Source organism: Diplotaxodon limnothrissa, linkage group LG17 (genome assembly GCF_057381915.1).
Source record: "Diplotaxodon limnothrissa isolate DT_005_m linkage group LG17, D_limnothrissa_male_GT1.1, whole genome shotgun sequence".
NCBI lineage: Eukaryota > Metazoa > Chordata > Actinopteri > Cichliformes > Cichlidae > Diplotaxodon > Diplotaxodon limnothrissa.
In genome coordinates this window covers 13,741,475-13,884,046 of record NC_140612.1, presented here as the reverse complement: position 1 = coordinate 13,884,046, position 142,572 = coordinate 13,741,475, and the positions used below count along the sequence as shown (strand labels likewise).

The following is a 142,572-nucleotide window of genomic DNA, read 5'->3' as shown; positions in this document are numbered from 1 at the left end:
TTTTCATTTTCTGGTCAACCAGGCTGTTCCAATGATTAGTTACTAACCGATGAAAACTATGAAAATGGATGGATCAGTGGATGGGTGATGGATCTATGGCACTCATAGAAACGGCTACTAGGCTATATGTGTTTACTGCTGTAGCTTCAACATTGACACCAATAACACTAGGAGGAAAAAATAAAATTATTTCTAAACCAACTGGAGAAAAATTGTTGGGAGATATATTGCCTCCTACTAGGAGACCTGAGCAATCGCCTTGAGACTTAAAGTGGTCGCTCAGAAGCTAAGGTTGCTGTATGGCAGGCCATCTAATTGGTCACCAACAGTAAACACATTCAGTGCAATCACCCAGAAAACACATGTTCTTAGTTCAAAGAGGCTATTCTTATTCAAATGTGACTGAGGCTTTAGCAGCAACTAAATGCAGCATTCAGACTGGACATCATTCTGTTCTAAGCAGATCTTGTATTTTATTTTTGCCTTCTCAATAATCATGTAGCATCACACTGCAATCACATGAAATCAGCTGATCTTAGTTCCAGCCTATATCAGTTAATGATTCGGTTGATATTTGTCTGTGAATCCAATTGGCTTGCTAAAATAACGTGTACTGTTTAAAATGGTTGCTGCACCCTGCAGGCTGCTTTGCAACCCACTTCCCTCCCAGCTCCCCATTTTTTAATCCTGTTACTGACTTAATCACTGTCGTGCCTGTTGTCAATAATGTGCGCTCTTTGGGGTGCCGGGGTCTTACTGCTTCTCTCCCCACCTCTGGTTTTAAATAAATTTTCATGGGATGATGGCACCATCATCCCATGAAAATATAAAATCAGTACAGATGAGAATGATAGTTGTAGTTTCATATAAGTAGTTCTGATTAACTTACTCCAAACTTTTTGAAACCCTCCAATCACAAAATAACTATTCTTTAATAGTTTTGCATTGCAACTCTAGTATGCTTAAGATTAGGGAAAGAATATCTTCACTCCATCCATCCATCAGCCAGCTAGCCATATTCTGCAGGGCTAACATGAAGAGACAGGCAACATTCACATATGCAGTGAATTAGAATCACCGTTTAACCTAATCTACATCTCTGGACTGCAGGAGAAAGCTAGAGACACAACAAGAACATGCGAACTCCGCGCAGAAAGGTCCCAGCCTTTCTGGGGTGGATTGAACACTACATAAAACGAACACTACTTCATATACTGGCACTGAATGTTAGGGCTAGATATAATTTGTGGAGCGCATAATCATCTAATATGGTTGAAATTGAATTGGTAGCAATATAGGCTGTTAACTTTGGACACAGAGACAATCAGTCCTTACTCACACTTCAGCAAGAGCCACAGCAGTCAGGCTGTTGGCAGGTGTGCATCTAGATTCAAGAAGTGTTTATTGTCATGTGTCACAACAGAAAAGGCATTTCTTTGTGCAATGAAATTCTTTCTTTGCTGCCCACCCATCAGCATACATAAAGATGCTGAAATTTTTGATGATGAATTCAGTATTAATATCACTATTCATGCCCCTGTATTATGGTAGAAGCTCCATAAATGGTTGATATAATAGTTGTTTGTCACTGATAAATTTAGACTTGAGATGCTGCCATATGCTCAGAAATTTGTGCTTACCATAAAAAAAGTCACATTTTTTAAGAAACTGTATGTCTTCTATAGATCAAAAAATCAAAATATAGTGAAGACAAGGATAGAAATCATTTGAAAAATGTCAGTTTTTTGTCAAAGAGCAGGCCATTTGTGGATGGCCACACTCTTAGAAACCTTTGGCATTCTAGCTGTCATTTCACCCAATGCTTTCTGAAGTGCTTCCCAAATGTTGCATTGTTTTTAGTGGCATTTCCTTTGTATCCACAGACCATAGTGCCCATCCTGTTTAAAACAGAATACTGGATTTTTTTCTGGTGGGACAGCGAGGGACCATGTACGATCTCCTATACACCAACAAGAAATTCTGGTGAAACTCGAGAACTGGTTATTAAATTACTCAAAATTGTGAAATCTGGAGGAGACGCAATGAAGAAAAAGAAAAGAACCTCAAACTCACAAAGTAAAGTAACAGATAACACAAAGGAACAGAGCAGACCAATGCTAGAAGCTAACATGGCTAACATTGACAGGAGATGAAAACAGTCTTAAGATGGCCAAACCACCCAAATAAGCGACAGCCTGCCTGAACTGCCCTGACACGCACCAAGGAAAAAGAGTCATGGAGTTTTGAATTGCAAGAATTAATAAAGGATCAGGAATCAATACTGGACAAACTAGATGATTGGAGTTGAGATCTAGGCAGAGCAACCTACAGATTTACTGAATCCAAGAGGAAACAGAATCAAAGAGTGACTTGGTCACAGTGTTTGTGGATAAATGACTCAAAGAGGAAATTTCAATCGATTCAGATCTCCAGATTCAACGCGCACACCGGACATGTGGAACACAAGAAGCTTAAGAAATTTGGAGAAACACAAACACAAGAAACACTTTTAATAGCTCACATGAGGAGGAAATGAGGAGTGGCAATATTAATAGCCAGTGCAGAGAATTTTGAACTGTTAAAAGAAATCAAAGATAAAGAGGGTAGAACTGATGAAAATGTATTGAAACCATAGCAACAGTATATGAAGGAATATTATATGTGGAAGAGATTGTAATATAATAATAGACTACAATTTAGATACGACTAGTCATAAAAAGCATAAGAGATCTATGACTAAACTCTTCAAAAATACATGGAAGGAAATGGGGTTTTTTTTTTATGTGTGGAGTGATGTACACCCTCTGCAGAGAGACTACAGCCACTATTTGGTAACTCATTCAGTTTTCTCTCAAATTGACTTTTTTACCCAGAAGGAGAAAAGGGATAGAATAAAAGAATGCAATATAGGAGTTGCAGAGGTCTCAGACCAGTGCTGTACACCTTAAGATTAAACTGAACTCTGTAAGGAGGAATACAAAGGTGTTGGTTTAGCTCTCTGGGATGAGCAGGCAACCTGCAGCCCTTTGCTGCCTGTCTTCCCTGGTCTTGCCCCTTTCCTGTCCCTATCAAATAAAGCCAGAAAAAGGCCAAAAAATAGGAGGAATAAATTTTTTTAACATTTTAACAAACTTTATCAACATTTGGTTCTGACTTAGATGCCTCAGACTTCTTCGTCTGTTCTGTGTCTGTGCTCTTTTGTCCACAGACACTGATTGGTCTTTGCAAGTCTGCCTAGAACACCAACATTATGTAGTCACCTCTTAGTGTTGACATTGATACTGATGTTTAGGGCAGGACATGTCAAGATTGTAGTCAAACTCACAAAGGCTGACATTTTATCAATCAACTAGCCAAATACATCACTTTGTCAATGAGCAACAGTTTTAGCTGTGCTACCATAAATGGAATTTCTTTTTCCTCTACTGATCAATAAGCTTCTAGCTAAACGTGCTATTGGAATACTGGGCTGATAATGACTCAAAGTGGGGCTCTCTACACCTACACATTCATCATTTACAACTGTTAATCACTGATATACATTTCTGATATCTAATGGTATTGTAGGTAAAGTAAAAAATTAAAATAAAATTCATAGACACCCAGGGATTACAGTGGTATTGTCAATATTATAAATCATGTTTTTATCAAACATTTTAACAAATATCTATTTTTACAGATTTTCTAAGATAAGGATCTTATGGGGTTTTTTTTTTTACCTTCTATCCTATGTAATGGCTTTATTAAAGATTCTTCCTCCTTCTTGATGCATTCTCAATCATCCAGGGAAGTAAATCTCCAAAAAGTTGATTCTGTTCATCTGGATGTAGCATTTTGTGGGAAAAACGTTTCGTCACTCATCTAAGTGACTTCTTCAGTCTGAGCTGACTGCAGGTTTCCCAGTACATGTGGCTTTTAAACCCCAAAACACGTTGCGCCAAAAACTGGTCCACCCCAAGCATCGGGTCCCCGATACAAACAGAGTAACATAGTGTACGCTGTTAAGTGCCAGGAGGATTGCCAGGATTTATACATCGGGGAAACCAAACAACCTCTGGCGAAGCGGATGGCACAACACAGAAGAGCTACCTCGTCAGGCCAGAACTCTGCAGTCTATTTACACCTACAGGCCAGTGGACACTCTTTCAAGGATGAGGATTTACACATCCTGGACAGGGAGGATCGCTGGTTTGAGCGTGGAGTCAAGGAGGCCATTCATGCGAAAAGGGAAAGACCATCTCTGAATCGAGGAGGGGGCCTAAGGGTACATCTTTCGCCATCTTACAATGCTGAGATTGCAGCCATTCCCCAACTCTCTGTGAATGGTACTCATGGCCATTGATCAGTGGTCTTTGATCAGTGGGTTTTGGTCAGTGGTTGTTGATCAATGGTCATAAGAATTTGTATAATTAATGATGAAGCAACTGACCTCCCAGCCCGTTGTTCCTTCAGTGGGCTGGTTTCAGTCATTATGCAAATGTACTGTTTATAAGATTTGGGGAAACCTGCAGTCAGCTGAGACTGAAGAAGTCACTGGATGAGTGATGAAATGTTTCTCCCAAAAAACGCTACGTCCAGATGAACAGAATCAACTTTTTGGAGATTCTTCCTCCTTCTTGTTGTGTTCTTCCTTTTAGCTCCTGAGTGTGTGTTTGATAAATGTCCACACTAACATTACTGTTGTATTCAATGGGACTAGATGACATTTCTAGGCACTTGAGTGCTCATAAATATCACAAGTGTGAGTTTTGGAAGCATCCCAATTTTAAAAACTTCGATCGTGAAACTTAGAAGATAAAACACATTAAGTTTCTGTTGCTTTGCTGTGACAGTTATTTTTTATTAAATTATTTTTTTTACAAATGTGTCTATTTTAAGGCCTGCAACTTCATAGTAGTGCATAACTAGCCTTAACATCATACAGTAATGATCGTAGAGTATGTATTTATGTGTCTGTATGTACCCTATCTCCTCTTTAGCGGACAGGACAATCTCAAACAAACTTTACAGTGATCATTAACATCTGTATTTTTTCATATAGATTGTGGTCATTTCATCGTGTTACATTCTCAATTCGCATTCGCATTCAACATGTGTCACCCATACATAACCAAAAGTTGTATCTGCAGGAGAATTGTGTCCGAATCACCACTAAATACGGAATAAAGAATGTGAAAAAGCACCACAGGCCTGGTGATTAAAATAGGAAGTTATGTACAGGTTAAAGTGCTCCACAAGAGTGTTGTTCCACAGTAACTCGCCTTCATGTTGTTGTTTACAGTGGAAACGTTTCAGAAAAGAAGTCCCACATTTTGGTTTTTAATCTATGCACTTAATCATTCGTCTCCTGCCAACAAGTAGACCTTCAAAGTGGAACTGCTAAGCTAAGTTTAAGCTCCGTGTATTGTATGCTTGGACTCATATAGCAGTTTATCAATCTGGAGTTTGTTGTAGAGTGTATACATGACAGTAAAAAAGAAAATAAATACAAGCATAATAGAACCACTACTACAACATCTGCAAATGTGACAATAAATGGTTTGTAGAAATGACACACTCTGCCAAAAGCATGTCATTTATAAGGGAAACTAATGTTGCTGCTTAGACTACTGCATAGAGCAACACTTTTTATGTTTTTTATTTTCTTTTTGAGGGCACTATAAATGATAATATGACTCAATGCATAATGAGTAGTCCCACTGCTGATACATTATATCTGAATACATTAAATGTGCAAGTATAAACCAGTAATGTGAATCATACCTACAGTCTGAGCTCTGCCAGTGCACAGTGAACCCACCTCGCCTTCCAGCCATATTTAGTCTTAGCGTATGTGTAAGTTAGTTGGGGGCATAGATTTATTGATCGTCCTCACCCACCGCTGCTCTTATATCCCATCTCCTCCTCACTGGAGGAAGCAGCAGCACCCGAAGAGAGGTATTAAATCAGGCAAGTCATCAGAATAAGCTTGTGGAGACACCTGTGTGACACTTAAGGAGTCATGGTGGTCCTCACTTGTATCCCTGCTAAATTGAGCCTCATCCACTTCATCCGACCACTTCATTGCTCTAAGTCTTCTTAAAGGACATTTCTTTTATTTTACGCCCTTGTTTTTACTCTCAGCTAAGTGTGAGAGCTGTAGGTCTGATACTGAAGGAGGCGGGATCACTCCAGATGCAAGGCTTGTTCAATTAACAGTGCGCCTTTCATCTTGTAATACACAGCCTTGTACTTTGATTTTGAAATCCTCCATGACTCATCGTTTGCAGCAAGGAAAATGGAGCATATGCTTTGTTAATCTTAGTGTTACATAAATACGTAAGCATCCGCACACAATTCACACAATAAATAGCCTGAAATGATTGACTGTATAAATACAGGTCTAGTCAGTCAAACACAAACGCACATCCAAGGCCTACTAGTGTATTCCTGTGCATCACAGATGACTGTTGCAATATGAGGTTGATAGCAGATGATTAGACAGTGACTCCTCCTAACCAGCCAGCACCCTGCAGCTCAGTCTGTCACTGTTTCAGAAAGATGGATTAATGTATTTTACCTATTTGTTGTAAATGAGCGCCACCTGCTGGCAGAGAGTCGCAGCTACAGGCTGTGACCCTTGCTTGGCCTCCACAGAGAATATGCAAATTTCTCTCTTCATGCTTATTTTTAAAAGGCTTTCCAAATTTAACTTTTGTTTTCATCTTTTAAATCTTGGATCTGTTATGTGTGTCATTTTTTCTTGTTGTTTTTACTGATCAGCCACCCACCCACACACACACTCACACACAGCTATGCAGCTGTGAACCTCAAGAACATTTCAAGATTTCAATCTGCAACCTGGAAGAGTTAGTCGCTTCCAGTAAAACTGTGGATTTATTTTTGTTTCATACCACTTCAAATTCAGTGTTATTTACAAATTAACACTGACTAAAGGACCGTTATATTGTAAAGTAACAACCTTACAACATTAGAGAGGGAACCCCAATGATCAGACATGCAATAATCAGGTGATGGTGGGAATGGTAGAACTGGTATGTACCCTGCACTGGTATGGTGAAATGATCTATTGGGATAATATAGCACTATATTATATCTATATATTCGATTTTGAGGCTACAGTTTGCACTTGTTCACCAAAATTTGAATGTAGCAGGTTGGAAAAATGTTGCCTGGTCTGATGAGTTTTGATTTATGTTGCAATATTCAGACCTGAGTAACCATCTCCATCACTTTATGACCACAGCTCACTGATCTTCTAATGGCTCCTTCCAGCAGGATAACATGCCATGTGACAAAGCTCAGATCATTTGAAACTGGTTTAAATCAATAAAGATTGATTGATTGATTGATTGATTGATCTTAACATGACAAATAACAATAAGTTCACTGTACTCCAGTGGCCTCCACAGGCACTAGACGCTCAATCCAATATCTTTGGGAGGTGATGAAGCGCAAGGTGGCTTACATGCATAACAGCTGACAAATCTGCAGCAACTGTATGATGCTGTCATGTCAACATGAACAGAAATCTCAGATGAATGTTTCCAGCACTTTAGTCTTTGTCTTAGAGGCCGTTCTGAATGGAAAATGGCCTGCATTTGTATAGCGCTTTTCTAGTCCCTAAGGACCCCAAAGCGCTTCACACTACATTCAGTCATTCACCCATTCACACACAGGCGATGACCACAAGCTACATTGTAGCCACAGTTGCCCTGGGGCGCACTGACAGAGGCGAGGCTGCCGGACACTGGCGCCACCGGGCCCTCTGACCACCACCAGTAGGCAAACATGGGGTTAGTATCTTGCCCAAGGATATTTGGCATGCAGCCAGGAGGCAGCCTGGGATCGAACCACTGACCTTCTGATTAGTGGCTGACCTGCTCTGCCACCTGAGCTACAGCCACCCTACAGCCTGTAGCTGAAAAGGAGGCAAAGGTCCTGGCAAAGTGTGTCTAATAAAGTGGCCAGTAAGCGTATATTCAAACACATAAAAGGGACAGCTGTTCGTGTCACACTCAGGCAGACTACGTGGCTTTGCTTCTGAATGTAAAAAGTCATTCCCTTGGTTTTCCAGGTTTTCCTTCTTTGGTTTAAAATACTACATCGTTAATGTCCGTGCTTCAACCTCATTGGCTAAAGCGGCGACTCGAATGCGCGTCATTGATCCGCGTGCAGACTGTGATTGGCTGCGGAGATGGGGGCTGGAGCTAGTTAAAGCTAAGGCTGGAAAAATAGGTGGAACCCAGAAAGGAAGTGGACCTTCAAAATAAAATAATGAAAAACGAATGATATCCAGACTAACGATGCCTAGAGGATTATAGGCTTTCTTGTTAATAAAGCACATCTAAGCCTACATTGTGGGGGTTTTTTAAATGCAGAGTACCTTGTCATTTTTCCGCCACCAATCAGTTTTGTTTGAAATTCATTAGCTGCAACAAAAAAAGCAGCTTTAGATATATTTTGCATTAGGTTTCTCAGAATGTATTAAGTTATTTTTACCTGGATCTTTAATCCTATTTGCTAAAAGTCTGGCTTCTTTTATCAGTAGTAAACTAATACATATTACGCTATGTAAGCCAGCAATGGACATTTGCAAGCATGCTGTCAATGCTGTTTCTTTTTTTGTCCACACAAGCTAATCATGTGCTTTAACAATCATCTTGTATTTTGAATTTTCATATAATGGTTCATTGGTGGGTACAGTAAATGGAACACTGAGTATCAGTCAGTGGAGCCACAAACATTTCAACCTGTAGATATGCGTTTTTTCCTCTTCCAAATCTTCTACTCGTCCATTTGACAAATACCATATAGGGAGTGCTATTTAACCAGCTTTAACTTGCAAGCTCCGTTGCAGCTCACCTCCACCTCACCTTCTACTTAACACTCTTTTTTGTTTGTTTGTTTGTTTGTTTTTTTTAGTTAATAGGTAAAGGGGGCGATGTGGCTGATTATTTTTCTTGGTCTTTCTAGGTTGAAGTGGAGCAATATTTTTGTTGTCACCAAATACATATTCCACATAAAGATGACAACTTACAGTAACGCCTATTTGATGTCACTATTCAATTTTTCTGCAGAGACCATGAATTGCATTCAGTGATTTATTGCTTTTTGTAGTGTACGTGTTGTAAACAGGGATTTCTGTAATATTTTGCATGAAAGCTCCAGTTTGGTTAAGATTAGAGAGAGATTATCCTAGGAAGAGTAGGAAATGATACAGGTGGAGTGCATGGTCAGGGCATAATGGAGTTTTTTTTTCTCTGTTAGCCTGACAATAGACAAGACCCAAACTTGTGGCAAAAACAAGTACAACAACACAGAGAGCCTCATTCTGACACTGTTGTGTCTCCCTTCCCAATTTAATGGCAAATGCAAGAGGCGATTCAAAGGATAAAACATGGACTAATATAAGATTCCACAAGACCCAAACTTGTGGCAAAAACAAGTACAAGTTTAGATGCTACAGCTGTTTAAATAAAGTGTAAGAAGTGGCCTGGGCCGGATTATCCAGTAGGCATGTCCAGGGGCCCATGCGCAGTTGGTTCATCCAGGAGTCATTCATTTTTCCTGCCTCTTTCTCACACTGCTGAGGCTAGTGTGGGCTGAGTACTTCCAGTACTTTGCCAGAAAATTGGCATTTTTTTATTCAACAAATTTAGGATGAAAACACTGCAGTTAGTTTTTGAGACGTTCAGATGTTCAAGCTAAGTGGGAGGTAAAACATAGTAGCAGCAGCTCACTATCACAGTGGATTCATATCACAAGACTTTGAAGGTGCCAAAAGCTGCCCTCCCTAGAGGACGACCTGCTGCAGCTCCCAGCAGAAGAAGCGAGTGAAGGTGTGTTGTGAGGGTTACTTTTTTCAGTAGGATACAGTCAGTACTCTTCATCCTGTGTACACATTCCTTTATGTGTCTGATGAGAGAGGGGGGATCGTAGAAACTAGCTGGCTGGGGTTCACCGAAAGATTTGTGGCCGGGGACGCGTGTAACCTGGTGACATGGTTGTGAAGGTACCAGCTTGGTTGCAGATCTGAAAAAGAAGAGCACAGCTTGTGGGCTTTTATTTTGTAGGAACTGAGGGGAAACAGCGTCGTATGTTGGTTGACTTGCAGGGGGTGGACAGAGCAGCAAACCGTTTGAAATCCCCTCTAGCGGAGCAGAGGGCGAGAGGGTCTATTCCTGCAGTCCAGCTCAAACATGGCGGGCTGTGGAGGAGACGTGATGTGCTCGTGGTCCGGACCTAAGACCCACGGCACATCCTCAACCCCGGCGTCCGAAGAGGGGGAGCTGAGGAAGAGAAGGAGAGCTTTCTGCCTGACCAGGATGAAGTCCCGTAACAGCTCCGAGAAGCATCAGCTTCAGCATCATCATGAGCCCGCCGCGAACAACAACAACAACACGCCGTTCATGATCCACTGCAAGGAGATCAAACACATCTGCAGCAACTGCCGAGGAGCCGAGCCGCTGGACGGTGAGACGCTTCAGGTTGCTTTGAGAGCAGGAGGAGGAGTACTCCTGCTTTTTAAATGATTGTGCTCATCGCTCCCTGCCTGCTGGTGGGGGTCGGGGTCAGCGCTCAGATCAGATCCCTGTATTGAATCTGTTTTACTTTACAGTGAGGTTAACAATAGCTGATGCTGTTTGAAAGCCTCTGCTGAGTCTTCTTCGCTGTCACGGGGCTGTGGTGTGGCTGGAGCTTCACTGTAAGCGCATGATTTCAAGTCCAGTTTTTGTTTTGCTTCCCTGTTTGCATCGTGAAAGCAGAAGTTCAGGGCATTCCACGCACGGATCGCTATAGTTTCAGTTAATATAGAGAGCTGGGAAATTTTCTGGTTTTGTCTTACTGGATTCCACAAACCAAACATCATCGTATGGTTTAGTCTTTTCCCTTATTAACTGCTATAACTATCACTTCAAGTTCAGACTGTCGGTGGATTATTATCTGCACTGATGCTGATGAATTTTCTGTCAATACAGAAATCAATTTATGGAGCCATCACTGCAGCAGTTCATCTCAAACACACACAACGTCAATAGTTGCTCTGGCTTAAATAACAGAGATCAATAGCTAATCATAGAATCTGTTCATTTAATCAGCTTGTGGTTTTATTTGAAAACCTTAGCGTGTGGATCAGTGGAGGCTTTGTTCTTTAATAAAACTCAGCCACTTGATTTAAATTGCTTAATCAGCCACCGGGGATTTAGTGAGCAGCCCTTTCAAAACCTGGTTTTACTGGCACGATTTGTTTGAGAAGAGATAACCAGAACTCGTTTGGAGTTTTCTTGACAGAGGATCTTCAACAGATGATCAAAAACGTCATTTTTCAGTAAATTCAGTAATGAAGAAACTGGTTTGCAGTGACAGTAACATTTCCTCTTCATTTATTGTTTACTTGAAGATGTTTCAGACTGTTGGCGTTCTTGTTTTTCCTCCACAAATCAACACAAGTCAAGTCAATTGATGCAACAGCTGGTGCCAGCATAGACTGTATAAAAAGATGACAGTGGCTACTGCTGGTCAGTGAATTTCATGCCTTGTGATTAACAAGCCGTTAGTTTCAAAAACATTTGCTCATTGGCTAAGTTAGTGATGGTGAAAATGTTAATGCCATCCACTGTCAAGAAACCAGTGGATGGCATCACAACAGCTACTCACATCTTTTATATGGTCTGCGGGACTGACACTCTTTTGGAGACAGCCTCAAGTGGCCATCAGAGGAACTGCAGTTTGGGGGGGTGGCGAGTCTTATTTTGCTTGATGCCCAGTAGCAAGGCCATTTAAAAAAAAAAAGAGAGAGAGAGAAAAACTAAAACTATGAATCAGCTAAGAAATTCAGTCGTAACACAGGCCTTCCAGCATCGTTGTTTTGGCTGAACCAAGTTGTTTTCGAGCTTGTTGTTCAGTGAGTCAGTGTTTTGAGGCATCAGTGAGATAACAGACCCCAGGTCAGACTGAAAGAATGTCTCCCTGCAGTGTGAGTCTGAGCCCTCTGACTCACTGCTGCTCTCGCTCCACTGCTTGTGGCGAGGGGGGGTTGGACTACACCAGGAGGGAGAAGACACCTTTTGTGTAAGGAGACAAAAGATGAGACAAACACAGTATGTCATCACCTCAAAATCTGCATAGTTTTGGGGGTTTTTTGCAGTCGAATGATGTCACTGTTGTCCTGGAAACACTAATTTTACTGCTTTAGGTGCTGGAGACGCTTCATTGAGAGAGCCTTTGTGCAAGGGAGGTTTCCGTGAGCTCTGACGTTCACACAGGGATGCTACACAGACTCAGAGTGTCTACTGAGGGGTTAGGGAGGGGAGGATGAGGGGGGGCTGACTGGATGTTGTTGAAGGAACTCTCAATGGCAGGTACAGTGTTGGTGCAGATTTGAACTGACATCTCTCTTCCAACAAGGCCTCCCGAAGGATGTCATCGCCTCCCGTCTGCAGCTGCCTATCAGTTTACACATGGCTGGTTTGTCCATCAACTGCTGATAATGTTTCAAATAGAGGAGAAATCACTGGCAAAAACACAGCTTCAAAGATTTTGACTTAAAGGTAGACTGATGGTCAAGTCGTACTGTATTTTTGTAATAGAACTGAAGGCAGTGATAATATACAACAGTCTTTTATCCATCCATCATCCATTGTCTCCTGCTTATCGGGGTCCACATCACAGGGACAGCAATCTAAACACACATGTCCAAACATCTCTCTCCTTAGCCACCTCATTCTGGGGAGCAGTCAGGCTTTCCCAGGCCAGCTGACAGATGTAATCTCTCCTCAGTCTGCCTCCATTTGGCCATGCCTGAAACACCTCACCTAGGAGGCGTCCAGAACCTCCACATCTGTCTGCTTTTGATGTGGAAAACAAGCATCTTTGACTCTGAGCCGCACATGATTTTGCAAAACATTCCTATGTTTTACTGCCAGATTTTCCCTGTCATTCCTCAATTACTTGTACAACATTCCCAGTTGAATTAAGTTTACTTCACCCAAATTCGAAACATTCCATGTGTTTGGATTCATTTCCATCTTTCCATTCATCTGTCTGACAAGTATCTGTTTGCACTGCATGCTTCTGTCGTGTGTGTGCAGGTTTACATCCTCTGCTGCCTGCTGAAATGTTGCCTTCCTTCCCCCCCTTTATTGCTGCTGGCTCTGCCCTTGTTTTGTAGAGGATGTTGTGTGTGTGTGTGTGTGTGTGTGTGTGTGTGTGTGTGTGTGTGTGTGTGTGTGTGTGTGTGTGTGTGTGTGTAATGGGAAAGGTGTAATTTCAAATGGAAAATCGGAGCATGCTGTATAGAGTGGCCTCCAGCATGATTACTTTGAGGAAAGTCCCTGTGGGGTGGGGGGAATTGTAGCTCAGAGGAAGAGGGTTAATGGAAAACATGGGAAAGGGAAGGCTCACAGTTGAAGAGGTTATAATTCTATCAGATTCTCACCACTGAACCCCCCCCCCCCCCCCCCCTTTGGTCTGTGTTGTAGCTGGCTAACTCCTCTCTGTCCAAGTTTTTCTCTCCTCCTTCTTACATAAGGTTTCTGCTGCTGTGGCCACCTGACACATTAGCTGTGATTGAAAGCGATCCAAATAAGCTTTACCTGACTTGATTATGCAAAACCCCCCTGGCAGAAAATGTCCTCTGACATTTGAAGCAGAGAGCAGCGATCATCTGTTCTACTTAGCTGTGGGTTAAAAGGGTCCCATTATCAGTTAATAAGCTATAGAATAATAGCTCATTTACTTTGTGCCCACCTGGCTGAGGCTTTAATAAAATGGTCATTAATCAGATCATTATCCAGAATGATTTCTTGAAAAAACAATTTTTGGGTCATTACCCGAAGGTCTTCCTTTTATGGCGATGTTTATCTGAGAAAAGGCATCAGGTTTTCAAATTTGTGCTACACTCTTCCTAAAAAAGAACTCAGACAATATCAGTCACCCAGATGCCAACTGTCAGTCGTCATAACGCCAAATATCCGAACAAATACGTTGTTGTGCTAAGCGTTGGAATAAAAAGCGCAAAATTAAGTGAGTCAAAACCACAAAAACAATGTTTTTATGCATTTTGTTTATCTGCTTGTTAATGTTGTCTTTTCAGCTGAGGAAGTGGAGAGGTTGGCAGCGATGCGCTCTGATTCGCTGGTACCGGGTACGCACACGCCCCCCATCCGGCGGCGGAGCAAATTCGCCACCCTGGGTCGTCTGTTCAAACCCTGGAAGTGGAGGAAGAAGAAGAGTGAGAAGTTTAAGCAGACGTCTGCAGGTGAGAACCAAAACTCTGTAAACAGCACATCTGCAGGTCGGCAGCCAGCTCTGCGCCTTTCTGTCCTCTCTGCCTCACTCCCATCTCTGACACCTAGCAACAGCCTTGAGAGACGCTGTCCTTTAAAATGTCAGCATCAAAAGTCTACTGTGCATGGTTGTGTCTGGCTATGCACAGGGAGATTTCATGAGTCCAGTCATTATAGTCTGATACGTCATATAAGCAAAGAATGGCTGTATGTAGATATTAAGCAGGAACAAGTAATATCAACCTTCATTTGTCCACTGAATTCAATTTTGGAAGTATACATAATGCGAATGCAAAGGTTTGTAGCTGGATTGGAATCCTGGACATTTCCATTAGACCATGAATGCAGCATCTTTATTTAGCTCTAAAATCCAAGTGAAGAATAATTAATTTTCAAATTGATACCATAGGTGCATCCACTAAAACTCTGGAGTTTGAAGTTCAGTGACCTTGACCTCAAGTCAGAGGTCAAGTTTATTGAAAATCTTGTGAATGTGATAACTCACGAAGGAAGTCACCTAGGATGTTCAAACTTATAGCTTTGACCTGTGACGTGGATGGGCTGACCTGTGTGACAGCCCATCCATGTCAAGAAAAGTGCAAAACTCCATTTGCTGTTAGATCCTCATTAGTGGCATCGCTGTCAGTCATTAATGAGGCTGCTCTCTCACATGTGTATCCACTCAATAGAGGATCCTGCTGCTTTCTGATTCTGCAGGTATGTAATAAACTCAGAAGAAAGACTTCTGCTAACAGCTGGAAGCAAGAAGGTAAACGTCACCTCCCACTTGTTTAGTCAAATTCGTGAGCTGTTACAGGCTCCGTCTTCATCATAAAGACTTTTCTACAGATAAAGAATAGTCAGCACAGCGGAAACATAGTAACTGATTTGTATTCTTTCAGTTTTGGTGCCCTTGTATATTTGGGATCCAGCCTCATAAATCAGAATGACTGAATTTGTGCTTTTTCTCAGGTGGTGTGATGAAATGCATAAATGCAATAAACATTGGGATCAGCCAAACTGCTATTCCAGACATCAGTGTATTCGTGTTCTTACACAATGAACTTATACTTGACTTTTTTTAAATGCTGTTGCTGAAAGCTGTTAATTCCACTGCTGTTCAGAGATGCCAACACAGCAGCTGTGGAAGAATTGATCATTAATGTTGGCCGTAGCAACAAGTGAGCTTCAAATGGAGTTCGCCAGCCGACGTGTTGTCTCTTTAACAGTGAATTAACACTTCATTCAAAGCAGTGAGCAAATTTGAAAGTAGTTTCATATGTCTGGCTCGGGGCTACAATATTCAGCGAGTACTAAGCTGTGAAGCGAAGGAAAGTGTTGGATTTGGATGCCGAAATAGCCGCTGTTGTTGTTGTTTCTCAGCTGGCTGAATCATTTTACATCCTGCTCTCACTGAGCGACGCAAACACGCAGCAGAGGGGTGAAGAGAGGCTTCCTGCAGCCAAGCTGTTCCCCCAGCTGTCATAGCAGTTACACTTTTTTTTTTACCCTGCTGAAAACCTTCCTGCCTTCTCTGCACCCAGATAATGAACAGTATACGTTTTATAGCATGTGTACGTGCGCACAGGTGCTACACGTTGCGTGTACCGTGTGCTTTTGCTGCACCCTGCTGTCATGCAGTCAAGGTGCATTGGATTATCCAGATTTTCGTGCTTCAAGTAAAAATATAGCTGTGGGGTTGAATAGGGTTTACTGTAGGAAACACAGACAGTTATGACTACAATACATTGACACTGGGGCAACATATACGGAACCAGTTTTACATTGTATCCCTGGGCACTTTTTCTCCACTTTCTTTAGCTGAATCTATGAAACATATCAAAGATCACACAAAGTTTGACAGACATAAAATAGTATTATTGCATCAACAAGGTGATTCTCAAAGAAACATTGGAATGGAGAGCATTTGTTTTACAACAGCTTCATTTTCAGCATGACAGCGAACCCAAACACACTGCCAATCCAGTAAAAGCATATCTGTATGGAACTGTCAGTCATGGATTGGCCTCCCCACAGCCTGGACTCAAACAACGTGGGAACAGAAACGGAACAGAAGGGGGGGCAACATCCAAAGAAGAGCTTTGAATGTCCTTTAAAAAGCCTGAAGAACTATTTTTGAAGACTTCTCGAGGCTTTTTCCCATAAAGACAACATTAGACCAGCGCCTCTGTACCCTTAACAATGAGTGTTGACACCTCAGTGTATACATAAATAAAGATGTGGTTTGACGACCATTAGAATTGTTTTGGGGGGGTTTTCATGGTTAGCTGAATAGGCAGAGACCACGCTCGCTAACTTCTAATGAAAACCCAGTGATTTTGTGATATACAGCCTGAAATATGACAGAAACCACTCAGAAAAGAGCTTCAAGAGTTACTCCTAGAAGAGAAGTCACTAGAAAGCTGCCCTAAGAGAGTTCAGCTCTTGCTGAAGAATAAAGGTGGTTTTACCAAATACTGACATTCAAGGTCGTTACAATTTTACAAACTCAGTTTTTGCCTTAAATACTGTATTTTCATGTGTGTTTGTGCGCGTTTTAATAAATTGTTGCTTCTCTTTTCCACGGGGTAGTTCAAGACTTTTGCTCCATAAAGGCTATATAAGACAAAATGCATCAGTTAGACAATAATCCTGCATTACTATGTGTGTGGGTGATGTGTAGATATCAGTTTACCAAACTGAGCTGTTAGAAAGCAACACAGAAAAACGCATTACAAACGCCATTAAATGACTTCATTAGATATAGTGTATGTCAGGGTTTAAAAAAAAAAAAAAAGACTTGTAGTATTGTAATATTGCTTTTATTAACTCCCCCACCCTAACACTTTACTGATATTGTCTCAAACCCTACCAATCAAAATGGCATTGGAAAAGATACGTTTTCACAGCTCATGCTGGATATGCTAGAAAATGAAAAAGTGTTATTTACGGGAAATGTTTAGGAGTGAGGAGGCGAGTAGGCATCTCTGTCAGAGGATCAGTGAACTGGTAGTGTTATGTTTGTGCGCACAGCTGCAAAGCTCTCCAGCGAGTAGTGCGGTGCTCTGAACGGATAATTGGAGGTGAGCTTCCCTCCCTCCAAGACATCTACAGGAAGCGGTGCCTGAGGAAAGCGGGGAGGATCATCAAGGACTCCAGTCACCCCAGCCATAAACTGTTCAGACTGCTTCCATCAGGAAGGAGGTTCTGCAGCATCCGGTCCCGAACCAGCAGACTGAGAGACAGCTTCTTCCATCAGGCCATCAGACTGCTGAACACGTCATAGACACCTCACCTCCACTACTGGAACTTCAACATTATGCACTCCATACTGTATATAAATGCCACTTGTTTTGCACATATTCAACTCTGTATATTTTATATATTTTATTATTATTATTATTATTATTATTATTATTATTTTATTTTATTTTTTTACTATTTAATTTGTAAAAATGTGTATACACACACACACACACACGTAGGAAAATATTTAGTATACACATCCAGAAATGCATACACTATTGTATATTGTACATATATTTATTAGTTTCAGGTTGGCCATTCTTGTATTTTGCTCGTTTGTGTTGTTGTGTTTGCACATCTCTGTTGCTTGTGGGGCTCGCACACAAGAATTTCACTCGCATGTGCTGTGCCAGTGTGCCTGCACATGTGATGTGACAATAAAAAGTGATTTGATTTGATTTGATTTGATTTGACAGCTCAGAGGGTCAGTCACATGATATTTCCTTGGCACACAGCAGCAGTGCTGGAAGCAGCAGCAAGTCCAAAGAAACAGCTGCTGCAGCTGACTCGTTCCTCGATCCTGATAACTCTGTTAGCATCCAGCGCAGCAGCTTTCTTCCTGTTCTAGTCGTTTCTGACGTCTCCTCCTCTGTGCTCCCTCAGTGTTGGAAAGGAAGATGTCCACTCGCCAGAGCAGAGAGGAGCTCATCAAGAAGGGACTCCTAAAGGAGGTCTATGAGAAAGGTGAGGCTCCACACAGCGAAGGTGAGAAAGAAAGTGGCCAGTGTTGTAGTATTAGTTGTTCTCTTTGTTTGCGGCCTGATTTTGATTTTAGATTCAAATTCAAATGTAAAGTAAGATTTTTCCGGTTGCAGCTTCTCAGTTGTGATTCATGCCTTTTCTCTTGCACTTTGATTGGTTTGAGTCTCTCACATTGTTCTGTCATCAGTGGGGTGGTGCTGTTTAAGTGCTGCAGCGCACCAAAGACTCACGCAAGCTTGTGCACAGTTGTAACTCATTTTTTAAGTGTCAGTAAATCCAGTGACAAGTTTACTTACAGCACACCAGTCAGCTTTATCATGACAAGACTGAGCTTAGGAATATGTGTGCCTGTCTGATCCTTACCACCATTCCCTCACATCCAGCTGCTCTACCTGGGTGTTTCTCCCTATCTATCTTTGAAAACTACACTGTTACGTGATTCATATTTTCTCTAAGCAAAATTTGAAAAAAATGCTACATAAGGAGATCCTTTGCTCTGTTTTTTCATTTTTTACCTACTTTTGAACACCAATGTGCATCTTTCTGTGCAGATGGTGCATCTCTGACCATCCGGGAGGAGGTGAAGATAGAGAATGGTCGTTCCTCGGTGCTTGGCTCCAGCCTGTCGGAGTCTGAAGGTAGTGAGCTGATGGAGGGAGCAGCAGGAGCAGCTGTAGGTAGGCAGCACAGCCTCAGAACCACTGAAACCTCTTTAGGTATTTGATTCACAGTGGTCTCTGACTCCTTTGTTGTTTCCCCCAGGCTCCCTGGAGTTTCAAATGCCTAGTGATGCTCAACAGGACCACACCCAGAAATCCAGTCAGGCTCCGCCCACAAAGAAGTCTATCGTATATCAGGCTGATGGTGCTGAATCAACCCTCTGCAGACCTCCAACGCTACACAAACAACCTCCCGCTCTGCCACCCAAGCCTTTCAACAGGCTACCCAATCACATTACAGGTGAGTGTGTCTCCATGCGTGCTCACAACCGCATTAGTGCGCGTGTGCCTAATCCTCCCACGTCCACCTCCTCGTGCAGACGGCGCCCCCGTGAAGTTGCCATGCATGTCGGCTAAGTTGTCTCCTCCTCTACCTCCGAAGAAGCTCATGATCTCCGTACCTGCAGGGAGCATGGAGCCCTCTTCTATCGCCTTCCAGAAGTGCCCCGCCCCTCCCAGCCATGCTCCAATGGGTGCACACTCACTGCAGTACGGGACCCTGCCTGTTCCTCTCCACCCGCCCAGCCGAATCATAGAGGAGCTGAACAAAACCCTGGCCCTCACCATGCAGAGGTTTGAGAGGTGAGGATCACACCGCAGAGGCCAGAAAGTCAAGAAAATATCAGCGAAAAGTCAAAAGGCTCATTAAATTGATCGTTTAGAACGAGCCTGTAACATAAAGAAGCTGGGACAATCATATTTTGGACTAAACAAAAATTTACAAAAATGATTAAAAAAAATATTGTTTGATTATATAGTAGTTTTACAAAACTGAGAAAGACCAATTGATTAATCAACCAGTCCCCTCTGTACTAAATCCAGCCCTGGGCAACTTTGCTAAGCACCAACCCCCGTGCCACAAAAAGTAGGGAAGAGTGTCGGCCCCCTTATTCCCAAAGCAGATGGCTCTGTATGTTGACTTGGCACCAAGTTGAAAGCTCGGATGCTACTCTGTTCTGAACATGGACAGCTGTCATTCCTTATATACTTCTTTAAAGTCCGCTGCCCAGGCACACAGGTAGTGTGTTGTAATGTAAAAACAGACAGGCAAGCTGATGTCCACACGGACCCTCGCTCACTGTCTGATGAAGAAATTTACATCACAGGGATCCAAGCAGATCCAACTGACCCAGAAGCCAGATGACCTCCCATTTATCCAGGCTAGGTTGTGATACTCTGAGACGTGTAAGGTGAATGTTTTAAGAGCTCCTACAGTGACTATGATGATCTTTTGCTATAGAATCACGATCTGAGTTGGAATCCTTCACACCAACTCACAAAAGTCATCCACGGAAAGCACAACGCCATTTTAAGATTCACAAATGTGTAATTTATAGGGAAATATTCCTATTTTTTTGACAGTTGTCTAGGAAGAATATGGCTGCGCAGCACATACACAACCATAGGTGGTGTGTTTTTTGTTTTTTTTAGTAAGGCAGAGCTATCCGTTTTACAAAAACAAATTGAAACATCTGTTTGGCTTTCAAGGGTCTTTCTGGATTTGGATGGAGTGTCTGACTCCAGAATAGTGTGTATGATCTGCTCCCACCTGAATGGGCATTTTAAGGATTCACATTCAGAAAAGATTAGATTGAGTTCTGGTCTTTCCATAGTTGCCTGTAGTCCACAGTGAAAAATTGTTTTTCTTCAAAGTAGGTGTAGCTCTTTACATGACGGAGTTTCTACACAGCTGGGTCGGTGCTATGATTTTACTTTATTTAATTCATAAGGTTAGTTAGTAGAGTTTCCAACCGTCCTGTAAAAAACGGAATCGTCCCGTATTCAGAGAAAATATTACGCGTTTCGTATTGAGCTGAAAAGGAACACAGTTTGTCCCGTACTTCAGCTAGGATGAAAAAGACACAAAGCTGGAGTTATCCTGCGCCTTTACGCTATCAGCTGACTCTTCTTCTCTCATTCAATCCTGAAACTGATCAATGATCAGCTGACGCAAGTCCCGTCTCTCCTTTGTTTATCGCCCACTTTGCGCCAGAAAGAGGAAACCAGCGGATGTCGCGCTAAACAGCAGCGCGTTTAAGCTTGATCAGCTGTTGTTAGAATGTATTTAATATTAATTTCTAGTATCAGCTGATTTTTGCTGGAGCCACAGCTGTAAAGCTGCTGGTCATGATATGGTTTGGTTATGTGATGAGAGGGAAACCAGGAGATGTCCTTACTGAATCATCAGAGCTGAACAGGTGATGGAGAAACAGGTTTACCTTTTAGGTGACATGAATGAGTTGAAGGGAAGCTATGAACTGTTTCTGAGAGACAAATAACACCAGGATCCTTTTTCTACATAGCTGACAGCTGGTAACTGTGCAGGGGCGGGTCTAGCAAAGTTTTGCCAGGGGGGCCAGGTAGGACATTAACAGGGAGAGGGGGCACAAAGACATACTTTTCTTTCTTATTCTCATTTAAAATGTCTCGCTTTTAAAAAATAATTATCTGAATCTTACAACCAAAGTTTTTATCTGATGTACAACGTATAGAAATCATACACATACCAACAAGACAGTGAACATCACTGTCACAACAGCGTTTGTTTTCATTCAAAGGCTTTATGGCTTTTCTTATAATACCTGGTGGGCCGGTCTGTAGTCAAAATGCCCGGGCCGATTTTTTTGTCCCAGTCCAGCCCTGGGCACGACACGCAGTGAATTAATCTGAGAGGGTGCATTAAAAAATAAATGGCCGGGCCAGCGGTGCACATCGCAAATTAGCTCGCATAGACACATTAGTTGTACCACTTCTTAATGACGGCATCTTAGCTAACAACCCGACTACCAGATTCAACTTGTAATTGGCTAAAAATCACTTAGCCTACTGGTGAGAGGGACGTTGCTAGCTGTCAGTTTTTTCAAGCGATGTTGAAATTTGAGCTCTCCGCTCAGCACAGCAACTGTTAATATAGATCGTTATTCAATTTATTGCTAATGCAATTATATGGCACATTGACTTCTGAGGAAACTTTAGATGGCACTCGTCATCAAAAAGGTTGCCTACCCCTGGTCTAGAGGAATACATACAAAACAATAGAGAGGCACACATTGGAGAGCAAAGTGCTTGGAGGTAGTGCAAAGAAAAGACTTGTCTTTGCACTGTCTGTTTAAGTATCACTATTTAGTCTGTCTATTCACAGTCTGAATTAGAGTCGGTGTGTGAGTGGACTGAGTGATCAGGGTTACTCAGACCATGGCTCAGATCGGTGAGGTGGGTGGGCAGGGGTGGGGTGTCGGGGGAGAATGTTTTTTAACAGGTGCCTCAGGTCAATGAGGTGTGTGACCTGATTGACCTGAGGCACTGACCAGAGGGCAACTGGTCAAACAGGTGGTGAGCAGGGTCCACGGGGTCACCTGTGATCCCATCCCAAGAGACCATCACCCGATCTTCCAGGGGCAGGAGGGAAGGATCGGACGATGGGGGAGCGACAGGGCAGCCAATAATGTTTTTGGGCAGTGTTAATTAACCTCTGCGCAGCCTTTCTGTTCTCAGTAGTGGCTCCTGCGTTCCAAAAATCCAGAGCGCGCCCTCCACTCAGGAGTGGAGGAAGACCAGCATCAGCCTCAGGTTATTCTTTCTCAGATTCCACCCATTCTCCTTTTATAATAAGAGGGGAGTGGACCGGTCTGTGCTTCCTGAAGCCCATTAGGAGTTCTTTTGTTTTAAGGATGTTCAGCTTCAGGTTCTTTTCTGAGCACCAGTGGACAGGTTTTCTACCTCCACCCTGTACGCCGTCTCATCTATATCAGAGATGAGCCCAACCATCGTGCAGGTTCCAATAGGGGATCTGAAGGTGGTCCAGTTTGGGGATGAAGATGTCTGTCATTATGGTGTTGAATGCTGAGCTGTAGTGCATCTTTGCGTAGCTCTTCCTGTTCTCCAGATGGCTCAGCGCTCTGTGAAGGGTGATGGTGATGACATCCTATGTGGATTTGCTCTGTAAGCAAACTGGTGGGGGTCAAAGCAGGGGGTAGCAGTCTCTGATGTGCTGAGACACTATCTGCTCTAAGTACTTCAGGACTACAGAGGGCTACAGGTCTGTAGTCATTGAGGCTGTCTATGCCATAATGGTAGAGGCCTTCAGACATAACCATAACCCTCACTTCACACAGCAGTGAACGTGTATGTGTGAATATGTTTGTGTGACACGTTTACCATTTCATTCTGAAACTGCAGCTCCATGATGCACGCCGTTCCCACGGTGATGATCGAGTGCGACGATGACAAAGAGAACCTCCCTAACGAGGCAGACTACGAGGACCTGCCGGGCATGTACAAGGATGAGGAAGAGGAGGAAGAGGAAGACGAGGAGGAAGATGAGGAGGAGGAGGAAGACGAAGAAGAGGATGAGGATGATACACTGTTTACAAGTAAGCATCTTTTTGTCTTTATTAAAATTTGGCTTACACCCACCATGGTCTTCAAGGTTACATTGAAACCCTGAAAAACAATAAAGAGGACAGAGACGTGTACATTAATGAGAATTACAAAAATATTTACTGCAGAAGAAGATCTATACTGTGTGCCTCTTACTGGGAGGCTGCGACAGCCTCAATCTGCTTAACTTTGATACGATTTCCTCTGCCAATATGTTCAATAAAGGCACACTGGCCATGAAGGTCTTACGAAAAGACTCTCTGGCCATCAAGCTGAGCAACCGTCCATCCAAAAGAGAGCTGGAGGAGAAGAACATCCTGCCACTGCATTCGGACCAGGAGCGGCTCGAATCCCGGCAACAGACGGCCACCAAACTGACGAGGTGAGCTTCCGACTTAAGAGCACACATGCTGATGTGGCACCGAGCCACTCGGAGGAGCGGTACACACGCCCACATCGCTCATCACATGCACATCGAGTCACCTGCAAAGTGTTTCAACCCATGCGAGCTGTGATAGAGGCGACCTGGCTGCTGCAAGGAGCAGATGATAGAAGAAGGGATGACGCAAAGCAGAGATGGAAAGATTAAAGCAGGGGGTGTAAAACGAAATAAAACAGAAAAAAGAGAATAGTGTCGTGACTGTAAAGGTGAGTGCAGGCTACATTAGATGTGTACAGACACAAAATGTTGTCAAAATCATCACACAACATTTGAATCATTCTTACTGTACCAAGTGGCAACTTAAGCCAGTGCAGAAATGCTAAAGGCTACAGTTCCATGAATGGCCACTTGAGGTCACATCTAGTCCTATTTTAAAGTGCCAAACTTTTAATGAGGTTTCTAATAAAAATGCCCACTGCTCAAGAGTTGTCCATCATATCACATCACACGTGACACAACCACCGTTTTTTGGGAAATGCGAGTATTCCCTGAGTCGTTAGTAGTGCTTCCTGTTTCTTCCGGTTGCAAAAACCTGTGAGAAAACTGAGTGATTACTTTGGTAGCTAGGAAATATCCAGGGTTGCCTGTAGTTCTTGTTTTTTACCCTGTCCTGTACAACAGCTTTAGCTAGCAGAATCAGGTTGTGCCAAACACTTTGCTTTGCCAAGAGGAGCCCTGTAAATTTTTTAGAACGCTTTAGCTTGTCGCTGAAAACAATCCTATTTTACCAGTTTTCATTTCCAGTGTGTGTTTTCTCAGCTCCACTGTGGCTCAAAGAGCAGCTTGTCAGTCTTTATAGACAAGTCCGTCACTTCCATTCAAACTATGACTGCAGCAATATGCTGGTGACCAAAGTAATCATAAAGAGGCTTTTACCAGCCGGCTGGAGACTACACATTTTCCTCTAACGACAGGTGGTGGCCAGGAGCTCACTGATTGGTCTGTATGTCTGTGTTAGAAGTCATTTTCTCAGTGACTGACATCAACCTTCACCAACCAGTTGGGAACAAGCATTTTTCCTTCACGACCAGAGGTTGCCTCGCTAGCAAAACTAACCATGTTTACAGCCCGTGTAGCTAATTTCAGTCGCAAAAAATAGTTCATCTTGGTTATATTTCTATCGCAATCCATGCTGTTGCAAAATTCTACTCTAATATTGTTTGATATCATAGTGGCAAGTCCACATTTTATATACAGAAATGTATGAAATGTACTAAAATTTATCTAAAATCTAAAGCACACACACAGTACTTAGCTACATCATTACTGCAGTAAATATCCATCTTCTATAACCACTCGCTGTAATATATGGCCGGGGGCATTACCCTACATATTCATTGTGCTCTTTGGTCCCACTTAATAGGTTTTTATAATATTAGGACAACTTGTAGTGTGCAACTGCTTGTATTACTTAATGAACTCCACATCTTAACATTAGTTGGTATTGTTTTGTTAGCTGGCTCTGGAGGAATCATCTTTATCTTTATCTTCCTCTGGCTGATGTTTTGAGCCTCTGCACTGTCCACCTCTTTTTTTTTTTTTTTTTCTTTTTTTTTTTTGGAGGGTTTTTGGCAACTTTTCTGCTTCTTATCCTCCTGTTCTCAGTCACTATCTGTCATCCTGCTATTCCAGTGCCTCTGAGTCAGTACCTACTCAATAAATTCACAAAATACTGCTTCATAAGAAAAAAAAAAGACTTCCCGTGCACAGCCAGCTTTTCTGTCCACAAGAGTAAAATCTCTTTTTGCATATGTCGAGAGCAATAAGCATGATCTGAAAGCTTGCGCGAATAAACATTAAAATCATATAAAAATAGCTTTCCTAAAATAGATGCTTTCCTTCCCTTTATTCAGACGGTTGAGTCAAAGGCCGACAGCAGAGGAGCTAGAACAGAGGAACATTCTGAAACGTAAGTCACTTTGCATAACATGAAGGAAAAAGAGAAAAAAAAACTACAGATAAAAATGATTTGTGTGTGAGTGTGTGTGCTTTCTGTGCGGTTTCCTGCAGCTCGAAATGATCTGGAGGAGCAGGAGGAGAAGAGGGAGATCAAGAGGCATCTGTCGAGAAAGGTAAAGGCAAAGAAGATGTGGACAGCGTGTCTTTGATCAATCAGTGCTGAGATGGTTCATAACCCCAACTAGAAATATGAACATGGTTGCCTTGGAGACTAACCTACCGCTCTTCAGACTGCACCCCTTTGAGAAGTAGTTTTTGTGTGTGTCTTAGATCGTCTCCATCGCAGTCACATGTTACTGAATAATAAAGAACACCTGACACAGTAAACGTCAAATTAGAGTATATCTGATGATCCACCATACAGCAACAGTCATTCTGATTATCGAGCACATAAATCTGTGTGTTTGTTTTAGTGTGACCGCCATGGACTGAAGTTCTGGTCTGTTGGTGTGTGCTGATATGATGTGTTTGCTTTTCTCCAAACATCTCTACTTCCATTGTTCCACAAGTTCTTTTAAAGAGAGGAGAGGTTTTCTCCCAGCAATCCTTCCAAACAAGCCATACTCGTTCAGGCTTTTTCTTCTGACATACATTTTAGCATTATCATGCTAATTGAGGCCTGTAGAGTCTGAGATGTAGCTCCTGGGTTTTTTTACAATGTATCTAAGTATTTCACTGTCTGAGCTGGGGGTGAATTTGAAAGTTATTAGCTGATGCTAACAATCAGCTGTGTATCCTTTTAAAAACAGCCTACAGTCATTCACTCACTACGTGGTTGTACACCACTCTGTGTTTAATCATTTAATCATCTTTGTCATGTCTTCCTCTCCTGACCACAACCTGCTGTGGCAGATGGCCACTCCCTCCCTTAGCCTGTTTCTGCTGGAGATTTCTTCCTCTTAAAAGGGAGTTTTTCCTTCCCACTGTAGCCAAGGCACTTGCTTACAGGGGGCTGCATGATTGTTGAGGTTTTCTGTTTTCTTTGTATTATTGTAGGGTCTTTCCTCGACAATGTAAAGCACCTTGAGGCAACATTTGTTGTGATTTGGTGAATATAAATAAAATTGAACTGAGTTGTAGTTTTCAACAAGTCTCACACATCTTCTGAGCAATCCCAGGTCATTTGGTGAATCTCTCAAGCTCCTCCAGATTTGTTGGTCTTCAGTTCACCACACAGATTTTCAATGAGATTCAAGTCAGGGCTTTGTGCAGGCCAGTCAGTAATTTTCATTTCAGTCTTCTGGAGGTAGATCTTCACAGGAGTGACATGTATTTTGGGTTGTTGTGTTGGAAAACAAAGCACCGGTGCAGATCCAGTTTTGCTGCTGTTTGAGGTTTTCTTTGAAAATCTTCATATATCCTTCTTTCCTCATGATTCCTTGACTAGACTCCCAGTTCCAGACGCACTGAAGTATCAACAGTTCCTCACTTGGCTAAGTTGGTCACTTGTTGGCAGTTGTTCTGAGGATCAGGCAGATCTCTCACTAGTTTTCTTTCCAGAGTCTTTAAAGTCGTTCACTTCCTACCTCTGCCAGGCTTGCTATGTGCTCTGTGGCTTTGAATTTCAATAAATTTCTCACTCCAGTTCTTGACACTGTGATAACATTGTATGTCTATCTGCTCCTTAGTAACCATAGACATTTTTTTCTCATGTAAACTGATTTCGTTTGATGCATGATGCTTTCCCAAGTTACAGCTCAAACTCTGGCTGAAGTTTTTATACTGTGTGTAAATTGGACAGCAACCCGCAGTTTTAATGATTTTATGTGTTTTAAGAATTATAAAGGTAAAGCACATCAAAAAATTGAAATCTGTAAGTTGGGGCTAATCATTTTGTCCTTGTCTGTACACACCTGAAAGTCCAGACCAGCAAACTACAAAAACTTCTGCGTTTGTAGACATCCTTACACTTACTGATAATTAATCGGGTGCACCTGATTAGCAGCACCTGGCTGCCACTTACCCTCCTGGTTCGTAAGAATGTAAGGATGTAAGGTCTGGTATTAAAAAAAGGGGAAGTTTTTTATAAAATTGTACAAAACTGTACAAAAGACAAAGTTAACTGTACTGAGGAGCACAAGTTACTTAATGCTGATTGGACAGCACCCATCTGTTCATCCACCTTTCAGCTCAGCCAGAGACCCACAGTCGAGGAGCTGAGAGAGGCGAAGATCCTCATCCGCTTCAGTGACTACGTGGAGGTCGCCGAGGCTCAGGACTACGACAGGAGAGCAGACAAGCCGTGGACTCGGCTAACAGCTACAGATAAGGTTCATTTCTCACAAAGACTGGATTCAAGTAATCTGTACTAGTGTGCTTTATCTAAGTGTGTGTTTCTTTGTTCAGGCTGCCATTAGAAAGGAACTAAATGAGTTTAAAAGCACAGAGATGGAGGTGCATGAGTCGAGCCGTCATTTGACCAGGTATGGAAAAGTTGCACAGAACAGCTAATGAGCTGCCTTACGAAACTGCAAAGCACTCTTTGTTTTGCTTTTTTGTTAAATGAGGTGTGTTGGGGAAGGTGCCAAAGTAAAGGTCATGGTGGAGTTCTGCTATGGACAGCAGTAGTTTTAAGAAGTGTGATTACACTTTTATAGCTGCCTCAGCCTTTATCAGCTAAAGCCTCACGTTGTCAGCTGTAGCTGTACCATGCTGCGCTGCCTCCAGATTGTTAAGCCCATAATTATGAGCAGCCAAGTGTGAAATCTTCAAATTACTTTCCTAGTTGTTGTTTTGTTTTTGTTTTTTTGACGCAAATGCAATATCTCCTACTTTGCAAGTAAACCAGCAGAGGTGTTAACATACTGGTAGAATCATGCTGAAGTCACAGGTGCTAAAATCTGGTGTTGCCATTAAAAATATAGGCTGACTGGAAGTGAAGGTTTTCCTTTCAGGGTATCCTATCAAATATTTGCTCAGTGAAAAATTCTAATTCGTCATTTGGGTTTTTTGGCTTCTTCTTTTGTCTCCCCTACTCTCAGTTTTCGAGAGCAATGGCAGAAAAGAGGGGGAGCTGTGCTCTTACACACTGTGAGATCTGCTATGATGTGTGGTTTGGAGATGGTGGCGCTGACAAAAAAGACAGGAGGCTGAGTTGGAGGTGTCAGAGTTAAATATGTTGAGGTTTTCTTTGGGAGTGGCCAGACTGGACAGGATTAGAAGCGAGCATATCAGAGGGAAAGCTCAAGCTGAGTTTCTTGGAGACAAAATTGGAGGCAAGGCTTCCCATGGGGCCATGCTTGAAAAAGTTGACAGGGGCCTTCACCACGTTGGCCTTTTTTGTTGCTGGTTTGGCCTGGAGTCTTGCCAAGATGCTAGCTTCTTACAAATTTGAAGAATAACTCCCTAGAACAGGGGAAACTGTACAAACTCTTGGTTTTGGAGTAAAAAGCCATTCCAGCCTTTCCATCAGGGTAGGTGTAGACTTGTCCAACGTTCTTGATGGGCGGACTGGCAGGGATGGAAGGTGCCACCTCATCCTCACTGTCATCTGACCCAGCGCTACTGGTGGACTCCTCGCTGCAGCTGTCATAGCCATCAAACATCCTGAATGAGTCTCGTCGCTTACAATCTGAACCCGGGGTACGATCAGCCAAATCCCTTGAGTCTTCCTTCGGCCATTTATATAAATTCTTTTTTAGTTATCTGCACCTAGGGGTAGAACCTAGCTTTGAATTTTAGTCTACCTAGCAGGATTACCTAGCAGGATATCGACAAATTACTCTGCAGCTGAGATGGTTTTGACATCTTTATAGGAGGGATAGTGGATACGTTGGACAAAGGACGTTGAAGATTGAACTTCCAGGCTCATGAATGAAGTAGTTTAAATAACTTTAAATGGTTGGTGCCAGACAGGCTGCTACGAGTAGTTCAGATTTTCAGGGATTTTCCTGCACAATCATCTCTGTAGTTTACACAGAATGGTCTGAGAAAGCGAAAATATCCAGTGAGCAGCAGTGCTCTGGAAGAAAAGGCCTCGTTGATGCTGGAGGTCAGATGAGGATGTTCTGACTGCTTTGTCTCCTTTTAGATAATTTCATTGTGTCAGAATAAAGAACATTTCTTCAAACATGCTCATTTTCTCTTCCTGGTTTCTTCCTACAGGTTTCACAGGCCGTAAGTTGGCTCAGAGACCTCAGCCATGTTTTTAAAATCCCTTAAAGTCTCAAGTGTTCAGACTGCTACAGATTTCCAACATCAACTTCGAACTGGCTTCATCACACAAGTTTGAGCCATTACAGGAAACGGGAGAAAAACACTGAGATGGACGGATCAATGACTGTCTCCCCTCTGTGGAGATTTTGGTGACTTCTTGATATTCAAAAGCTTTTAATTGTATTTTTTTTATGATGAAGAGGTGGTGATATCTTTACTTTGCAGCACTTCTTTTTTCTTTTTTTTTTAAACAAGGCTCCTGGAGGTCCAACACAGAATCTGTGCCAATTTTACAGGATGGGGACGGTAAAAGATGAAACACAGGGTCTTTATTTCACTCTCACTGTTTTCATGCCTGTACCATATTTTCATCGGGCAGAATTTTTCCTTTGAGTATGCTTGTGTTAGCTTGATTTTACTCCACGTATGACATCTCAGTAATCATTTCTCTTTGCCAGAGGCATGAAAACATTCCACAAGTGTGTACTATTGCAGGCAGCTGAAGCTTAAGCCAAATTGCCCTAAAATTCTAATCAAAGTCCAAGAGTGCTCTCTACAACAAAAGGAAATTCCTGTCTCCAAACACTTTCACATCAATCCGCTGAGCAATAATGTCAGATTCTCTCTTTTACATCAATCTAGTTGTGGGCTGCGTTCGAGTGTTCAAACACTTTTCAAACTTCAGATTCCCATTTTAAACCAAAGCAACTTGACCTGTTGTGAAAGCCGTCACCTTGAATGGAGAATTCTGGAGTGACGAGTATCAAGAGTTCAGTAACCCACTGTGTCACTGTGCCTACAGGCGTGTTTACAGGGATTTCAAAGTTGCCAAATAACCTTGTTTATTTGATACAGAATATTATCTGTAGACACAGTAAAATGTTACTGAGCTCTCTGCTGAATTACAAGGAGGACTGTGTTTGCATTTCACCTTTTATTGTCTGACATGAGCCTTTTTGGTACGAAACGTGTCAATCCTGCCACCTTACGATTTGCCTTTTTTTTCCTCTCCCTTTTTAATGGTTTACACTTAAGATTGGGTCCATGAATTGGAGGTTTTTACCATGTTATTGGTGAGAACAAGCTGCGTGGGTTATGATTGTGTATCTGAGTGTGTGCGTATGCAAGAGTCAGTAATATTACTGTCACTTGTACGCGTTTAAAAAATGTTTTGAGAAAACTCTTCTCAGAATTCTAAGAGGATGTACATAAATTAAAAGGATTTTCAAATGTTCTTTTGTAAAGCAGAAAGACCTGCATGTGGGTATTAATTTATTGTGAGTCTTCTATGATGTATGCAGTTTCTTAAAGAAAGAAACTTATTAAAAAAATAATAAGTTACAGCCTCGTCTGGTTTTTTTCCCCCAACCCACCACCAACTCAAGTCTCTTTCACCAGAATGGTTTGCCAGAGTCGCAGGGGAAACCTGGAAAATCAACAGTATGAAAAGGGTCCCCATGGTTTATCAAAAGCAGCCATGATGAGTTTTCAGTTCAGTTCAGTTACGCAGAGACAAAGCCCCGTGGACGGCGAGTGCCGCAGTGTCCTAGTGAAGCATTGCGAGTCCAGGTGGATTTCAGGAAAGAAGATTACTTCTGGTTCCAGATATTTTCCTTGTCTGGCTCCGTGTTGCTATATAGCATGGATCAGGGTGCCGGAGTACTTATGCCACAAATCAATGGCTTTAGTGACAATGGCATCTGTGTTCTCCTGCGGTATCTGGAAGAGAGATTGAAGGGAAATATCATACAAAGCACATGCTAGGAGAGAATATGTGTCTGGATTTGAAAAGCTACAACGTAGGGGTCCAACTGTACATCTATCTGTCCTGTTAGGTCAAGGACGTCCAGTTCACCATGAGACTCGTTCAGTTGAATACACCCAGTGACCCAAACAAGTGCTATCAGTTTAGTCTTACATCTACATTCTGACACTGCAGCAGGTGTTTTGGCAGTGCACCAGTTGATGTCTCTCACCTATCTGAACTACAGCACAAGGAAAAAGATTTATTAAAAAAAATGTGTTCACTCATTCTATACATTCTAAGTGTCATTCAGTCACAACCAGAACCTGCAACGTCTGCTTGAATGGGTCGAATCAGAGCACCCGACTGGTAAGAGTCCGATCATCTCCATTGACTCCAGTGGACAGTTTGCTTGTTTGTTTGTTTTGTTTTACAGAAATAATGGATCACAGAGCTGGAAGTTAGCAACACACACTTGCAGAACTGCATATTTATGAAGTAAGATATTAAAAAAAAACTAAATTGTATTAGTGCACATCAATCAAACTCACTTGTGTATTTAAAACATGTTGGTTAATTATCCAAAAATGAATTTGCAGATTTTGGGCATGTTAATTGAGGCCAAATTAGGCTAGCACAATATTAACTAGGAACAACTAATCGCCTGTACATTCTTTTTATCTTAATGTTATTTCATCCAAAATTATATCATCAGAAAAAAGCCTACAAATCCTGCCAACTGTAACTGCTGTATCTGCATCTGATTTACTGTACTAACTCAAAAACCAAGGCTGGAGTGTTTATTGTTTATCAGAATCCAGGTATTGTTGGACCCATACTGTGAGACACAGTTGTCTCTTATACTTACATTGCACAAGAATTTGACCATGCCCTCTGGCCGGTTGATGCCCATCAAAATAATTTTGTAGCTGAGCAGGATCTCCAGGGCCACAAATACCAGGATCTTACACGAGCCACTGATCACCTTGTCCCACACCCTAAAGACAAGGGAAGACCACAATCAGACCAATAAAAGAGCCAACATACTACCCAGCACGTCCTAGAGCACACTTAAAGTTAAAGTTTGATAAACATAAATTTAATACAATTACTAGAATTTTTTTTTAATACTTCACATGCTTTAAAAAGACTGGCTGTCACTTCACATTTACTAATTAAGGCTGTAGGATATTCCCAAGGTGAGCCAAGAGCTATGGAATTTGTTCGATGTGTTTCATTATTCTCTGGGTCTGTAAATAAATTGTATATAAATAAGAAAGTACCTCCAAAATCTGTGTAATCTGTCCTCAACACAAAAATCCATTTTATGCTGGAAGTAAATTTTCGGCTACACTCCACAAACCCTTGAGAATGTGGAAACCATGAATTGGCCTTCAGGTGACCTCTATGACACAGTAACAGAGCGCTTTGACAAACAGTTAAGACAATCCGGACAAAGTGCAGCTTTCATGCACCTTTATGCTGACAATTTTTGCTTATTCATTAACACTGAAATCGACAAACTCAACAGTTCCTGTAGATGGACTTTTGGGTAGAGTCAGCTGTTGCTACACGGCTTGTTGAGCCATGCCATTCTTTGTAAATTGTGACTTTGGTTGATGAAGAAAAGATGGCTGGCAGCCTTCTGAGTAAGACACAATGTGGAACCCTATATAAAAGTTTTCTGCCATGCTGCCATGACTCCATGCTAAAGAAATGCAAGAATGCCCTTTAGCTTATGAGAATGCAGCTACCCTTGTTTTGTTGGCTCAATCCAAAGATGGTGAAATGAGCAGCTTCTGGAGTGAACAGTTAACTGACCTTTGCAGACTGGATTCAGGCAAGCAGCCAGCAAAGCAGCATCTGAACCAGAGGTTGTAGGGTAGCTGATGCAGGGCTCCGCTGTTCTTCAGATGGTTTAGCAGTCGAGGTTCCTCCTGACTCAGATAATGCTCCAGGCTCTTTGGCTACCCCAGGAGGAAAATAACAAAGTCTTTATTTTAAGATCTTTGTGATTCAGATTGTTCGATCATGAGAACTTTACCATTATGCATTATACAGATTGTACAAATTGAAGTTACACCAAGATACACTCTCACTCAGTGTCTCAGCGTTCTGTCAAAAATACATCAAAATATGTAGATTCACAAATTTATAAACATATAAGCAGTGTTGGGAAGGTGTATGTATTCCACTACAGATTACATGATTACAGAATACATGCCCCAAAATGAATTTTGTAACGTATTCCATTACGTTACTCAATGAGAGTAATATATTCTGAATACTTTGGATTACTTAATATATTATCATGCTTTTTACAACTACATGAATGTACTATTGCTGTGTGATTTATTACTATTACTGAAGGTTACTCGCCATACCAATAACAACTAGATGTTTAAATCTTAATATAAATGAGTAACAGTAGGTGGACATTAGGTAAGGCTGCACTTTTTGCAGCGATCTCGTATAGAAAACTAATCGCGCGGATATAAAACAGGTCCACAGCTCCGAACCGTAGTAAAGGGACCTCTGGCTAATACGTCGGGTTCGTGTCGGGCTCGTAGCCGAAAACTAGCTTTACTTTGTTGTCTAGGCCAACTTTGCTATTGAGAGACAGAGAGAGGCGAGTCTACAGTCGACTCTTAATAGCTTACTTACAACTGGGCTACACTGCCCATGAGGCTACATTCTTTAGGCCTATGCCTGCAACACTCTGTCTATTGCCTTCATATTGAATAATTTTTTGAACAATAATTTTTAACAATATTTCATCACGTCATTATGTGGGCTGCAAGTAGACGTGAGATTGAGACACAGGCATTAGAGCCTCTTAATGGGTGTTTTGTTTGAGTTTCCACCAGCGTGGAATTACCAAAAATAGAGAGGATATAGCCCAACATATGAAACAGGAAAAGACCGCCGTGTAATCCCTTTATTTCAACTGTATTCTGAATATCACCTTTTTAAACGGTAACTGTAACGGAATACAGTTACTCATATTTTGTATTTTAAATACGTAAAGGCGTTACATGTATTCTGTTACTCCCCAACACTGCATGTAAGTACAGCTGTCACTGTTTTAAAATCCTCAACTGTGTGAAACGGAGCACACGTGCATGGGCCTCAGCTCTACTTTGACAGTTCGCCTTCAATAGAAAGTAAGCAGCCTTTAAAAAAACTCATTAGACTCAGCAGAACAGCTGTCTGTATGCACACAGCTGCGAGGGTTATTTATAACAACATTATCAGTGCAGCATTATCTCCAACATTATTAAACTTCACAAAGATGAGCAGTCTTTTATTCACACTGCTCATTAAAAACTGACGTACAGGAAAAGAAATTACATAAACACACTTTCATCACCTAGTTCTCATCATTTGTCCTCAATTCTTACTGCAATTTATCCTTTCTGTGACCAAAACTATCCAGAAAATGATTTAGTTTAATTGAAGAATGTTTTCTAACCATTGTCTTTTTTCTGGTCAACATCTGAGGCCTGTACTATGAAGCAGGATTAGGGATTTAGATTTATTGTATCACCTGCATTGTGCATTAAAGCTCTTCATATTTTTCCAATTTAAACTATGTTTTGTAAAATATGCTGCTGTGCTGACAGCACACCTGGCCATATGTTACCAAGACTGTCCCTTTACTTTGAATGGGCTCACTTAGATAGCTAACGCCTGGGTTACTTCATTTGACTACTGAACACCTTCATGTAACCATTTAATGAGGCTTATGTTGTTATAGTTTTTGCTTTGTCGTTTTTCAACAATCTTCTTGTGGTGTGTCTGTGAGCGACGCAGTGTCTGCATATGTACCTTTATCACAAAACGTATCTAAAAAAGCTGCACTAACGCCAATTTATTCCCGTTCTTTTAGTTAATCTATTAACAATGTCAAACAGTTTGACAGGCTTATAGTATTTTTGCACCAAAAAGGTGCTTCACAAAGAGCTAGTAGCTGGAAACTTGGCACATCTCGGGATGGTGTACAGTGTGTGAAATGATGAAAACTAAACATTAAACACTTACAAGGTGAGGTACTGAGTCTCCAAACTTTGTATGGTACTGGTTGACAAAACACTTGACGAGCCAGTAGCAGTCAACAGGATCATCTACAATCTCTTCCATGGCTCGGCTGATGGAGAGGAAGTCTTCATTCTCTTCATCCTGGTGAAGAAGAAAAAAACAAAAGAAAACATATCAACAACACAGACCCAGAGAAAAACACTTAAAATAAAATCTGTACTTTTTATGTGGTCATTGTTTCTTAACGATCAAACAGCTATACAACAACACTTTCATTGAATAGAACAGAATCTTTATTGTCACTGTTACAAGAACAATGAAACACAGTTTGGCATCTCTCCGTTGGCAGCATGTAGATTTACATTCAGTTTGTTTAAGGACAGGAGAAGAAGATAAAAATAGGCATAGGTTTTAGGGGTATCTACTCAGGGAATGTGTGTGACACACAATGTGTGTAATACTATTGACAATGCCTTGGTTAGTATCATTATTTTCAATCTCACATGTCTGAATTTACAGCTATTTTTTCATTGACATACTGTATTAACACAACCGATCTAAAAATCACACACAAAAAGCTCCCCATAAAAACCTAGTAGGAAAAAGTTACCAGAGGGGATAAATTCAGTTTTAGAATTTAGATTCAATGTTAACTGTAGCTAAGTTCAAATTGTTAATGCTAGCTTATTTTAATCAACAGCATTGTCATAAGCAAAACTAGGGTGGCAAAAGATTATTTTAGGGTGGCACATACCACACCATGCCACCCCTGTAGATTGGCCCTGTTCACTGCAAAACCAAGACGCCGCGTGTTAACATCTCCCCACACACCCAAACAAAAAACAAAAAAAAAAAAAAACAGTTAAATAAACCATCTGTGATACCTGTGACTGTTCTTGGGCAGTTGTTTTAGTCACTATCCAGACTTTTGTTTCTGTAGTTTGATATCATCACATTTTTTTATTTTCCAATTTTTAGATGTTATAAGCATGACATTATAATTTCAATTGCTTATTTTGTCTTGTGAATTCTTGCTTGATGTACTTTTTGTTGCTATGATCTTTTGTTTGATCTTGAACTCTGCTGCTCAACCCACAAATGCATTTTCTTTACAAATGTGGCACCATTTAAGGGGAAACAAACAGGCTTTCGAACAGTGTGAGAATTATTTCTTCACTGTTACAAGAAAGAAATATGTGACAAAACACAAATTTACATCCTTTTCGCTTATTATGGACTGATATACTTTATTTTTTACCGGGGGTGAAGTCTCAGAGCATCGCGGGAGGGTCTGGCTCTCCAGTTGGAACATCCGCAAGTAAACATGGGTGGAGGGTGTGGAGGAGTTGATGTATCTCATCACTTCCAGAGCTTCCAGGATATCCTGATACTGCTCCTTCCTGTAGCCCCCAACCAGAGCATGAGAGTCACTGTGTGGAGGTAGGATGCCTGCAGGCACAGATGACTTCTAGTTAAGAAATGTATACATACACATTTAACAAAACTGAGTTAATTTTAAAAAAGGAGTGCAGTGTTCAGTTGTGTTGGACAGATTAACCTATTTAGCATAAATAAGTTCCAAACAAGAGAAATAGAAGTAAACGAAACATGTGTTTACATGCAGCTCTTAGCCTTGCATATGGCTGCATATGTCTATACTGCAAATCACAATTACTGAAAATGAATATTTTAAATATAGTTTTTAAAAAAAATCTTTAAAGACTAGTGCAGTACAATAGCTAAGTGATTCTCTCCTGTATTTTTTGTTTCTACCCATCTAGTCAAATCTGCACAACTGAAGAGGGTGACAGGGTGAACACCTGATCGCATGTGATTCTTACCCAGCAGTACCTTCCACACATGAATCCTGTACATGGAAGGAAGGGGGAACCTCTGACTGAAGGTGCTTAGCTTTTCTAAATCTGTAAGAGAGCAAAACTCTTCAGGTATGAAGTTTAAAAAAAGGGAAATTGAAAAAAATATATATAAAAATACATTTATTTATTTTTTTGGTCTGGCTTTTTCCAGACCAAAAAAAAAACATGAAAAATGTGTCATTGTACATGCATATGTGTGCATGTGTGTGTGTGTGTTCCGTGTTCAGCCAAGAGAAAGTGTCCCTTCAGTCAGTTAGGCAAAAGTCAGCAATCTTAGGTCGACACAGGTGGTCTTGAATGAGGGGGGAGGCAGTCACAACACAGTCTTGTTATCTAAGGGAGAATTTTTTTATTTCCATCAGCTTTTGCCTTGAGCATCCAGCTGGCGCCAGGGGGTGCCGCATGAGATAAAGATGGTAGTTGTTTTGGTTAGCGGAACAAACAGCTTCCAATTTTACAACCAGCCTTGTGGGATTTTGAACAGCTGTAGCCGCTTCTTGTTCTTCAATAAGCCAGGCCCGAGCCAGCTCCAATCAGCCAGAACTCTGCTATTGTGGTTCCAAATTGGTAGATGTCGTTCAATGTCCTCCATCGAGAGCGTCGTCAGACACATGATGCAACCAACCATCGAGTACCCGGCAGCAAACGTCTCCACAGGACAATTGGGCTCTCCCAGGCCCAGGAGTTGTCAGTTTCGTTAAGGGACCAAATCCATAATTCTTCTTTAGGTTTTTAGAGAACAAGTCTGGGAGACTCTCTTAGGGTTAGAGAATAAGCGAGACTATACAAAAGACACGAGAAGCCAAGCTGGAAAGATAAGGGAGAGGGAGAAGGAGAAAGATGTACTCCATTTTACAGTGTATGACTCAGGAAAACAATCCTGCTCAATTATTCATTCAAGTTTGAGATCTGTGGCAGTAAAAGAGGAAAATGTTAACACTGGAATGTTTTTCCTCCTTGGAAACCTGCAACATGACCAAGAAGGTGCCCTTCATTTAAACGTTCCTCAGTTGTTAGTAAGGGACCCAAAGTGTGCGAAGAACATATATCTCAAGCCATTACACACCATCAACCACCATCAACAACCAACCACCAGCCTGAGCCACTGACACATGGCAAGATGCATGCTTTCATGTTATGTGCACCATATTTTAACCATTCATCCGTCTACCATTTGAATGCTGCAGCAGAAATCAAGACTTATCAGATCAGACAATGTTTTCTACTGTTCAATTCCAATCAGCCCATGACGATTAGAGTCTCCGTTTTCTGTTATCAATTGACAGGAGTGGCACCTTCTGCTGCTGAAGCCAATCTGCTCCTAAGTTTTACATGCCGTGCATTCATATTGGCACTTCTGCATAACTAGTTCCAATGGGTGGTTCTTTAAGCTACTGTTGCCTCCCTATCAGCTCAAGCAGCCTGGCAATCCTCCTCTGACTTCTGCCATCAACAAGGCATTTTCACCAAGAGAACTGCTGCACAGTGCATATTTTCTCTGCAAACCCCTGAGTGGCCTGTGCCACTCCGATGATGACAAATCAGATGATGCAAACAACCATGCCGCATTCAAAAATCACTTAAACCACCTTTCTTCATTTTGCAAGACTCAGTTTGAACTTCGGCAGGTAATCTTGATTATGTTTACATGCCTAAATGCATTCAGTTGCTATCACGTGATTGGCTTATGAGATATTTGCGGTAATGAGTAGCTGAACAGGTGTCTTTAATAAAGTGTTCGTAAGATTATATTATAGCATAGCATTGGCTTACAGGTATATTGTTATTGTCATGGTAGTGCGGACGCTTAGCTAGCAAGAGACTTTACACTTATGCTACCTATGCTAGCACGAGCGATAATTTTCCGTTACCCACCCAGAGGATTGTCTTTGAGTAGTATCTCCAGGGACTTCTTCTCCTCCACTCCTCTGAAACCCACTTTCTCGTAGTATGCAGAGCGAAAATTTCTCTGTGGGTCGTCAGCCATGGTGCCGCCTGGACAGTTAAACATGTGCATTTCAAACTAAAGAAAAGCAAACTTTAAGTATTAGCCTGTTTTAGCCTGCATGGACATAAGACAAAGTTTCTCGTCCAGACGTGCAGCTTGGGGGAAAACAGAAAAATGTTTTTAATTTGGCTGACTAAAAAAGTTAATTACGACTCCCTGCAGTTTGCTGGAACACAAACACAGTGAACACAAAGACTCCTGCCTTGACGTTTCAAAGCGTTTCGGGCTCCCGCGACCCTCAGACAGCTGCCCCACAGCTGTTTGCTACATAACGTCAGCAAACAAGCTAGTGTTAGCTTAGGAACAGATAACCAGCTAAAAGCATAACTACTCTAAAGTAAAAATTCTCTGAGAGACTACTAAAAAGTATTAAAGTGGCCATCACAACCAGTGATAAGAACAATTTAAACAGATAAAAAAATCTACAGATAAATTGACAACCTCCTCCGGATGCCATACAATGTTGTTATGAAAACCCTTCCGGGTGATACTATCAAAATAAATTCCGTAGCAACGTTCCAAATATGAAAAATATTTTTATTTTGAAAATATAGATTACCATGCTACGCCTCATATACGATTGCACTTTCAACTCTGCTTGCCTTGCATTTCTTGATCTTTATCTTGCAGGTTATTTATACTACATTATTTATAAACAAATAACTAATAAAGAAAAATCAACAAGCTTCTTTCTTTAAGGGAAAGGTGTGTCACAGCTTTCATAACCCACTTAGAATACTATTTAGATTTAGATTGCTACTTTTTAGACTTCCTATATTCATTTTATTTTATTGAACTTTTCTGAGACATTTTTGCCTTTTCGAGCTATTTTGTTTTGTCAGATTCTATCATACTATTCTACTTTATGCATCTACCATGTTATTGCCTGTGTTAACTGTTTTGGGTGCCCTAACACCAGTTGCTCAGTTTTATTTCTTTCAAATCAAACCTTAATCTGAAAAATGCATTTGATTACTTGTGATAATGCCAAGGCTGAAGCAATAAAATACAAATATCTATAATTTTTAATCTTTCATTTAGCATTTTATATAGATGAAATTACCACAGCACAAATGTATTGTGCTGCGAATTGAAAATCAAACAAAAACCAAATAACCAAATAAAATGAACAAACATATCTTACATGGCAGCAACAAAGGGTATTTTAGATGAACACAAATAAGAACAGTCAGGAATGAGCAAAAAACTCAAGTTTTTATTTTAAGATACTGAAAAAAAAAACGTTACAAAAGTGGAAGCACTACTGGGCAAGGAACCAATGAATGAATGAATAAAAGATGACTTTATGAAAATGATGAAAAACAGCAGTTAAGCCAATGCAACCCAACTATAAATCCCTCCCTGTAAACCAAACACACAACATGTCAAATAACTGTAAACCCTATTCTATCATTTTTCAAATGCAAAGCATACAAAGTGATATTTTCATTAATTTTTGAAAAAAAAATTAAATGACATGAACTATATTATTAATCCACACACCTTATTTTAGAAACCATTAATACTTTTGTCCATTAAAAAACAAACAAACAAACATCTTGCAGTTTTTCTGTATAATTTGAACTATAGATTTTTAAGCACATCAACACCAAAGCTTACTCTAAAAATATGCGAACATTTAACAATTCAGACTGCTAAATATAAATTTTCTCCTCACACAGAACACTCATTTTTTCCACAACTTTTTTCCAAAACACTGAAAATAGTTTTGACAAATTCTGATTTGTGTGCAAGAAAAGTACAAACTCTGCTTTTCTTTTATCAATTTAGCTTTTGGTTTGGAAGGAGTTGAAGCTGGAAATACTGTAGCGACTGACTGATGAGGATATGGGAGAGCCTAAGTCTAAACTGTTCCTGCGGGAGCTTCGTCGTGAGCCACTCCGGGAGCCTGTGGTGGATCCTGGGGCAGAGGCAACATTGTATGGACTACTGATGCCTCTCGAAGACACAGATGACGCCTGGAGCATTTTAACGCCAGTGCTTTCCTCTGTCAGGCAGTTATCCAGAGCCTCTTTGTAAGAGATTTTAAGTTTACTTTTGGGGCATGTTAGGTTCTTTGTGTGGTATTTCGTATCTTGGAGCTTCTGGCCTGCTCTCCCATCCAGCCAACCCATTTTCAAGGCATCTTCTATGGTTCTTCTACCACCCATTTCTGGGTCATACAGACCTCCTGTTACAACTTGGAACTCCATGAATCTCTGTCCTGCTTCATATGGCAGCCACATCTCCTTAACTGCCTCAGGAACTGACATTTTTCTCTTCATTTTTACATCTTCAAAGCCAATATAGGCTTTTTGAGCAGGCTTAAGTTTAGTGGCCATGTCTTCAGTTATTATGCCCATACGACATGCCTCTTGGATGCTGACCCTTCTGCCACTTGCAGGATCAACAATTCCTCCAGTGCACGCCTGGGCCTCAAGCAGTCTCTGGGTAGTGATGGAATCCACTAGATCACGATTTAACGCCTCTGTGACAGATATCTTCTCTACGTTGTCTGTGTCAAAAATGGCACCAATAGGTTCTTGTTCACCCACTATTTCAACAGGAGAGGACAGAGTGAAAGATACACTGGACATGTGTTTATGGAAATCAGGTGAATCTTGCGAAACACTGCTGGCGCTTCGCTCTGTGACAGTGGTCGTCTTTGTTGTGGTCATTTTAGCGAGAGTGGGAGATAAGGGTCTTGACACCAGTGAGGATGATCGTGAGGATGATGTCGACAAAGAGGGAACTGAGCCTTCTGATGTTCTTAAATTTGATGATGAAGATGTTTTTGTAGTTGTTGATGATGATGTTACTGAAGATATTCCCAAAGGTGTTCTTGAAGTTGTTGATGATGATGATGATGATGATGATGATTTCACTGAAGATGTGCCCAAGGCAGCTGGTTGTCCAAACGATGAGCTATGTTTGGTCTTTCTGGTGATGATATCAGCGAATTCATTAATGGTGATGGCTCGTGCACGATACTGAGCTACAACTGATTCATCAATTAATCGCTTTTCAAGCAGTTCTGTAATGTCATACTGTCTTCCAGTTTTCTTGTCATTAATAAGAAACTTTACAGAACCATCTGGAGCAGTAATAGTGACCTCTTCCCATTCACACTCTTGGTTGGACAGCTCCAGGAAGGTCTCGTAGTCAATAAGCCCTTTGTCATATGCTTCTCGGACTGTCATCTCTTTATTGGTGTCTGGGTCCACGATCAATACTCTCCTCTTCCTCAGAGTGTTCTTCTGTGTTGACTCTTGACTTTTCTTGTCGATTATAGGCAAAAGCATGAGGCCGGTCTTCTTATCTGGGATACAGCGGTTCTTAAGCTCCGTGTAGGTTAGGTTTTCTTCCGTGTTAGGGTCAAAGAAACCTTTAGTATCAGCATTCTGATCAGAGAGGATCTTAATCATTCCGTCATCCAGGTAGCCTCTTTTGTAGGCTACATTCACATCAATACGATGACTGTGTTCCGGATCAATGATACCACCACTGGCAATTTGGGCCTCTAGTAGACGAATGCCATGGCCTTTCTCCACTAGACCTTTCTCAATGGCCTGAAAGAGAGAGATAGTCTTGTCTGTACCAGGCAGTCTGTAACCAGTCACAGCCCTTTCTGCCGCTAGCAGGTTATCTTTAAACTCTGGCCCAAACAGTCTTCTATTGTAGGCTTCACTAACAGTTAGATAGAGATTGTTCACAGGATCAACTATAAAACCTGAGGCAGCCTGAGCTTCAAGCAGTTCAAGAGTGGTCCCAGATTTCAACAGTCCATCTTTCATTGCCTGATAAATTGTCAGTACTTTATCACTGGCCTGATCATAAACTCCTGCTATGCAGGTGGAACCTCTCAGATAGGAGCGTAGACGCTCTTCAACCTCTTGGCTAGTCAAGCTACCTTGATTCAACTTGTCAATATCAGACCGCTGCAGCAAGTTTGCATCCACTAGATCCACAACAGACACCTGGCCTCTAAGCCCCTGGACAGTTGCTGGCTTTTTAGGTTCAGGGAGAAGCAAAAGACCTGTGCTTGGATCAGCTTTACATTTTTTCTTCAGGGATACATAAGGAGTTCCTTGCTTGGTGTCTGGGTCCAGATAACAGTCAGGACCCTGACTTAAGGCATGGTATAGATCCTGATCTATGAGATTCCTATTTAGTGCAATGTTTTTGGGTAGGAATATACTGAGGTCAGGGTCCAATATACCCCCTACAGACTCTTGAGCTTGAAGCACACGCAGAGCTGTGTCCTTGTCAATTAATCCCTTCTTCATGGCCTGGCCAGCTGACAGAAGTTTGCCAGTAGTAAGGTCTTTGTAGCCTATAGCAGCAGCTTCCGCTGCAAACAATTTTGATTCATCCTCTTTATCCACTACTCCTCTGGCACATGCTTCTTTGACTGTTAGTTTCTGGTTAGTTCTGAGGTCAATGATGTGACCTGTGGCAGCCTGAGCTTCCAGTAGCATGTCAGCACTATCAGATGACAGAATTTTCATTTTCTTTGCCTCTGTAAAGGACATTTTCCTTGAAGGCCCAACTGCCACACCAGCAATGGATCCAGTCCCTTTTAGAAAGACTTTCTTATCCACAGAGACTTCTGGGACTGTTTTCTTTCCCTTCAGTAGTTGGTCAAATGTTGATTTGTCCAGGACCCCACAATCAAGCAACTGCTGTGCTGAGACTGGTTTGCGAACACCATCAAACATTAGTTTGGAAGGGTCCTTCCTCTCGGTGACTGGTAAAAGTATCAGGCCTGTGTGAGGCTCTGATTTGCATCTTCTCTTTAAAGCCCCATAGCTGACATCACGTTCTGTGTCTGGATCAAGGTAACAATCGGGGTTCTGGTTTAATGCACGAAGCAGATCTTGATCCAGAAGATTACGCTTTATAGCTGTGTCTCTAGGTAGAAACACGCTAAGGGCTGGATCTAGAATGCCACCTGCAGATTCCTGGGCTTGCAGCAGACGTAGTCCTGTTTTTTTGTCAATTATTCCCTTCTTCATCGCCTCAAACACTGAAAGAGGCTTGGTTGTGTAAGGGTCTCTGTAGCCAACAGCAGCAGCCTCTGCTGCCAAGAGTTTCTCTCGATCTTTACTGTCCACTACTCCCCTTGCACATGCCTCCTCTACTGTCAACTTCTGATTTGATGTAGGCTCAATAATGTAACCTGTAGCAGCCTGGGCTTCCAGAAGTAAATCTGCACTATCTGGGGGCATGATCATCTGTTTCTTGGCTTCTGCTAAAGAAATCTTCCCTGAAGGCCCAGCTATTACACCAGCAATTGAACCAGTCCCTTTTAGAAAGATCTTTTTATCCACGGAGACCTCAGGGACAGTCTTCTGTCCTTTTACTAGCTGGTTAAATGTTTCCCTGTCAAGAACCCCACAATCAAGCAACTGCTGTGCTGAGATTGGTTTGCGGACACCATCAAACATGAGTTTGGAAGGGTCCTTCCTCTCAGTGACTGGTAAAAGTATCAGGCCTGTGTGAGGCTCTGATTTGCATCTTCTCTTTAAAGCCCCATAGCTGGCATCACGTTCTGTGTCTGGATCAAGGTAACAATCGGGGTTCTGATTTAATGCACGACAGAGTTCCTGATCCACAAGGTTACGCTTTATAGCTGTGTCTCTCGGAAGGAACACGCTAAGGTTTGGATCTAGAATCCCACCTGCAGATTCCTGGGCCTGCAGCAGACGTAGTCCTGTTTTTTTGTCAATTATTCCCTTCTTCATCGCCTCAAACACTGAAAGAGGCTTGGTTGTGTAAGGGTCTCTGTAGCCAACAGCAGCAGCCTCTGCTGCCAAGAGTTTGTCTCGATCACTACTGTCCACCACTCCTCTTGCACATGCCTCTTCTACTGTCAGCTTCTGATTGGATATGGGATCAATGATGTGACCTGTCGCTGCCTGGGCCTCCAGTAGTAAATCTACACTGTCTAAGGGCATGAGCATCTGTTTCTTGGCCTCTGATAAAGACAGTTTCCCTAAAGGTCCAGCCACCACACCAGCAATCACTCCTGTCCCCTTTAGAGAGATCTTCTTGTCTGCAGACACCTCTGGGACAGTCTTCTCCCCCTTCAGTAGTTGGTTAAATGTTGGTTTGTCCAGCACCCCACAATCAAGCAAGTCCTTTGCTGTTACTGGTTTACGTACACCATCAAAGACCAGTTTAGTAGGATCTAGTTTCTCTGAGACTGGCAAAAGTAGCAGACCAGTATGAGGCTCTATCTTGCATCTTTTTTTCAAAGTCTCATAGCTGGCATCATGCTCAGTTTCCGGGTCAATGTAACATTCAGGATCTTGTTTCAGAGCATGACGAAGGTTTTCATCTAAAAGGTTGCGCTTAATAGCTGTGTCTTTAGGCAGGAACACACTGAGATTGGGATCTAGAATTCCTCCCACTGATTCTTGGGCCTGCAGTAGACGCAGTGCAGTCTTATTGTCAATCAATCCTTTCTTCATGGCCTCAAACACTGAGAGAGGCTTGGCAACTTTAGGATCCTTGTAGCCAACAGCAGCGGCCTCAGCTGCCAATAATTTGTCTCTATCTCTTATATCCACTACTCCTCTGGTGCATGCCTCTTCTACAGTCAACTTCTGATTTGTTTGAGGGTCAATTATATGACCAGTTGCAGCCTGCGCTTCCAGTAGCAAATCTGCAGTATCCTCAGGTAGCAACATTTGTCTCTTGGCTTCTGACAAGGACATTTTGCCTTGCTTCCCAGCTACCACCCCAGCAATTGGCCCAGTCCCCTTCAGATTGACATTTTTATCAACAGACACTTCTGGGATGGTTTTCTTCCCCTTTTCTAGATCTTTAAATGTTGGCTTGTCCAGGACACTGCAATCCAGCAGCTGCTTGGCTGTGACAGGTTTTCGAACACCATCAAAAATAAGTTTGGAGGGATCTATCTTCTCAGTGACAGGAAGAAGAAGAAGGCCCGTGTGTGGTTCTACCTTACATCTTCTCTTCATTGACATATAACTTACACCGTCCTCGTTTTCTGGGTCCAGGTAGAGCTCAGGTCTTTGACTCAAAGCACGGCATAAGTTGTCATCAATTAGGCCACGCTCAATGGCTGTGTCTTTGGGAAGGAACACACTGAGTACTGGATCTAGAATGCCCCCCACAGACTCCTGAGCTTGTAAAAGACGCAGTGTTGTGTTTCTGTCAATTAGTCCCATCTTCATGGCCTGAAATACTGAAAGAGGTTTATTTGTCCCAGGTCCATTATATCCTACAGCTGCAGCTTCTGCTGCTAGCAACCTCTCTCTGTCCTTATCATCAATCACACCATGATTACATGCTTCTTCAACTGTCAACTTTTGATTAGTTCTGGGGTCAATGATGTGTCCTGTAGCGGCTTGAGCATCCAGAAGCAAATTGATGGCATCTGCTGGGAGGAGATTTTCATTCTTGGCTTCAGTGAAAGTCAGTTTTGCAAACTGAGGTCCAGAAATGGAGCCTGGACCTTTTAGACCTTCAACTACCACCCCGGCTATTGGGCCTGTACCTTTTAAATTGACTTTTTTGTCAACAGACACTTCAGGGACAGTCCTATGTCCCTTCACCAGCTGGTTACATGTTTGTTTATCCAAAACACCACAATTGAGCAACTGGTCTGCTGTCACTGTCTTACGGACTCCATCAAAAATCAGAGTGGAAGGATCCAAGGTTGGGGGTTCTCTGGCAGTCTTCAGTTCAGTTTCTATGTTCTTTCTGACAATGGTGACCTCATGTAATTCTTTCTGGGTGGCTGACAGTTTAATTTTATATGACTCTTCAAGCTCACGTAACTCTCTCATCAGCCTTTCTATCTCACTTTTCAAAGATTTCTTTTCCCTCTCCGAAATATCCTTGTCTGTCTCATACTGCCTAATCAGGCCATGTTTGCTATCACACTGGTCCTTCCAGTGACTTAAATCCCTCTTCACTCTTTCGTTCTCCTCCTGTAGACGCTGCTTATTGCGATACTCAGATTCTAAGGACAGTTTAATGCGGCTGAGTTCCTCCTCTAGTCTTAAGATGTGGTCTTTGTCCTTTTCTGACAACTGCAATTTCAGCAACAGAGTGTCTCTCTCGGTTACAATTTCATTATACTGGGACTGAAGGGATTGCATGGTGGCTCTTATCTGCAGGAAATAAAGAGAGAGAAAAGAGACGAGAAGTTACTCAACTCAAAAATACTCATATATTAACAGTATAGATGAGGAACCTCATTTATTTCTTTTTCATTTTTTGTATACAACCAGTGGTTATTGAGGACAGTGCACATTCTTGCTCTTTTCAATCTTTCACAGTGCAAGAATTCTTTCTGCGGAAAGAATATTTGGGTGCACAGCTTATTTAGAAACAATAAAAGCATTTTCTCAAAAAAGTTTTTTGTTGTCGTTACAACTCAAACCTTTTTACATTTTTGTAAAAGAAAAACAGCTGGCAATAGTGTTAAAAGTTGAAATATAAAAAGCAAGTCTGTGCCTGTTCTGCCAAATTGTCATTTGGTTTGCTATACTAGTGATATAACAAAAAATGGCTAATTCTATTTAACGACCAGAAAGCAAGACTGATTTGCAAAACAGCACAGATACATAAAACCAATAGATGTGGGCCAATCGTGATCACCTGATTTTAGTTTGTAAGAGGAGTTGTCATAAGCATTTTTGGAAACTGTAAATTTCTGAAGTCATGCCAGTGCTGTTTTACAAGATTGCAAAAGGTGTCTTTAAGCCCATTAAGATGTACTAAAAATATAAGAAACAATGATCAGAATCTAGTAGACCAGGAAACCAGCGGCAGTGATGGTGCTGATCATTCTGGGCAAATAAAGTGACCCCAAAAAAGCAAGCGAACTGCACTAACTCTAACCCTTAACTCCCCATCTTTCCACAGTGTGTACAGGGAGACAGTGGAATAGGAAGGCTGTCAGGTAGAGAGGCACAGATTATGTTTGCATGCGAGTTTATACACATGCAAGTTTATTCAAACACATACAGACAGTATGTGTTCAAATCAGAGTTGCATCTACAAGAGGCACTCCAGCATGCAAGGAAAGGGTTTGCTTCAGACTAGCTAGAGCTACAGTTGCTACTTGAATGCTTCAAGTGGTGAAGACTCTGATTTGGAAAGACGAGAACAGTCCAGGACTAAGCACCAAACTTCCGTGTACCTCGGTGGCCTGCGTTTGTATTTTCTCAGTCTCCACTTTGAGTTTCTCCCTCTCAGAGGAGAGCTCGGAGACCAGGTTGCGGTAGTCTAAATTACTGCGCTCACTGGCCTGTAGCTGCAGCTCCAGCGCAGTAATCTGCGAGGAGAGCTCATCATCACTTCCCTGTTTGGCCCTCAAGAGTTCATCTTTCTCATGTCGTGTTGTCCTTAGCTCCTCATCCAGTCTCAGCCTCTCTTTGGTCTGAGCTTCTGTCAGCTCCTTCAGCCTTTGAAGCTCAACTGAGTTCGCATTCAGTATCTTGCTTTTCTCCTCTATAGATTTATAAAGACCTTCATTCCTGAGGTTTGCCTCTTTGACTTTGAGCTGCTCCTCAAGCAGCTGCTGCTGAAGGGCTTTCAGGTCAGAGCTCAGCTGTGTGATGTGCTCTGCAGAGGTCTTGTTCTGTCTCAAGCTTTTCTCTAGCTCCTCCTGCAACTGAAGACGCTCTTCTTCACCTCTCTTTTCAGAATTGCTGGCTTGTTCTTGGCTTTGGCGTAGTGCAACGATAGTGCTGCTGTGTTCTGCCAGGGTCATATTGGTCTTCTCTAGCTCTGACTCGATCTGCCTTCTTCTGGCTACTTCTTCTTGGTTAGCTTGCCGCAAATTCTCCACCTGGCTCTCAAGTCCATCTCTTACAGCTTGGAGGTCCTTGATGCGTCCCTGTAAGCTTCTCATATTTTGCTCAACTCTGCTTCGCTCCCTGCTTTCTCTCTCCAGCTCCAATCGCAGTTTCTGAAGCTCCTCCTTGTACTCCCGCCCCTGGGTTACAGCCACTGATGAATTAGTTAGCTTCACTTGCAGCTGGGACAGAGTCTGTTCAAGCACACCCTGACCTTCTTCCGCAGTTTGTCTTCTGCGGGTCTCCTCCTCTAGACTGTGTGTGACATAAGCCAGTCGGTCACTCGTCTCCTGCAGGTCCTTCCTAACCTCAGCCAGCTCTGCTCTATACTGGCTACTTTGCTCGTCTCTCTGCCTCATCAACAGTTCCACCTGACTTTCCAATTCTCTTCTCTTGCGGCCTTCCTCGATGATTACAGCCCGCTGAGTGTGAGCTTCCTCATCTGCTGCCTTCCTTTGTTCCTCAACCTGGCTGATAGATATTCGGAGTCTCCGTAGCTCCTCCTCGAGATTCCTCCTCTCTGCCTCCATCCTGTCATACTGCAGCTGGAGCTCCACTGTATCCTCATCCCTCTCAGCTGCCAGCCTTTGCATGTCTGCATGGCTGACGTGGATCTGAGATTCGTAGCTGAGCTTTAAGTTATTGATCTCCGTACTGTATTGGCTCCTTACCTTTGATATCTCCTTCTGCAGCTCCATGAACCTTGCTGTCTCGTCAGCAAGCTGTCGCCGGAGCTGTTCAATCTCAAGCTCTTTATTTGACAAAGTCTTCTCCACCTCCACCTTGGACCAACTGACTGTCTCCAGCTCGTTCTGCCTCTTTCTCAGCACTGCTTCATACTCTTCTTGCTGCTGAGTGTAGCGCTCTTCTGCTAGCTTCCTCTTCCTCTTTTCTTCATCCAGCAAGTAGTTGAGACGTTCCACCTGATCTCTGAGGCCTGCCAGCTGGCTCTGTGTGTTATCTAGGTTCTCCTTGGTGGCACTGCACTGCAACGATGCAGTTTGTTTCACCTCCTCCATTGACAGCAACTGTTCTTTTGACTGGTTCAGCTCCCGTTGGTACTGAGCAAGAGCATCTTCCAGTGATTTGTTCTTGGCGTTGCGGTCTCTCATATCGTCTCTCAGAAGGCGAAGTTCTTCTTCTAACAGGTCAATCCTTGTGTTACGAATCTGAAGGAAAGACAAAGAAAAGATGAATACAAATGTGTTTTTAAAAATGATAAATTAAACTTTCATTATTATTTTTTACCCACTTGTGTTGTGGTTAACAAGTATCCAGCATAACATTTGCTTAGCACAACCCTATTAACACCACATTCATATCGTGTTGCCATGAAGAAACATTCCATTCAGTTTGAGGCAAATCCAAAACCCCCAACCAGTTCTGACAGATACCTATGCCTTCCTGTTAAAAGGGAGTTTTTCCTTCCCACTGTCACCAAATGCTTGTTTATGGGGAGTGGGGGAGGGGGCGAGATGTTGTCATCTCATCGGATCGTTGGGTTTTTCTGTGTTATTGTAGAGTTTCATTTGCCATTATAATTAATTGAATTTAAAAAAACTATAGTTATCTCATGTCTCTTGCGTTTTCCACCAACTTTTCTGTATTTTAGGTCTTATTGAACAAAAAACTGCTTTTTTAAAAATCTTGATCATACTATAGAAGGTTATCCATATGAAACCACACACTTGGCTAACAGGTTATCAATCATAAGACGTGTGGTTGTGAGTTAGTGACAATGAAAAGACTCATCTTGAGACTACAAAACGGTTCTTAAATAACTAATAATCTGTCCATGGAGGTTGCTTGTACTTACAAAGTGAAATTAGTCACAAATGAGGTATGTGGTTTATCTCAACAAAACCTCCCTGTAATTGCTTTGTTCACTAACAGATTACTACAGTCATCCATAGCTACACTGTTATTATCTTAGTTTGCAACCATAACTTACTAACACTAAACTGCACCTTTAGCACAATGTCCAGCTGTGAAAGATATATTTTTCTCTAGATTGATACCATCTGATCTCAGAAGCTAAGTAGCATTGTGCCTGGTTAGTACTTGAATGGGAATACACATTTTTCCTTACCAAATGGTCTGCCTGGGAGTAGGCTACCAGTCTATAGTCCTATGTGAGAAAAAAATTTGCTTTCCATAGGATACTAATATCCAACATAGTGGATAGTAGGTTGCTTATTATGACTAGCTGCAACTTAGTCGCAACATATGTCCTTGGCATTGGTCATATCTAAGTGAACTTTACTCTCTTTATACTGAAACTCATGTATATAGCATCTGTAGTCTGTCAGTTCTTGGACAGTCAGTAACATCGCATTGCATGCAATGTGTGTCTTAATACTCTGTTAGCTGATGGATATTAATACACCGAGTTCATGAGCAAAAGACGCATGTAAATGGGAGCAACACAATGCTGACTGCAGGTGATGTTATTAACAACAATGGTTTGCTGGAAGGTATAAAGGAGTTCCTTTAACTTTAACGTTATATCAAAGATTAGGTGACAGATTTACCCCAAATTCTCATTCATAATCCCTGGGCAGTTTGATGACAAGATGTCATAAACAGAAAGAAAGAAAAAGAAGAAGAAAAAAGAAAGAAAACCATGATTACATCCAACAAGATATTTTTGGATGTTCAGCATTGGAGATCCGTACCTTGAGCTCCTCCATGTTTCTGAGCAAATCTCCTAGGAATCTGTAGTAGTCGTCAGAAAGGGTAAGCAACTCCATATATCGAGTCTGCAGTTGGGTAGCCTGGAACAGAGACAAATTTAATTTTAATTTTAAAAAAACATCAGAAAAATCAACTCTAACCTACAAGAAAAAACATGTCATGTACTAATGGTTTACTACATGTCTAATGTTTTTACTACAGTTGCATTACTTCATGATTGAGATCCACTGACGGCGACTTCAGCATTGTCCTCTTCACTGGGATGTTGAGCAAAGTTTCTAAACCAGAGGTGTAAGCTGCAAGGTCTGTTTCATAGTCCTGTTAAAAATAAAAATGAATAAATAAATAGAGGAAGTTGATCTTTTAATGAATCTGAGGCCAAATGCACTCGATTATTGACCTACTTACCTTGATAGCGTTCACACAGGCTTCATTGTCCTTCAGCACACTATCTACTGTCTCCCTCCTCACCTTGATTTCTGCATTCAGAGCCTAGAGAAACCCACAAAGTACAGATGTCAGGTATCTGATGCCTTCACAGAAAATTATTGGAAGTAGCTCTAATAATAGCAAAAGTTCAGCATATTACCTTCTGGTTGTTAATGAGGTCTTCCAGTGCTTGAACATTTTCTATTTTGGTGGCCTGTAGAGCCACCTGTTTTCTGCGAGTGGCTTCAATCCATTCAAGAATGGAAGTGCTGGTTTGCTTGTAGTGTTGCAGCTGAGGCAGATATGATCGAAGGTCCTGCATTCTGAGCAAGTGGAAGAGACGACCAGCATAAGTGAGTTATGTCACTTTTACTCAAACGCTGTCATGCCAAGTTTACAGATTAATATTGTTTTTTTATTACATTTAAAATACCGAAGCAACAAATGTTTTGTGCTTTGCTCGATCATTTTCTGCCAATCACAAATTGACATATGTGTATGTGAATAAGATGTTTTAAAAATAGATTCACATGTGTACAAGCAGCCTCATATACATATGGTTGAATATGGAATGAGTTATTTACTGCATGACTGTAAAGTCTTCAATTTCACATTAACAGTCAGTTATTATTAAAAACTGACAGAGCAGCATACCTCGTATCGAGCTGTAATTGGATTCGTCTCCAGCGGTCTGACAGCATGTTCACATCTTCTGTGTATTTTGTGAGCATCAGGTCACACCTGTGGGAGGATCCGCCCACCTGGCCGTTCCAGTGGCTCGCCTTGGACAACTCTGCCTCCATAGCATTTAGAATACCTTTCTTCTGATCCAGCTCTGCTTTGATGTTCTGCACATCGACACACGACACAACATTAATGATACGACTGCATCCACCGTATAATAAAAATCAGCCTGATAAGTGGAATTAAAGCATATGTCACAGCACAAAGGATATAAGAAAAATAGGGCAGTATTCACAAATGATTTGTCTGCTATTATCAAAGAGTAGGAAAACACCATTATCTTGCAAAAATACCTTCAGAGTTGACATATATTCCTCCACTTCCTCAGGAGACAGAGAAGTGGTCTCCTTTTCTGTCATTCTTGCTTCATAAACTTTCACAATGTCCTCGGCTCGTGCCACACTCTCCAGCATGTCCCTTAGAGCTCGTAGCCTAAAACAAGCATATGGAATAATCAAATATGCAAATATGCAAGGCATATGTGTGTTTGTCATAATGTAGATTATCTGTATGTAAAAGTATATTTTTTTGCAGATAATAATTGATCTTACAGTGCACAGTTATTAACTGTGCTTTTAAATTAATCAGAAGAACACCATCGTTTTGAGGTTTTGCCTTGTGTTATGTACCGCTGAACATAAGCTGATGAGCTGCTCTCCAGGCTGCCCAGTCTTTGGTTAATCACTCCAATCTCGCTGCGGAGGAACTGAGCTTTGTCTGAATCATTCACGCTTTCCAGCTCGTTTAGAATGCGCTCCTTCAAAAGTAAGTACTCAGCACGCATCGAGTCCACATCACGCTGCACAGTCTGAAAGATGCACATATATGTGTCGCGATAAATACAGGGTCGTTTTTGTTTTCATTCTACATGCATTTCTGTTATTCTTATATTTTATGCTTTCACCTCTAACTGAGAGATCTTGAGGCTACAGTCCTGCACGCCGTTGTCTCCGAAGCAGACATGGATGTGCTGACTCAGCATGTCTTCAGCGGCCTCCAGCCTCAATCTGAGCGAGTGCAGCTCTAATAAGCTGTGAGATGATGATGATGATGATGTGGATACCTTCCTCTTTCCTGCGTCCGTCTTGGTCACTTTTATCACTTCCTTCTTCACCACCTCTTTCTTTGCCTCCGCTTTCTTCTCGGCCTGTCTTCTGAGCTCTGCTCTCCGTCTTTCTTCTTCAAGCCTCCAGGCCTCTTCTTGGCGCATCCTGGCCTCTTCTTCAAGCCTCCTTGCGTCTTCTGCAGCAGCAGCTTGTACTTGCTGCTGCTGTAATATAATCAGCTGGTGTTGTTGCCCAGATGTTTGCTGTAATTGTTCCTGCTGGACAACTGTGGACAAAACGATTTTTAAAAAATAGATAAAAGTCTTTTCAAAAGTTCCCTAGATTCACTTATTCAATTCAATTATTCCATTATGAAGCACACAGACTCAAATGCATACTGTATACTGTACTTTACTGTAATATACTGAAATACGTACTAAAAATATTGAATTTGAGCAATGTTTATATACAAGTCTAAGAGACATCCGGCTAAAAAAACAAAAGCCAAGAAGTGCAAGAATAAACATATGGAGCTGAAAATGAGCGCAAGAGGTCCATCTGATATATGAGACTGAATAGAAATGTACAGAATAAACAGAACGTGTACTTGCGAGGTGATCATTACTACAAACACTTACTGTAAGTAGGTATCTGCACCACTAGCTGTTCATAGTGGGTCTGGGCATCATTGACCTGGTTCTCTATGCTCCTCTTGTCCTCATCAGCAAACATCTGGGAATTTACACTGTTCACTATAAACTCATCATAGTGAGTCTCCATGCTCTTGATCATTTTCCGGTACTCCTCTGGGCGCATCTTGGCCAACTGAACAGACACAGAAACATTAAGTTTAATTTGGACCCAAACAGATCTTTTCACCGAGAAGGAGAGGTCAGAGGTCAAATGTGACATGCTATTTTAAATCTTTGGTACCTTCTTTATGTTGACGATACTCACCACACTTGTAAGAAACATAGTTTCTAAGTTCTAAGGCTATGTTTATAAATTAATTTTCCACCAATAAATCATCAAGTGTTATAAGAATAACAGTGCAGTAAAATGATTGTGTGTGTTTTTTTAACACAAAGTACAAACTGGAGCAGTGAAAAGTTGCAAAAGGGACTTTGGTTTGAAGCAGCGGGTTTCGAGAGATGCTTAAATGTCTGTTTGAATGCCACAGAGTTATGCAGCACTCCAAAGTGTGCAACTATGGGAGCTGTTTCCCAGCATCTGGAGGTGGCTCAGAATGAGAGACGTTTACACACTTTTTAAGCCCATATTAAATGGAAGACTACAGCTGTTGGCTTAGAACAAACTGTAAAAGCAAAAACCCACCTTTAAAACCAAATAATTAAACGTTAATTAACACCATGTCACAACTTTTATTATGACCATTTGTTTTCTCCTTTGATACCTTGCAAGAGAGCAAAAGTTTGACTTTGACGTATGACTAAATATTTTTTTTACAGACAGCAGAGGCCGACTTCCAACACCTCGTGGGTCCTTACCATGGAGATGGTGAGGGAGTTGATGCGTTGGATATCCATGACGCAGTACTGCCAGGAGATGAGACTCTTGACGTTGATATAAAGCTGGCTCCAGATTGACAGGATTGCTTCGTAGTACTGCTCGTTTCTTTGCACGACACAGAGGTGAAATTTAAAGGTTTCAGGATTATCTTTCCAGCCAGAGCAAGAGTTATACAATCACCTTTAACAGTAAATGTCCAAATCAAAGCATTTTTTGTTTCTTACTTGTTGGCGAGACTGATGCTGATTGGATTAGGTGGCGGTACAATCAGGCACACAGAGGGCACCAACATATCCAGACCCCCCGGGCCAGTCACCAGCCACTTACTGCGCTGGTTGTTGTCCTTTAGGATAGCCTCATTGCCCTTAAGGATCACCTTCTGTGAGCCCAAAGGTCACATAAAACACATAAAACACAAGAAACACAAGTTAGAATAAAAGGAAGAGAGAATGTCGGTGCAACGTAAAGTAAAAAATAAAAATACCAATATGTGTTTAACTTTGACATCTGAAAACTGACCTGGTCCTGCTTGAAGTCGCACAGAGCCTTGACAATGACGCCGCTGGTGTTCTTCTCTTCAGGGTTTCTGGGATTCAGTCTCACGATCTCCTTGGACTTGCTGACCAGGTGTTTAACCTGCCTCCTATTTTCCACAATCTTCTCCTTTTCCCTCTGAAGACAAAAAAGGTTTCAGTCAACCTGCCACTGTTTAGCCATTAACAACTGCTTTACTTTTCTAATTCGCCAACATTTTTGTCTCTCTGTAAATAATGAAGTCGCACAGAATGGCCTGTCCTGTATGAAACATATGACCTGCAATCCAGAACTGGTTTGGTTTTTTTTGAGAGTTCTGTTTCCATTTTTGTAACTAATGCCATAACTACTAGGCATGCAGTCTGCCTTTACAGTACAAATAATGTTTCTTTTAAAAGAATGGGCTGAATTTGAGCATGTCTGTAACAAGATGCCAACAACCAAAATAGTACTTTCTATTGTTTGGCAAAAGTTTGAGGGCTAAGATGCGTGTTTCTCCTGGACTGTAAAAACTGGGGTTCTGGTCCAGAATGAGTAAAAGAAACATTTGGTCATTCGAAGGTATTATCCAATGGTATTGGAGTTGCTTCACTATTAGGTGGTACACTCAAAACTAATTTGTCCAAAATCCTGCCCATTTTTTAATTATGTGTAAATGTTCTATGTGATTTTATAACATAAGTACAATAAGTAAAACGTTAAATTCAAAGAAAACTTTTTTTACATTCAGTTTATTCCGAGCAACCTCTCCTGATGAATTATGGAGATGCTGGTAATGGTGTTGTGGTTCTTTTTTGGGGGTTTTGTTTTGGTTTGTTTGTTTTTCCATAACTCATGTATCTGCAAATATACACATTCTGTATTTTTCATATGTAAGAAACTATACTGTGGTGGGGCTTGCTAATTTCTTGTTTTTGATTTATGTATGTTTTGTTTTGTTTTGTTTTACTTCATATGTTTCATATGTTGTTTGTTATTTAAGACAAAAAAAAATTAAATGAATGAGAGGTAAAACTTGAGGGGGTAGGGACAAATAAGTAAATACTTCAGCCTACTCCTTTTCAAACAAATAATGGAATGATATTTTGTAATGATTGTGAATGTTTGAAATGTTTGAAATAAAAATGAACTGAACTGAATTATCTGGCTAAATAATCCACTGACTTTATATATTTCAGGCTTTGTGTTGTTGTTTACTGTAGTGCCTGAGACATGAAATTTTCAAAAGCTCATCCTTAGGGATGGGTACCGGTGTCCGGTGCCATGATGGCACCGGTTCTGACATAAACGGTAGTAACCAGACCGAAAAGCAGCGCACATTTCGGTGCTTTATTTCGGTGCTTTTTTTCCCTGAGCTGTGATACACTTCTAGCCAATCATTTTACGTTTCCGAGGATAGTAGGCGGGCCCAGGTACGTACGTTCTTTTAGAGCAGAGCTACAGATTAAAAATATGCAAACTCAGCAGCCTGCAACAAGTGCTTTAAGCTGATACTGTGATACTGTCAAAGGAGGTAACACCTCGAATCTGATGAAACACCTGGCGACGCATAGCCCAGAAATGCGCCGTATTTGATAGCTTGCTGCGAGACCTCACACCGAGCGCATCTACTGCGGGTGGGTTGCCTGTTATGCAACATCCCCCAAAAACACGAAGAGGAGAGTCCTGGCCCCTAGCCCTGCCAGTGTAGCAGAAATGATGACGGATGATGATGCAGCAGCAGCCGTTCTTCTCTGCGTGAGTAGCTTAATGTTGTTCGTGTGTAATTTACGTTGAGTAGGCTAACCACGTTATTACATTAATGCATGTAAGGTGAACTAGCAAACCTCATCATAGCTACATGCGGCTGTCTTCCTGTTTGATGGCAGATACTCCCTTCACCCTGGACAAAAAGGCTAAAATGACCAAAGAAAAAGTGGAAAACAGTTAAACATGAGAGGTTTAGGACAAAGTTTGTGTTTTTTCCATTGTTTAAGCACTGCTTCCAGCCAAGAGTGATACCATATATGCCCCATAGCTGCAGAAAAGGCTAACATTGTTATCTTTTTACAAAAAACAGCTGAGCATGAGAGGTTTTTGGACCAATTTTGTGTTCTCCATTCTTTAAGCACCGGTTTGAGCACCGTTTGAGCACCGGCACCGTTTCAAAAGTACCGATTTGGCACCGGTATCGGATAAAACCTAAACGATACCCATCCCTACTCATCCTACATCAAAGATCTACTGTATGTTCAGTCTAATCAGTTTTATCTCGCTATGCTAAATGTCTAAACACACGCGATCAAGCTCCTGATGCCTAGCTGATGAGTTACTGCTGTAATGACGCTGTCGTACCTCCAGGTTTCTGAGGAGCTCCTGCAGGGTCTCCAGAGAAGTGTTCTTGTCGCAGATGAAATTCTTACGAACCGTCTCGTGTTCCTTCTGCAGAGCACTGTACGCCTCGTTGGCCTCCTTGAAAAACTAAATGCACACGTGTGTAAGCATATGTGATGTGAGTTTCAGGAGAAAACACGCACAATTTGTGAAATACTGAGTGAAATCTAGCATGAAGTTAATTGTAGTTTCCCAGTCTCATTATGATAAGTAAACAAGCAATTTTTATGTGTACATAACAACTGAAAAGCTGAAAGCGAATCAAAATGCTAATGTAGCAACAAGAAATCAGAGGTGTCATGGTGCATCTTTTACATGCACTCTTATTCACAGTGTCCGTCAGTGTGACTGACTCCTGCAGGTTCATGTTTATTAGAGTAGCTTTAAGTTACCTGGCTGTACGCTAAATTCTCCTTCAGGTGAGTGTCGATGCATTTTGTTATTTGAAGGAGCCAGCTCCACTGAGTCTGCAGGGTGTCACTATAAGCCTGAAGAGAATGCACAAGCACACAAACACTGGAAAAAAAGCCAAGCTTTTACTTGCAGGTTTATAACTAGTTGTTTTTGGACTGAGATTTCTACTTCTGATCGCTCCAGACCTCGATCTTGTCCGATGCAGGGTGGTCATTCTTCAGGAGGTTGTCCACTTTGGCCTTCAGCCTATTCAGATCCTTTTCTTTTACTTCCAGGGCACTCATCAGTTTCTGTTATATAAGAAGAGGTGGATAATCACAGGGACACAGGAAAAACATCAGGATGCAGCAAGAGGGAAGTTCTGTGGCTTCGCTGTAAGTGGATGACTAATCGCAGCTGCCAAAATCCAATCTACCACAGATGATTGCTCCCTTATGAGATGCAGATTACTACATAAAAGACATCAGCGCCATTTAGGCTCAAGGAATTGCCAAGAATGTTTATTGCCTAAAATGAAGCTCGTAAAATTGGAAATTAAAAAGTGGATTTTTTGCAGCATCTACTGAATCCAGCTCTATATTTGTTCCCTTGTGATCCGATGTTTGACTAACCGAGTAGCTCTCCTGCTTTCTGGGGATATACTGGTCGATGTTCTTGTCTCCCCAGTCAAACATCAGTTCCTCTTCCTCCTTCTCATTCACCCACATGATCTCTTTGGATATTTCCTGAATGATCTGCTGGAACTCTCGCAGCTGCTGGGTCCGATCATGGGACTTTTTCTAGCAGGGTTAAACAGGGTTAAAGTGAATCAATTTAATACAAATCTCTAGCGATTAACAGGGAAATACACTACACAGAGATAATATTTAGTTTCTTCACCTGGAGATTGTCCCATTCCTGATCCAGAGCCTTAAGATTGGCTTTGTCTCCTGTCTTCATCTGGGGGAAGAGAATGAGTCAAATTATGTGTTTCAAAATAAAGTGATGTGTCAATATTTGCAAATGCTAATAATCAAAACAGATACTAATAATAACAAATCGCTATCTGACCAATAGCGGATCATTTTTATTTGTTTAGGTTATTTATCTCTTTACCCTGTGATCTTCTTTAACACTGGTTTAGTTTTGTGACTTTAAATATCCCAAACAATAGATCAACGGCACTTCTGTTTGAAGCAACAGTGAATCTCAGCATCGTCTCATCATCACAGCATTGATACTGAACCTGCTGACTGAACCCACCAGGTCATCTCTGGCTCGATCGAACTCGACGCTCCTCTGGATGGAGCTGTGAAACCTCTGGTGGCTCATGAGCTGCTGCTCGATGGCTGCAGGATCGTCTCCCCATGAAGCTGTTTCAATCAGACGCTGCACGGAGTAGATCGAGTTTTAGAGAAGACTTCAGACACAGGCACTTCATGTCACCAGCAGGTGGCGGCAGAGATACAAGTTAAACCAGCAATTTGCTGGTAAATTCATGCACCACTTGGGGTCAAAGATCAGCAATCCACTCAGAAAGAAATGATTTAGCACTGAGTGTAAAACAATAGCTCCTTTTAGCTTCTATTTGTACTTAACCACAATGACCACATGATCCCTTAATACTGTGCCTACACCAACATAGCAGAGCATTCTTCTCTATGCTCTGTGTTAAATGCTGTGAATGTTGTGTTATCATAGCGATCATGGTTCAGCGAGATCTGTCATTTGGTTTACCGACACCTTTTATTACACTGTCATAAAGTGACACGGCACTTAACCATCTAGTTAGTGGGCATTAATGTCACTTTTGTTGTTGAAGAAGTAGGTCTTTCTTTCACTTTAGGTTTATTTCACAAAGATTTCTTTTGTGTAAAGGCTCTGTTTCTCCAGTTAAACATAAAAAATACTTTTTCTTGAACTGTTTAACAATTTTAATTATTTTAATGTAGTTGTTCACATTTTTAGTGTGTTTAAAGAACTATAATATATTAAATATACTGTGGAGCATTTTAACTTCTGTTGTGTTTAAATGTGCTATGATATGAAATGAGCTGATTATCTATTGTGTGTAACAAACGTCTCTGACTTACTAATGTGACAAATTACATCAACTTCTCTTAATCTGAAAAAATGAAGGCTGGTGTTAACCGAAATCAGGTGATCAAAATGCAACAATTTTAGGGTATTTAAGACTGAAATAAATGCGCAAAAAACCCTGTCAAAAATGTAAAAGAAAAAAACAAGCCTCCAACAAATCTTTTGAAATGTAAATGTTGCCTAAATTTCACCGAATATTGATTTTTAGTAGATTTCTTAGCTTTTAAGTATATTCTTCTCGACTCCCCCAAGTTCGGGTGCTTGACCACCATCTACTGCAGGTAATGCACAGTTTAATGCACACTGTAGTAATGCCCCTCAAGCTTTACCAAGACACCTTAACCCAGGATTCCTTAAAGGGCTCATGAATGTCAGAAGACTGATCTTCAAAAGCAGCTGCAGGTGCACGTTAGGTATTAAGTTGGGTGTGTCTATACACGCCTTTTGCTGTGCAATCCAGCCCATAGCATCATGATAGCTCCTTCCGGGTTCCTCCCAGCCAACGGAGCCCCCCTTGGTGCTCTTCCTTCTCTGCGTGGTGCCTGAGATGGCCATGTGGACCCCCTTCAGCTGGCTATTGTACATCTCCACACTATGGATTAGAAAACAGAAAAAGATGAGACTTGGAATGAACAGCATATGCTATACAAAGAATATATTTTTATAAAAATTCATGAAATCTCTGTTTGTCCATCCATCTGTCCGGTCAACAAACATTCATCCCATCTTCTTTAAAAATGGGAGATTAATTACTGACTGCCTGAGGAAATTTGGACTAAGTTTAAAGCTTGAGATACATTCACTATCCTTTTGAACAGCAACTGAATTACTTAATTACCTGCATGTGACGCATTCAAGAGACAGTTACATTTCAGTGTCAAAATCATGGGTAACACTGACCTCGGATGGGCACTGTTCTAGTAAAAGAAAACTGAGATGATTAAGACAGAGAGAGAAATCTGGCCTTCCTTACCTTCTCATTACGTTCTCATTAGGCTGTCCCATCTGCCTCAGGTCGGCCCCGCAGCTCTTCAGATTTTGAATGGCCTCTTTGGCCATCCCCATGAAGTACTCGGCCTCACTCGGGTTTCCACCCTGCAATACACAGACACAAGGAGGTGTACAAATCCAGAAAACTGAATGGGCACACTTGGAGTATAGATGTCTTTTGTCCTTGTTGTGCTTTAGATTGAATTATTTCCATTTAGAAGTGCCAAAAAATGTCAAAACTTCAGAAAAACAACTTTTACAACCCACGGAAGAAGATGATTTATGACAAGGACAAAGCGGTTGTGATAGTCTGCCGATATAAGTAGTCAACAAGACAATAAATCACACGCCCACAAATTTTAAGGTGAGTTTTGCACTTGCGATGAACTTCACAGTAACATAAATAATTCATGATAGGTTGCTTAACAGCTAAACTAAGGAAGGGTGTAAATTTAAAGTGGACTGACAGTTGCAATACTGCTCAAGGGGCCAGTTCTAAAAATCACATCCAACAGGGAGTTAAACAAAAATGAAACATTATCTATCTGGTGTCTCTCACAGATTCTGACCGTACACCAAAAGCCTACACATCCAGCTACTCCAATTACAGCCGCACAACGTTTCTGTCATTCTTTCTGTTTCTTTTTGCCTCAGAGGACAGGCTACAACACTACACTCTTCATGTGAAATAAAAACCCTCCTGACTGGGCTAACTGACTTTTATCTGCACTTCTAGCAGTAAAAGCACAATAAGTAACACAAATAAGAAAAGAAAACACAACTCACAGCTTGAATGTAGTACTCGGCTTTCTGCAGGTACTCGTTGCACTGGCTCTGCAGGATAGCGGCCTTCTGGTTGATAGAAGTAAGTGTAGAGCCACTGTGGAGGGCAGCGAAGTAAACTCATTAACATTAAGATCTTCAGCTTTAACTATTACCAAAATATTCCCAGTTACCGCAGCGGTTCCCAGTTTTTTTCACCGTGTGTTCCCCTAAAACAAAGCAGTGTCTCCTTTTGCATATATCATCATAATCCACAAACTGAAAAGATATGGTCATGGTTATGGCTAGATTTTTCAAATACATTAGCTAAAAAAATACACTGCAACGGATTACATCAGTACGGGCTCAACAGCTGGTATGTATAGTCAACATTCATACACAATGTGCCAAAGAAACTCTTTTCACTGCTATTATAAACATTACAATTTTCTTTTAATATTGTTTTAGGTTTAATTTGATAGGAAAGCACTGCAGGCACGCAGGAAAGTGAGGGGAAAAGTCTGGAGCAGACTTGAACACAGATCTTTAGTGGGGCCTTTGGTATATGGGCTCAAACACACGAGCTGTGGCAGCAGCCACAAATCTAAAAATTTAGAAAAATAAGTGTTGTTATGATAGAGATCTCTCTGTTTCCTAGAAACAAGGAGATATAGAGACAGAAAAAAGCTATCACCCCAGATAACCAGCTATCACTGCTGCTTATAGTACGTGTTATCAATTCTGAGGTACTAAACTATTTATGCTGGCTGTATATGAGCAAAATGTTTTGTACAGTCTGAGCTGAAACTCAGATAAGCATCCAAATTTCTACAAAATACACTTTTCCTGAAACCTGCTCTGGTTTTCACAGACACACATACAAACTACAATGTTGACCTCATTCTAAAATATGCATAAAGACCCACTCTATGTATCTCTATTATCAATTTTATTGACCAGTTTTGATATACTTGTGTTATCACACATATCATAACTATTGCCCTAAAAATCTAAGCTGACATTGGCTTATTTAACTAGCTATGAATGAGGGCACTGTTTCCAAATAACACCTGTAATATCTCTGTCATCTCTACACTTGTATTTCTTGTTTTACTTACCATCCAGAAAAAAGTGCTACCAGCTATAATAAACAATGTAATAAATGTACTTATATTTGCCATAAGCTGCCCCAGGCACTTTTCCCTTAATCACAGGGCTTACATGAGTACCTTATCTCAAACATCACTCCCTGATATAAAACTATCAAAGCCATAAACGAAGTTGCTCTGACTCACAACTTATGTTTGCGAATTAAATAAATCTGCCCGTTCCTCAAAGTGCGGGGTCAGAAACACAATCCTTGTGCTGCTGATAGAGTCGCATGTGTTAAAGCGACACGCGTGTCCGTGGGTCTGTGAAGCAGCAGAGGGAGGCGGCAATTTAACGCGGACTGTAAATCTCGTTTCTCCCCGGGGAGGTTTGCTCCTGTGCAGAGCAGAAGCTGAGGAACAATTGAAAAGACGTGCCAAAGACAACAGCTGTATGTCAGCATCACGACGTGTATCACTGCGCATTATCAGTGCGTATGATCAGTTATGTCACTGACGTGACTCTGCAAACCAATCTGAGTTAAACATCACTTTATTTTGTTTTATACACAATTACCACCAGCTTTACTTCAGTGTTACAAAACAAGTGGAAATGCTGTTACTTTGCAGAACAAGAACATTTCCCTGTAATTATACTCTTGCGGGCTGATGTGCATTGAATTGCTTTGTTCGCTTTTTTAAAGGCCAGTGAGTATCGGGTGTTTTTAGTGTTTGCAGGGCCCAAAAAACAACACAGGCTGTCACGGTTAATAGTTAATAATCTATCGTGCGCTGCAGTTCACACATTGGCCACAGGTGCAAAAAGAAACGCAAAACTTGTGGAAGATAGAGTTTAAATTCATACCCCATTCCGCTGATCGCGCCCCCGCCGGCGCCGCTCATCGCCCCCCCTCCCATGCTGGCCCCACGCCACGTCATTCCTCTCGTGGTTCCGGCTCTCATGCTGCTCGCCATTCCGCTAGCCATCCCACCTCCCTTCACGGACTTTGAATAGGTGAAGGTTTTGTGTCCGTCGTGTCCGTACTGGTCGTATCCGTTACCCCCTCCGTGGAAGCCGTCGCTCCGTGCGTACTGGTAGGTGGATTCTCCAGTCAACTCTCCCCTGGAGTTGGCCCTGCGGAGCATGTTCAGGGCCTGCTGAGACCCGTACGCTGACATGGTGACCAGAGAACTGCAGCCTCGGCGGCTCCACAGAAGTTACTGGACGAAACTAAGTGGACGGAAACAACCTGACAGGTTGCCGCCCCCTCTCTCTCTCTCTCTCTCTCTCTCCACTCTGTCCGCCCTGGTCCCTCCGGTGCAGACTGCAAACCGAGAGCAGGACGGGACCGTTTTTGGAGCCTTGTGACCACACCTCTCTGTCTGTCAGCCAAAAACTTTTTTCTTTCTCTATCTCTCTTTCTGCCACTCCCCTGTCTACTCAGCTGGAGACAGTGTGTGTGTGTGTGTGTGTGTGTGTGTGTGTGTGTGTGTGTGTGTGTGTGTGTGTGTGTGTGTGTGTGTGTGTGTGTGACCCTAAGGTCCACAGGTTTGAACACCTCGCAAATGCAGGACGTTTTGAAACATTATGACATTTTTATTTTTGCTTCAATAAAGACAGCTCGTTTTTGGAAAGCATGGCTATGTTATGGAAATCAGAGTCTGAGAGGAGCATTTGGCAAACAGAGACAGTTTTAAAAGCACAGTTTAAGAAAGCGGATCAGAAGATAGCATTTGAACAGAAGGCGATCAGCATTTGGAAAGTGATGCAGTTCTTTCTTTTTTAAAATAACGATGTTTCTGAAAAGTCAGGTTATGTGTGTGCTTTAGTAAAGTGGGGTTATTTTTAAAGTGACTGATTATGAGAGCGAGTTAGAGATCATCCCAAATTGGAAACTTGAAACTTACAACTTGTTAGTTAGTGTCAAGTTGATGGATTACTCATGGTGGCAGTTCTAGTTAAGGAATGAAGTCGATTACATCCTCACAATTATAAAGCAGAAGAAGGAAATGCTTGTATTTGCCAGGATAGCTCAAATGTACACACTAATTATTTGAAAAAAACAAAAGTATTGTATATACAATATGCTCAACATACATGATTCAGTAAAATGACTAGATTATATACTAATGCGATCAGTGCTTAGATTTTTATTTTTTTAAGTATGGTTTTCCCTTGACAGATGTGCCTAGGATATAAAAACAACTGCTTTTAGTTACATTCCTAGTTTAACAACATCTGTAGTATTAAGCAGAAACTAGTAAAGTAATGGCTGTAATAATCAAAGGCCTTAAAGACAAACTGCTTAAAGTACAGATAATACATCCAGTACACCAGGTGATGCATCTTTTGAAATTTAAATTAAAACAGCTGCCGAGGTATCGCTCACTCCTCTTCTCCACAGGTGTCTTTAAGTCTTTCCATGCCCCTCCCATCTGCTTTCAGTCTGCGTCCTCAACTGAGAAGAAACTCTCTCTTTCTCACACACACTTTAACATTGCTCACACAACTGCCTGCAGGCAATGGGTGGGACTCACTGGAAAAACAGGTTTAGCAGCCACTCAGTAACGACAGTAACACTAAATTTTATTATCAGTGTTTGGGATGTCCATAATCACAGTCGGACCACCTTCCAATTAATGTACTTCTTTTCCCAACAAGTCACTTATTTGCTGTTATTGGTAATATACTAATATTTTATTTTTCAAGCGATACCCACATTTCCCCATTTTAAAGATGCATTCACAGTGAATTACAGGTCACTTTGAGTCCCAGTCTATCTGCACAATCGCCAGTGCTCCACAAAGCTGCTTACTTTGGTTTTGTAAGTTTCTTTTCTTTCAAAATGACTCACCAGCTCAGCTTAAGCCTTTTGAACTCTTTGCTGTGGAGTTTCAGCAGAGATACAAATTGCTCTCATTGCTCACGTTTTTTTCTTCTTCACTAATGTACAGTCTTTGTTCAAAAGTAGGCGGTGTGACCTGCCTTGGCTTTAAATGTGTTAGCAAAGTGGAAAATTGTGAATAACTGCAAAGAAATTTCTTAAATCATAGACTTTAATTTATAAACTAATCAAGAGTGTTAAAGCATTCCTCTCCCTTTTTTTTAATAGAATAAACACTATAATATGTTTTTGTAGCTCTGCAGATGCCTATTTTGTTTTTTGAGACTTTTTGCATATATTTCTTAGTTTATAAACTTATCTAATTTTTACATAGAATTTGTGTAAAGTTACTGTGTGTTTTAATGCAATCAAGTGTAGCACGCCTGATTTAATTGTTTTCTGTGTAATCTAATAGCAGCAAAGGCTTTCTATTCTATTGTCTATTCATCTGGCTAAACTGCTTTACTTTAAATTCATTATTTTGGAAATTGTATTTAATAATTTTGTACCTGACACATGAAGCAGGCTTAACAACTGTCCTGGGTCACCACAGGTTTTGTGTTACCTTGAAACATTTAAAATTTCTGTTTAAAGATGTTTTACATACTGAATGCTCTTGTTTTTCTTCATGCCTTTGCATTGCTTTTGTGCTAATGTAACGACACAGTGTCACTTTATAGACTTCATATATATGTGTGTGTTTCTGTAATCTAGTCACAAGACACTAAAATAAAAGTGCTCTTTCCTCAGATTCAGTTTCCCCTGATTAAATTAAGGTTGTCCAGATCACAGTCGTTTAAAGGGAGGCCTAGCCAGCAGCACAAATCTTATGCATTAAGGAAAATTTAGTATGAGAAAGAAATGATGAGCAAAAAACTCTCTTCAAAACCAGAAATACCAACAATGAAGAGAGAGCCACTTAGTGGGTTTGCGGTTTTTGAGCCACAACAATCATGTTTCAGAAATATGTCTTTGTGCATAAGGAGCTCACTCATAGGAAAGAACATCCTAATGACTTTGACCTAAGGCTGTCTGCAAGCATAAATACTGGTGATATGGACCGGCACCCTACAGCCTGAGGAGAGTCTCCCTACACTAACTTATAAACTCAGCAACCTTTGCGGAATGTAGCATGTATGTGTTTGGAAATGAGTGGGATTGTGAGTTATGTACGAGCAAACAGGAGGGAAAGTGCAAGCGATTGCGAACAGTAGTGTTTGTTTGCTGGTATGATTTATTACAAAGACTTGTTTTCCATTAGCTCAAGTCTAATTGCAGACTTGGTGCTGATGATAGAGTGGAAAAGAATTTTTGGGAACCAATGACACACCAGGATGGTCTTACAACTCCCAGGGCTTATGTGTGCTTGCCTTTCTGTGGGTGACTCAAAGGTAATAAACTGGTCTAACATTTTCTCCGGGAAAAAAAAGAAAGAAGTCCCACCTTAACTTTGTTATTCCCTTTGGCGAATGACATTCAAGAGCATGCCTTTGCCTGCACATAAACACAGATTTGCCAAAACGACATTCCTGCACTACCCTTCCCCTATCTTTAACGCTAACCCTTTTCAGCCCTGAAAGCTCATTTGTCACTTATTTAGTGTGAATTAACTTTATTTGTGCAGGTCTAATTCACAAGAACAGTAATCTATCAATAATATAATCTAAAACTAGATTTTCTTTAATAATGGATTGGATTTATATAGCGCTTTTCAAGGCACCCAAAGCGCTTTACAATGCCACTATTCATTCACTCTCACATTCACACACTGGTGGAGGTAGCTACGGTTGTAGCCACAGCTGCCCTGGGGCAGGGTGACAGAAGCGAGGCTGCCATATCGCGCCATCGGCCCCTCTTGCCCACACCAGTAGGTGGCAGGGTAAAGTGTCTTGCCCAAGGACACAACGACCAGGGCAGAGAGCCCGGGGATCGAACCGGTGACCTTCCGGTTACAGATACACTTCCCAACCCCCTGAGCCACAGTCGCCCAACAATAGCGGCAATATTAAAAAAAAGGAACACCATCTACAGAACCAGGCTCAGGAAACACTGTCCTCAGCCTCACCTCTGTGGTTGAGGATAAAGGAAAAGAGAGAAAAGAAGTCCTGACTGATAATGATAAATCATAGAACCCCAGGTGTGCGTGACCATCGTAATTTTCTTAAAAAAGAAAGGCATGTAAGATTCTGTAAGTCAGCCACTAAATTCTCCACATTTGTTTTGTGTGAGCGTTTGATCCTTTTTTGTCCTCTGGGTGAATCAGTGAAATCATTTTAGGGCATGTTTCTGAGGTGTGGTGAGAGTTTCCACCTTCTCCTATCTCCTTTCATTCCATATTTCTGGAGACAGGACAAGGCTTGCATATAAAGTTTCTACGGTAGCCAAAATATGTAGAAGCATGTTAAAAAAGGTGTAATCCTAGAAAATGAGTCAGTACAGCTCAAACATTAAAAAAAGAATAAAGATGCTTAGATCTGAATAAGTTCAAAGAGCAGACACTTCGTTTTCAGTAATTAGTCTGACCTGAGAAACTTATTCATGTTGTCATTTTTAAAACCATAACAACTCCACTGATCTTTATTCTCCTGGTGGGACCTCATCTAGTTCAGAACATTCAAGCTGAAAAGAATCCCAACTCTCACTTCATAAACTTCATATTTCAACCTTCCAATTTCTCAGAGTTTCCTATCTGTCCCTTTCACTGTCAGTGTTGCTCCTTCCCTGCATTGCTGCTCTTTTAACCTCTCCACAACCCAACATTCACCTTTAGGTCCTGGGGCAATGCAACATGTATTTTCCACAGTATGATGAGCCTAAATATCAGCTGTATTTTGCTGCTGAATTCCATTATTTAAAATGTTGGTTGTTTGTTTTTTAACTGAAACATTGAAATATTTGAGATATTTACGGCATGGTTAATTTTACAGAAAACAATCTCTGGTAAACATCAAGGGCCACAAATGCCAAAGTTAGAAATTTGAAAGTGAGTAAGGGGGGCCATCTAACAGGAAAGGAGACAGATGCTCTTCTATGTTTCCATTCATCCTTATGTAAGTGATGAGTCTGCTTTGAGTTTAAGGGTTGGGCACACGTGTTTAAACTCAAAGCAGCTGCCTATTGCATAAAATTATCAAATAAAATAAGGGCTGGGCAGCCCAACCCTTATTATTTTTTTAATATAATTTTATAGAATTTAATTTCAGTGGAAATTGGTGGATTTGTTTGTGGAAGACAGGTAAAGCCTCACATTTTCTGTGTGCATGCTGAGCTATTAAATATGCATTTGCAGTGCACCAACAGCAAACTTGTTTTCTTTTGGAAGCAGGTCGTCTACCAGTGTTGATGATTCTAATACATAAATACTTTCTGCGTCTTGAGTGAATTAACTAACAGAGTTTATCCACTTTTAGTAACAATCAGTTAAAAGAAATTCTGACAAGTCCTGAGACCAAATCTCCAGAGCTTGTATTGCTACTGTGCTGCTGGCTCACCAACTCAGTTTAGTTGACACTGTGGTCTGTGAGGTACAGCCTGTCCACAAATTATATCCTGTAGTATTTTTACCTGTCTTCTTACTTAGTACTAGGTGGCAGTTATGAATGCTACACCTGTTCAGTTTATGCTAACCAAGTCTGATAGTATTGGCTGATAACAGCAGGGCATTTTCAAAAAAATAACCAAGCAAAACCCAAAATGTCAACTTTTATGCTTGAAAAAATGTATTCTACACACGGAAGTCTTTCTGGAAGTCAGCAGACCTCTTTAAAATGCCTCCAGACACATATGTGAGCATTTATTCTGAGGACACTGTTTTAATTGACTTTATTTCCAGTGATCATCAGGACATAACAATTGTAAAGCTACATCCATTTTTGTATGCAGTCTGTATATCTGTTTAGTTTACACTTGATTGGTGACAGAAGGATAACAGCTAGAGTGAAAGGGAAGGTTTACAAGGTGTTAGTGAGACCTGCTATGGTGGTCTCTACTGACAAAAAGACAGGCAGCTGAGCTCAATGGTTTGGACTTGTACAGAATAGACCACAGAGACGATTCATGGATGCAATGAAGGAGGACATGCAGAGGGTTGGTGTGAAAGAAGAGGATGCTAGGGGTAGGGTGAAATGGAGGGAGATGGTCCAGTGAGCCAACCCGTAAGGACAGCAGCCAAGAGAAGGTGACGATTTTAGTTTTACACTTAATGCATTATTTCAAATGCAACTACTTGGTGTTAAATGCAGTGCAGAGCTTATATAAACTGGCTTTATCAGATCTGTGATTGCTATTTTTTTTTTTTACATAACTCAAAAGAAGAGGGTATTTCAAGTAACAAAAATTAACTGAGTAAAGCTTGACTCATCCTTGAGCCGTTGCAACTTTTCAGATTAATATTAATATATTCAACGCCCTGTAACACCTTCGGGCAAGCTCTGGGAAGCGCCCAGTGGAGGACATACTCCACACCCAGGACCACACCCATGTATGGTTGGTTTCAAGGGTTTTACAGACACAACCATCTCTGCTTGGCGTGCCAACACAGCATGTACAAACAGCTCATACCTTCTGACTGACTCCCTCTAACAGGAGAATGTTAATTGTTTTTGTTTTGCTTTTTTTTTTTACTGTCTGAGGGGCTGTCTCATCTTGTCCCATCTTCAGTGTTCCAGTGTATGTGAGTGAGTGTGCATCCCTGTGTGTGCCAAGGGAAAGTTTTCGGTCAACACGATAAAGGATTAAAAGTGGCTATGAGCAATGTTGATAATTGTCAGAGTTCAGGGTGTGTCTGCTGGCTGACTATTGTTCTCAGCTCTCCGAGTTATTACTAGAAATGATGAACATGAAGAAAATTGTCTTTGTGACTAGATTTCATTTTCTAGTTAGAACCTGCATCACACTGAAATAGTGTTATAAAAGTACACAAGTACAATGTTTGGAGCAACGATTAGGATATGCAATTAGGAAATCAGTGTAATTTAATCTGATCTGAATTTCGTTTGATCTGCATTTCATAAATCAGTGCTTTCCATGGTAGGTTAAAGTGCAGATTAAAAGTAAGACGTATGAAGTTTGATTACGTTTAAATTAACTGACACCAAATGTTGTTGCAGTTCACACGCTTGATGTCAAGTATGTGTCAAGCTGCGCTGTCGATATAAGACTTCACAGAATAAACAAAGACCAAAGTGCAGAGCCGATCATGGACTCAAGCACGGGCGTGGCCCTGCAACACCCCCTCTGCTTTGCACCCTGCAGGCTAGAGGCATGTCATGTGACATGTTAAAGCATGCACTTGTGCAAGTTGGTGCAAAGTGGACTTATACAAAAGTGAAAGCAATAATTTCCATAAATAAAAAAATACATTTAAAAAATGAGAAAAGAAGCTACCAAATGTTGACCCCCCCTAAAAAAAATCATCCTAATGAATAAGTCAGTATTTGTGTGGTCAAACGTGCTGTGAGGACAAACTAAGTTCAACTAAATGAGCTGAAAATGGAAGTAATGGTTTGGCATTTTGAATAAACTCTCCCATGAGAAAGAAAGTTTTCTTAGGATTCTATGCATTCATGTGAGACGGTAAGTGCATGCTATGACAGAGTAGCTTGTAGAACCGCTTTTTCTCAACAATAACTTGAAACAACTTGAAATAAGTGGTTCCTGTCTCTCATTTCACTGTGGATGATATTTTCCTGCTCTTTTTTCTGTTGCTACAGTTCATTTAAGTTTGGCATTCGTTTGTGCACAACTCTCTTAAAGTCTTGCCACAGCAACAATTAGGCTGAGGTCTGGAATGTGCCTGGATCAATGTGCCACCTTTATTCTTTTCTATTTCAGCCATTCTGTTGAAGATTTGTTGATGTGCTTGGGATCATTGTCCCGTCACCGACCTTTTGGCAAAGCTTTAGCTGTCAGATATATGTCTCACATTTATCTTTAGAGTACTTTGGTATACAGAAGAGTTCATGGTCAACTCAGTGACTGCAAGGTGCCCAGGTCCTGTGCCTGCAAAACAAGTACAAATCATTATAGAGGTGACTACAAATGGAATCTATATGCCGAATCACATGTTTCAAACACACTGTTTGATACTTGCTGGGAAACTTTGTTGCATGTCAGGTCACCTTGTTCTTACCGAAGCTTTCTGCAAAAATACTTCTAAAAATAGTTTTGCTGGAACCAAGTCCAAAAGTGAAAATCTGCTTTTGTAATAGGAAAGTAGTGACAGATGGGTTTGAGACCTAAGCAGACTTGTTTTTGCAGCTCTCAGAAACTCACTTCATTTTGAGAACATTTTCACACCCAGGCTGTAAAAATCCTAAATGCCTAGTCTAGTTCATGCCAAGTAAAGCCAAAAGAAGAGCCACGCAAGCCTCACAGCAACAAACACATACAATAGAGAGACATTAGTGACCAGCTGAATTGAAATGTCTTTAGTGCATGGCTCATTTATGTGTTTTTGCTCATTTGGATTCGCTTTGTGTGCAGACTCTGTTTGCACACACTTTGAATTTCCTGATACCAGTGCTGGTGCAGAGTTATGGGTGGAGCTGGATATGTGGCAACCACACACACACACACGGGCGTGCACACACACCACATACACACACAAACTGACACTCAAAGAGAAGAATTAGGTTTTATTCTTAAAGCTTTGGCAGCCATAAATTTTTAATGAAGGGCATTGAATCGATGTTAAAAAGAGACTTGGAAGCAAGGAGGTGAAAGAAAGCTCTCATGTTCTTCTGTTTGCACCTCTGCAGATGTGTGTGAATAAAATGGAGAATATATAAGGAAGGAAAAGATAAAGACACAACTGATTGCCTGGGGCAGTTTGTATCAACCTGTTGTTCAGGTTGATGCAAGGTTGCAGGTTGATGTATAAACATTCAGATTGCACATAAACAGTCAAATCTAAGCTGGTATAAACCTGCAGGTTAGAATAATATTATGTAGTACATGGTATAGCTTGCTGTCTACCTTAAGGAAGGACAGAGCAGGAGAGCAGTCTGCTGCAGCTCAGTCATCCTGTGACAGTGGTGTACCTGTGCAGCAGGCTGACATGGATATGCCTCCTGGGGGGGGGGGGGGGGGGGGGGGGGGGGGGGGGGGGGGGGGAATGAATGAGAGGGAGGAGCCGGTGATGAATGCCACCTGACACCTGAGCCAGTCTGGGTCACTGGTTTCTAGGGACTTATGAAAGGCAGCACAGACCTGACTGGAACTTGTGAGTTGAGTCATTGGCTCCAGACTTTACCTCATAAACATGCGGCTGTGATAGACTGTAACAACAAACATAAGCAGTCACGCCAGTTGCCAACCTTCATTAATTAATGAAGAATGGGTTCAAGAAATACTTAAACATCAGTGTAAACATCATTTTTGCTTTCTTCACTTCTCTCACAAGCAGAAAGGGATGAAACACTGCAGCCACGCTTATTTAAAATGACCAATTAGCCTTAATTTAAAGTATTTTTCTGCAACTTGGTCTATTAAAATTACCTCTAGGTGGCACTAAGCATCACACAACTCAGCAATTACATAACATATAACCTACTGAACAGCCTGCATTCATGTGTGTGGTGTGGGAGCATGAAAAGTACTCTCTGAAGTTTCCTGAGTCTCACGGTCAATGTGTGAGAACCGCCAGCTCAAATACGCTCCGATTCAGCTCCTCCGCAAAATCCAAACAGTTAACCTTTTCTCCCACCTCAGCAAGCTGATGTTAGGTGGGAAGCCTCACAAAGCAAGCTGTGGTTGATTCACAATCATTTTTACATCTTTTTACATTTCCATTTTGAGGCAACCTACAGTTTTGCTGGATTCAGTGGGCCATTAGCGTTTCCCTGTGTTTTACTTTAAGTGATCACGATTGTGCTGATTGCATCTTTCTTACCTGTGTAAAGAGTCAGCCTAATGAGATGACTGACAGATTATGACTAACTGTCTGTTAATGCTGGTTTTGATGGGAAAATCACAAACAGGTTTTCTGTTAACTAGCTATGAAAGTGTTGCTGGTATTGTTTTCGCCTTGTGAGTCTTTCTGCATCTCTCCTTGTGTTTGGGAAATGTCCTTTGGCAGGACTACAACAGAGGGAGTTTTGAGCACTTTGACAGGCATTTAAATGTAACCTTGGATTGTTGTGAAAATGTGCAGGTGTGGTCCAATCCCCGGGTTGGCACCTGAAGAAGAGGGCACACCAGCGCCACATCCTTTTAACCTTTTCGAATCTAAATCATCATTAGTGACCCTAACCCTGACTTTACTTGATGTCTGTCACTTAAAACGATGACTGACTACCATGAACTTAGGGTCAGGGTCATCATGACATTGGCTTAGATCTCACAGTTTTACATTTATTAATGGATTTGTAGCTTTTCATTGGAAGTATTGTCATCTAGGGTAAGAAGATGTAATATTTACCTAACACAGTGTAGCTAGTAATGTTTTCACTCTGTGGTTGTGTCTGTCCACGTGTCCGTTTCATTATGGCAAAAAGTGGCGCTGGAGAATGAAAACCATTGCAGCAGGAACAATCACAAAGGTGACTCTGACTGCTTTGGCAGGTGTGTCTGTCTGTAGTGGAGAGAGTTTACAACAATCCAAGTTCCATGCAATAAAACTGTGCAAGCCTGCTATTAACATAAAATGAAGATTAGATTTGAAGAAGTCTGTGGTCCTAGAACTAAAAGCTGGTAATCCCACCACATTGTGCTTTATCAGCTGCTAAAAATACCAAAATGATCTTGGTTGCAGTCTGCTTAATCACCCGACTGCTGAGACTGTTTTGATACTTGATAAATTTAAGAATTACTTTAAAAATCACCAGATTTACTGCACTTGTACCATTCCTATGCCTCTGTTAGACCAATATCTCTTATCATTTAACTCTGAAATTGTTTATGGTGAATGATTCCTATGGAGTAGATGTGCCCACAGGCTGAAAAATAGGAAATCATTAAATGCTTATTTTGGATATATTAATAAGAATGTGTAAAATCTCTCTATTTTCATCTCTCTGTCTCAACAGTTTTTTGTCTGCACCACTTCAGAGTTGGAGAGTGTTTTGCTGGGGACCATCTCGATGAGCGGGTCTCATTTAATGGAGTGAAGTGACTGCTGCCTGCGCCACTCTGTGTGTATTTGGCGAGAGGGATACAGACAAACTTTCTCTCTGTTCATGAGAACACTCTCTAACAGTTATGTTCTCATGACTTACTCTAGGTTTAAATGTCTCAATAAAGCACCGTCTATCCATTGATTTTCTTCTGCTTATCCAGTTCAGGGCTGCAGGGTTGATGGAGCCTATCTCAGCTGCCACAGGGCGAGAGGCGGCATACATCCTGGGCAGACACTCACATTTACACCTTTGAGTAAAGCTGGAGTACCTGGAGAGAGCCCACATAGATGTGAGGAGAACATGCAGACTCCTTTAGTTTTTACTGACTTTTTAAAAAAATCTCTTTTTTCTTTATTCTCTTCTTTAATGTAACAAATGTGTCACAATGTGACTTCAGTCACTCACTCGGGTGGTTTGGATCAGCACTCCTTGAGAAAACTGCAAGCCGCACGTTTTACACAGGCACAGTTACATACCAGCGAGTCTATCACAGAAACCTGGCAATTCCCTGTGCACCGCACATCTGCCAGCTGTAGCTGTGACAAAATAACAAAGGTTATCCTCTATAGATGGGGTTCTGCATTGTTGTTGTTGTTTTTGGATGTACTGATGGGGTTGCATTCTAATAAGGGCAGAGCACAAGTCAGCTCTGGTATGTGCTACAACATGGGTGTGGTTGGAACACACACACACGACAAAACAGCCTCCTGGGTTCTTTTTAAGCCTCTTCCTTCTCCTCAGCGTCGAGCCGTAACAAAGTGCTCTGGGGATAAAGAAGGAGGTGAGAAATGAGTTGGGGCTGAGCACAAGTTGTCACCTCTTTGTCACTTCAGTGAGCCGCAGCCTGAACACCAGCTTCATGTCACTCAAAATCATTCAAGAGTACACTGCTCACAGCTTCACGCAAGTCACACTAGTTTTCACACATTACACTTTTTTCCCAGTCCTGAGACAAAATCTGTCACTTGCTGGAATCTCAAGGTCACTCACAACATGTGCGACAGACGCTGGCACATCACCATATCAGCAGCCACGTCTGAAGACCAAAGAGCCTTGGCCCTCATTTATGTCCCAACGTGCACCATTCTTAAGAAATACGGGCTATTTTTTTTATTTCCCTTTCTTGGATTTTTGCCGATTGTCTGATCTAGAGCTGATATAACCGACCTGCGATCGTCTAACGCCCCCTCGCGTCTGAGGTGCAGCACATCACTCCTTCAATCCCCTGCCATCTTCTTCTATTGTCTCCCCAAACCAGTAAGTAACGTTGCCTATTTATATGACGGTTATGAAAAAGATTGTATGACGCAAAACTGCCTGAGTGGGCTGTTCGGCGGACGCTTCGGCACAAATCGACTAGAAAAACACAAGACACAAACTTGAGCCCTCTACTTGATCCCTTCACCGTGAATCATGTGGAATCAGCGGAAAACATGATGAGTGCGTAATCCTGACACGCTTTCTGCTCAGTGCAGAGGGCACAGGCTGCACAAAGGGGATCATTGTTGCCTGCAGATGCCCGTCAGTGGTGCAGTCGCTCTTTGAAGGCTCTCCAATCGCAGCGCATAGCGCGACGAAGGAGGGCGGGGTTTGTCTTCCGTCCCCCATTACTGCTCCAAGCCCCTCTCTGGCACAGCGTCCCATTGACTAGACTGTGACAAACCGAGCAGCGTGCTTCACTGCGTCTCTGAACTCAGCGCTCTCAAAAGTGGACTCGTGATGTCTGCGAGGACGCGCATTCTGGGCTCGAGGAGATAAATGACGCGCACCTGCAGAGGGTCGCGTTTTGGACAGGTATGAGACCTGTGGCACTCGCGGATGAGGAACCGGCAAATCTTGCGAAGATCTGAATGCAGCTCAGTATCACACTTCCATTCAACCACCGGGCCTGGCGCATGGATGGATCCGGCTGCACTCATGGAATACAAAGCCCGTGAGCATGCCCGTCCGAGCCCACCGCTCTCCGGGAGCCTCTCCACAGCGTCCTCCTCCTCCTGACACAACCGCTCCACTCGGACACCCACCGGTCACTTCAAGTCCCGTCGCCATGAGGACGACTGCTCGGTGATTCGGTGCATCTGCGCGCCCGCACGGACCGGAGACCTCCCTCCCCCCTCTCTCTCTCTCTTTCTCTGTCTGTGTGTGTTTTGGGGTTTGTGCTTTTGTTGGCCGTACACCGGATTTATCTGTGCGGCGAGCTTCCTTTGTGTCAAAGGGCTTAACGCAGAGTGCGCGGAGGGCGACAGAGTGGGGGCTTCGCCCGCTGTTGCGCACAGCTGCTCTCTTTGTGCCGGGTCGTAATGGCAGCGGGACAGCCGGAGGCGCAGGACCACACGCCTGAGAACGGCTTCACCCCGTTGGAGCGCCCGGCGCCCCGGCTGCTGCCGCACATCGACGGCTCCGTTCTGCCGTCTCTCGGGGGCTTCGGGAAACACCAGAAGCAGCTCGTGGTCCTGACCTGGATACCGGCGTTGTTCATCGGCTTTAGCCAGTTTTCGGATTACTTCCTCCTGGCGCAGCCCAATGGCACTTGCGTGCAGCCACTGGCAAACGAAAGCGACTGGACCGCGGCGACCCCGCCGGTCACCGTCACCAGCATCGCGCCCTCGTTGAAGCCCACAGGCAACGGCACCGGGCACGGATACGGCGACGGCGTCGGAATGCTGTGCGCTTGTAAGGAGTGGAGGCTGGAGCTGCAGACGGGACTTAGTCAGAATGTGGTTACCAAGGTAACGAGTGAGCGCCATAGACCCATAGTGTTATTCAGGGGTGGGTAGGTGGGGGGGATTGCCGTCATCATCACTACTGCCAGCCTCAGACAGTTGATTGACACGTTACCCACTGACCCGCGTACTGTTTATTTATTTATTGTGCTTTGGAGTGAGCTGGTGCTGCCTGGTACATCAGTTCAAAGAGAATAATGAGACTCTTTTTACATCTTACACTTAAGCGCCTGAATTCCAGAGTGTATGAGTGGAGTGTGCAGAGAGAGAAAGGGAAGAGAGAAAATAGGAGCCCGGAGAGCCTAACACATACACAAACTACAGGACAGAGCCGAAAAAGAGTTAATGACATGAAGTTGTATATAAACAGATGGCGAGTCAAAAGAGGCCAATGAAGGAGAAGCGCTCAGTGCATCATGGGAGGTTTTCGCACATACATTAAGACTAGTATTCCTACCCAGAGCTCTGCTGGTGCTAGTGTCAACTGGTTTATGGCAATAAACTAATACTGAAGCCCTTGTGTCACAATAGCTGAAAACTTTGGTTGACTCATTTATATCGCACAGCGCACAGATAATACAGTAATGATCACATTAGCATACTATTCTACAGGTAGTGGGAGGAGGCAGTATTCAAGCACAATAAACACAGAAGCATAATGAAACTCTGTTTGACATATTTGCCCCGGGGTCCTCAAGCGGGATAATTCTGACATGTGCTTATGTTCAAACCTTAGTTTATTTATTTTTTCTTGGAATCCAATTACAGAGACAGAATTCAGAAAAAAACCCCACCAAACTGAATCCTTGTGACAAGAAGAGGCTGAACGTTAATAAGCAACAATGCTGATCGTTGCTTCTGCATTTGTGCATTAATGACACCTGCTTTCTCAGATAAAAGCGGTGCTAAAAGCCCAGACTTAATAAACTCACAGTGGCTGTGTTGTCCAGCCATCATAGAGCATAACCTCTAACTGTCTCTCTCTACTCACTCTTCGTGGTGCAGTTGGATGCTCAGCAGGGAGATGTGTAAATTTTTTGTTAAACACCAACATTGGATTCACACACAGCTCAGTCACTCCACTGGGCTCTCTTGCAGATGCTGTCAAGGCTATGCACAAGTATGGTGCACACGTAGTGCTTCTGCATGTGTCCTTGGCTAAACTTCAGCTGCTGAGTGCTGCAGTGGTGTGTGCACTGACCCACTGGCTTAGAGGAAAGAGTGGGAAACTATTGATTGTTGTTATAACAGACATACAGCTGCTTTCCCACATGCACTGTGTCTGCTCTCTCTTTGTCTCTCAGAAACACACATAAATATAGATGTGGGATGAACACTTGAATATTTAAGAAGTGTTTGTAGCATGTTTGCAGATGCGTCCAACTTCATGAATTATCAACACAGTGAGTCAGAGAGTGAGAAGAGTTTGACAGGATTCTGATGAGAGAAGCCCACGTTTCTTTTTTGGCTTCTGTGCAGCTTTCATATTATAAGTGTCTCAGCTCCTCCTGATGTCTTATTCCCTTTTAACATGTTGGGAGTGCCTTACTCTGAAAACAATATCTGACTTATGTTTCTCTCATTCTTTTTGTTTCTGTTCCAGTGGAACCTAGTGTGTGACTCGGCCTGGAAGGTTCACATTGCCAAGTTCTCTTTGCTTGTGGGCTCCATATTTGGATACCTGGTGATGGGTGTCATGGCTGACTGGTACGCTGCCTCCTTCTTTGTCTGTTTTGTTAGACTGTAAGGATAATTCCAGGTGTCACAACTAAGATCTGCATTTGGTGGTAACAGTATGGTAACAGTGTCCTCAGCACTGCTTGGAATCAGAAAAACATGTTCAGGCAGGCTGAAAAAAAATTCCCAAAGAAAAGCCAAACATATCTAGAAGAAGGAAAAAAACGTGTAAGCAACGATTAACTAAACTTGCCCATTCTTTTAAAACCTTATTTCTTTCCCTTTAACACACTGCAGTATGTCTTTGTGCTGCATTATTGTTTCAATAAACTCAAAGAATATAAACTCATCGGTCACTCATTAGGCACCACTCTTTAACCGTTAGCTGAAATATCTAATCAACCAATCACATGGCAGGAACTCAGTGCATTTAGACATGGACTAGATGACCTGCTGAAGTTGAAATTGAAAAAGAAAGGTGATTTAAGTAAGTTTGAATGTTGGCTATTGGTAGCAGATGGGTTTTTCTTGTCAGAACTGCTCATCTGCTGGGCTTTTCCCACACAGCTTGTAGAGTTTAAAGAAAATGGTCAGTTACCTGGGTGCAAATATCTTCCTAATGTCAGAGGTCAGAGGTGAATGCCCAGAGTGCTTAGAGCTATTATTAGGCAACTGTAACTCAAATCACCACTCGTTCAAACCAAGGCATGCAGAGGAGCATCTCTGAACAACATGTTGAACCTCGAGGCAGATGGACTGTACGGGCAGAAGACCACACTGAATACTGCTGCTGTTAGCAAATGACAGGAAAATGAGGCTACAGTTTGCATGGATTTCCCCAAATTAAACAATAGAACATGGAAACACGAGCCTCTGTTTCTGCTGCTACATTCAAATCTTGTCAGAATTTCCCATAAGCAACATGAAAGCAAAGATCCATCCTGCATGTAATGGCTCAGGTTGGTGGTGGTGTAAGGGTCCAACCTGGTACTAGCGAGGTGACAAAAAAAAGGCCAGTGAATGTATTATCGAAGGACGGACCAGTTGATTGGGTGAAGATCAGCATCAGCTGTTGACTGTCGTGTCACATCAATCTTTAGCTGGCTAGATATTTAAAAATGTCTAAAATTGTGTGAGGAGGATTTTAAAGCCATTCAAAAATCAATAACAACAAATTCAAACTAAAAAGACAAACAGTGGAATTGGCATTAACCAGATTGTAAAAGTGCTTTATCCAGAGTTATCGAGAATAAGAAAAAAGAAATGTCTGACAGCTTCTCTAGGAGTGGTGGGAAGCTTAAAGAAGAGTATCGCAGAGCCTTAATGGTTAAATATCGAACTATCTGCAAAGCTAAATGATACAATATCTTTTGTAACTGAGCAAAATGCCACTGTCATCAAGTTAATTATGGTCACTTTTGCCGTCTGCAAGCCGCCCGAGTGGCATCGTGGGAAAATAAGCACCTGCATTGTGTTAGGGATCAGCAACTATGCACAACAATGTAAAGAAGCAACGGGGGCCATGAGGCCTCAGTTGGGACCTGACCCAGTGACCTCCTAACCCTCCCCTGCCCCTCCAGACCAGGACGTGCTTAGAGTCTGAAGGAAACGATGAATGCAATGTTCTCTTTCTCCGGACTTTACATGAAAAGTTTCTTTCTCAGTTTAACTGGGTTTTTAAGCTCTTTGCTACGTCTTTATCTCCCTGTCTTTCTCTCTTGTTTCTAAGGTTTGGTCGACACCCAGTGTTGATCCTTTCGGTGCTTTTCATGCTGGTGTTTGGTCTGAGTGTTGCCTTCTCTGTAAATGTCACCATGTTCAGCACCTTGCGCTTCTTTGAGGGTTTCTGCTTGGCGGGCCTTGCTCTCTCCCTCTACGTGCTCAGTAAGTACAAGCCTTCACCTTCTCATGCCTGTTTGCTTGGTCTTTTTCTTCTCTCCTTTTTCTGTTCTGTTCTCTTTCCTGGTGTATCCTTTGCTGTGTTTGGCAATGGCAGTAATGCTATTATGAAAGCCTAGAATAATCTGCTAAAGCCGAAATGAATTTGATCATAACTCAGCAACAGTTAAATGTATCGACTGATATCTTGGGTGGAAGTTTAAATACTCCAGCATAATTGATCATTTCTAAACACTCCACCTTGACCTCTTTGGAAAACATCACACAGTCAAGGGAATCATATAACTCAACTTTGATGCTTAGAAAAACTAACTGCACTTAAACTCGCCTACTTAGCTCTCTGAGGTGTAAGTCATCATAGGTAGTAACACTAACCCTGGCCCTGAATCTCTATTAGGAGCTTCCATTAGTGGATCTGGTGGCTGAATCTGAAGTATGATATGCTTTTATTGTTAAAGTTAGCTGCTACAGCACACCATGATACTCTGTTGCTCAATGTTAAAGTGGAATATGTTTTACAGTAAGGTTGTTTTTTCACTCCAAACATATTCTCCTTGTGTCACGTTCTGCAGAAGAGTCAGAGGTTTTTAAAACCGACACCAGATACTTTCAATTTGACCCCTTTGCATTCTTCACCGCTTCGCTCACTCTTTCTCATTGCTCTGTTTGCCCCCTCTTTCTCAGGCCACAGTGAGATTAGTCATACATTATGAAGATAAGGCTTTGGGGTGGGTTTTGTCCCTCTCTGCAGGGGTCCTGGATAAATCTCATCTGAACTGCTTTTGAAAACAAACAAGCAAAATAGATTCCCCTGAGCTGTCTGCCAAGAGCCTTGTGAGGAATCAGATTTAATCTGTGATGGATATGAGAATATTTGTTTTTATGGCTTATAAATCCAATATTTGCACGAATATACTGTTCCAATGGGGGATGATCATATTGTAAACATGACCAAAGTTTTAAATAGCGAGATCAGTCCCTATGCTATTAATCCCTGTAAAACAACAGCTCGGGCTTCAGGCTGCTCTAAAATGCTGTTTTCAGGTAGTTTTTTGTACTCTTGGCTCTGCTGTGAGCACAGAAGCCCCTCGCGATCAGGAAACAAAGTGTTAAAGGGAGGGGAAGGGAGCTAAAAGATGAACTGTGTGGCTGCATGAAGGCCCAGTATAAGATGCATTAGGGTTGTTTTGAACTATGAATCATGAGTGAATCAACAAGTCCAAGAATAAAAATGTGTAAATGGAAATGAACATAATAGGTTTCGCTTTGATATTACTGATAACCACTTGGAGTTTGGGTCGTTACAAAGAATATGATATAATAGAAAATGTACGAAAGGCCACAGAATATGATCTCCTCACTCCTTCAGTACTGTACTCGACTGTTAGTATGAGGTGTTTGTGGTGATGTGCTGTGCACTGTGGCCAAATCTCCAATGTGGTCTTGTTTGTCCAAAGGACGTTGTTTCACAAGTTTTGTGGTTTGTTCATCTGCAGCTTTACAAACCTAAGCTATGCTGCCAAGTTCTTGTTCCAGAGAAGAGAAAACATCTGTGTGGTCGCAGAAAATAGGCAGGTGTACAGACCTTCACACGAACCCTTGCACTAACAGTCTGATGACTAAATGTACGTCACTGGGACCCAAGCAGACCCTAGTGGACTCGCAGCCGTGGAAAGTATGATCCCCGCTTTAATACTTGTATTTCCTATGGAAGCAGTAAGGATGTGCTTAGCTTTTTCTCGGGGGCGTCATGTTCGTGGGCTGTCAAATTTTTAAAAATGTCATTTAAACAAAAGACGTTGTTTCCCACCTTGTTCCTAAAAAGTCAGAAGCCTGTTTTTTGTTTCATTATCATTATTGAACTTTTTTCTCACATACATGAATGTCACACAGCATACATTTGATCCTCTGTTTCTATACTTGGCTAATGAATTGCTTCACCCCTTTCGCTGCTGTTTTCACAGTCTGCTTACTAAAGAAAAATGTCTGTAGCGTGGGGCAGTTTTTCTGTGTTTCACTTGTTTGTGTGTTCCAAGCTAACAATGATGGGATAAGTAACTGTTTGTGTGTGTGAGACAACAGATTGTCTGTATGCACTTTGAAGTGCAACAAAAAAGGTGTTTGTGTGAGGTGTGGATGCATGCAGTAGGAGGAACATTCGGCTCCCCGCCACAGATTGGTGCTCTTTGAAGTGAACTCAGACTATGACAGTGAAAATAGATGCTGGCATCCCATTAACAGTAAAGACTATATACTGTACTTACACCTGACAACAGAACAGTGGAACACAGTTTGCAGTTGTTTTCATTGCAAGCTAAAAACACACACATGCAGGTGGAACTGTTAATAGAAAATTTCTTCATACTCTACTGGTATCACCTTCTGTTGTTTGCCAAGAGAGGTAGAGTAGGACAGAAATAGTGAAGTCAGTCAACGACATATTGTTTTGTTCGTTTGCCTGTAATGGCTACCTTGGATTTAATTTTAAGTGGTCGTTTCCTTTTGTTTCATCTTCGAAGCACCTGGTATTCCCCAGGCAGCTTAATGATGCCGTGACTGTGCTATCTTCTCTGAGATCTAGGAAAGACGTCCTGCAGTGCAAGAGAAACACAGCAAGCCAGGCGATCGGACAAGCTGGGAATCTTTCTAAGTTTGCATCCTATCTTATGTGGAAAGCAGTCAAAGCAAACTGACCAAACTGTCTCCACACAGCTTTCAGGCTGAGCTCCTGCTTTTTTAACAACTTTTATTGCGTAGGATGCTTTAGAAAATGGTTTACTCTCAGTCAACTGCTGACAATTAGAGGCTCAATAAACACGTCCATTTTCCAAGTTTGCAAATCGTTTCGTTTTGTTTGAACTTTTCAAAAGCCTAGTTTTAACTCACTCACTTAAACAGTCATCAGTTATGGCTGCAGACGGAAACTATAACAGCAATTTCTGTGGAGTACCCTGATACTCCCACAGTCCAAAGATATGCATGTTATTCTAACTGATGATTCTACACTGCCCTTAGCTGTGAATGTGAGTGTGAGTAATTGTGTCTATGTTCACTGCTCACTGATAGGCTGGGGGCAGGTGAAACTAAATGAAGGTCATGTGATTGAACTAACCAGTCAAGAACGCTCCTTTTTGATCATAACCCCCCCTATGGCTGGCTATTCTGTAATGTTCAGTATTATTATCCAGCTGCACTGCGCCATAACAGGGGAACCGGGTGCATAAAGGGGCCAGATGTTTACAGCCATCATTGATGTAAACATTCTCAAATTAAAGCTCAGAGGCAATATTTTAATCCCAAAGTCATGTTACATTTCAAACCCAATGAGCTGTAGTAGGGAAGCAAAATAATAGAGTGTCTCAGTGTTCTGAACGTGCTGTTAAAAACAGATGCTGAGGAACAACAGAGGCACATAATTGCAGTGTCTGTTGGACTGCTGAGTTGGAAATAGCATGCAGCAGGAAGAAGAAATGCAAAAATAAGCATGTAGCACGCGTGCTCTGTATTATAGATGATTTTGTCCATGCTGTGGATGCACTGCTCTGTCTGCGTTATCGCGTCTAAAAACACTCTTCTCTGCCTGCCTCATCCTCCACCTCCTTTCACCCTCTGCTGCTGTGAATGCAGCGCTGACTTCCAGTTTCTAAATCCAGCAGCTCTCCAGCCCTTTCCATTTCCCCCCTCTTTGCTTACCTCAACTTCCCCATTCACACCATCCTCTTCCTCCTCCCTCTCTCCCTCACCCTTTCACCCCATCATCCTTATTACTACCAGCGCTCACACAATCGCGCGCTCATTTTCTGGAGGCTCATTTAAAATCTCTCATCTTTTAGTTATCTCTCTATAGCACACAGCACATAATAAAATCCACTGAGCTGCCGTGAAGCTTGCCTAATATAAATGTGTTCACGTGCACGTTGTAGTGTGTTGTAGTGCGTTTTTGGTTGTTTCACAATTTCTGCACGGGCTTATTAGTTTGTAATATGGCACCTTCCTCTGAGTTGTCCTCTGGGAACTGCAGGGGATAGCGTTTCCTTTTCCTCGTGCTTTTTTCCTTCTTATTCTGTCTGTTTCAGAAGAGAATGCTGAGCCTCGTCATGAAAACATGGCTGACGATTATGCACGCTTTGGACAAAGTATTTAAAATAGACCTCTGTTCCACATTTTTTTAAACTTTTGAGTTGTGGGCCATGGATTTTATTCAGGAGATGGTTATATTTATATTAGCTGCTATACTTCCAATGAGAAACAGTCTTTTTAAAACCAACAAAATCTAATGAAGCATGTCAACTCACTGCCAGAGAGGCATTCAGTCAGACGCCAGGCACTTTGTTAGCTTTGCGTTTTGCACTTTGCTTTTCCTTTTTTCTTACGACTTTTTTCACTTGCTGCTTAGGTTTACATGCTGAGAACAACACTGACGCCATAACTTGATGTGTCCGCTTTTGTGTAACGAGCCACACCAACACCCTGGCATTAACTGACCTGCTGGGAATAAGAGCCTGCAGTTATGCAGTTACTGCAGTTATGCAGTTACTGATTTGTAAGCCACCCAAAACTGAGAAACTGGGTGTTTGAATCCAAAACCTGGTGGACTTGGTTCCAACTCATGCTTACATACAATAAGTCTGTGGTGGGAGTGGGATCCTTCCTCCAGTTTTGCGTAACATCATGATGTATTTCCATTTGAAATTTGGATTTTCTGGTTAGCAGGTTAACCCACCAAGCATCCAACATCCACAGATGTTAAATTTTGGACTTACAATTCAGACATTATTTTCTTTTTGCTCAAACACTGAAAACAATCCTGGAGACATAGTCTTCTTGAAAAAGTGTACAAAAATATGCTTTTTTACAGCAGTAATTATTGACAAAATTCACTGGTTCATACACCATATGTGAACATGCCATGTAGTTTATAGTTCTCATATAACCCTGAATATATCCAAATATAGAGCACCTTTAGTGCACGTTGATTTTATTTTTTTGTCAAATACAAAACGCACAGTGCGTCATGGTGTGTTGTACTTACATGTACTTTTTTGATATCTCGTATAGCCCAATGGTACTTCAGTACAGTACTGAAAAAAGTATTTTCACCTTGTTTTCAGACTACATTTCCTTGTGTGGGTTTTAGCTCAGTATCAAAGTGCAAATTTTAGCCACAGCTGGCAGGTTTTTTTCAACAAAAGCTTGGCACACTCTGTGTGAACACACTGCACCATTTAACAGCTAAAGAGCCACGTAGTTCCCCAAGGACTCTTTGGACACAGACACAGTTTTAAAATGTATCTACTGGATGTGTAAATAAGCACATGTTCGCTAACAAGCTTACGAGAGTTTTATTTAGTTTAGTTTTATTTCTCATCATTGATTCGCTCTTCGTGTTCTTCCTTTTAACACCTGCTTTATTTCCTGATTAAGTTTGCCTGATGACTCCATTTCACCTTTAATAGATGTAAGTTCTGATTAAACAGCCGTTGTATATCTTGTTTCACATACTGTTCCTTCCTGCATTGCAATTAAGCTTGGAGAAATACATTTTTGTTCAGTAGTACCAATGATGACTGATAGTCAGCTCTATTTATAACTTGTTTACCCTCCCCAAAGTGTCCAAATGTCGTTGGCACATTCAAGTAAAAATAAGGACTCCAGACTCGATTCAGACTCGACACGAAAGAGTTTCTCTTGTACTGACGAACCTCCGACTTGACTTGAATGTTCTGGTTTGCAGCATACTGCGGCAGAAAAGTGGATTTTATGCTGCAGGAGTCATTTGAAAAGTTTATACAGACACATTTGGTAAGTTTCTTTTTCTCCATAAACTGGGTCAACATGTGAATCAAACATATGAATCCCAGCAGATTCACTGGAGCAACTGTAGAAAGCTGCAGAATTTTTAGTACCATTACTGAATCCTAGAGGGGGATTGGTATTCGCTTCTCAAAAGATTTTCAGTGAATGTAATTTGCATGGGCCCAGAAGAATTAGGCTGCAGTTGCGTTAGAGTAGTGGAACAAGGTTAATGCCTTTGCCTTTTCCTCTCTGTCTCTGCCCCTTGATTTCCTTGTAGGAAATGACAAAGACAAGCACTATACGGTGTATGCAGGTGTGTGCAGTTTTGAGCTCATGGTGAGGACTTCTGCTGACTCAGATGCTGTGCCCTTGTCAAGCTGTCTATGAAGTCACCCCCTTAGGCTGAAACAGATTTGTGTCATGACTGATTAATATTGTTTAGTCTATAAAATGCCACAAAAATGCCTAGCGGGGTTTCAGGAGCCCCATATGGTGTCTACATAGTGCTTGTTTGGTCTGTCCAAATTCCAATTGGTATTTTATTTTAAGTTAAATCCTCACATGCTAACAGCATGACTGTTTTCTGTTTTCTTTTTATTGTTGTAGGGTCTTTACCTTACAGTATAAAAGGCCTTGAGGCAACTGCTATGATTTGGTGCCATATAAACAAAACTGAATTGAAATTCAGGTGGAAGATTGATGGTATGAGCCTCAGCTCCACCAGTCTCGTGTTGAAGTGTCCTTGCACAAGATACTGAACCCTACATTTCCCCCAAAACATTCATTATTGTGAGAGAGAGTGTATGTATTAGTTAAAAAGAAATAGAAAGTGCTGAATGAATGTGTGTGTGTGAATAGGTGAACAGTGTTATAAAAGTCACAAATCTTCACACTGGAGAGTAAAAGCTACTTTCAGCTGCTTCTATTCACAAAGGGTTAAAACAGTGGGTAGCTCTGCATGTTTGACTCTGCAAATTCCTTACTGCAGATGTCCTTCCTGACGCAACCCAAAGGGATTTGTGCTTCCTCCCAGGATCGAACTAGGGCTCGTGATGATAGAGACACCAGCAACCATAGTCAGTTGTCTTGTAGGGGCCAGAGCAGGCGACGTTAAGGGAAATTTAAAACTACTGGCTAAGGGTAAACATAAATTCAATAAATTATAACATTATATTTCACATCGGTAGTAATGACACCGGGTTACGTCAGTTGGAGGTCACTAAAACCAATATTGAATTGTGTGTTACTTTGCCAAAACAATGTTGGACTCTGTAGTTAACTGTAGTCGGTCCCCTCCCCAATTGGACAGGAGTGACATGTTTAGGTGCATGTTCTCCTTTAATTGCTGGCTGTCTGAGTGGTGTCCAAAAAATGATGTGGGCTTTATAAATAATTGGGATGCTTTCTGGAGGAAACCTGGTCAGTTTAAGAGAGACGGCATCCATCCCACTTTGGATGGAGCAGTTCTCATTTCTAGAAATTTGGCCAAATTTATTAAAACACCCAAAACGTGACTATCCAGAGTTGGCACCAGGAAGCAGAATTGCAGTCTTACACGCCTTTCCTCTTACTTCTCGCCTCCTGTTACCCCCCCCCCCCCCCCCAAAATCCCATCCCCACAGAGTCCCCACTGTGTCAGCTCCCAAACAGACAAAAAATAAACTAAAAACTAACTGTGAATTAATAATTGATAAACAAGTCAATTTACTCTGCCTGTTAGAAACCTGGTTGCAACAGGATGATTATGTTAGTTTAAATTAATCAACAGGCCGAGCAGGTTGGGGGGTGTCCAACCTTCTTTTTATCTAACAAATTCTTGAAGTAGTTCTAAAACAGCTAATTAATCATCTGCAGAGGAATAGACTATTTGAAGAGTTTCAGTCAGGTTTCAGAGCTCATCACAGCACAGAAACAGCTTTAGTGAAAGTTACAAATGATCTCCTTATGGCCTCTGACAGTGGACTCATCTCTGTGGTTGTTCTGCTAGACCTCAGTGCAGCGTTCGATACTGTTGACCATAATATTCTATTAGAGTGATTAGACCATGCTGTAGACATTAAAGGTACTGCATCACAGTGGGTTAAATCATATCTATCTAATAGACTCCAATTTGTTAATGTAAACTGAGGGTCCTCTTCACACACCAAGGTTAATTATGGTGTTCCACAGGGTTCAGTGCTAGGACCAATTCTGTTTACATTATATATGCTTCCCTTAGGCAGTATCATCAGAAGGCATAGCATACATTTTCACTGCATGGTCGTCTCATGTCAATTTGTCATGTTTGTTGCGATTCTTAGTGTTCAATTACAACCTAACAAATCCCATCTCTCTCTTGGTTCTATTTCATGCTTAGCACTAATTAGCATCTTAGCTTGCAGTATTGTGAGCGAGCTAGCATACTAACAGTGGCATTTAACTTATAGCAACTCTGTAAGTTAAACAATTAAGAACAGTTAATGAAAGCTTGTTATAATAGTTTTGGGTGTTTGTTTGTTTTTTGGCTCCATTATAGCTTTTTGTTTCAGGAACACGACACTCCCTTTTTCCAAAATTTCAACAATATCTTTTCCCATCACCAGCTGAGCTATAAATCTTCGTCATAATCGCAAACACAGACTGTGGTTCTCACTCTGAGCTCATGCTGTTAGGAAGCTAATTGTCTCTCCATGCTGTTCTCATGCCAGAGGCAAGGTTAGCCAGGGAGCAGCAGACAACATAAAAGTGTGTGTACGTGTGTGTGGTAGTACTATCAACCATTCATCATTGAAAATTAGTTTGACCATTCTATCAGCTTCTTTTTATTCAGACCCTTTTTCTTTCTGTATGACTGTTCACTTTTAGATGCAAAGTATGAGAAGCTGTGGGGGGATTAAAAAAAACTGTGGTGGTGCTGGGGGTGGAGGTGCTTTTATGGAGGGTGTGAAAGCTACTTCAACCACACTGATGAGCTAGAGGGAATGGGGGGGGGGGGGGTTGCACACAGGAGGGAGGGTGGCAGTGGGCAGTGAGATAATCAGCACAAGGAGAGCCATTCTCCCACTCAGCTGGAACAAAAGGTCCTTGCCAGCATGCCTGTTTGTGTGTGCGTATTGATATCCCAGTAGAGTCAGCAGGATCAGGCTCCTCCCCCAGAGAGTTGGGTAGCATTTTTTTTTTTTTTTGTGAGGTTACTTTAGGGATACATTGCCTTTGCCAAAGTACAGTTGATTTTCTCTTTTCGATTGTGATTCAGTCTTATTGACTGTGAACAAAGGTAATATTGAGTGACTGCAGCTCAAACTGACTACATGTGCATACTAGCTGAGTAAAAGTGCAATAATAATTTTATATTTCCAGATGATAAAGTTTGGTGTTTAGTGTTGTCTGTAAGTAAAGCAAATTAAGGTTTAACAAACAAAACTTTTTAACCTTACAATAGCGAATTTTTGTATTTCGACACACCCGTAGAATACAAAATGCAAAGGGTTTGATTTGACAGGAGAAGATGCAAAGAATAAGATAAGATGGAGTCAGATGATCTGTTTGTTTGTGCTTAGCTAAAGACAAGATTAATATTATAGTAGGTAGCATGTCTAGAACACTGGCATACCCCTAGACTCTAGGGGTATGCTTCTCGCTTCAGGTGCAAGAGGTTCTGGGTTCGAATCCTGGACGAGCCTCCATTTGTGTTGCATCCCCCCCTGACCATGGTGGGGGCTAAGGCAGGGAGGAGACATTAACACAAGACCACCAAAATTAACGAAGACGGACAACAGCTAGGTTAATAGTCAGGCAGGATTTCATTCTGTTGTCATGCCTTGACAACAATGAACTTGACAACAAAAAAAAAAGTGGGGAAGGAGGACCAATCGGTTGAGCCAAATCAAATAAATTAACAAAACAAAAGGAGGTCAACAGCTTCCCTGGGTCTAAATAAAGCAATATGCAAAACAAAAGGCCCGTCTAGCTGCTCGACAAAAAAGTCCAGTCAAAACATACAAAAGTGGCATCAGCTGCATAACCTAGTGTCTGTAACAGTCAAACCTCTGCTGCCAGTGTATAGGGTACCCCAAGCTTACTTGTCCAGCCTCCCACCAACACACTCTGTTTTACGTACACAGAAGCCTACAAACAAGAGTTCCACAAGAGTCAGAAGCTGCCCAGCTGTCCAGGGAGCTGCTCTTTTCTACTGATCCCTGGCAAGCTATTGACCTACTGTGCCCAGGTCAGCCAATAGACGTGTGCCAATTATCTTTGAATTGGCCAATAGGTGGAGGCTTGACACCTGAAAGACAGGAGCAACAGAAAAACAGAGCAACGTACTCTGGCATGTAACAACTCTTTACCATGTTCTCAGATCACTCCAATGTAAATTAATGAAGGAATCAGTCCAGTTTTTACTGCAATCTTGCCAAATAATTTCACATGGATGGTCCTTTTATAGCCAAGCATTTTGCATGATTGCTTAAAGCCAGTTTTTTAAACATGATTTTTTAAAAAGAAATCTAGTAATTAGGTGTATCATGGAAAATGTATATTGTAAATAAAAATCACAATGAAATTAAAGTGAAAATGTGGTAAAAACACACTGGACCTGAACTGTAATACCATCACTGCCGTTCCAATTGTGAATGATCGCACGCGTCTCACGTCCTCGGGAAGTCTGGACTCCCGAATGAACTTTCCAGGTACAAACTAGCATGTAAACAAGTAAAAACTTGCATACTTGGATATTAAGAAACAGTCAAGGAGAAGAAGAAGCTAAAATTTGGACCCACAAATTTTTGTGAGAGTAGTAGTATGTCTTCTACTCTTTTTGGGACTTTTTACCACCACTTCTGGAGAATCTGTAAGCCAAGCCATTGTTTACTGTAGGGAGCAGCTGCTAGCACTGGGCAACAGGAAAGTACTCCTGGAGGAGCGACCCAAGATTCCGAAGGAATTATGACGTTGGAGGAGGGGACGCAGGGCTGGAGTGAAGTACCAGGAAAGAAGGAGACGGTACAAACCAAGCATTCCATCCATTCTCATGGGTAATGTAAGATCTTTACCCAACAAGATGGAAGAGCTAATTGCGCTAACCAGACTGCAGTGGGAGTACAAGCAGAGCAGCCTCCTCCTGTTCACTGAGACATGGCTCAGGGACCACACACCGGACTCTGTCATAACTCTGGATGGCTTTCAACTGGTTAGAGCGGACCGGAATGCAAAGGAGAGTGGTAAGAGGAGAGGTGGTGGACTAGCAATGTATGTCAATGAGAGATGGTGTAACCCGGGGCACATCACTGTGAAGGAACAGAGCTGTACCAAAGACATTGAACTGTTGGCAGTTAGCGTCCGGCCATACCACCTGGCCAGGGAATTTTCACACGTTATTGTGCTGACTGTTTACATCCCACCCTCGGCCGACGCTACAGCAGCCTGTGATTACATTCACTCCACTGTCTCTCAGCTACAGATGGCACATCCGCAGTCCCTCATTATTATTTCTGGGGACTTCAATCATGCCTCACTATCTGTCACTCTCCCAAACTTCTCCCAGTACGTTGACTGCCATACAAGGGACAGCAAAACCCTGGATCTATTGTTTGCCAACACAAAGCAGGCTTACAGTGCATCACCCCTCCCCCCGCTTGGCCACTCAGACCACAACCTGGTCCTTCTCCACCCCACCTACACTCCTATGGTGAAGAGGAACCCCCCCACGAAGAAGGTGATAAGGGTGTGGTCTGAGGAATGCACTGAGGCCTTAAGAGACTGTTTTGAATGCACAGACTGGCAGGAACTCTGCAAGCCTCACGGTGAGGACATCGACGCCCTCACTCACTGCATCACGGACTACATTAATTTCTGTGTTGAGAACACTGTGCCTACCAAGAAGATACAGTGTTTCTCAAACAATAAACCGTGGGTCACAACAGAACTGAAGGCCCTGCTGAACAAGAAGAAGAGTGCTTTCTGGTCGGGAGACAAGGAGGAACTTAAGAAAGTCCAAAAGGATCTTAAATACAAGATCCGAGAAGGCAAGGAGTGCCTCAGGAGGAAGATGGAAAACCAACTCCAACAGAAAAACGTCAGAGAAGTCTGGAGGAACATGAAACAAATCTCTGGACATTTCCAGGACAATGGAGGAGCCACAGTGTCTGCTGGCCGGGGGTGGGCTAACGACTTGAATCTGTTTTTTAACAAATTTGACAATGGCCCACTTATCACCTCTCCCACCCCCCAGGTTCCATTAACCCCCCTCCATTTGCCGCCCCCCCTCCGGGTGCAATGCCATTGTCACCTGAGCTCTCCTCTCACCACAACCCTGCTTCACCCCCTTCACACATCTATCCACAACAAAGCAAGCCCCACCCCCCACTCCAGCCCAGTCTCACATCACATCTACTTCACAGCTGATCAGGTGAGAAATCAGCTCAAGAGGACGAAGGCAAGGAAGGCAGCAGGTCCGGATGGAATCTGCTCCAGACTGCTCACGGACTGTGCAGAGCAGCTCTGTCAGGTGGCCCTGTACATCTTCAACCTGAGCCTGAGCCTGGAGAGGGTTCCTGAACTGTGGAAGACTTCCTGTGTGGTTCCGGTGCCAAAAATCGCACACCCCAGGGAGCCCAACCACTTCAGGCCTGTTGCCTTGACTTCTCATCTGATGAAGACCATGGAAAGGCTCATCATGCACCACCTTCAGCCACTGCTGGGCTCAGAGATGAACCCCCTGCAGTTCGCCTACTGTTCTGGAATTGGGGTGGATGACGCTGTCATCTACCTGGTACACCGATCCCTCTCTCACTTAGAGCAGGCGGGGAGCACTGTGAGGATCATGTTTTTTGACTTCTCCAGTGCTTTCAACACCATCCAACCTGCACTACTGAGAGGGAAGCTGGAGGGAGCCGGAGTAGGCAAACAGCTGACTGCATGGACCATCGACTACCTTACCAACAGACCACAGTATGTGAGGCTCCATGACTGTGTCCGAGGTGGTAATCTGCAGCACGGGGGCACCACAGGGCACGGTTCTTTCACCTTTCCTGTTCAGCCTTTACACTTCAGACTTCTGTTATAATTCGGACGATTGCCATATACAGAAGTTCTCAGATGATACAGCCATCATTGGATGCGTATCAGACGGGAATGATCGGGAATACAGGGGGGTCATCAGTGACTTTGTTGGCTGGTGTGAGACCAACGTACTCCGAATCAACGCCGGCAAGACAAAGGAGATGATCATAGACTTCAGGAGGAAGTCACCCCCTACAACACCGGTGAACATCCAAGGGAAAGACATTGAGATAGTGGACTCTTATAAGTACCTGGGTGTTCACCTCAACAATAAACTGGACTGGACTACAAATACAGACGTCCTGTATAAGAAGGGCCAGAGTCGACTCCACCTGCTGAGGAGACTGAGGTCCTTCGGAGTCTGCAGGACTCTGTTAAGGACATTCTATGACACTGTGGTAGCATCTGCCCTTTTCTATGCAGTGGCCTGCTGGGGGAGTGGATGCACGGACAGGGACAGGAGCAGGATTGACAAACTGGTGCGGAGGTCTAGCTCCGTGCTGGGATGTCCCCTGGAGTCTGTAGAGGTGGTTGGTGAGGGGAGGATGTTAGTAAAGCTGACATCCATCATGAACAACCCACATCACCCACTGCATGAGTATGTGAGTGGGCTGAGCAGCTCCTTTAGTCAGAGACTGAAACACCCTCGCTGCAGGAAGGAGCGCTTTCGCAGATCATTCATCCCAACAGCAGTTAGTCTCTATAACTCCTCTATCACGATGTCATAAGTCACTGGACACTGTGAACATCCACGGTCACCACTTCATGCATAATGGACCTTCCATGACCTTCCAAGCTATATAGTTTATGTCTTCCATATTTCCAACTATATCCATAATCACATACTGTGTATGCTACCATTGTATATAGTGTATTATCTTACTTTTTTCATTGATTGTACTTATTTGTATTTTTGTATTTCCTTCATATATCTGTACCTGAGCTGAGGCGACGCAAAAATTTCCCCGCTGTGGGATCAATAAAGTCTTGTCTTATCTTATCTTATCTTATCTTATCTTATCTTATCTTATCTTAATACATATTAGACACATTTAGCACTGATGGCTTGACATGGGTTAAGGCAAATGCTTAAAGCTGAAGTTGCATTCACTGTTGTTTTGGGTAATGAGTTATCGTACAGTATACATATCCTGCTGAAACAAAGCTTGTTTATTTAAAGTCAGCGACTTGTATTTTTAGCTGCATCATCCTTGTCATTTGGTCTTGTTTCCTACGAAGTGCACAGAGCTTAACTGAAGCTTAATAATGGCCACCTGTTGCTGCCTTATACAGGGTTGAGTTTTCTGGGATAAACAATGCTAAATTGCTCAGCAGGGTGGATATAAAAAGCAGAGTTGGGTGATTTTCTCAGTCTGTTTGTCACCATTAGCGACCTCTTTCACATTAGACTCAGTCGTTCGATCTGCTGTTGAGTAAATTATTGATTTGTGCAGTTTTAATTGTACAGACTGACCGAGATCTGGGAACAGCGTGTGGTTACTAAACACACAGGACAAGAAACCGATATGAAAATAAAGCCGATCAGCAGAAGTGTAACTAAGCATCCATCACATTCACATCCTGGGTCAACTCTGGCTCGTGGTCTGACTTCTCAGTTTCTTTTTGTGATTTGAGATAAAGTTATTATTTATTTATTTATTTTACATTGGAAACATTTGGATTTGATAATTTACATTTAATGCTATATTTTTAGACCGCTATGTTAAAAAATAGTGAAAAGCTGTATACTGCTCCCATCACTGGGCCAGAGACAGACTCACACTGTCTTTTTGGCTAGAAAAAGTAGAAGCAGAAGGCCAGGTTAAGGATTATGGGTCAGTGCAGTTTCCTTCATCTGTTTTGGACCTTGTGTGGGAAGATTTTTGACTCAGGTCTAAGGAAGAAAAACAGTTCAAGGGAATTTCAGTAATACCTTTAACCTCTAGCTGAATCATTTTCCTTTCATTCTTTTATCTGAAAATCTTAGTCATCTTTCCATCCCGCCTCCTTCTTCCTCATTGTGTTTTTCTCTGTATTTCCTCCTCTCTCTCTCTCTCTCTCTCTCTCTCTCACTCTCTCACACACACCAGTCTTTATTATCATTCCTCTGGTGATTCCACTGATGAATGGAGGGACTTTTGGAGGGTTAGGTAATTTGTATTCAGTCCCTACTCTACTTTCTTTACTCTGTCAACCCCCCAGCCCAGCTTCCTCTCTCTGCCTCACAATAACAAGTGACAGTACAGGTTAGTGAGTATAGTGAGTATGCCCCCCTTCCTCCCTTCTCATCCACCAACAATGGTCACCTTCAAAAGGCCCTTGCCATATGGGCCAGGCCATCTGGACTGTGCCATGTTACAGGCAGTAAGGGAAAGGATAGGAGCCCAGTCACGTGGGAAGGACTTAAAGGACGGTTCCAGCGAAAAGCTCACCGAGCAGCTGAACTCACTCACACGCTTCCACATGCAGTCCATCCTAACTTAATGAAGAGGCCTGGTGTTAAACTAGTGCGCTCTCAGGGGAAGGATCAGCAATAAGTGTTCAATAATTCATGACAGGAAATTCAGTGCCTACCTCACCATTAAACAAACACATGCTCTTTCAGGCCATTAAGACAGCTGCAAGTTTATAATGGTAATCACATCCAAACACACAGAGCGCATACATAATTTATTCGCCTATCGTGGCGCACTGACACCAAAGGAAGCCATGTTTTCTGTAAAATGAAGTCTTTTTGTTCTCGTACTTGTCTTTTTATTTTAGGGATCGAGCTGTGTTTGCCAGGTTGGCGTTTCTCCATGACTATGGTGGCCAGTTTTCTTATGGTGGGCGGGCAGCTATTGATGCCAGGGGTGGCCGCTCTGTGTCGCCATTGGCCAAACCGGGATGACTGGCAGGTCCTGCAGATCGTCATAATCAGTCCTTTCGTACTGATGCTGCCATACGTCTGGTGAGTCCCGCCCTCTGAAGAAAATCCACAGCTCTGAGCCAGGCGATGGCTTGTACAGTACACACGGCACCACACAAGCTCGCTCCGATTTTACAAACAATAGTCTCTTTCTCCTCTTGTTTTCTTCTGCCCTCACTTGTTTCTTTCTTGCGTTTACAAATCTTCTGCTCATCCTTTGTCTGCTTCTCCTCGCCATCCCCCTCTTTCACTCCCTCTACAGGATTTTTCCCGAATCCCTGCGCTGGTTGCTGGCCACCCAGCATTACCGGCGGTCCAAAGCCATGATGCTGCAGATCGCCAGGAAGAACCAAGTCGACATGACAACTGAGCCAAGCGGAGTTCTTACAGGTGAGGATGAATTCAAGAGGGAGCGAGAAGATGAAAGATCCCACAACCACTGGGCCACGAATTCTATTCTTTCTGTTGGTTTCCTTCAATTCTCTTCACTTTGCAATGTATTTAAATTGTCAGCTGCTGCTCGGTGTGATGAAATGAGCAAGCAAAGACACTGACATGCATATAAAACTGCTCAGACCATTGATATGATGAAATGCAAACGCAATAAGGTAAAGATCCATAGTCCTTTAGGTTGTTAATGGTTTTTTATTATAATATACACAAAGTCTGACTTCCAAATAGTGCGGAGAGCATGTGCACTGTCAGTTAACAACAACATTGTTATCCTGTAAATCTCAGTTGAGTACGAAGCACCTGGGGTCTCATTTAAAAAGAATGTGTAGGATCCATACTATACCTGAGCAGAGAAGCTGAGATGGTGTGGACAAAAAATAGCAATAATAATTATAGAGCATGCCTATGCTCACCAGCTCAGAAGCTTCCCTTTATAAATCACGGTCAGTATAGAAATGTGTGCACTTCAATCAGTCTTCTACCCTTCCCTCAAAAAGCTGTTTTGCTGTGGTGAACTTGGCCCACTTTATAATAACTTGTGATGATATTTAGTGTAATGGATGTATGATGAAAAATATGATGTTGAGTTGGAGAAATATTTGATTCTGCTCATCTCAGTGCTGCCGTGGGTTACTGGCATTTCAATATTTATGATAAAGTAGATCCATAAGTACTACATTATAGGAAATCATACTTAACGTATGAGGTGAAGTATTATGTATTGGTTTTTACATCATGCCTTTAATTTAGCACCTCACAATGTGCATTGCTAATTTCTGTCTGTCTCCAAAATGTTCATAAGCGTGGGTCGGACTCTCTGTACCAGTGTGCACGTCAAGATTGCCTTTGAAAACTCCCAACTTGTGCGTGGGAAGTTGCACAGGCCTTTTTCAGACTTCATTTTCGGCGTGCGCCATGTTTATAAATGAGATCCCTGGCTATTAACGTGTCTCACCTTTCTCTGCCACGACACTTCTTGTTCCCCCGAGATGGTGTTTGATTCATTGTCGCTGCTTCTCCCAGTAGCCAAGCAGTCAGAGGGATGATGAGAGTGGGCACAGTGATGTCCTACATCTATCTAAAGCCCCCCCAAAGCTCTTTAGCTTCTCCGTGCTAGAGATCCCTTATGGCCGGGTGCTCATTACCACCTGAAAAGGAAAGGTCTCAAGGTGTGCGTTTCATGTTTCCTACCAGAGCTGGAGCAGGAGCTGCACAAGAAACCCCAGAGGAGCTGCATTGTCAAGATGATGAGCACCAGGAACCTGTGGAAAAACATTGTGGTGCTGTGTGTCAACTCGTAAGTGTGTTGCGTTTGTGGTCCCGGCTTGTACAGTTCCTTTGCTAATAACAGCCAACATCCGTTGTGTTGAGAGCATGAATTACACATGAGCTGGTCTCCAGAGAATGAAGACATACTCAAACCTCACGTGCCCTGTGGCGGACGCATGTTTTAGGTGGCACCTCATTGGCCACTCTCTTATTCTGTGGTTTTGTCTTGATGTACAGTCTGACAGGTTATGGAATTCACCACTGCTTCGCTCGCAGTATGATGGACCCCGAGGCTCAGCCCACGGCTTTGTGCCATGCTGACTATTACACCATGGCGGGCATCGCCGTGGCAACCTGTCTAGCACTATGCCCTGCGGTCGGGCTGATGGGTCGGCGTGGAGGGCTGCTCACATTCATGATCATAACAGCCCTGGCATCACTGCTGCAGCTGGGTTTGCTTAACTGTAAGTAATAAAAAAATGCACAAGTAGACCATTCAAATCAACTTTATTTATATAGCTCCAAACCACAATCACCTTTGTTACACAATCACATTTTGTTACATAGATGCACTGTAATGCATCTACGGCCATGTTTTTTGGGGGGAGACCACTACCATCATGACAGAAGGGTTTTATCACAGGATAAAAGTGATTACTTAGAATTTTTTTATAGCTACTAAAGTTACTGTAAAGTTTGACTCAAACGAAACTTTGGTGTGAAGGTCTAAAATACAACTAACTTTGTACAGACACCATGACTGTAATGTTATACTATCCTGTTGCCTTCAAAGTAAAACTATATTTCAAATAAGTAGCAAGCTATTAGCTAGGCATGCTAACTTTAGCCTCTCTTCTCAAAACTAATAGAAACATTGTTAATCCAGTCTTTACACTTTTCACCTCTTGTTTTTACTGGTGAAAATACCATGAATATATCCTTGAAACTTTTTGGAGCATGTAGTCATTATTTCAGGCTTCAGTGGTAAACTGTTCTCCTGAAGGCTTTTATTCTGCTTGTTTTGAGTCAGTGCTGTGCTGCTCTTCGTGCTTACTAATGACATCTCTCTTTTCTCCAATGCTCACTAATGGAATCCAGTGATTGGGAAGTACAGCCTTCGCCATGACACAGGTACATTTGCAGTTACGAGATTTATCATCTAAAACAATTAAAATGATAAACCTTTCCACTGGTTTGAGGAAAACTTAGTGATACACAGTAAACAATGTCATTTATGTCCCTGGAATCATGTTACATTTGTTGTTGCTGATTTTTATTGCTTGTTTCCTCTCTTTTGAACAGTTTTGCGAGACACTCTTAACAGGAAATTCTCTGTGGCCTTCTCCATAATTGGGATGTTCTCTTCTCATGCTGTCAGCACACTCAGCATTTTCTTTTGTGCTGAAATCACTCCTACTGTCATCAGGTGAGCCTGCATAGTCATAAACACAACATACATCTTATGAAAGCAAACAGTCTTATTACTTTAAAAAATATATCGTCTATTATGACAGTGTCTGCACACAGCTTTTGTTCTCAAATTGCATATTTGCTCCCTCTTGTGGTGTGTTTATGACTGACAAGTGTTTGGAAAGAAAAATGTGTGCCACATTATTGATTACAATGGCTCCACAGAAAACTGGTGAAAACGTGGCTTTATGGAAAAAGGGCTGTAAGAGGTTATGAAGGAGGTTCAGAGCAACAGATCTGACCAGATGCTGAGTGAAGACCGTTGTCAGCTTAAGAAAGTGATAAAAGTGGCTGAATAAAGCCTGCCATTTTAATACTCTTAAGTGGGATGTATCCTGCCCACTTTCAGCTCTGTACTCCTAATACATTAGCACCGTATGATTCACCAGTCAGAAAATCCACAAATATCCTATATTAGGCTTTGGTGCAACCTCTTCATCTGAAAGAAAAAAGCCATTTGAGCTCATATCCTTTTCACTCCAGCCTCCAATTGTTCTGATTGGCTTTCCCTTACAAACAGAAGGTCCAAACAGCAGGTGGGTGGGGCTTCTATGCTTACAACTAGAGCTGTTTTTATGACATGACTAGGTGATGTGTTCTACTTTTGCAAATATAATACAGAGACAAAAATAGGAAAAAAAGGGGTATGTATGTAGGCTGATCTCATTATTTGCATTGTGGTGACTGTGGCTCGAGTAGTAGACTGGGTCATCTACCAATTAGAAAGTCGTGGATCAATCTGTGACTCCTTACATCAGGGTTGGGGAACTCCAGGCCTGAAGGGCTGGCGTCATGCAGGTTTTAGATATCACACTGGGTCAGCACACTTGAATCAAATGATTCGTTCATTACCAGGCCTTTGGAGACCTTCGAGACATGTTAAGGAAGTAATTTAGGTAATTTAGGAGGTTAGAAAGCCTTTAGGCATAGTTAAAAAAGTGCTGCATGAGACAAGCTAAGTGAGGCCTGTAGTAGAAAGCTACTTTATAAGAAGCAGTCCATTTAAAGTTATTTGACCATGTTTATATCTCAAAAAATAAGAAGTCAACTTTTAATGATGTCCCAATCCTGTTGTATGAAGAATGCTTCTAGAATGCTGCTGTTTTTAGTGTAAGGTGCATCAGAACACCTTGGAAATAAATCAGCTCTGACCTCTTTTTCTGCAGGGGTGGAGGACTGGGCTTGGTCCTGGCTAGCGCTGGCTTTGGCATGCTCACTGCACCCATCATGGAGCTCCACAACCAGAAGGGCTACTTCCTGCATCATGTGATCTTTGCCTGCTGCACCCTGCTGTGCATCATCTGCCTCCTGCTGCTGCCTGAGCCACGGGGACAGCCACTGCCGGAGAGCCTGGCTGATGGAGAGACCTTTACCCGTCAGACCCTGCTCCATCCGGGAGAGCAGCACCTCCTTCTCGCCAAGAGTGATAGGGACTACTCCCGTGTTCAGGACACACCATTACATCTCTCAGCCACTGGGGGCGCTACAGTGGCAGCAGCCACCGCTCTGGCAGCGGTACCTGCCTCATACGCCCTTGCAACTGGTGGGGAGGTGATCGGGAATCATGCCATAGCCAATGGAGTGTGAGCAGCTTTGCAAGTTGTCTTCTGTGCTAATAACTGCTCCAAGCACTAACCTGAGCAAGCGATGACTGAACTTCCTGTACTTTAAGGGAAACTAATTGTTCATATGAACTCTTTTTATGTTGAGGATTCAGATGATGATGATAGTAAATTTGTGTCATTTGTAGTGACTATGATTCCTTCAGGAGTTGCCAAAAATATATTGTATTGAAGTCAGTGTATGTCAGATAATATGAGCGTCTTCAGTGGTGTTGGTGATTTTCTTGAGCCACCTTCTGCTCGAGGGTACAAGCAGACACAAGTGGAGAGACAAAGTACAGCAGAATAACTTTCAATAACGTGTGCTCTGAGTTTACTGTCTGTAGTTTTGACTCGTTGAAACTGGATTTCACTACATCTTAGATCTCTTTGTAGGTAGGTTATTTTGCACTAAATGTCAGAGACACAATCAAGTGTTTGTGATTTGCAGCCAACACATTGGAGATCCAGGGATTGGCTAAAGCCACTAACTTTTTGCATGAAAAGGGCACAAATGTTTTTTGTTTTGTTCTGTAGCATTGGTTAATACAATCTGTGACTCACTGTGCAATTCCCCAGCATTTATCAAGTAATTCTCAATTGACAGTGTAATTTTCAGTACCTTACAATACTTACCAACAGGTAAAGGAAAAAAAGTTTTAAAGGAAAAAACTGAACAGGCTGTGGGGTGGTTAGCACTGTTGCCTCACAGCAAGAAGTATCTAGGCTCAAATCCAGTCTGGGACCTTTCTGACTGGAATTTGCATGCTCTCTTTGGGAACTCTTCCCACAACCTAAAGACATACACACATAGGGTTAGGTTAATCAGCGAATTTAAATCGGCTCTAGGTGTGAATGGTTGTCTGGTGGCTGCTCCAGTCTGCATGCCGAAGTATCCTTGGGCAAGATACTGAAGCCCAAGTTGCTCCTAACATGGAAAAATGTTTGATAGAAAGCACTTAGATCTAGAGAAAAAGTCCCTGTGTGAATATGAAAGAGTGATGTTCTCAAGTAGGGAAGCCCTATTTTAGAACCAGTCTATTTACCATTTACTCTTTGTGTTAGTCCTGTGATAAACTGGTGACCTGTCAAGGGTGTGCCCTGCATCTTGCCCTATGACAGCTGGGACAGCCCCCTCTGTAACCTCTTTGTATCCACTCTGTAAGTGGATACAAAGACGGATGAATTACACTGTAGTTATTTTTAGGTATTTGTTGTGTCAGAAGTGGAGGCCAGCATACTGTATCTCATAGCCTATACCCACAATAATACTACATTATCAAAAAATAAGTGGATGTTAGGCTACTCTTTAATATACCTCATACCCAGTGTAATACTAGGTATTACACGCTTGGCCTTTAGTCTAAACCCAATTGTCATTTCAAAAAGACAAAATTTCGACCTTACTGCTAAAACACTTGAAAGGTACTCAAAGATTAAAATGCTCAACGTACAATTTGTTTCTCATTTCCTTTAAACTCCCTTAATCTACTGTAACAACATTTTACAGAACCAGCGAGTATTTGTAGGCAACATTGAAGCTATTGCCCGGTTTGCAAGAGACTACCAAGGTGCCAGGAACTGCACCTATAAAAGAAAGAGAACTCATATTGACCCCTCCTTTAATGATGCCCATTCCCGAACCAGTTCCAAGGACTTACACACAAAAAATCCACTTTGAATTCACTAAATAATACATGGTAAATGTTGGGAAACCAGACAATAAGTTGCGGGCTGTATTGTGAACTGCTACAAGTACTCCCTCATTTGTGGTCTCTTTATATGAAGTCCAATGTGGCACTTTATCCTCAGCTGAGAGGTCAGTGTGGACACTGATTTTTAAAGAAGCGTTACTACTGCTGATGCTGGCGTATGATGGTTGTTGGAAGACGAACAGCCGGAGACCTTTCTTGCAGACCATATGTGTAGCCTACAGAGACTTTGTGCATAATGTTAAACAAATCTGAGAGCTGAACGGACATGAGCGTGACCTGCTAGTGCACTACTGTATGTCTTATGATGCACCTCAGCAATTTAAAAGGCTTTATCGCTCTGTTCTGTTAACAAAACAGAGAAGATACGATGTAATGAAAGAAAAAAAACTGTATTTATTTTTTGTCATGCTGCCAAGGGAAAGTTTTGTTGCTTGAAATACCTCCTTAATTAGCAAACATTTCCAAACTCACTCCTCGTTCTCTGTACTGTGCTAATACTGTAATCCTGTTCCTAGAGTGTGTAACTTTAGACAGAAAGCACAATATTTTACAGTTTTTTGACATGTGTGAAGATTAGAATAGAGCAGCATAGTCTGCATAGACCTGGTTTAGTTGTGATTGGTGTACATTATACACTTTATTATATAGGTATCCCTTAGGACTGCATAAAAATCTAAGGTATGTATACATGTGCCATTCATTTATAAAATATGGAACATAACCTTACTTTTATAGACTGTGAAGCACACTGAATAGACAAACCATCCCATCAAGCATTTTTGTGCAGATACACCAGAACCCGAGAATCCTCCATTTTTATAGTCATATTTAGTACACAGCACATATTTTAGACATTCAGTATGGTTTGGTAGTTTGTATGTTTTCAACAGTAAAAAAAATACTCTAAGAAAACTGAAGGAAAAAAACTCAACCACTAATGCTGTTTTCTAAGTGTTATTTTTTTAATATGGATTTGTAAAAACAAACAAACAAACAGACAAAGCCACAGGCCTATAGTACATGTTTTGATAATAAACTACTTAATTTATTGTCAATAAAAAAACACTTGATGTGGCCGTTTGTCCTGATTATTGCATTTGAGTATGACTCCAGTACTACACTGCTGCCCTCCTCCTACAAAGGGTCACATGTGCTCAAAAATGCTCAGCGTGCAGCTCCAGCTCCTTTTTGATCCTGTTCTCCACCAAGAGACTGAGGCTGGAATCTGTCATTGGAAGACTGTAACTGACAAATACTTGTTTTTTGGTCTTCTTTGCTGAAATATGGAGAGACACAACATTAGTTAACTTTGTGTTCACACAAAACATGAAATGGTAAAAATAAATTAAGGTCAGCAGTGGCCCAACTCTAATGTCTATAGAGACTTATAAACTTAGCACATAGCTGCAAAGACCACGAGGACTTAATCATCAGTTGCAGACAATCCTGTTATTGTTCTCCGAGGTCTGGTTACAGTTTGCCTGAACAACATGTGTACTGAGTCTGAATAGTCACAAAATTGTTTTCGGGAATCCCGACTTCTGGTCAGTTAGATATGAAACTATAACACGCCTATAAGGACTGTCCCACTGTCACAAGGACTCCCTGGCAGACAATTTGAGCTCTTTATGCACATATTTTATAGTTCTGCATTCCTGCAGACTTTACAAGCATGCCTCAGCCAGTCAATTCCTTAATTTCATTGGCTGTGGGTGAGAAAAAAAATCCCATGTTTCCTGTTTAGTTGTCAAGGCAACATTATGTGGTAAAGACACCACAGATGAGTAGTCATCTCTGTAGACTTTGCATTAGGCATGTGTACAGACAAAGTTGTTGTATTGTATAATAGAGTCTCCACAGACAAATCTACCCAGGCATGAGCTGGCAGGTAAAAAGACGTCCACATTCAGCCTCACAATTGCCCTCTGCATCACCCTGCACATTTTCAGGAATAGATACTACAACATTAGTTAGCATACCAGGTTCTCATTGTGTAGGTACACTGCTAATGAGTCAACACTCAGTTGACACTGAGTCAACAGTCAACCAGCAGTCCTTCGTTCACACTGGTAGTTACCAGTCACCTCAAAACTGAAATAGGTTAGTTGCCTCCTACTCACTTCACATTGTCAATGTTTCACCTGTTGCAAGCTGCTGAGTTCCAGTGATATTACGTAGTGTCTTCCAGTGCGGACGTCATTTTACAGTGGACACTGAGATTAGCTAAGTGTTTTCACAAAACAAAGATAAATGGCTATTCTTTGCTGCTGTGTTTTGAACCAAGTTAAATGTAGTGTTTTATTTAACACTCCGCAGCATATCAGAGGTGTGAAACACTTCTCCAAGCCAGCTGTAATTAAGTTTGACGATAGAATTTGTGGAGATTTGAGACTTGCCTTGCTTCTGTAACTAAATGCAATATCACTTTTGATTTCAAACCTATCGTTTCACGGTTACACTAGTTATTGTACTAACACACACTCTGAATACTCCATACACAGATACGCTACTTTGAAGCATCACTCTACTCAAGTTTCAATTCTCCCTGTTGACCCTCAGGAAGGAAGGTCAAGTAGACACCAAAAACACATGCAAGAAAAAGGCGTGCCATTGACTCTGGGTTCAAAATTATATCAATGGTACAATTCTAAATATAATAGAAATCCACAATTAAGAACCACATGCAACTTAAATGAGCATTTTAAGACTTTGCTGTAGCTATCTCCTACATACAACACATATTGCAAACTAGTGTTAAACATTACCTAATCTTTGTGCCAAAGAATTTGGTGCTGTGTTGGATGGGTCCCCCATAACTAATGTAGATAACGGCATTGAATCCTGCAGACAAAAGCATATAAGCAGTTAGCTTCCCTTTCCAAATCAACATGTGACTTAATACCTGTTTATAGGCCTAGGCAATTTCTTTTACAACTCAGGGAAATAGAGAAACACTTCTAATCTTCAGAAGACTCGCTTTCTCACTCAGACACAGACACACACACACACACACACACATATATATATATATATATATATGTGTGTGTGTGTGTGTGTGTGTGTGTGTGTACGTACGTATACAAACACCGCCAAATTAATTTAAAAAAATCACAATTTTTTTATACATACATTTAGGAAAAGACCCAGCAAAATAAGATTTTTTTTAATTATGCTGTTTTACAATATTCATATTTTATTAATTTTTAACGTTTATATTCTTTATGAAAAACTTTGAAAATCTTCCTAAAAAAACTGAAGACCTGCGCTTTTAAATTCCAAGTTTCTTATTCTTCACCCGACGAATATACCCAATATTCTTTATTTCTGGAAAACAGCTAACCAGTACTTGGTGAATGAAGGTGTGCTGTGCGGTACTTACATATTTGCTGCTCATAGACACTGCTAAGTTGGACAGAACCGGAGCCGAACCGACCCAAAGGAAAAACCCGCCGCTGAGCTTCATGACGTGAAAGTGTACCACCTGCTCCAGAATCTTTTCAGAGAAATTGTGAACGGAAATTCCCTCAAATTCTGCACCGTTCTGCATTTTGCCAATTTTGTTTCACTCTTTATTGGATGAACATCTAAAGGCCGCGTTAGCTTAACTATAAACAGCATGGAATACTTCCTGGTTTAGCAAAAAAGGCAGGCCAAAGCAATCGATCATCGATGCTCTAGAGTGAGAATCCAGCACAACCGATCTTGGTGCCGCACTAGATCCCTATTACACATTCAGTGTGAATTAAGACACATATATTAGCTTTTAATGACACTTTCTTACAGTGGCACCCTCTATGAAATAGCAGAGACTTTATAAGAGTTTTATTGGTAAATATTTTATTCTTGTGGCCAAAACGTTTTCTTGTACCGGACTGTAAAAATCTTTATTTTGCTGTGAGCTTATAAGCATTTTAACACTGGGACCTCAGGGATTTTACCACTGAAGTCTTGCTTCAGCCCTTGAAGGTGACGCTTTGAGCTTTCCTTGTCAAATAAATGTACAATATTTAAAGATGGTAGTAATGTTTCTCCTCTTCAAATAAAGCCTTTGACCTGCTGAGCCCTTGACACATTTTTAGTAAACTTTGCTTCAGAGCATCCTGTTAAAGACAGTTGTCACAGGTCTGTAGCTGGATGGAACCCAGATTTTGTTACAAATGGAATTTATTTACATTAAATTGTAACTTTAATTTGTGTAAAAAGCTGTTTCGCATATTTCTATTTTTTTTTTTATTAAATCTAACATTCCAAATGAAGATTGCATCATAAAAAAAATAATCAAAATAACATTACAATTCACATTCTACATTTTATTTTTAAAGTAACACCAACTCTTTTTCTCCACAGTCGAATAATGAAGCCGTGGTTTCACTCTTCTAGGAAGTCTTCCACCAGTGTGTTGAATTCATCAGCATGCCTCAGGTGGAGGTTGTGTTTCCCCTCTGGCATTAAATGCAATCTAGATTTGGGGATGAAAATCTTGATTTAGCTTGTACCTAAAAGTGAAATTCATCAATTTGTGGTAATATTATTGTGCGTTCTCACCGTGAACCTTTGATGTGTTTGAGGAGGTACTCAGGGTGGAGAATTGGCACCATGGGGTCTTTCTCTCCATGGATGATGAGGGTTGGACAGCTGATCAGGGGCAGAAGTTCCATGCAGATGCTTCCTAACCAGAGAGCAAAAAGGAAACATTCAGATTATCTGCATTAGTAAGAGACAAAATTAACAAGTGTCTTTTCAGATTGTCTAGTGTGCCTGCAACAGCACAGAGCCATCACCTTCTGGTCTGTGGACAAACTGTGCGATTCCATCCACCCAGGCCTCCCACAGTTTAGCAAAGACTTGCACCCCATACACCTCCTCCATGGGTTGCCTCATCCTCGCACTCCATTTGGAGACATCACGCACCTCTGAGTGTTCCCACAACATAACCATTCACACACAAACACACAACGCGCACATATTCAAGTGAAAGCCAATTTGTAGCTCGAATAACTTGCCACTTGTCCAAGGCAATAAAACGTGACACACCATTGTAAAGCTTGAGGTCCTGCTGGGAAACAAAAGAATTGGCTCCCCACACGACCATCTTGTTGATCAGATCGGGGTTCCTTGCGGCTGCAACCAGAGCCGTGATTCCCCCGTCACTCCACCCAAGCAGGGAGAACTTGCCGAATCCCAGTGTCTGCCAAAGAAATGATTTAAAAAAAAAAAAGTAGGTTGTGTCAAAGCAGTAACACAACTTGCTGTTGTAAAAAATGCAAAAACTTTCTTTAACTGCAAGACCAGACAGTTGTACATTTATCTGTGTATGAATTGTGATATATAAATCATGAAATGCAGTAAATAATGCAGAAGACAATTAGTCTTCATGCTTCTGAATGTACAGATATTGTGAGAAACCTATTTGACAGAATCCTTCCTGCATGATTCACAGTTCTAAGACATTTTGAACAGTGAACCATGCAAATGGTTGGTGGTGGGGGGTGGGGGTGGCCTTTAAATTTTCTGTTTTGAATCATCACTCAAATTTGAATAACAGGTGGGCGGGGCCAGAATAATGTGCCTGTGAAGATTACTTGTATGCATCTAGTATTTACAATCTTTTTCGCAACTTTGGCTGTGTGTAACATGAGTATCCACTATTGGAACATATAGTATACAATAACAAGATCAAAGAGAAAAATCAAAGAGAATATTAAAATATTATTAAAGCTTACCAACATACAACAGCTGTGTTGGATTCTGCAGCCTTCTAATTTCACACACTGTACGTGTAGCTCATAGGTTGCCAGTGATTTCAAAATGTATATTTTCATAAGAGTTATGATGATGGTCAAAAAGCAATTTGATTGGCATACAAAATATTGCAGTAAATAAGTACTGAAAGGAGGGGGTTTGTTTGTAGCCTCATACCGGAAACTAAAACCCCAGACAGGGGCTTTTTGTCATGTTCATTACTGAAGGGTAAAAGAAGGATATAACTTCGTAAACCAGGAATTTTAATATTGGTGTATGAAAATAACATGTCTTAGTATTAGAATCGGACCGTGGATTAGACATCATTTAAGTCAGGGTTGCCTAAATTTTGATCAGAACACAAAGCAGAGAATAGAGGAGGCATATACACTAACTGTATATAATAATTTATTAATTGTGCTTTAAACACTTTCTCTAAACTGCGCAAAAAAGAAAAGAAAAGAAAGACCAAAAAGAAAAGGTCCAGGTAATTTTTTTAAGGTAATTTCCTGCCAATACATTATCTGTTTTGTTATGGGAGTTTCCATAAATGGTAAAACTCGATATGTGGCTAAAAAAATAAATAAAAATTAGGATTAGTATTGCTTTCTAATATTTATCCTGATATTAGACTGTAGTAAAATCTAGCAGGTTTTGGATTGCAGAATTTAACTTATTTTCCATTTTGAATGAATTCTAGACCTTTATCATTTTATGACACGCTGAACTGAGCATGAAGTTTATCAGTCCCCATATGTTCCTTTCTTTCACATGCCCCCCAGAGAAGGGGCTTCTCTGTAACCTGTAAAGGTCAGATTGGTAATCATTTTCACCCTGAGTTTATCAGCAAACCTTCATAAGATCAACTGCATCCTTCGCATCCCTCTCAAAAAAGTCAGGGGGGAAGTCTCTGTCTGGGGGACAGGATTGTCCATACCCGCGGGGATCCCAGCCAACTACAGTGAAGCGTTCTTTGGCCAGAGACTTAAGCTGAGGACCAAAATCCGTCTTTGTGCTTCCTGTGGTAGAAAATATAGCAGTTTTTCTTTTAGATGCTTAAAGGACTCAATCAAACTGTACTGAATGATATGCTATTCTTACAACAGAGATATTTTGAGTATAAAGATTTTGATGTCTTCCCATATAGCCAAACTTCTTTTCTACATTAAAAGGAGGCGTGTGCTTGTACTTACCCAGAGCGCCAGGAAGCAACAGCACAGCATGTTTTCCTCTGCCTGTCTGCTCGTAGTACAGATCCACTCCATTAACAGGCTTCTTGCCTGAGGCCACTGAAGAGCTGCAGGGAAACACACGAGGAGACGGTGGCAGTCAAAATGAGCTGTGGATAGCAGAATAAGGTGGGATAGTTACTTTGAATGTTACAACCAAAGATAAAGTCGTCCTTTGTTAGGACAATTACAGCAATCACATTGTTCACCTTTTATGAGAATAGAAGAATCTTGGGTTTTATGGGCCCTTAAAAGCAGGTTTGAAAAGTGGAACCATTGTTCAGCTTAACCCTCGTTGACAGCATCTGTTCCTGTAGATTTAGAATGCTGATGTATGGCACGCTCTTATTCTTGGTCTCTGTTACTATTAAAGCTATTTTGCTGGGATGAACTGTAAATGTTCTACCTACATTACTGCAGAACACATTTCAAAGCTGTGAAAATCAAAGGCTCTGAGTAAAGTGCGCCAACAACGGTACTTGAATAAAACAAAAGGTGTACATGAACTCATATGAGTTTTGATTATAAGCAGTTCAGATGCAGCAATTATTCATTTACTGAATAAAACTAACCTACTGGCAAATTACATGTTCAGAGATAACAGTGTTTGCAACAGCTCATAGTTGCTGGTGGTTATTTACCATCACGTGATGGCAGTCATATATTTATGTGCGCGACTGTGATATTTCTCCATCCTTTAAAAACAAAACAAAACAAACAAAAAAAACCCCGCAGTAATCTTTTTAAAGGTAATGTTTTGCAGTCTAACACATCTATAATATCAAGATTTACTCCTGCAAAAGCCTCGAGGCAAACACTTTATGCATTAAATGACGATGAGATTATTCTAAATATTATCCGTCTACAAGCAAGGTGTTTAGCTTTAATTTGAAAGACAGTCACGGAAGGATAAAGGATGAAAAAGGAACTTTATTGTTATTATTTGCTATTAAACAAAAACATCCCTAACAGTTATTCACCAGATCGACAATATAATATAATATAATATAATATAATATAATATAATATAATAATTTAACCCCCTTTTCTGCATTTAAAATATTTGCAAAGTATAATTTACGACATTAAAACGTGTTAGAATATTATATTTATGTAATATTTGTGACAGATAAAGGACACAGTGTGGCCACGATGAAGACGAATACAGACATTAAACTCGCATTAAATATAAATGGCTGTTACATCAGTTTTTATAGGTATATATAATCGATACTGTCGTAATATCACAGTTGGTTCATAAACACTATGTTGTAGTGAGTGGGCATACTACACCATCTAGTGGACTGGAATCAAACAAACCTCGAGGCAAGAACTACGACTGCAAGAAAACCCAACGCATTTCCTGCGTGGTCTCTGCAGCTCTGTGCAGTTTGTCCTTGCAGAGTCGTGCGTGTCATTTCACAGTGCACACAGTATGAAGACAGTAAGAACTGTTACCAGTACGGCCGGATCGCTGTCATGGCTCTCTTAAAGCCACGTCTCCCGAGTAAAAACAGCGCCATGTATGATCGGTGCGCACACTCAGCACGTCCTCAGTCAGTCCCCAGGTTTGATTTGGCTGGTTAAAAATTGTACAGTCTCTCTCCGAAGTGGACCAAAGTCCACACGTTCCAGCCCTGCGTGTTTGTTTTTAAAGGAAGTGCTGGGATCAGTGTGGCACTTTCAACGTCGCCGTTTATCCAGTGAAATATTTTCAGGCGAAAGTACGAAGGCGAATCCAAAATCACAAGCTGATCTGAAAACTGTACTTTTCCGTCGTCACTCTGACATGTCAGGCTCACTGGAGTGAAGTAGCTGACCCACCAGTCCGAGCGCAGGCTGCAGGTCTTAAATAATGGCAGAGCAGATTTTTAACAGGCTTCTGTTAACATGACCTCTCATGGATCAGCATGTTATTAATCTGAATAGAAATCAGCTGAGCACGTCTGCTTTGATACTGGCTTTGCTGTGTGTTTAGAAGTGGGGTGAAGCCATACGCTGTATATAAAAGATGGACTTCTCCAGTTGTTTGGTGACGCTTTATTGTGAAATTTCAGTCATCACCACGTTGTTGTTGTTGTTGTTTTGAGAATGGACGTGACAAACAAGAGATTTATGTGACTGTGAACTGAGGACATATGCATGAGAGCCCATAGCTGTTTTTATCCAGACTTCTCTTTGAAACCAGAGGAGTTGCCCCCTGCTGGCCATTATAAAGAATGCGGAATACATTGGCTTTACTTTTCAGATCTGGAATCTGCTTCTTCTTCTTTTCTTTTTTTTTAGAGCTAACGAGTGGAGTGAAGTTAATACAAACTATGGTTTATATTCTGAGATATACTCCTTCATGAAAAGGAGGTCATTAAGTGAATGTTTCCAAGATGTCTGGGTTATTGTCCCATGAAGACCAAGTGTGTGACTGAGTGTGTCACATGTTTTCAATTCAATGTCAGGATTGAAGCTTTGCAAATTGTAAAGAAAAGAAAAGACATGAACAAGATGCGCAGAAAAGAGAAACTATGACGCTCCACCCAAAGGAGATGTCAGGGACTTTGGCTTAGATCTGCTCGATATTGTCGTTAGTCCCGCTCATGGTGCAGGTTAACTGAACGATGTCTTTCTGCAGTGTTCATTTGACTGCTTCTACAACCAAGAAACTCAACATGTCTACAAGAGCTTTTCCACATCCTGTTAACGCCAATGTACAGCAATTAGCTGCAGTTAAACCGGGTTGCAGCAGGGGGTACTCGTGAGATATTCCTAAATACAAAGACGCAAATAGAGGTGTGTGGCTATAATCTGTTTTTGGTTCTCAAAAATACAGAATTGATCAGTTGTACAAACTGGCCCTATGTGGCCTGTCTTGGGTGTACCCTGCCTGTTGTCCTAGCTGGTATAGGCTCCAGCCCTCCTCGCGACCCTGAATCGATAAGCGGAAGAGAATGGAAATAAAACACTTGTTTCTGGTTTTTCTGACTTCTGAAGTCAGTTTTGTCCGTAAAATGCTGGTATTGTGTTGTATATACATGCTGATTGGTTAAGGTTTTACAACGAGAAAGAACTCCTCTGATGATAACAGTTTAAAAACGTAGCCGAACCGCAACAGAAACCTCCACATGTGTATTAGAAGCAGCTGTGTGAGGTGATTTGAAGCTGCTGCTACAATCCAATCAAGATGGTGGATGCTGTAAAGTGCCCTATAGTGCTGTAATAGTCCTAATACTTACAGAAGGGTGTTTTCCTACAACTGAAACCTATAAAAAATGGAACTGTATCAAATATCGTCTCAACGCCTGAAACATGCTGAATTTAAATTTCCAGAAGAAAAATGTTTACTCCACCACATTGACATTTTTGGGTTTGAGCTTCTTTGGGCCCAATTCCTTCTGGACTACTGCGTAAACACCCCTACGATATAAAAAAAATGAGTGGGAATTATGAGTTATAGCATAATCATAGACATTTTTGATACCAGAAGAATCACAGTGGACAGATACAGATGTCTAACTTCAGTCCCTAAAAGGCTCCAAAGGTTTCAGCACTATTTTGTACAGTTGGTCTTCATAAGCACTTATAGATTTCAAGAGGCTTTTCTTTAAAAAGACTCCCGCCTTTAAGCCCGACAAAATATACTCTCAGAATTCATATAGGGTTTTCCTTTTCTGTTTTATAGGAAGCGTTCTTTCCTTTTTCATCCTTTGACTTTTAATGGACTTTATTTGAGGAAGGTGACACACTTAAAAATTACCATAAAGCATCAACATTACACTACATATGGAAATATTCCAGATTTTATATGTGATATGACAAAAAAACCTATTTTACTTGATTACAGAACTTACTGTGTGTTGGATCAGTAAGACCTCAGAATGGTTAATCCCTGTGAGAGATCTGAAATGTTACAGCTCTTTGAAACCACTCCTTTCACGGGAAGCTTTGTTGCATATCAATTTCCTTCTTGCTCTCTCCCCCCTCATTTCCTGCCATCTTTCTACTGTTGTTTATGTAACGAAAGGCCTACATTAATCCTTGAGCGAGCTTGAGTATTTCACGCAATTTCATGGGTGTGTAATCAGATATCTGTCAAATGTCAACCTCAAGGTAAAGTCAGGGGATGGACTGACAGGGAAATATGAATACATGTACGAGACCCCTTATCTGATGTTGGCTTGAATGAATGAAGCAACATCTTTGACCCTCTGGAGAGGAAAACTTTGCACCAAAGTTATTGGAATTCATCCTTAAGAGACGCTGAATATTTTGTGATTTCTCAGATATTTCCACTACCATAAACTTCATGGTAGCTGTAGAGGACAAGTCCCAAATTCACCAAAATGAGTAGGTTTCAACCTCTGGTGATTGTACACGTCTGTATAGGATTTTAGAGAAACTCGTGGAATAATTGTTGCAATATTAAACTGAAGTGGTGTGCCAGCACAACAACACAGCCAACCACAGAGAGACAGGCTTGCATGTGGCTACAAAGACCTGTGGCTAAAGACACAAAGGTCTTGTGGTTTCAGCTTCTCAAATGTGATGATTTTCTCAGTTATTTCGCCATAAATGAGATAGTTTGAGGTTTTAGACTGTTTCACACACAACAGCGTGTTTCCTCACTATTAAGAGGCAATTTAATAAGCAAACTAATAATTAAGTACATTTAAAAAGTAAGTATTAAGTTGGAGCCCAAAAACGGCTTTCGATAAAGTGATGGCTTGATGTGCAAACCTTCCTCAAACCCGAAAGACTCCTCTTCTTCTTGTTAAAAAGACAGTTTTATTGTGAAACCCAATCTCCCACCCCCTCCACCCACACACACACACACAGACGCGCACTCTCTCAGCTCTGATCAAGGTGTATTTTTAATGTATCATCATGGTTTCTAATGTGTGAGCTGTTTTGTTTATCAATGGTTTTGAGTTTTCGGTGCCGATGAGCTGTTCCACCTAGTTCTCTGAGGCAGGCAGCAGGCAGATTTTTGTAAACGCCTCCACTCTCCCCTGCCTGTCTCTGTGCCACACACACACACACACGCACGCACACACACACACACTGAACCACACAGAGGAACACAAGACAAAGCCGGGCTAAAAATACCTCGATCGGCTCAGAGCGATGCACTGAAGATGTAGCCAGATTTACTGGAAATGAACAGAGCGAGTTAGAATTAAGAGGATGTCCACTGAGAAGCACAAAATTAGACATAAATGGGGGAATTCTGAAATCGAAGACGAAATTAGGTTTAAAAGCACTACTTTGTTATTAGAAAATATTAGAACGGGTATTTGAAAAGTACAACTTGTTTTTAGGAAACAGAAAATTGTGGGGATTTTTTTTGCCACACTGGTTTGCAACTCTTGGGCACAAACGTGTAACACTGGCTTGAGGTTGTCACAGATATTAGTAGAAATAGAGACTGAATTTGATCTGAATGGATAAACACAGAGAAAGAATCCTGATTGCAATCTTGGTTTTAAGACAGCTGCCCTCTCATTTACAGCAGGAACACACAGATAATTGATTTTGAGCTTCATTCAAAGGTGTTCCTAGCAGGGTGCTGACAGCTCAGCAGATAGTGATAGCTGGGCCATCGGATCTGTTCTGGCCTTCAACCATCTTTGTCTGGTTGCTATGTGCCTATCCATGGTCCCATGACCAACGCATGGTCTAAATATAAACATGTGCTAAGGTCACATTCTGAGGAAAACGTGCTCTCAATGAAGTGGCACTCAGGGAGACGGACGAGCTGAGGTCTTCATGACAGTTTGAGTTAAACTAAAAAGTTGTCAGGGTTCCTTTAAACCGAGTAGCAGTTAGTGACTAGAGACAGTTAAGTTGCTGCTTTAAGCGTCTCCCTAAAGGAATCACTTTCCAGTTATGACTTCAAATTCCTCTTAAATTCAGTGTGCTTATCTACACACCTTTGGCAGAGATGGGTAACGGAATAAACAAGGTACAGTATCAACAACAATATCTAGGAAATCAAACCTTCAGAGCCTGCCATGATATTTTTCTAAAAAAGACAAAAACAACAACCCCAAGATCTTGTTTTTTCTTTAACTTCTGCATTTTCCATTTTACACAATTTTGAACTGTTTTTAGGTCCTGCCTGATCTTTATCTTGGAAATATCAAAGGTAGGCTGCGGTGCCTTTTGTCATGTGTGTAAAAAAATTGATTTATTTTCCGGATAATGTAGTAGTAGTTTGTTTCAGTTCCTCATACGGAGGGGCATGTGGTGAGATGCTACACTGAGCTCAGTTTCTATAGAGTCGAGAGGTCACAGTGTAAAGCTGAGCTATTGAAATATTGCATTTTAACAAAAAAAAAGTGTGTTTTTTACCCTCTGAGTAGGTATAAATCTGCCAGCAGCTGGGGGAAACATTACTTTGAGCGCTGATGTGAATATTTGAGCGGTGGTGTGGGAGGGGATGCCCCATGGCGCGGGGGTGTCCCTCGGTGTGAACTACATTCCACACGTTTCCATAAAGCACCAAATGCAATTGTTGGGCTGCTTTTTTTAATCTTTGCACACATTAAGAATCATGACTACACAGGAAACGTCTTAAAATGCAGGCAGCTCTTTTTTAGAAATAAAGTATGTTCAAGGAATTGCTGTCAAATAGGAAATGTGACACCTTTTTAATCTTAAGCAGGCCTTTGATCTTCATTCATCTACATGACTTAGCACATATAAAGCGAGCTGGAGCTTTTGGCTGCGAAAGTTCCATCAATGCCACTTTTGGATATTTACAGGCGTTACTGCTGTTCTACTCTTACTATTCTGAGCTAGTCTGTACTCTGCTTAGCTTTGCTAGTCTGCTAAACTAAGCTGTTAGTTTCTTCAATGTTCATCACATCTTCTATGTTTTTGCTTAATCCCACATCTTTAGTCCCAATCTCATCAGCTTCAACACTACTAAAGGCTTGATCTCTGAATTTATAACAACCTAACTTTATAAAAGAAATAAAGGTAGCCATGATGACAACACTTAAATTTAGCACTTTAGAAATCAGAAGAGATTTGGAAACATTTCTCTCCTTGAGAACTAATATTTAACCATGGGGGAAAAAAAGAAAAACGTAATCTTTCATGAAGGAAGCTGACGGATTTGAATGGGAGGATGCAGGTTTTAGGCCAGCACCTAGAAACCTTGAGTGGTGCTGAACCTCTCAGCCCTAAGCAAAAAATCATCTCTCGTCACTTCACTGTTATATCAGCATCTGACACTCAACTAAACTATTTATCTCATGACACACTGCAGCACTTGTTGCATAACATTGACGCTGCGGTCATCCAGTGATTTAGGGTTGTATTTCCTCTGCAAGTGTTCTGTGCACTGATGCCACTCACACTGTTTTCTTACTGTATGATGCAATTGGTTGGTTGTGTCCTACAGTTAATAAGAGTTCCAATGACAAAACATTTAATTATTGAGTGAATTTAGCTTTAAGGAGGTTTCAGTGCAAACTCATCTTGCTCTTGTATAGGTGGCCCCAATCAGCATCCTGCAAACTTGCAAAGCATATGAGAAAAAATGCTCAAGGCACATCTGTCCAAGGTAGAAAACATTTGGCTTCCTTTCAAAGAACAAAATTTGATTAGAACAATTACTGTTTCTTGCTTTTGGGCCAAGCTGTTGGACTGTTTTAGAAACACTGGTTTTCCGGTTTTTCTTTCAGTTCAAAACCAGAGCAAAACTTTGAAATCTTAAGGCCACATTTGCTTGGAAGTCACTTCAGGAGGGGGGTTGTTGTTGGGCAGAAGATGCTTTATTTAGTTTGGAGCTCACACGGTGTGATTGGTGATTGGATGCAGGGTGTATTGTGTATTTCTCGATTTTCTTTGCGTTCCACAGATGCTCGAGACGGGGAGCTGCTGGCTCAGCACAACATCACCCACATCCTGTCCATCCATGATACAGCTGCGCCCGTTCTGGAGGTGAGGCCTTTTTTAATGTCTTGCATCAGATTGCACGACCCCCTGACCTCAACATTAACCCAACCATAAAGTACATAAGCTCCTCTGAGCACGACTGTGGTTGCTGTGTCCCCCTGCTGATTAATACTCATTCTGAAACTGTGAGATATTGTTGTCAGCCCAGAGCCTCTTTCCCACCTTAATATGTTTACAGAGCTGCTTCAAATATAGTTATTACCTTAACAAGTTTATGAAAAGAGAGGACAAGTTTTAAATAAATGCTTTGAAATGATACACTGCATACAGACACAGTTAATAGCAATAAATCGTTCCATTTCTAATCTTCTGAGGTCACCTTGTGTTTTTAAAGGCTGAATGATCATCAGGTCATTCATTATCAACATCAGATCTTTATCAAAGGCTATTGAAAGAGACCACTTCAATTAGTGTGAAAGTCACATGTGTCTTCTGTCTTCTTTTTTTAAATTCAGTCATAAGACCTGGAATTCACCAGTTCTCACCAGAGAAGCAATTTTCTAATTGACTGTGGGTCCTCGATATTGTGTGGGATTCTAGTATATATATGAAAATCTGAATGCTGTTTTCAGTTGATGCAGCTGTGAGGCAGATGCAAGCCAAGGTTAGTGGATGTTGCACAGTATTGTTCACACGAGATGCTTTTAGCTCAGCAGCTTGAGGTCCAGAAAGTCTTGAAAGTGGAACTTTGCAAAAAAAAGTTTCTGGCTTTTCAGTGCTGCATTTAGATGTGGCAATTTGTGTATGAAACAGCAGGAAAGGTGTTTTTGTGTGTGTTTGTGTGTGTGTTAGTGAATGTGAGGAGCTGATAGATTGAAGCATAAAATATGTGTGAAGATGTAAGTTTTACTGAACAAATAGTTTGATTTTGAGGTTTTTCTGAGGTATCTTTCTGTAAATACACAATACCTTGAGTCAGAGTTTATGAAATGATGCACACTTTTGATGTGTACAAGCCTGTAATTATTTACAGATTGAATGATTTGACTTTAAGTCTCCTGATCTCATCTGAGCCCATTAAATACATTACGTCCTCCCGTCGGCTTCGTACTGGGACTTGTCTCTTGAAAATCTTGAATCCGCTTGCCATCTTCAGTGTCCGCTTTCACAACTTTCATCTTTTCTTGTTGAAAGCGAACATGAAAAGCGCTCAGCGATTTCTCTACACTTTCTCCATCCATGTTAGCATGTTTCATTGAACAGTGAAGAGAAACAGCAACTTGTATTACAGTATCACTACTCAAACTGGTCAACCACCAAAACTTTTACAAGGTTTTGGGCCTGAAGTGAAGTCTGGCCCTACGGACTCATTCTGAACTGTGATGACAGTTATTCAGTTGCTTTTTTTAAAACATACAAAATCATGTGTGATGCAACTTTTTGAGTTTTGAGGCAAAAATGATGACTCAGGTCTGTTTTAGACCAAGTGGCCAGATGGGATGGGTTATTTGCATACCTAACAGTCAAACCGCGGACTGATTGATTTCTTGGAAGACAGCGTGATGGTTCCTGAGAGAGGAAGGTAGAATTTGCAACGATGATGTGGTCTGCGCATTTACATCTGGCCAAGTCTCTAAATGTGCCATTTACTGTATATGAACCTAATTATCATACTGCAAAATAAAAGGTCATCTTTTGCAACTAATTCCAAGCCCCAAATATTCCTTTTGCAAGTAAAGTAAATAAATGTCTGCATTTATCCACAATTTTCATATATTTTGACTTAGAGTGTAGTCATGATTTTACAAACAGTACCACTGAGTCAAGGCCATGATGAGCTATAAGAGTGATAGTGTGAAGATATGAGGACTTCTCGGTAACCGTTTGCATAATCTGACTCTCTCTATCAGAAATAATAATTTAGCCTTCATGAACCTTAGGCATGTCTTTAATATGGGCACTTTCATTGGTATTTATAAATGTGTCTGCATTTGTCGGGGCTCTGTGCGTGCAATCTCACCTGTCTGGAGCACTTCCAGGACTCGGTCTGTCCCAGAGGGCTCAGGGGTTTTTGCAGTGGTGCAGTCATACCAGGACGAGGTGGTTTCTGTCCACTGCATGTACCATCAGCTGCCAGGTGCACAACACAGCACACACACACACACAAGCACAGAGACAAACACAAGCAAACATCGTTATGTCGTGACCTACCACATGGGCAGGGCCAGAGGGGCAAGGTTTCAGGGGCTGTCCCATAGGAAGTGAGAAACAAGAAGTGAGTTTAGTTCCAGTTTTCAAACAAATGACCCCTGCTCAATAGTTGAGCACTCGCCTTTTCCTATCATGTTAACTTTTGCCACTAAAGTATTCACTTCTTTAATGAAGCTGCTCCCTCTCTCACAGGGCATCACATACCTTTGTATATCCGCAGCTGACCATTCCAAGCAAAACCTGTGAGTACTTGAATAAATGTTGAATATATATAAAACCTGCATATATGTATGAGCTCTTTGCCCCATTTCTATAAATAAAAGAAATGAATTACAGCTTGCAAAATAGAAAATTTATCCAAATGCATCCTTTTTTAAAAAGGTTGGTTTAAATAATTAAACACATGATCTCTTTACCGACTACAAACTAAATTGTACAGCTATGGTAAATAATAATAAATAATAATAATCCAGTTTTAAGGTTGAAAGGCATGATCCTCACTATGTTGTATATCTTGTGAATGTGATTCATTTCACCAGGATTCAGTACTTCAGAGACAGCATCATGTTCATCCATGAATCCCGACTGAAAGGAGAAGGCTGCCTCGTCCACTGGTGAGTGGAACGCCTCAGTCCTGTTTTACATGTCATCTGAAATGATACTTGGTCATATTAAAAAAACATTCAGTTACGATATATGGTAGACTATATTACGTATTTTGGCATAGAGATGTTGTAAAAAGTTTCAACATTAAGATCTAAAAGATTTTTATTCATAATCATGAGAATTTGCTCTGGGTTTGATCGCAGACCGGAGGTCCTCATATTTTATCGACCCCGTTCTCATTTTCAACCACATCACTAGCACCAAAAAGAAGCTGTCTGCCAAAAATTTTGGTTAAAGCTTTCATTGCACATTTCATTACCTTTCATCTTTTCTCATATCAAACATGCAAAATCAGGCATTTAACCACAGCTTTGGGACAGAAGGGGTTTCACTTCTTTGTACACTAAAGCAGAGAATCTGAATATGAGGTGATTATCTTGCTCTGAGCTGTGAAGGCCTGTGTTCTCAGCATGGCAGGAGTGTCCCGCAGCGTCACTCTGGTGGTGGCCTACATCATGACGGTGACGGGTCACGGATGGGTAGAGTCCCTGGCAGCGGTTCGGTCAGTCAGGCCGTGTGCAGGGCCCAACCTGGGCTTCCTGCGGCAGCTGGAGGAGTTTGAAAACACAGAACTAACAGAAGTGAGTCATCATAATTAATTTCACTTTTGATTATTCATTGAAAAAAAATCAGTTATGTTGGGACAGCTGAAAACGGTTATGTGGATTAAAAGATGCAATACATTTGGACAGATGAGTGTGTGGGTTTAATTTGTGAGTTCAGGTACAGCCTGGTCTCAATATACCGCTCATCAAAGCATTCTTTGTCTAAAAGCTGGAGGCTATGACATGAGAAATTGCAAAAAAACTAAACAAAACAAAAACCTGACGTTTTCATACAACAGTGTGAACTACTCCCTTCAAAAGCCAACCCAGTCTGGTTTATATGGGTGTTAGTAAAGCTCCTAAATGAGGACCTGTGTGAGAAGTACATATCTGAGAAACAGATGCTTCACATGTACTTTTCCTTATGCTCCCACTTGGACCATTTAACCCTCTCTTCTTGTTAGAGCTGGTGCCGTTTTGTGACGAGAGCAGTGCATGCCGCTGTTTGAAGACTACTCATCCTATTCAGCTGCTGGACGATTACTCTGCTGCTGTCCTGCATGGAATGACCTTCATGTCACATGACATGGGCCCAAAAGCATTTCCCACATGGACAGTTATTGGAAAAGGAGCAGTTGTAGTATTCAGTCCAAAAACAAATATAGAACAGCTGCAGAACTGTATTATAAAATGATATCTGTGTATAAGGATGTCAGATGTGTTCGGATAAGTTTTAAAAGTGCTCAATCTAAACTTCTTCAGCTTGACAAGGATCCAGGCCACATGTGCCTAAAACTCCAGCTTACAGTGGGGGAAACAATGAAATAACTGATCCCCTGCTGGTTTAGTTTATTCGCTTACAAAGAAACGAACAGTCTCTAATTTTTGGACCGAGACAGAACATCAACACATTTTTTTAAAAAAAGGTAGAATTGATTTACACATCACTGAGTGAAATAAGTGTCAAATAATTACTCCCCCTGCTGTATGTGCACTGTGAGCAGTCTTTAAAAAAAAGTCTAAATCAGGTGTGTAATAAATGTAGCATTTTTGAACATTTAGGAGGCTGCTCATCACATGCTTGTTTTCTGCTTTTTTCAGTAACCCTGTTTAAGTCAAGATGCTATGAGCTGTGGGCAAAGTCAGCAAAAATGCAGACTTATTGAAAGTGTGCATAAAGGGCACAGAACGTCTGCCGAAAAGCTCTCATAAACTTGTCAGTGGGACTGGGCCCTGCTACTACTACGACTGATACCTCAGCTCTGTTTTTGGTTATGCTTCACCTTTTTCAGTTAAGTTTCACAGCAGCCTAAATCAAATTAGCATGCATTCCGTAAACTGCACTGCATTTTGGTGCAGTTATGTTGCTCGTTTCACTTTAAAGTCTTTTAATTTTTTTTGTGAAGTACCTCAAATAGCACTAAAATGTGCCGTACATGAAGTTGTATTTAAACATAAACAGTGGACACTTTCAGCTCGGATTCAGGGCGATTAAAACAAATTCTTTGAAAACTATAGTTATTTTTGTACTCATCACACCATTTTCAGAGACTCAAAAGTAATTGGACAATTAGCAAAGCAGCAGATTTCAGTGGATGTGAGGTCTTTAAGAGCTTCCAAATGAACAATCTGCTCAAACCACTTGTTACACTCAAGAACAATAAGAACAGATTAGACATCTGAAAAACTTGCCCAGCCATAGAAAAAAATTCTTTGGAGAGATGAAACCAGGAGAAGAAAAAGAACAGTTCATGATCCAGAACATACCACATCACATATGGCTGCCAGTTTAAACGGTGGTTAATATAGATGTGACTGTTGATAGAGTTCACTTCACAGTGCAAATGGGTAACGAGCACGCTTTTCAGTTATTAAATACAAAACTGAAGGCAAAGACCTACAAATAACCAGCAGCAGAAGGTGTGGCAGTAGAGACCTAACAGAGCATCTCCAGGGAGATGTCATATCCGTGTGCTCTACACTTCAGGCAGACATGAGCTGCAAAGGCTTTTCATAAAGGTATTTAAAAAAAAAATCCTTATACTTTAAATTATATTAGTGTCAAATTATATTTGAGTCTCTGAAAAAAGGGAGGACTGGGTATAAAATGCTTTGTAATTCATAAACAGTTAATGTAAAAGCCTTAAATAAAGTCTGCACTTTAATCACATCACACACACAAAAAAACAATAAAAGGCAACGGTGGTAATGAATACTTAGGAATGAATAGTGCTGCTATTACAAACACAACTGAAGATGCTCCGCCTCTATGATGAGTTCCCTCAAATGATTAAAATAATATATATAAAATATATACAAAACAGTGCATTAGTCATGAATAATAATAGTAATTAACCTGATACTTCAACAGTTCACTAATGCAGGTGTACAAAAGTACATACAGTCTCAAATATTACACAAATAACAGAAAAGGATGAGTCATGACTTCTTTTTTATGATTATAATTATTGCATTTTTAATTAGAAATATTGTTTGTATTTAATGTCTGTGGATTTTTATTACTTTTGGCTTCATTCATGCAGGCATGTACTCTTGAATCCAAATTTATAACATAACGCAGCGTTTCATCTGTAAGCTGTGCAGTGATGCGTGTAAGGCAATCAGCAGCCTGTAAGCTGATTTTATACAGCAGTGAGGTGTTGTTTTAAGTGACTGTCCGATGTAAAACGTGTCCAGTGCCTGTCTTAAACAGAGACATTGTCTTTGACTCTGCTCCCCGCAGTATCGAGCTTGGTGGAAGGAGCTGTACGGGAAGAGCACGTTCAGTGATGATGAGGAGATCGAGGCCCTTTTAAACCGGAAATCCAGCACCAGCGATGCCATAACAACCAGCATCACTCCCGCGCTGGCCACGAGCAGCAAATAAAGAAACTCATTTCTGCATCTTCAGTCATTTCTCACCTGAACTTAAGAAGCAGAGGACAGCGGGCTTCTGATTGGCCCTTTAATCCCACAGAGACCGGGTGCACATTTTAAAATCATTTTGCCCCCGACCTCGCACTGCGTCAGCAACACCTGTCTCATAAAAAGTTCAGTGTCAGGATGATAAGTTCAGTCCCGTGTGCGTGGAGTGGCTAAGCAGACATGTGACGGGGGGATTTTATGTCACCGTCTTCAGTTCCCTTCGTCATGTCATGTCCTTGCCTCTAACTGTCAAAACAACATGCAAGGGCAGTCAAGCATGACACCAAGGAAATATATGTACATACAGTCCACAGTGTGAACACATACTCCTCCTGTACACCCCCCCACCCCGCCGTCCCCCGTCAGTTATGTTATGCTGTGTCTTGTACTTGAAAAATGACTATTACTTTCTGAGACCGTGTGAGAGCTAAAGAACGCTTTATTTTATATTTTACAGTAAAAAAAAAAAAAAAAAAAAATCAGATGTGCTGTTTTTAACTATTGTGCTGTTCTTCCTAAATGTAAACTTTTCATTTGATGTTATTTGTGCAGTTTAATATGTGCACAGTCTGTGTAAATGCAGTTATATATGTAGAGTTTTTATGTTAACGTTTTCATGTTAGTTTGCATTTCGTATTTTGTTTAATTATGCATGCATTGAGATGACATTTAACTCATCAAGTGAAAATATTTAGATTGTAATAATGCAACAAAGGAATGTATTAATCTTCTTTTTTTTTTAGTTATTTCAAGCCTTTTCGAAACAAAACGAGGGACTAAAATCCATCTTTGACCTGGTTTCTGGATAAAAGCAGTATTCAGATCCAGGTAAAGGTCATAAATGACTTAAGTAGAAGTTTATCGCACATATTGTGGAGAACAGTATCTCTGCTGACGATGAAATTCTGACATTATTATGACCCCACAGTAATTGAATTAGTTTTGACTTCTTCATATAGTGGTCTACATTGTAGCAGTCAGCTCAAAGGTCACCAGATAACTGGTGGTGAGAAAATTCTGCGTCACAGGTCTTTGCCCTTTAAAATATTGCACAATTTTTATTTTATTTTTATTTTTTTATTTTTTTTTGGCCTGTCCCGTTTGGCTCTTTTGCCATCAGAATTGTTGTCTAAAGGCAAAGAAAGATGCCCAACGGATTTACTTTACCAAACTGACCATCCCAGCCTTGCCGTAATGGTCCATTTGATTCACCTTTTATTGTTTATTTTATTTTCACTTACTGAATACGGGACAGACTTGACTGGGGGAAGAAGGGGAGAAAGAAAGAGGGAAAGAGAAACAGCTGAGAAGAGGGACGGGGGAGAAGGGCAAAAGACAAAAACCAACAGAACGGGCAGATAAAAAAAATGCATATATCAATCACCTGGATCACCTGCTGAGAAAGAAAAAAGAAAGCAAGCAGAAGAGAACAAGAGTAATAGAATAAACAACATCACAGTGATATATGGGAATATGACAGTAAATACTAAATGTTAAACATTATTGTGCAGCACGTAAGATCAACAGAACACAGTGTGCTTTGAGGTAGGAGCCAAAAAGGGTGTAGTTTGTGGGTGTGATCACCCGTGTGTACACCTGTGAGCATGGACGCGCTTGTTTTTTGTTTTTTAAAAGGTTCCTTCATGTAATGATCTGCTAGAGGGTGTGGGGGGGGGGGGGGGGGGGGGGGGCACAGCCCCGTCCTCCAGGGCGTGAAGCAGGTGTGGAGGAGATCAAAACTCCAGACATCCAGAGGCCCGCAGAACACAAGAGACCAAGGAAGACCAACAGAGGGGCAGCCGCGCCACTGTCCCGGAAAGAGCTGAGGAGAGTCCCAGATGAGGGCTCACTCAGCAGCCGCGGAGCAGAAGCCAGGGGGAGTTGCAGTGACGCGCCCGTGAGCTCCGCCGGCAGCCAGCTGCGCCTGAGTGACCGAGCCCCAGGCCGAGAGGCCGGGGGCACCCCACCTCCGAAGTGGCCCGAAAATATTGCACAATTCTACCTCTTCAGGCCTCTTTCAGTTATTTAAATGACACCAGCTGAAAAGTGGAAACCACTCCTCAGAGGAACTCAGAACTACAATAACCAAGGGGCCCAGAGCTTTTAGTGGGGGTCCACGAGCTAGAACGTGTTCGTGAATCCTCCCCAAGTGGCTTAACATATAACAGTGCATGGTCACTTTTATATGCTCATTTTTGAATTATTTAAAATCTCAACATGAGAAGTTGTTCAGCTACAGCTGTCGGCTGAATATTGTTGGTTTAAAAGTGCCATATGTGAAATGTAGAGCAGCACTGAGATTACGTGTGATGAAGTGCATCATACATCCACATGTGCATTTTTCACACAGTTGTCATTTTAAAGATGAACACTACAGAGAAAAAAAAAACACGACTGATTTCTGTAACCTGGCAACCGGTTACAGATTAGGATCAACTATGGTATAACGCTGATGGGAAGCATTTGCATAATGAGTTCCTTTCAGTTCTCGTGCTGATAAGTAGGTAAAGCTTCAAATAAGTACTTGTACCTATCTAATATCACTTCATAATTCTACTTTCAAAGTTTTATATTTCTACTTCACGACATTAGAACAAAATTGTACTTACTTTTCTGAATTAGAGAGAGAGATTAAGAGTAGGAGAGCATTAAAGACATCGATCTGAGATGAGCTTAAGCTCTACAATGTACATTATAATGTCGCTTCATGCATCAGTACTGATGGTAAATTCATATATTAATAATAGGCGTGTACAGGTATCAGACTGATATCGGTATCCTGGTTAACGGCCATTATCAGAGGCTGACATTTATCTGTTCCATCACATACATGTCCCAAGAGTTAAATGTTCAAAACATACAAAAATAAAATCTATTCATAAATATTTAATATGTTCATAAGAATAATTAAAAAACATATAAAAAGTTAAAAATATCCACAAATTTTAAGGATAACTACAGGTTATCAGCCCAGAATGTCACAGTTTGTGTATTCCTGATTAATGCTGACAGCATAAGACTGACAGGAACCAGTCTGCTGCATAATGACTAATGACTCTCTAGGGACGTTTCTCTCTCATATTTCATATAAAATACAAACTGAGTACCTTAAACAGTTGTAGGTTACGCAACACATCAGTATTTGTACTTATCCCAGAAAAACTGAAAGCAAATAAGGGGGGAAAGTTGTTAGTTTGTAACTAACACACTTTTAGATCTGTCTTATACTCACATCACTGCGTTCACTTAAGTAATGAAAGCAGTGATGGATATTTATTGCAGCACTGCAAAACTGCCACAGGAGCCAGACTCACTTTGAAAATCATACTGAGGGGAAATGAGTGGGAACTTTTCAAAACCATGTTTTCTCGGACTCCTGGACCGCATTGCTTTTACAGAATTGATCATCTGTCGAATTCTCCTAACAGGCCTCCTAAAGCTCTGACACGGCAAATGATAATCTTATGTGGTATTGTGTTCCTGTCTGAGGCGTTATGTCAGCTGTTCTGAATAATCTTCCAGTGGGAAAACTGCTGCCGATGTTTTTCTGCGTCGCTTCTACCTCTGGACCACTCTAGAGTACTTTTCGTAAAGCTTTATAATTTCAAAGAATTGTTTTCGTCTCCATCCTATCATTTTCCACGTGTGCGGGTGTGTGACACTTCGGGTTGACGCCGGCAGGGTTTCCCCAGTGTATTACTGTAGATCGGCCGCTGTGTGCGCGCTGATAAGCTTCGCAGGAGGGAAGCAGGCGGGCCTAGCAGAAGCAGCAGGTGCACCCTCCTCAGCATCCCGGCTCCGCCCTCCCTCTGCTCACCATAGGCTGGGTGGATTTAAGCGGGCCCGCCGGAATGATGAGGACTTTCTGACCCTGACTGATATCAAAACTCGACGGCTTTCAAGTTTCACAGGTAAGACGGCTTCGATCAGCCTGCGAAGCGCACAGTGAAGTTAGTCTGCGTGGGAGCGCAGTGGGTTAACCTTTAGTAGTTTTACTTAACTTAATCATTCTTTACTAAACCTACACAAGCCTACTTTCAAAACACACACAAACACGAGAGCGTGTGATATTACTACGTTACAGGAGCAGACAGTGGAGTTGTCCCGTGCGTCTTTTTGGTCAGAGATGAACCCCGACGTGGATTACGGAGGCTCCGGCAGCAGCGGCAACGGCAAGCTGCGCCAGTGGCTCATCGAGCAGGTGGACTGCGGGAAATATCCCGGTCTGGTTTGGGAGAACGACGAGAAGACCATCTTCAGGATACCGTGGAAACACGCCGGGAAACAGGACTACAACCGGGATGAGGATGCCGCGCTTTTTAAGGTAAGAGACCCGCATCCTCCGGGGTCCGCCAGCCACAAGCGAGCTGCGCCTTTCAGAATAAAACAACAGCAATATGTGTTAAAGTATTACAAACTTTAGAGCTGTTAAACTCTCTTATAGCCTTTTAATGATGTGTGTAAAAATAATTAACTCGATTAGGCGTCTTAGTAGCGTTTGAATATTCTCTGATGCATTATATAAAAAAGGGTTTTGCTGTCTTTCATGAAATTCGCTCCATACATTAGGATGCGATTATTTCCATATAAGAATATTTGAACCATGCTGTAAAAAAAGTCACACATTACTGGGAGAGCGACGCAAAACAACTTCTTTAAAATGACTGTGTGCTCCAAAGAAGCCACTTAACGAAAATAAACGAAAGTTTTATTTTATAATTATTGGTGAAGAGTTAGTAACTAGTTATCAGCACCGGGAGGATGTTCTTCTACAGGCCGTGCAGTCGCAGTTAGGAGAGGCCAGGCTGTGTGATTCTCTCGCGCTAAACTTGAGGGAGGTATTCTAAACATTTCCCCGCGGACCTGTCTGCAGGCCTGGGCGCTGTTCAAAGGCAAGTTTCGGGAGGGCATCGACAAACCCGACCCGCCGACATGGAAGACACGCCTGCGCTGCGCCCTCAACAAGAGCAATGACTTTGAGGAACTGGTGGACAGGAGCCAGCTGGACATCTCGGACCCCTACAAAGTTTACCGCATCATCCCCGAGGGCGCCAAGAAAAGTCAGTCCCCCTTCGAACAAAGCGTTGAAAAAAGTTTACTGCAGCATGAATTAAGCTGGTAGTAATACTGAAAGCTGATTGGGCTACAGCGGCAATAACCAAACTGGATAAAGGGTTTTACTGATGTGTTTTATTGTAGTTATTATTATTAGATGATCACAATCTGATAATTAGTTGTGTATCAGACATAAAGTGGAAATTCTCTGACTCCTCAAACTGTCAAAGCACCAGCTCAAGTCATGCTGAAGTACTTGCATCGATGTGGACTTTTCTAAATGTACTGACAGAAAATGTGTTCAGACATTTTCTAGAGCGCTTTTCTAATAAAAATGTTCTTTCCCGCATGCAGGGCCCAGACAGGAGGACAGTCCTCTGAGCCCAGGGAGCTTTCAGATGCATCCCTCCTACCCCTCTGTGCCGACTCAGGTGATTTTCCTGCACATAGAAACAAGTGGGGCGGGACTAAAGTAAGACAGAGAGAATTAGGGAGGTTGAAGACACAGACAGTGTCATATTGTGCATGCATGGATGACCTTACAAACACAAGTGAAGGGTAATGATGTGCATCCCCAACTATGACTTGTGCTGACTTCAGGGGCTGATAGAAACTCTGGAGTTTTTGGGTCCTTTTTAGATTTCTTGGCAGCAACTGATTAAAAAAAAAAGCACACAATTTATGGCAAAATGTGTTTTTGCCACACTGTAAATGCTAATTCTCATTTACCAAATTAAATGTTGTTGCATTTAACTTTATCTATCCTAGTTTATTTAAAGTTATCTGTACTTCCTGCCTGGGTAATGAAGAGTATAGTTATGCTCTGCTTTACTTAATAATTTACATTTGTTTTCATAAAGTATGGAACACGTCTACAAAGGCTGCAGATGCTTAGTTTTAAATCCGTACTTTAGTAATGTGATGTCTATTTCTTAGATCTCAGTTTCTCGGACATGGTGTAGTTTCAGATGTTACTCACCATAATTGATTTTTCTGCACTGATTAATCTGTGTGACCTATCCTTTTAAAGTACTACACACTCAAAATGAACAAATCAGCTTTCTCCTCTCAAGTTGATTTAAGTTATTTTTGTGAGTCAGCGAGTTGGCGTTATCTTTTCATGCAAAAACAAATCAGAGTTTATGGTGCAAGGATTTTATCACTAGCTTAAGCAAAAATCTATGGATGAAGAAAGAATTCTGCAATGGTCATATAAAACAAGTTGCAAAAAAGTCCTTATAAGCCTACTAAAGAGTAATGTATTACAAAAGCATCATGCAAAGACTGTTTGTTGGTATCTTATGATCAAAGATGTGCACTCAGCTAACTGCTTTCCTCTCTATAGATGCCACAGTACATGGCGAGTCCAGAATGCGGCTGGAGAGATTACTGTCAGGAGCAGGCCTCTCTGCCCGAGCTGCCCTTCACTCAGTGTCCTTGTCCGCCCCGCACCCTGCCGTGGCAGGGCTCATCCATGGAAAATGGTACACGGCTTATTATTTAGCGTGCAAAATAAAAGCATTGTTATCAGTTTTAGCATTGCCTACATAGTTTGTTCTGTGTGCAGGATACCAGCTAAGAGCCTCAATTTACTCATACGGTCCAGCTGAGAGTCAGCCCTCGCCTTTCACACTGGACGCCAGCATCAGATCAGCAGAGGCACTTTCAGGTACACGAATACTTTCAGTTCACTTTTTCCCCTCACGCTATAAAATCAGGAACTCTCACCAGAATCCTCTGCTGAGAATTAAACTTAAGGTCCTATTTTTTAAAAAAAAAGCAAAAATCCATCTACATAGAACAAGCAGCAAATGCATATTTACATAAGCTCAAAACAGCTGAAAATGTCATAGTATGACACAGATTTTAGCATTTAAAGGTACAATTAGGTTGAAACTGCGTAATGCTGTGCAGAAGTCAGAAAACTACTAATTTCACCTGAGACTTTGTTCCTTGGCTTTATTCAGTGCAGTTTAATTTCAGTTCTTGCATTTAGTGTATGGATCTGTATCATGCTGCAGGCTGCCATTTTTATTAACTGTACTCTGACTGTCCATAACAAACAGCAGACAGAAAATCAGCACCAAATTTAATAATAAAGTTAAATATCTAGCAACTACAGAGCCGCTATCAGTGGAATTTCATGAGGTGGCTATAATCTAAAATGTATTTATTTTTAGGTAAAGCTGGTAGCTTGATTCAATAGACATGCGGCTAATTTTGAATATTTACTCTGCCCCCTAGAGGCTGGAAAAAAAGGAACGCAACTTTAATCAAAGCTGACGACCGAGCGTGTTCAAACTAGCTTCGTTTTTTGGTCTAGTTTTAGTGACATGTGAAGGAATTTTGTATCTGATGCAAATCGTTCTTGCTTGTGTTTATTTTGATCATATAAACAATACACAGAAAACCATTTCCAAAAAAAATGCAGATTGCTGTCAGATTCAGCAGAACGCTCCTATAGAAGTACAAGACATAGCAGCATGTAGAACGCTGAAATAATAATATACAGCAGCACCCTGCGACTTTGGGCTGTGGTGAACATTGAAAACCTTACGTGCTTCATTTTTAAAAAATAAAACAAAGACAGTCCATAAAAGAGTTTAAAAAAAAAGAAATTTCAGCTAACTTCTACCTGTGTCCTCCTCTAGACTTCCGTCTGCACGTATCCGTATATTTCCGGGACTCTCTGGTGAGAGAGGTGACCACTTCCAGCCCGGATGGCTGCCATATCACTCCTTGCAACCCAGATAAGCACTACCTGACGCCTGGAGGTCATGAGTTGGTGCCCCTGCCTGTTGACAGCCTATCATCCCAGAGGAGGCCAGACGAGTGTCCTCCGAGTCCACCAGCCAGCCTCGAGAGGGGAGTGTTGCTGTGGATGCGAGCAGATGGGCTCTATGCCCGGAGGCTGTGCCAGAGCAGGGTGTACTGGCAGGGAGGCCTGTCGCCGTACGGAGACAAACCCAACAAGCTGGAGAGAGACGTCACCTGTAAACTGCTCCACACGCAGGACTACCTCACAGGTGAGAGGACACAAACTCAAATCAGCTCAGGATCTTTGATCAACAATCACTTGTGCTCGAAAGACTAAAAAGTTCTCACTTTTTTGGGTTAGTATGTTACTATTCTTTTAAATGAAGGCCTATCTATGGTGCCATGCCTAATTCACCAAGTCCCTGACCTGTATCTTAATCATCAGCATGGTGTACTGGACAGAGCTTGGTTGATATGTTTTAATCTGATTGATTCACTTAAGAACTCATACCAGCTGGCACCTTGCTGTACATAGAAAGACTAACCCCAACTGGTCTAAAATTTGGATTTCAGTCAAGAACTCTCCACCTCAACTCAAAACTAAATCCACTAAATGTAATTAGCAGTAGAACAAACTGAGACTCATTACTCAGCTGATTTTCTGGAAGTCACTTCATGACATACTGTGCCAGCCAAGAATAATTTCTTAAAGAAGTATTTTATGATAAGCCGAGAGTCACATGAAGTCTACACAGCCACATCATCCCGCCCACATGCTAAGCAGCTCCAGCTGTGACAGCTAATTGTATTTGCATACATGGTGTGACCAGGACTTTCCATTCGAATCACTCTAAATGTCACACCACTTCAAGTGAAATTCGCTTGAAATCATCAATTCTGATGTGTTTTAGGTGTCAGAGCTGTTACTGATGCATTTTTGTCCTTTTGCCTACTTGCAGAGATTCAGAGCTACGGGCTAAGGCCGCCGTCCCGCTTCCAGGTCCTCCTGTGTTTCGGAGATGAGTGTCTGGACCCACAGAGACAAAGAAGGACCCTCACTGTGCAGGTGACTGCTGCCCCCGAGTTTAAACACTGATTATGATCCAGAGATCTTTCATTTTTTTCTCATTTTGTTTATGAGGATCAGTGAAGCCTAATATTTACTGGGAAGCTGACAATAAGTTCGAACTGGTGTTCTTAAAATCAAAACTAAGATTTGAAAGGTTCAACGTAGAGTGCTGAAACTTTAAAGTATGGGCTGAAAAGTGAAAAATAGGATTTGAAAGTTTAAACCTAAGATTTGAAAGTCTGTAGGACCTTGTTCATAGTCATAGCGTTGACAGTGTTTCATAACAAAATTTGGTTTCTAAATAAGTCGCACTGAGATTCAGGGCCAGCCTGGTTCCACTGTCACCCTCCCGAGACTCTGATTTCTATATAAAGTGAAAATGGATGAGCCAAGTGAAGGTTCGTGCCTTTTAGCTACAGATTTTTGACACACTTTCAATCAAACTAACCACGTAGCTGAGCTTTAACCAAACTAGGAATGGTTTGCCCTTCTCTAGTTTGACTTCTCAAAATGGTTTCATAAAACAAAGCTGGGAAAGTTGAAATAGCGAATCAACCTTCCTGGATCTCTGTCAACAGTCAAACGCCCATAAATAATAAACTATCAAAAACCAAACAGCTTGGGAGTGTGTCACAGAACTGCAACAGAAGGCTTCAATATATCCCAAACTCTAACATCCTAAATCAGGGGTGTCCAACTCTAGGCCTTAAGGGCCGGTGTCCTGCAGGTTTTAGATATCACCCTGGGTCAACACACCTGAATCAAATGATTAGTTCATTACCAGGCCTCTGGAGACCTTCAAGACATATTGAGGAGGCCATTGAGTCATTTATATCAGCTGTGTTGGATCAAACCTGCAGAACACCGGCCCCTGAGGCCTGGAGTTTCCCACCCCTGCCCTAAATGAAAAATGAAAGGGTGTATTGAATTTTTTCTTTTTTTAATTGAGTTTGGCAAAAATACCAACTACTTTTTCACTTTTTTTGGGGGTAAAAATAAATAAATAAATAAATAGTGCTATGCTGAATGGATTTTGCTGACCTCCTTGGCTCTCATGTGTTGCAGGTAGAGCCTCTGTTCACCAGGCAGCTCCTGTACTATGCCCAGCAGCCGGGCAGCCACTACTACCGCAGCTATGAGCATCCAGGAGTCACAGAGCACATAAATGCCTCCGAGGACTACCAGAGGGCCATCACACATCACCACAGCAGCAGCCTGCAGGAGTGAACTTTGCGGGTTTAAGTGACTGTTGGAAATGTCACGATGACATTTTACACGACAGGCAAGAAAACTCTGAGATGTGGACAAAGTGGACAGTGGTATACAAAAAATGATGGACATTAAGTCAGCAACCATCTGCCCTGTATGGTTTTTGTATCTGTGTGTGTGTGTGTGTGTCTTAAGTCAAAAATGCAGTGTTATTTTTTCCCTTTTTGTATTCTTTTGGGCATAATGAGTATTTTGATGCTTACTCGTAGACAGTATTAAAAATGAAGGTGTTAAAGTATTAAAGATGATTGAGATGTCATCCACCGGTTTTTAAAGTTCCATTTTGAAGCCTCGCGATGAACATTTTCATTATCGCTAGTTTGGTTTGCTAACGACTTGTCACTTATAAGCTGTTAGCCAATGAGCATACCATTTTAAACCTAGTGATCAAGATTTCTAAAAAAATTTCATGTTTTTTATTCAATGTGAACCAAAATAAGTGACTAGGACCATAAACACATCAGGAAAGTGTTTCCAGAGGTCAAGACAGAAAGCAATTTTCCCAAAGACTTTGATATAATAGGAAGTCTTTTTGCAGTCGCAAGTATTGCCATCTGGTACCTTTCAGATAGAATGCAAGTTTAAGGTACTTGGCGCATTAGCTTCATTTTTTCAGACCCAGAGGTCGTATTTTTGTACTGTCTATGTGCTTACTATGCAAATGAAACTGACAGCTGAGGTGATTGTATCATAGAAAACTGTGAGTGAAAGTTTTGTGCCTTAAAAAAAATTAGCAAATGAACCTAATCACTTTCTATGCCAATAGTTATATTAGATCTCTAGCATTCACAAACCACTCCAATCCAGGCAACAACTAGTAGCTGGTTAGCTAAGATTAGCCTAGCTTGGCTTAGTTATAGACTAGGAAAAAAAATAAGAGAAACAGTTTGAAAATTACCAAATGTACCTTCTGTTACTTTCTAATGAAAACCAGTAAACATGTTATTTAGCGCAGAAACTGCAGCTATGTTCAGAGAAGAGCACAACAATTGTAAATCACCTGTAAAACTAACCACACCAATGAGGTGTCTATTTGGAGATTGTGCACATGTGCTATTTTGTCACATTTAGTAAATCTGGCCCATAATTTTCAAAAAATTAAACTCAAGAATCTAATTTTATATCTGGACAAAACTATGGAAGAATTTTCAGACTTTGTGCTAAGGTAATATAAGCTAATATAAGCTAATAACCAAAACCATAGCTAGCCCCTGCTAGCTAAGGAGCTACTGGCTCCAGTTTGATGTTGTTGTTTTTGTATTCAACTGTCTGTTATCATACTTCTTCATTTGACTGTCTGCAAGAAAGTGAAGCAAAAGAGCTTTTGTATTTTTTAGTTAATTTTTAAAAACATTTTTCCTTGTAAATACATTTCTGTTAGGAGACACTATCACCATCATTTAGTAAATTATGAATGGAGTCTTGTGCCTGGCTGTGTTTATGTATGTGTGTGTGTGAGAGAGAGAGAGAGCAACTCAGGGAGCTGATTTTAGATAAGCTTTTTAAACTCAATTTTATATCAAATAGTGATGTTAAATGTGACTGTTATAGAGCAGATCTGAGAAAGGGTTAAAGTGAACATTTGTTGTTGTTGTTGGTTTTAAAGTGTCATTTCCTTCAAAAATAAATAAATAAATGACTAAAAACGTAACAAGTGACAAGATCTCTTCATAACTGTGTGAGCTCTATGGTAACATCAGCACTACGCGTGAGCGTCTGAACAGGAAATGTGGTTCAGATGCAGGATGTGACTGGTTAATCAAACACTTGGTTATCACAAACAATATGATGACATCAAGAGGGGCGGAGAGAGAGGAAGAGGTTGGTTTTCCGTGCAGCGCTCGAGAGAGCCTTCCTGGTTTCTGCTCATAGATTACAGTCTGTTTCCACTTTCATGGAAAACAACCATAAAACCCCACAACAACAACATTTCTGTAACTGCCACAAAATATTTTTGAAGAAGAGCAAGGAAGAAAGGAAGGAAGATGTCATTAGTTTGAGGTTAAAAACAACTCAGAAAGCTTACTTTGAAAACAAAATGCCTTTTCAGCAGGAAGGGCAGGGTGGGTAATTACACGGCTTTGGACTCAATCTTTTTGATTGCATCTTTTTTTTTCTCCTAAAATCCAAAGATATTATAGTTCAGTTTAATTGATGCAATTTTAACTGATTTCAATATTTTTAAAAAATGTATCAGCAAAAGATGCATCAGTTAATTGCAAAGTCACTGTTGGTTATCTTTCAAATCATTATGGAGGAATTTTGTGAAACTCTTCTTTACTACACATCATCGGGATTTGCGGGCATTTGTTTATGCACAGGTCCCATCACAGCATTTCAGTCAGGTGGCGGTCTGGCCTTTAAGCCATTGCGACGCCTTGATTTTCTTTTGCAGCTATTCTGTTGTAGATTAACTGGTGCGCTTGAGATCATTGTCCTGTTGCACGATCAACTTTGTCCAAACTCTAGCGGTCAAACATATCTCTGTTTCAGCAAGACCATATATACAACAACTTACATGTATTCTGCACAGCATTTGTTGCAAAAACAGTCCAGACTGCTAAAGTTCCCATCACATTTTACACACCATCCTAACATAGAATCGATGGAGGTTGTAATCAGTGAAAGGTTTTGTGGCGGGGCTAAAATATCACATCACATTATATATAAAATTATGTACAGTACATAGGCCAACATCATGATGTCAATCACAATAGCTACAGCATCTTATTACCTGGAACAAAAACAAATCAAAAAGTAGGACATGTCTAAATGCCACGCTTTTCCAGTCTTGTTCCAGTGTTTTTCTGCTTCTTACTAATCTTGGCCACTTCTATAAAATGTTTTCTTCTTTTGAGCTCAGCTGTAAAACATCTGTCTTAAAAACAGGTACAATCGAGGGGACAACTTTTCTGTGATGTGTCAAATTTCTCCATCCTTTTATTTACCCACTCACAGCAAAGAAAACTGCAGATCAAAAATGTTTTTGTTGTTTTTTTAAAGCAGGTCTTGTCATATTGTCTCCAGAATGGAACAGAATACTGGTGAATAGAAATAAAAAAGAAAGAGAAAAAACTCCCCTTTCTCACCTCTGTTACTGTAAACAGAGAGCTGGTGGAGAGCGGATAAGGCTTTGGGGTTTTGAACTTATTTTGTGAATGAATCCGTGGGAGGCAGAGTGCTAAGTTTAGAACGCAGAGAATCAAAACAACTCTTGCCTGCTCTCTATGGCTTTCCCCTACTTGTAGATGGGAAACCAAGTCAGAGAAAAAGTCTGAGGTCGATGAACGTAGACAGAAATGCACAGGTGTGGTTTGTACATTCAAAAGCTGAAATTTAATGGGTCATCTCCTGCTAGAAAACACAACAGCAGATCTCGACAGTGTCCTCAGCTAACCCTTTGTGTCTCGTCAAACTTTCTCATGTGAGCTGTGGGCGTGTCTGCCCGGGCGACTAGACCTACCACAACTGCTCGCTTAGGTCCCTACACCCACACAGAACCACACTTTCTGTTGTCGCTCTCTTCCTCTGGGATCTGTGTCTTCTGCTCGCTGCCCCGAGTAACGGCCCACTCCGTCCCCACCCTGCATACACCCTGTGTTCATGCTCCTCCCTGACAGCTAGATGCTGACATGCCAGACAGAATGAGTGAACTGGTGAGCTGCAACTCCAGAGATGAATAGCTAAACCCGCTACTGAGCCATGGTGCAAACAAACCAACTGTCTGCAAGTGTGCCTTCGTTAGAATTTCCACTACTGAGCGTGACATTTGGACTGCAGATAAGTTTAACGACTATAGTCGAACAGTCACCATACATCACGTTTGGACCAAAAATATCAGTCACACCCTTACAATCTCATCTCCAAGCCAACAATTGCTCAGCAAGCTGCTTTTTGCAATCAAGTCCTCCCTTGCAGTGCTTTTAGTTGTTTTACATTGTAGCTGAGAGTATCAATACCGACTGATTCAGAAATACTTGTCTTACAGAAGCATAGTTGTCACAATTTTGTTTCTATACCCAACCACAGTGGATCGAAATGACAAAACCAAGATGTGATTAATGTGCAAACTTTCAGCTTTTACTCAGGGGGTTTTAACAAAAATATTGCATGAACTCTTGAGGTTAAAATCAAGGTTAAGTCCCTTCATTCTCACAGACCTACAATTAAGTGGAAAGATTTTGCACCTTCCAACGCTTGATGTTATCTTTGAAGAACTTCAGTGGAGGTTTATTCTGAATAGAGAACTGTCTATAGAGACACTTTGCAGTAGCCTTCAGAATTGCCTCAATGCTTTGTGCCATTGCATGTTATCTTGCTAGAAGAAGACATGGACATGTTAAGCAGCAACATTCAGGCAGACTGTAGCATTTAAGCAATGCTCAGGTAGTATTGAGGGGCTCAGTGTGCACCAAGAAACCGCTGATACAAAATAGAGTAGATCCAAGTTTGATGTTATATAGGACAAATTCTGTGAATGTTGCAGAAGTAATTGAGATGATTTTCTGATCTTCAGTTATCTAATTTTGGTAAACTTCTGCAAACTGTAGCCTTAGTTTCCTGTTGTTAGCCCACAGGTGTGGCATTCAGTTATCTTCACTGCTGTAGCCCATCTGCTTTAAGGTTTAATGTGTTGTGCATTCAGAGATGTGCTTCTTCATTCACTCCTTGGTTGTAATGAGCTCTGACATTGACATTTTCTCTTTTTTAACCATTCCCTCTAAACCCTAGAGATGTTTGAGTGGGAAAATCCTGCACAGCAGATATGGAGATATTGCAGATGTCTGACAACTAACCATGTGATAACTTGCAGACCACTTTTGGACAATCACGGAGACACTGTTGGGTCAAACTAATAAGGTCCCAGTCACAAACGCTTAGAGACTGGTCTTTGATCATTTGGCAACAACCAGTTGGGGTGGTGAGGCAGAGTATTCATTGACTGGTTAGTTGCTAGAGATTGATGGCAGTCTGCGAACTCCCATTTGTTTTCTCTAACAACCCACCTGTTGCAAAGGAAAATGGGTATTTCCTAATCAGTTCATAAAAGACCCCTTGTGATTAGTTAAGTTGCTAGCATATTGCTGCAGCTGTCTTTTAAATGGAAATGATGGACTTGTGACAAACCCTGCCCAGCTGCTCTCTGAGCTGTAGTTAAACTGTGAAAAGTGCAACAAAAACAATAAATATAGACTGTTTGCCTTCAAAATAAAAGCTGTGCCTTTTTAATTGTGTTGGGGCACAACTTTGAAGGCAAGCAAACTGCCACTCAACTAGTAGTTAGCAAATGTTTGCAGACCAACTACAGGCAATCTGCTAGCAATAGCAAACGCTAGGGTTTTTTTTTAGTGGCGCAGCTTCTTTGCAACCACTTTCACCCAGCAACGTTCAGGAACCACTGCAAACCAGTTGGGGAATACAAACTTATCCTTAGCACCCAGTAGTTGTATCACATTCAATACGGCAGACAAGGCATGGCATTGGTTAAGAAACCTTAAAACATTATATAGTGGCCAGTAAGGGTATTTTACTTTACCTCCTACAAACACAGAACAAAGATTAAATAAAGAAAGAATAATGTTCCTTAGACTATTCTATTTTTAGAAAGAAAAAAAAGGGCAAAGTTTACAACAGCTTTTATGAAGTCAGTTGTAAAACATGTCTGCATGCTTGGTCACCTTTTAAAGGAACATTTACATGTGAGTTTAGCCTTTTTTGCCGCACTTGCTAGTGTCCATGCATCTGTAGAGGTGTAGCTTGCATTTCTGTTCTCATTTTGTCATTACTTAAAACACTAATAAAGACATTGTTGAAAAAAGGAACTGGTCAGTCTGGTCAGACGAATTAAAGACATGAAAGCTCTTGTACATTTTCATGTAAACTTTGCATGAATTTCATGATTTTAGCCCTTGCATAAGGTAAGCACGATGTATATAGACATGTATTTCACCAGTTGTTAAAGTTGTTTCCTTTTATACAATGAGTGACATCATTCTGACAATTCAAAATAAATGTTTTATAACTGATTGTCTGTTGTGTCAGACCTAAGTCGCTGTGTATTTGGTTGCCGTTTATGACAAAACCGAATATACGGCTTAAACGTGAGGTTCTTGTGCTTGTGAAGAAAGGTTTGCAAAATTGCATCAAGACTTGTGGAAAAATGTTGGACAGATGAGACCAAAGTGGTGGTGTTGGGCCATAATGCACAACACCATGTTTAGTGAAAACCAAACACCTCATACCAACTGTCAAATCCGAGTGGTGCAGGGGTGTTGATTTGGATTTGTTTTGCTTTGCAGCCACAGGACCCAGGTACCTTGCAGAAACTGAGTCAACCAAGAACTCTGTGCACAAAAAGTATTCTAAATGACTGAAAAAGGAAAGAATCATGGTGTTACAATGAAACACAAAAGTCCAGACCTCAACCTTACTGTAATGCTTTCACCTTAAGAGTGCTGTGCGTAAACAGATATCAATGAACTGAAGCAATGTTAGGAAGAAGAGTGCAGCAAATT

General features: G+C 41.5%; 8 protein-coding genes across 10 annotated transcripts; 4 read left to right on the top strand and 4 right to left on the bottom strand.

Annotated features, from left to right (window-relative positions):
* Positions 1–10,202: 10,202 nt before the first annotated feature.
* Positions 10,203–29,982, top strand: phactr1 (phosphatase and actin regulator 1). Its single transcript, XM_085376030.1, has 13 exons — positions 10,203–10,476; positions 14,099–14,263; positions 18,201–18,281; positions 18,851–18,976; positions 19,062–19,259; positions 19,339–19,600; positions 23,198–23,391; positions 23,624–23,780; positions 25,694–25,749; positions 25,851–25,912; positions 27,929–28,069; positions 28,146–28,222; positions 29,904–29,982. The coding sequence occupies exons 1-13, from the start codon at positions 10,203–10,205 to the stop codon at positions 29,917–29,919; spliced, it is 1,809 nt and encodes a 602-aa protein (XP_085232156.1). The 3' UTR covers positions 29,920–29,982.
* Positions 29,983–30,218: 236 nt separating this feature from the next.
* On the bottom strand, positions 30,219–40,080 carry tbc1d7 (TBC1 domain family, member 7). Of its 2 annotated transcripts, XM_085375808.1 has the most exons (8): positions 40,063–40,080; positions 39,489–39,608; positions 37,578–37,658; positions 36,995–37,185; positions 35,740–35,877; positions 33,520–33,665; positions 32,567–32,696; positions 30,219–31,673 (listed from the first exon to the last, which is right to left on the bottom strand). In XM_085375808.1, the coding sequence occupies exons 1-8, from the start codon at positions 40,076–40,078 to the stop codon at positions 31,587–31,589; spliced, it is 909 nt and encodes a 302-aa protein (XP_085231934.1). In that variant the 5' UTR covers positions 40,079–40,080; the 3' UTR covers positions 30,219–31,586. The 2 variants fall into 2 exon arrangements, with proteins under 2 accessions (XP_085231934.1, XP_085231933.1); XM_085375807.1 differs by having other exon boundaries at positions 39,489–40,067.
* A 1,328-nt stretch (positions 40,081–41,408) lies between these two features.
* Positions 41,409–65,342, bottom strand: LOC146614714 (desmoplakin-like). Its single transcript, XM_085375493.1, has 24 exons — positions 65,006–65,342; positions 63,077–63,170; positions 62,274–62,395; positions 61,742–61,892; positions 60,464–60,589; positions 60,101–60,160; positions 59,833–60,000; positions 59,407–59,511; positions 59,200–59,295; positions 58,769–58,894; positions 56,420–56,572; positions 56,125–56,279; positions 55,879–56,005; positions 55,009–55,195; positions 54,229–54,656; positions 53,954–54,132; positions 53,618–53,756; positions 53,235–53,428; positions 52,741–52,903; positions 52,560–52,643; positions 52,362–52,469; positions 52,133–52,231; positions 48,800–50,626; positions 41,409–47,765 (listed from the first exon to the last, which is right to left on the bottom strand). Exons 1-24 carry the CDS (start codon positions 65,317–65,319, stop codon positions 41,409–41,411), a joined length of 11,562 nt encoding a protein of 3,853 aa, XP_085231619.1. The 5' UTR covers positions 65,320–65,342.
* Positions 65,343–78,441: 13,099 nt separating this feature from the next.
* slc22a23b (solute carrier family 22 member 23b) lies at positions 78,442–103,090 on the top strand. The gene is made up of 10 exons (XM_085375844.1): positions 78,442–78,870; positions 80,468–80,571; positions 82,271–82,425; positions 98,041–98,227; positions 98,448–98,575; positions 99,833–99,935; positions 100,145–100,371; positions 101,006–101,038; positions 101,210–101,333; positions 102,544–103,090. Exons 1-10 carry the CDS (start codon positions 78,442–78,444, stop codon positions 102,962–102,964), a joined length of 1,911 nt encoding a protein of 636 aa, XP_085231970.1. The 3' UTR covers positions 102,965–103,090.
* Positions 103,091–105,637: 2,547 nt separating this feature from the next.
* On the bottom strand, positions 105,638–108,321 carry psmg4 (proteasome (prosome, macropain) assembly chaperone 4). Its single transcript, XM_085376470.1, has 3 exons — positions 108,073–108,321; positions 107,459–107,534; positions 105,638–105,969 (listed from the first exon to the last, which is right to left on the bottom strand). The coding sequence occupies exons 1-3, from the start codon at positions 108,238–108,240 to the stop codon at positions 105,848–105,850; spliced, it is 366 nt and encodes a 121-aa protein (XP_085232596.1). The 5' UTR covers positions 108,241–108,321; the 3' UTR covers positions 105,638–105,847.
* Positions 108,322–108,995: 674 nt separating this feature from the next.
* Positions 108,996–113,474, bottom strand: LOC146614711 (serine hydrolase BPHL-like). Its single transcript, XM_085375695.1, has 7 exons — positions 113,123–113,474; positions 111,629–111,732; positions 111,288–111,454; positions 109,728–109,881; positions 109,475–109,606; positions 109,239–109,362; positions 108,996–109,152 (listed from the first exon to the last, which is right to left on the bottom strand). The coding sequence occupies exons 1-7, from the start codon at positions 113,185–113,187 to the stop codon at positions 109,062–109,064; spliced, it is 837 nt and encodes a 278-aa protein (XP_085231821.1). The 5' UTR covers positions 113,188–113,474; the 3' UTR covers positions 108,996–109,061.
* A 3,920-nt stretch (positions 113,475–117,394) lies between these two features.
* Positions 117,395–126,147, top strand: LOC146614710 (dual specificity protein phosphatase 22-B-like). Its single transcript, XM_085375696.1, has 7 exons — positions 117,395–117,617; positions 117,767–117,800; positions 119,523–119,605; positions 121,964–122,013; positions 122,311–122,385; positions 122,847–123,018; positions 125,726–126,147. Exons 1-7 carry the CDS (start codon positions 117,597–117,599, stop codon positions 125,867–125,869), a joined length of 579 nt encoding a protein of 192 aa, XP_085231822.1. The 5' UTR covers positions 117,395–117,596; the 3' UTR covers positions 125,870–126,147.
* A 3,886-nt stretch (positions 126,148–130,033) lies between these two features.
* On the top strand, positions 130,034–136,081 carry irf4b (interferon regulatory factor 4b). 2 transcript variants are annotated; one of them, XM_085376744.1, is made up of 9 exons: positions 130,034–130,231; positions 130,781–130,967; positions 131,317–131,393; positions 132,308–132,446; positions 132,530–132,631; positions 133,149–133,151; positions 133,614–133,988; positions 134,679–134,785; positions 135,854–136,081. In XM_085376744.1, the coding sequence occupies exons 1-9, from the start codon at positions 130,034–130,036 to the stop codon at positions 136,013–136,015; spliced, it is 1,350 nt and encodes a 449-aa protein (XP_085232870.1). In that variant the 3' UTR covers positions 136,016–136,081. The 2 variants fall into 2 exon arrangements, with proteins under 2 accessions (XP_085232870.1, XP_085232869.1); XM_085376743.1 differs by lacking the exon at positions 133,149–133,151.
* Positions 136,082–142,572: the final 6,491 nt, after the last annotated feature.

Bases quoted from the DNA above. Each gene is read 5' to 3' on its own strand.
- phactr1 (XM_085376030.1), top strand. From the start codon at position 10,203: ATGGCGGGCTGTGGAGGAGACGTGATGTGCTCGTGGTCCGGACCTAAG. The intron at 18,282-18,850 runs GTGAGGCTCCAC...CTTTCTGTGCAG, and splicing joins AAAGGAGGTCTATGAGAAAG to ATGGTGCATCTCTGACCATC. The intron at 25,750-25,850 runs GTAAGTCACTTT...GGTTTCCTGCAG, and splicing joins ACAGAGGAACATTCTGAAAC to CTCGAAATGATCTGGAGGAG.
- tbc1d7 (XM_085375807.1), bottom strand. From the start codon at position 39,630: ATGCACATGTTTAACTGTCCAGGCGGCACCATGGCTGACGACCCACAG. The intron at 35,878-36,994 runs GTAAAAAATAAA...CTTCTTCACCAG, and splicing joins GCTCTGAGACTTCACCCCCG to GATGAAGAGAATGAAGACTT. The intron at 32,697-33,519 runs GTCAGTTAACTG...CCTTGTCTTTAG, and splicing joins CCTGAATCCAGTCTGCAAAG to GGTGTGGGACAAGGTGATCA.
- LOC146614714 (XM_085375493.1), bottom strand. From the start codon at position 65,319: ATGTCAGCGTACGGGTCTCAGCAGGCCCTGAACATGCTCCGCAGGGCC. The intron at 60,590-61,741 runs GCGTGTATAGAC...TACTCCGTGCAG, and splicing joins GCTGGATTGCACAGCAAAAG to CGTCTGATTGAAACAGCTTC. The intron at 59,512-59,832 runs GTTAGTCAAACA...CTTATATAACAG, and splicing joins GAAAGCAGGAGAGCTACTCG to AAACTGATGAGTGCCCTGGA.
- slc22a23b (XM_085375844.1), top strand. From the start codon at position 78,442: ATGGCAGCGGGACAGCCGGAGGCGCAGGACCACACGCCTGAGAACGGC. The intron at 80,572-82,270 runs GTACGCTGCCTC...CTTGTTTCTAAG, and splicing joins ATGGGTGTCATGGCTGACTG to GTTTGGTCGACACCCAGTGT. The intron at 101,334-102,543 runs GTGAGCCTGCAT...CTTTTTCTGCAG, and splicing joins ATCACTCCTACTGTCATCAG to GGGTGGAGGACTGGGCTTGG.
- psmg4 (XM_085376470.1), bottom strand. From the start codon at position 108,240: ATGCAGAACGGTGCAGAATTTGAGGGAATTTCCGTTCACAATTTCTCT. The intron at 107,535-108,072 runs GTAAGTACCGCA...TTTTGTCTGCAG, and splicing joins TGTCTATGAGCAGCAAATAT to GATTCAATGCCGTTATCTAC. The intron at 105,970-107,458 runs GTAATGTTTAAC...TCCATATTTCAG, and splicing joins TTCTTTGGCACAAAGATTAG to CAAAGAAGACCAAAAAACAA.
- LOC146614711 (XM_085375695.1), bottom strand. From the start codon at position 113,187: ATGGCGCTGTTTTTACTCGGGAGACGTGGCTTTAAGAGAGCCATGACA. The intron at 111,733-113,122 runs GTAACAGTTCTT...GTTTCCCTGCAG, and splicing joins ACAGCGATCCGGCCGTACTG to CTCTTCAGTGGCCTCAGGCA. The intron at 109,607-109,727 runs GTGTGTCACGTT...GGGAACACTCAG, and splicing joins GGACCTCAAGCTTTACAATG to AGGTGCGTGATGTCTCCAAA.
- LOC146614710 (XM_085375696.1), top strand. From the start codon at position 117,597: ATGGGTAACGGAATAAACAAG. The intron at 117,618-117,766 runs GTACAGTATCAA...AACTGTTTTTAG, and splicing joins TGGGTAACGGAATAAACAAG to GTCCTGCCTGATCTTTATCT. The intron at 119,606-121,963 runs GTGAGGCCTTTT...CCTCTCTCACAG, and splicing joins CAGCTGCGCCCGTTCTGGAG to GGCATCACATACCTTTGTAT.
- irf4b (XM_085376744.1), top strand. From the start codon at position 130,034: ATGAACCCCGACGTGGATTACGGAGGCTCCGGCAGCAGCGGCAACGGC. The intron at 130,968-131,316 runs GTCAGTCCCCCT...TCCCGCATGCAG, and splicing joins CCCCGAGGGCGCCAAGAAAA to GGCCCAGACAGGAGGACAGT. The intron at 132,447-132,529 runs GTACACGGCTTA...TTCTGTGTGCAG, and splicing joins GGGCTCATCCATGGAAAATG to GATACCAGCTAAGAGCCTCA.